The 127,092-nt window shown below is 46.5% G+C and overlaps 1 protein-coding gene across 1 annotated transcript; it reads right to left on the bottom strand.

Annotated features, from left to right (window-relative positions):
- Positions 1 to 21,442: 21,442 nt before the first annotated feature.
- On the bottom strand, positions 21,443 to 117,327 carry MARCHF4 (membrane associated ring-CH-type finger 4; the record flags this gene model as incomplete). The annotated part of the gene is made up of 4 exons (XM_082285515.1): positions 21,443 to 21,804; positions 40,408 to 40,600; positions 49,460 to 49,615; positions 116,866 to 117,327. 4 exons carry the CDS (start codon positions 117,325 to 117,327, stop codon positions 21,443 to 21,445), a joined length of 1,173 nt encoding a protein of 390 aa, XP_082141641.1.
- Between the last annotated feature and the right edge of the window lie 9,765 nt (positions 117,328 to 127,092).

Raw genomic sequence — 127,092 nt, 5'->3', positions numbered from 1 at the left:
ATGTACAGGTGGTAGGGCTTTTTCAGTGAGAATCTGCTAAAAAGATTTCAGGACTTTGTGTGTTTATTAATAACTTAGTGGCACAGAGAGTGCTGTAACAGCTTACTTTCATCCTGAGGTTTTCAAAAGAACATTAAGTGTTGCTCCTATTTTTCAGCTGAGTGGTTTATAATGTAGAGAGGCAGTATGCACATAGGTCAGTATTGGTAGAAATGCAGATGTAGGCAGGGCAAGATTGTTCCTGTGGAGGATTTTGAAGATGCCCATTTTGGGCTGGGGCACAGTCAGTGGCAAAGGCTGTGCTCTGCCTGCATATTCTTTGTGCATGTTACAGTGTCCCAAGGCTGCATTGATTTCCATGCAAAATTAACAAAGAAACTGTTCTTTACCCACAGGCCTCAAGGGTAGGTGTCCTCAGATGATGCCTGCAAAAATAGGTTAGATCTGAAAAAAATCTAGTGGAGGCAGGCTGGTTGTGCTGTTCCCTTACCATTTTCTGCCCTACTCAAGAGGCTAAAGCATTTTCTAGCAATAACAGAGCTTCAGATTGAAATCCTTCCTCTACCTGATTCCTCTTGGATGTTTATCTCTAATCTGTGTCTTTATCTCTAAAGATGTGCTCTTGTATAAGGGTGTATTGACAGGGTGATCAGCTGGAAGCTGCATCTATGAGGTGACTATGAAGTACCAACCTAGAGCTGCATTTTCTGTGACACTCTCAGCCTCCTTTGCAGGCCCCATCCCCTCTGTGCCACCAGCTGCTTAGAAAAGAGCCCCTTTGCTCTGAGGACAGTGTTTATTTGACCACACTATAAATAAACAAACCCTTTGTTTTGCATTGCAGGAGGGATGTATAATAGGCAGGTGGAGGGAGGTGGACTAAATAAAACGGGACATCATTTTACAGTAAAGGAGAGCCAGACTCTGCTCTGGGTTCTGCCACAGATACTCTGCACCTTACATTCAATGTACTCCTCATTTTCTCCCTGTACCTGACTGCAGAGTGCCCATTTATCTGTGCAGTGGATAGAGCCTCCATCTGAATCATGGTGGAAGTGCTGTGTTTACTTAGTGACAGCTCCTCTTGCAGTTGCTCTTTGGAGCTGAACTGTGCTCCCTGGGTTACAGCGAGTCATCCAGCTTGGCAATTTTCATCATACAGTTTGTATGACAAAGGAGTGATTTTTTTAGCTCAGATAAGATCAAGCATAGATGATGTTTTAATGAAGTGATCTTTGTGCCTGATTGTATTAACATCACAGGGAGACAAATGAACCTGAGCTGCAAAGAGCCCCCCTGCAGCTATAATTAGATGAATAAAGAGGTTCATATTGATCTATACATCGGCATGAGGAAGGAAAGAGCATCACCCATATATGCTTTCAAGACCAAAAGCTGGTGCAGGCTGCAGAGATGTCAACTTAAAATCGTGATCCTAAAGCAAAAGCTTCAACCTGCTTGTATGACACTGCTCCACCTATTCTGCAAAAGAAATGGCCTGGAGCAGAGTCCATGCCACTGGAGCTTTTGGGGTCACTGTTGCCTGGGGGGAGCTGGGTCTGAGTTTGTGTAGTGTGACTAAGAGAGCAGCTGCACTTGGTTGATCTAGCAGAGTGCGGTGGTGGTCTGGTATCCTAAGAAAACTCATTGTAGGACTTTCCTGCTTTGTTGGCACTGAGCTGGCTTGTGCACTACTCAGTGCCCAGTAGTTCCTGACCACTGATCAGCGCCTTCTGGCCAATTCCCCCAGTTTATATTCTGTGGTATGGAATATCCCTTCTGTCAGTTTGGGTCAGCTGTTCTGGCCATGCTTTCTCCTGGCTTCTTGTGCACCTGCTCATTGGCAGAGCATCAGAAACTTAGAAGTCCTTGATTTAGGGTAAGCGCTACTTAGCAACAACTAAGACATCAGTGTGCTATAAACATTATTCTTATAGTAAATCCAAAACACAGCCATGTGCCAGCTACTAAGAAAAAAGTTAACTCTCTCCCAGCCAAAACCAGGACACTGCTGTAGCCCAGTGTGTAGGCGTTTGCTGTCTCATGCAGCTGCCTGAGATCCTTGCTCCAAAGGGAACATAATCCCTTTAAACTAGGCCTTCACTCCCTTGATTGCTTTTCAAAATGTCTCAAAAAACATTTTCAAAGCTATCAAAGGAAGCTAATCATCTGTTTATGCTTAATTCCGTAAGAGTTTGCAAGAGGGCTCCAGACACAATTGCTTCAATTCAAGGGGTTGTTCATGCGCTCTTTGCTGTCAGCTGCAGCTTGGCTGATGGAGGAGACAATGCAAGAATGTGTCATTGGAGTTGGTGTTGCTCTCTGCTTGGCAAAACAAAGCATATAAAGGCATTTCAAAGATCTTACGTGCTAGCAAACATCTTTATGTGCTGGTGGCTAATTGGTGATACTTGTGATTAGGGCTTATGGGATTTACTTGTAATTTTGCTGATTTTAACCCTCAGGGGAGGTGGTTTAGGTCAATTCTCTGAGCAGAGCTTTGAGCAGGACTTTAACCTCAGTTTTCAGTGCTGCTTATCACATAAACTCGTCTTTCAGTGCTGGTACACCCTTGGCTTTGCTCAGTTTTCATGCTGGAGGGACAGTGCACTTTCAGTGCAGCTTTGTTTGAGAGCAACTTACTGGGCAGTTCTTGAACCCTTTGGTAGATTCAAAGCATCTTTTACAGTTTCTTGGACAGCCATCCTTTCCCTTTCTGTACCTCAGAAGGAATACCTGTCTCAGAGGCCACCTGTGAAGGAACTGTGAAAATGCAGTGTTAAGTACATGAGATGGAAAGGCCTGAGAAAAGTATGATAATTTTATTGGAGAGGAACATATTAAAAAATATTTCCCCTCACATGAATGAAGGGAAAATCAGGTCAAGTTAGAGTTGAGCTTGAATAAAAAATTATCTCTAATTCCTTCAAACCTAAATGGTATTTTTGTCTCTTGAACCAATTTTTTATCAGCTGAACCAGACCAAACTGCTCAACTCCAGCCATATGTGAATGGTCTGAGACATCAGTTGTAACTGCAGATCTCAGATCAAGATAAAAATGCTAGAAGCAGTGTGTTGCGTTTTGATTTTATTTCTGCTGGTTTGCATACCAATACAGTTTCATTGACTTCATAAGAGAGATGCTTATTTTGTATATTCTTGTGGATAAAATAAGTCCCTGTGCATATCCAGATGCATACATGGGTCTATGACAAAAATAAGGCAGCTACACTGCAGTAACAAGTTAGTCAAGAACTATACTTCATCAGAGGAGTTGGTTTTGCTTTCCCCTCTTCCTCCTCACACAGTTTCTAAAGGTACAAATGAGGCATTCTCCTGACACTGAGAACTGAGAATGTAATTAACAAGTGTCTATTGTGCCAGTCTAATTAGCGCTTCTCTTGACTGTCCATGACAATAATGCTATGTAACTGAAGGTATTAGCTGATTTATAAAATAGGAGTTAGAATGTGATTTTTTTTTTATTACACTTCTACTACATGCCTGCTTGTGGAAGTACAGGACAGAAGTGTAGTAGAGAATCACTAATTCAATATGACACCTGTTTTGCAGTGTTACACCAAGTTCTTCTGTAGCACCTGATCTATACAGTGGATAAAAATAACATTGGGGCTTACCTTGAACTGACAGTGGTAAGAAAGAAATTTGAAGCTAATGTTATACCCACATTCCCATTTTACCTTGTAATGGCCAAATGCTGCAGGGAGCCTGGAACGATGGTTCTGTTTTCAGTGTGCGGTAAGGTTTTAATGTTGTTAAGAGAAGTGTTTCTTCTAACTTGATTTTTTGGAGGGAGCTAAGACTTTTAATGTTAAAGTCAGTATGTGAAATGGGCTTAAACCTAAAACTGGGACAAATGAAAAAGAATCCCTGCCCTTGGAGCATGGTTTCTCCTACATTTCCTGAATGTGCAGTCTTTAGGGGCTGGACAACAAGGGAAGGGCTCTTGGAGAGTTCGACGAGTTAAATATGTGATACTTGGAAGGGGTAGAAAGCAAAAAGATGTGAAAAACCCAAATCCCCGCCCCATCCTTGCTCTCTGGTTTTTTGAGTGGTCTTTAGTTGAGTTGCAGGTGGAGTCAGAAAATCTGACCCAAATCTTAGGCTGAGTAATGGATTCAGTCCACAGTGGATGCACATGTCTGTACCTATCTGTCACGTCAGCTGATCTGCAGAGACATGCCACATTATCTGCTTCCTGAAGATGGCTTAAAATGCACCGGTGGAAGATTAACCTCCTCTTGCCCTTTGGGCTCAGGGGAGCACAGTGTTCTGAGGAGATACTTGCATGGCTCTGACCTAGCTGGCTTTTCTGAGATGCCTAGGGCATTTCTGCATGCTTCTGTTCTGCATGATACAGACATACCTTGAGGCAGCTGGGGCTCACCTGAGCAATAACAGCTCCTTTTGTGTTTCAGTTACTCTTCAAAATTTTTAATCCTTGAACATCTGGTCTGTCCTAATTACTCTTCCATTCTTCTCCTGAGAAATACAGGTATGCATGTGGCATCTGTTGCTCACCCTCCTTTGTTTAGATGGAGATAGAGTGTTATTACTATTTGCAAATGGCCATGGCATCTGTTGGAAAGTGCATTCCCCCTTTCAGATCTATTTCTTTCCTTGACTATTTTTTTCTGTAACTGGAAAAGGGGCCTGTTGTTACTTTACTTGTATGTTAGAAGTTCCTTTCTGTAGCGAAACCTTTTGAAACACTGTAAGAACCAGGTACTGTAATTTGAAACAAGAGCCCTGTGAGTAAACCTGCTTTGTTCTCCTCTGCTAACTGGGTCATGTCTTACCCCTTGATATGTGGTTCCTTTCCAATTACTGAGCTAAAGACCCAGCAATAAGCAAGAGCCATGCACCCTGGATATAACCACCCTCTCTCTAATGTGGGGGCGGCGAGTCACTGGAACAAGTTGCCTGTTGTGGATGCCCCATCCCCAAAAATGTTCAAAGCCAGGTTGGATGGGGCCTGGAAGGCAAAGAGGTTGAAATGAGATGATCTTTAAAGTCCCTTCCAACTCAAACTGTTCTATGATCATAAAGCAGTGGTCTCTGTGTTTACTTCAGCATGTCTAAACTCACTGTTTCCTGTCCCATCCAGCCTGGGAAGCTATGGAAAATTGCAGCTGCATCATGCTGAGCCGAGCTGGCGTGCTGCAGAGGACTGTTCTCTTGTCCTCAGGAGTGAGGCAGTGTTTAATGAGAGCAGCTGTCATGATCCAATGCACTGATGCCTCCAATTGACTGACAGGCAGTGGGATTGTTGTATTTTTATGGCCATATTAACTAATCACTGCTGATAATTGTTATTCATCATTGTCTTAGATCTGTAGTATGAAGAAACTTTAGTTCCTCAATTATTACTGTTTGAGGTGAAATGCAAGAACTGCTTAACAATGTGTAAGTAGGATAAAAATGAAAGGAAAGGCTCTTTGTCTCCATCTCTCTGAAAAAGGAGCACCTTTTGCAAGGTCTCCAAACCACATGTGTGAACTGCACTGGCTTTGGAGATTATCTGGTATCCTCTAGCTCTGTTTGTTGCACAAGAAAGCGGTCTTTTGTGGTGTTCCCTCAAAATCCCATTGTGTTGTAGTTGTGCTTAGTCTGTAAAACTTCTGTGCAGACAGAAGACAAAAAGTGAAAAGCACTAATTCCTCCCCTCTGGCTGTGGGCATTTTCTCTGCAGTACAGTGACAACATTTTTTGTGTTTAAATGATTGTGCACTAGGAGTCTCCTCTTTTCCCTTCTTCGGAAAGTGGTTCTGGAGTCTAGGATTTCTCACAGTAGAGAGTGCCTTGATCAGCTTCATCTTGTTGGACTTGATGATCCTTGTGGGTTCCTTCCAGCACAGAATATTCTATGGTTCTGTCATGCCATCTTTGCTCTGATGGAATCACGACACATGGTTTGTGTCTGGTTTCTCAGAGTCTTTCCATGATCTGCCCACAGGTGCCCAATTTGCCACCACTTTCTGAGCAACTGTTGCTGATTGTTGTCATTCTTTGATTGGCCAACACAGGAAGCATCGGAAGAGTTTGGCTTCTCACTGCATTTCCAAAATCCCTCTTTGTCAGGACTGGTTACAACTAGTCGAAGGAGAACAGACACTCAAGAGCAAAAATGTAACCCATTCATTACAGCTTGGAGAATCTGGACAAAGGACAAAAAGAGCCAAAACCTCCTTAATTTCCTCAGCAATTCATCTCCTTTACTTAGACTACCCCTTCTGATGTTGAGAAGAAAGAAAAGAGGAGAGAGGTGATTAAACATTAAGTTAAAATTACTAGGTCCCAACTCCAGTGACACAAAAAGATTAATGCATCATGTTGGGGACGCTTCAAACTCCATGCTATGCTCTGCTGCCTCTGTTCTGGGGCTGTTCAAAGTGGAATCTTCTGCCAGTTCAGTCAGTGATGCTGTTAGATTTATTGAGGACTTTGGCAACTAAGTGCTTTCAGACCTGAGAAAGGCTTCATTGTTGTCCATCAGAATTTTAATTAATCAAAGTGGCAGATGGGTAGTATCAGCCTCAAATGCTGGTGTAATTAACTCATTCATTATCATGTCCTATTGCTCTGTGACGGTTTACAAAGGACATCTTTAATCTAGCTGTCATGATGCTGTCCCCATAGTAGGAGTTAAATGATTTTCATCAGTCTTTACTGTAATTACTCTGTGTCCAGCATACCATTAGGCATAAAAGCTGACTTTTGCCAATAAATATGGAGGCCCTCCTTGGCTTTAGACAGGTGAATAGAGTTTGGCCTGCAAAAATGAGCAGGGCTGGTGAAATTAGAGATCCCTTTGAAAGTCTCTAGAACACACCTTTTTAGGCCCTCAAAACTGGATGTGCAAATTGCTTCAGGACGGTTTTGCTTGCAGCTGACCACTCCTTGCTGGGGTATAGTGCCAGCTTGGGAGGAATTTCTTGGATCTTTCTGAATATGCCCTGCCAAGGTCATTTGAGATGTCCTCATCTCGAATGGATGCCCCGGAAATGCTCCCAGGCTCATCTTGGTAAGTTGTTAACACAGCTTTTGACATGCTTTTGGCCCAGGCTGTCTGGATGAGGGTACCCAGCAAGGTTCAGGAGTTAACACAGGTCAGGAGCAATAGACAGTTTGGATGTGGCCACCCTTTGGCCTTTTTTGCCCTGAGGAGTAAGAGTTTGGGCTTGGCTGAGTCTGTACCAATTGACATCGACACCAGGAGAAGGTCCTGAGCACACTGGAGTAAGTGTTGCTATAGATATACTTATCATGCATGACATTAAGAGCTTGAAGTAGAACCAGAAGTAAAAGAACAAAGAACTTAAATTCTGTGTATCTGAAATATAACCAGTACTCCTCCTCAATCATCACGTGATGCCTGGGAGGATTTCTGACTGCCTTGTGATGGCATCTGCTTCAGGAACTTTGGAGTGACCTGTACAAATGCCTACTTGCATCCTGGTATGGCTGAAATGGTATTTCTCAGATTGCCTGAAAGGGATGTGAAAAAGCAGAGACTTTGGCCTACTGAGGAAACCTTTTGTCCTGGATGCTCTTCCTAAGAAGTGGGGGGAAGGTCACAGCTTTATCTCAACTGTGGCCCCTTACATGAGGATGGAGGCAACCTCTGCATGGCACTGTCCATCCCAGCTGTGAAGCCAGTGCTTCTCCCCAGCACTGAGGCATCCTAAATAATGAGATCATTCACCTCTAATGTGGTGTCAAGAAGGCAAAGTAAAGAGTTTGTATCTCTGACTGTTGTGTGAAGACTTTACTGCTGCCTGCATGGTTGCTTTCAAAACATTTGTTAGGAACAAAAAACCCATTACAATTTAGACCAAAAACCTCAGCCAAACCAATACTGTGACTTTATTAAGCAAAAGGTTTGGGAAAAGAACAGCTTGGCTGTTCTTAATTAAGATTGTCTTTCCCTGGCAGATTAATTACCCAGAATTCATTGCAGATTCCTGGCACCATGGATGTTATTGATCCAGTCAGGCTGCTAGTTTGTGCTTACAGGGATCTGCCTGTGATCCTCCTTCCATGGGAATTTGGAGAGGGAGGGATGGAGGAAGCTGGCTGGTAGTTATTAATAGAATTTGGAGCAGGTTTTTTTCCCGTAGCTGATTAAATCAAAATGCTAGACAGTTGCATAATCTTGTGCATCTCAGTAACAGCAGCAAATACCACCACCACCACAAGGCAGAGAAAAGTGTGGAGACAGATGCCAAAAGCAACAGTGGATTTTTTTTCTGGGGAGGTAAAGTAATGGGATTTTTTACACATGTTCAGAAACAGAGTGCTGAGAGCATACTGTGGGTGTTTCAAATGCCTCCTGGGCTGTAGTTTTAGTGTAACATGATGTGTTCAAATCAAGTCTATGGCAAGGAACAGGGTTGCTGGTACCCTTTGATGTGCACATGCAGGTCAGGGCTGATCCCACCAGTGCCAGTGCCAGTGAGCTCAGCCCATGGCCCACTTGCTGGGGGGGATGGGAAGTCAGTGACATTTGCTCCTGCCCTGCAGGAGAACAGCATGTCTTGGCTTTCCAGAATGGGAGGCTGAGACAGGCTGCAGGTCAAGTGATGGGAGAGGAGCATTGCTCTTTGGGTAGCTGAGAAAGGCAGTCCAAGGAATGTCTCCTGGGTAGAGACATCAGTTCCTTGTTGTGTGAGATCATGAGTGATTCCCTTTCGCAGATTTGTTACTTTGGAAAATTTAATGGGCACCAGCAGCTTTGGCTTGTTGAGCCTCTGATCTCCTTCAACCTTGCAAATAGTATTTTAAAGCCTCAACACACCTTCATGTGCCTCTTCTTGTTTGCTTTGGTTGTCAGGAAAATGCCTTAGTTAAACATTTTCAGGCATGATTTCTAATCCAGGGGCTATCTTTTAGCATGAGGCTGTGCTTTCCATCAGGCCAGCTTGTTGGCTGTGGTGGCTTTACTTGCTCCATTTTGCCGGGGTACTCAGCCTCTTTCTACCTTTCCTTTTCTGTTTTCTCAAGATTTTTTGCAGGCTTTAAACAAGAAAACATCTGAAAGATGCTTCTGTTGCAAGATGTGCTGTAATGATGAGAGTCACAAATGGTGACAGGCATAGGACTAGCTGCCTTGCTGTTTAGAGAACAACTTTTTGCCAGGCTTCATCTACAGCCTTGAAGAATTTGCTGTTTAAAAATGCTGGGTTTCCCCTGAGCGTTTAGAAATTCAGGCCTGAATTTCCAGGAAGTAACAGCAATTTGAGGCCCTAAATTGGCCTAAAAAGCTTTTTTTTTTTTTTTTTTTGCTTTTAGGAAATGTTGAACAGTATTTTACTTAATGCTTTTTGCAAATTCAGAACTAAGTTGAGAACAGGAGGCAGGTTGCAAGCAACAGATGTAATGAGCTGTGGACCCTAAGCACAATTAACTGCAGGGCTGAGAGGTTTGCTAGCTCAGGTCTCATACTGACTGTGGATGGCAGGAGAACCTCACAGCTGCCATAGGTTCCTTCTCCCTTTTTCAGTAAGATAAGTGAAGAAACAACTGCTTTGGGGACCACAGCTTGGGCAGCCTAACTTGCTCCCTCTGATTAATAAAGTCAGGGGAAAGATGACTGATGCAACTGCTGGATACCTGGTACATGCAGAAGAGGGGTGGGTGCTTTTTTCCCAACCTTAGAGGTAAGTGTCAATTTAAAATTGAGACAGTGGAGGCCAGTCAAGCATCTCAAATCATATTAGACAACTGTGTAGGCAGTTTGGTGCTGAATACAATTGGGATGAATAATCCCTAGGAGGCACCTATTTTTCTCTGATAATTACTGAGGAAGCTTAGAATTTGACAAGTGGCCTTTAGATGTATAAATTTGGGTGAGCTGTAGCTGTAGATGACTACATTAAATATGTAAAAAGGCAGGTGGAAATAGATGGCCTTAAGCATTGCTCAGCTTGCAGAGGTGGTTACTGGAGATTGAGGACAGAGAGAGCTTCGAGGGTCACTCCACGTGCTGTTAACAGAGACACCTCCAGATCTGGCATCTTTCACCACCAAGAAACCTTATCTGAATGGAAAATATAAACACATGGATTGTATGTGAAAGTGGCACTCCAGTGAAATGATTTTGCTTCCCTGTACACCAGCTGTAGCTTTGAAAATGATCCATTATGCTCTGACCTGAGACTGCTCTAAGGTTTGATAAGGCTTTAGTGATGCAATAAGGTTCACAGCATTCACAAATTAGAGAAGGCTTGGGCATTAAAAAAAAAGTATATAAAATAAGTGAGTTTATGGATGCCTGTTGTTATTTAATATAACATTATTTATTATTAAATAACCAGGGCACTGTTTACATTGAGTAATCAGTGCTTGTTGCCCCAACTAAACCTGAAATGAGAGTGAGCGGAATATTTTAATTATTCTCTCTAAGGTGTGCAACTCTGTGACTGCCTCTTGCCTGGATGCATGGGACTACTTTTGGCTATTTTTGAGGATGTGAGGTCTTGTTTACAAATGTAACTGACCTTGGTAAGAACTCACAACATTTCAGCTGATCTGCTGTAACTGCCTGTCAACAGGGCCTTTCCCCCTGCAGATGCAGGTACCTAACTATGTTTCCACTTTGGCTGATGCCAGTTCATGGGACAGTAAGACAACGCATGCTAGGAGTCATCTCAGGTGGCCTTGCACTGACTGTGTGTGCCTGAGCAGTGCCACCCCCCCACAGGCACATCTTTACACAGACAGGCATGTCTGGACATAAGTATGCCAATTCACACAAGTTGTCTTTGCAAACATGATGCTTTAAACTTAAAGGCTATTAATTAAATGGGAGGCATGGGGGGGTTTTGGAGGTTGTATGGTAAAAATAGTAATTTTTACAAATCCTGCAGCAAGACAGGCTCAGTTGACCTCACAGAGCTGATCCACTAACTGCTCTCCTGTGCTTTTGCTTAAGGATTGCAAAACCAGAAAAGTACTGAGTACTGAGGAACTGGGAGTACAAAATGCCCCAAGGGCACAGCCCTGATCTTATGTGCCCACTCAAGCCTGAGGAAAAATCCTGCTGATTTCAGTCAGGTTTATGTCAGCCCCTTACGCGATCTCATTTAAAATTAATAAACTTGTTGTCTGATAGACTTACATTACAACGGGAATTTTACGACTTAATTGCAGACAGTTGTTTGCCATCTTCTTTAGAGATTGGCATTCTCTGGCCATTGAGTGGACAGCTGTTGTACTGCCTCTAGGAGTGGCCAGTAGCTTCAGGATGGGAGGCACTGACTTGCTGCTTGAAATTCTCAAACCAGATTATTTTTTCTTTAAGATTCAGGTAAATATATTCCCATTGAGATTGTACCTAAATTCATTGTAGTATAGGTTTTGAAATCTCCCCCCACTTCTAAACCATAATACTTTCATATTTCCAGGGGTTAAAACATCTTCCTGCCATCACCTTGCCTCAAAGGCTTTTTACTCTCGAGCCTGTGATTTTTGCAATTCTGCTGTGAATTTTGCAGCTTGAGCTCAGATCCCAATGTTTTGGCAACACTCCTGCCTGTGTGTGAGGGAATCCAGGCTGCAATATCACTCAAACCTCCTAGTTTTACAGACTACCTTACATCTCTGTAGTGCAACCCAGTGTTTCAGTATCCCTCTTCTCTTGAAATCCACTGAGCTGGCAAAGACCACAGCGTGTTACAGCTGCGACAATTTAGCAGAGCCGTGGTTGGCTGGTATAGGAAATTACTTTTGGTCTGAGCAGGTGCAGGGCACATGATGGCTTTTAGCAATGTAGCTGTGTGCACTGAATAAAACTAGCCCTTGGAGGCCACCTTGAATTAGGAATAATACATTTTATTAAGAATCATTGGGTTAGAGGTAAGATGATGGGTACAGTGATTTGTGCTTGTCTAGCCTGGGTGATGCAGGTTTTTGTAAATCAGGGGATATGATTGAGTAAGAAGGTTGTTTGTCAGGCTGCAGTCTGTGAAAGAACCAGTTTTGGTACTGGACTCAGAGAAAGGCTGGTTGGAGAGGGCTCCTTGAAGTCCAGTCTGCCTGTGTTTCATGGCTTCTTCCTCATTTCCCTGAGGATCATCTAGGGCCTGTCTTGTTCTCTTTATTCCAGACCATCAGTGTTACTGCTGCAGTAATTGATAGCTGCCACCAACCTCTTCACTCCACGTATCTTCCTTCTCTCTACCAGTCCTACCCTTCTCCCACTGTCATGTTCCTTCTTCTTCTGTTTAGTCCCCCATTTCTGATTAGCACAGCTGTTTCTTTACAGGCACCTCCTTGTCCTGCCTATTTCCTTTTCTCCATTTGTTCCTTTCTCCCTCTCTGTCTCTCTCTGCATTTCAATAGACTTACTGGAATAGACCTCTATTAAAAAAAAAACCCAACAAATAAAAGTGAGAGAAGAAAAGGACTTATCTGGTTCCAGGGGAAGGATGAGGAACAGACTCTGCCTAACTCTCCAGAGCAGAATCCTCACATGTGCAAGCATGGGAAAGTTCTGTGATCTTTTGGCACAAGTAGAGTTTTCAGAGCTTCTTGTGACCATCTTCTGGTGAAACACTGTCCCTGCTTTCCTCCTGAGATAGGAGGGCTATGTGGCTGATGGCACTGGGCTTCTGGGCACATCACCTTGACAAGTGATGCTCTAGGCATTCACCTGGCATCTCAGAAACAAGGGGCAGCCTCAGAAGATGTCCTGGGGTACAGCTTGGCTGCCACGTGCACTCAGGAGAGGAGCTGTGGATCTAGCCTAGCTCCTTACCATCCCCTTCCAACCATGTCATTGGTGATTGCTTCCACTGTCCTCCCTTTCCCTGTGCACACTTGCTCTGAGCATTCCCTGAGTCCTGGTGTTCCCACAGCAATCTGTAGAAGATACAGCCCTGGAGCAGAAGTTGACTCCAGCACTGCTTGGACAGCAAATGTTCTCTGTTGAGGGCAGTTCTGTGCAGTCCCTGGGAAGGACACAGCACATCAGGGTGGGTACTCTGAAAATAGCTGCATGTACTTACCATGCTTGCCTCAAGCTTCTCTCTTGAACATTGAACATAGGGAAGACACTACACAGGAACCTTACAGTGATGTTTGGTACGTGATTTTTGCTGTTTAATGCCATAAACAAATGATAAGTCAAAGTGCTAACACATTGTGCAATGCATGCTGAGCCCTGAAATTTTGTTCAAATCTCCTTATGTGAAGTCTTGGCCTCTGATGTGTAAAGAGAAGATGAAAGTTTACCGTGTAAGACCCTGTGTGGATTGTGACCAGAAAGAAAGAGCTTTTATTTGTAGCAAACAAACAAGAAAGAAGGTGAATTTCACAATGTGTTACAATGGAAGAGAGGAAAGGAAAAGATTACCAAGAGTCATGAATTTTATTTTTTTATTATGTATATTTTCATTAGAAAACAATCTTGAACACCCAGGAGTAGTTTTCTAATAAACGTAAGCTCATGAAGAGCACTTGGAAGTTTCCGTTCTGGGTTCAGGAGAATGACGGGACAGTAACACAGTCGACATGGTCATTCCTCTTAGTCAACCCCTCCCTTGTGGCTGATTTTTTCTTACATTGCAGCCTTCCCTTCCCCGTGCTTCCTGCCCTGGAGAAAACCACCCCCTCCCTCCCAACCCCACAGACATCTCTGTAGCAGTCTCAAAGAGAGTATTTCTGCATGGACACACCACTGACTCATCTCAACCCTCAGTGAACATAGTGATTCTTGCAGGCCTGAATGAGGACCTCAGCAACAGACCTGGGGGATCCATGCAGAGACACTGCTTCCTCTCCTGGGCAGACCCTGTAGTAGTGAAGGAGGCCTTAGGAGTGATTTCAAAGGGGACTCACATGTAGAAATGCAAAATTTGCCCACTGGGGATGAAGATCCAGGGACGTGTTCCTGCCATCCCTGCTAGCTACCTCCATTCTTGCGCTCAGCCTCTCACGGGCAAAAGTCCTGAAGGGGTTGATGCATAGCTATGGGCTGGTTGTGCTTCTGGAAAGAGGAAGATTTCCTCCCCAGGTCTGGCCTGCATTGCCTACAAAAGGGTTTGTTTATAATGGAGAGCTGATGTATATGAGCTAAAAAACACAAGGGAACAAGGCCATTTTGATATGCTACTGTATAAAGCTGACAAAGATTCTTGCTCTCCTGTCATCAGAGCAAGCTTCACCCAGGTTTACCACCATCTAAAACACAAGTGCTTTGTCCTCACCGTGTTTTTGGCTCAGGTACATCATCCACTGTAGTTACCCTGAGGCTAAGAAACAAAGGATTCCCCATGCCATTATCCCACAGCTTGACAGCAGTGAAGGAGATGCTTGAAAGCAGTTGCTCTTCTGGATCAAGAAGCGAAACTCCATGAAAAAGGCTTCTGCTGGCCACATCAGTCTAGAGGGATGGGAGGAAGGTTTGTGTGCCGATTAGCAAGGAGTAGAAGGGCTGTCCCATCTCAGAGAGATGTTCTACCATTTGGTAGCAATGAATCACCCCTTTCCAAAGGAAAGAGAAGATTATGGAGCAGTGAGTGAAAGGGGAGGGGGGAATATAATCTTTTAAGAGCACAGGTACTGAGATAGCTGGTCAGAGAACATTGATTTTTGTCTCTCTAGCTGGAAAATAAGATCAGGTGGGTTAGTTAGAAGTCTGTTCATCCTTATAGGAAAAAGAACCTCTGTAAAGTGTAGTAGAAAAACCCCCCAGAGAAGTGTGACAGGCTGGATTTTAAAGAAAAGCTGTCCTGTGATGAAGGCCAAAGAGCAGAGTAGCTCTCTCACCAACTTGAGCTGTGAAAGGGTGAGACAGGTCACTTGCAGGGCCATGGTGGGCATGTGCCATTTTTGTGATTATTAGTATCATAACCTATATCAGCTGATCAAAGTTGCCCAACAGTGACTTGCTAACGACAGGTGGTGATCCTGCCACAGAGGAGTGCAGCTGGAGGCAAACAGCCTGATGCCAGCTGTCCCATCCAGAAGGGAGCTCTGGTGCTCTGGAGAAGGCTACACTCTAGGAAGTCTCCTTGAGCAGACTCAGTCACTGAGACTTTCTTTGAGCAATCAGGGAACTGAATGTGATGTCCTAATTCTGTTTGGCAAAGCACATCTTGACGCATAACATACCATAACATATAAAGGAGCATCTTCCCTTAGTACCTCTTCTCTACTGTTACTAACTTCTTTAAGACTTGGGTATCAGAACCCTCCTTTTTTTCTTTTTTTCTTCCTTTTTAAAATAAGAAATATGGGAAAAATACTGACAATGTCGCTTGGAAAAGAATTTCTGTCTGGGTTCTTGTCCCATTCAGAAATCCATCTCTTTTCAAACAGTTGTGATGGCAGGTGTTTGTGCTTTTGCATCATTGTGCTTGTTTGAGTATGGCTCAGGTAAGTTTGAGGGGTCTTTAGTCTGTTTCCTGCTGCTGGAGCTGAGTGTCTGCTTTCCACATACTTCTGTCTTAATTAAATGCTACACAATAATGAGTGTGAACCAAAGATAGCCCAAAAGTAGCATAAAAGCATTTCCCTCTTCTGTCTTCTCTTTGCCTGAAGTAAAACCCTAAGTCGCATTTTCCACACAGCAACTCCCTAGCTCCTGTCAAGACTTATTAAAAAATCAAGTATTCTTTCAGGTTTATTTAGGTTTTTTTCTCTTCTTTATGTTTTCAGGATAACATTTATAAATATATATGTATATGTTTACATATATTTTATCTTGCAATTCCAGTTCTGGAAGAAAAAACATCATTCTTTCATCAAAGGAGAAATTCACCCACTGACCTGGAGGTAATTTGAATAATGAACTAAGATAGTGTTAGATGTTTGTGTAAACAGCACAGAGCCGTCACATTCTGCTCTCCTTGCATCCAACATGATAGATGTGAGATCAAAGACTGCCTGCAGTAACTGCTGCATGTCAGACTTGCAATATTGAGGGAAATATTCCTAGAGCCACTGGTCCATTGCTGCCAAATGGAGGAAACCAATTGGTGTTTTCACCATATTTCCTTCAACATGTAAGAAATGGTGAAGGTCAATGCAACAGGCTCCTACACTTGCTTGTCCCCTCAGGATTCGAATGTCATTGTTTATCAGTGGAATGAATTTGCCTGTCTGGAAACATGAAGGATGTACAGGACTTAAAAACTAGTCTGGGAGGAATTCTGTGTCTGCTCAGGAGATCTTCAGGGCCAGAGTCAAGGGATGGCAGAGGGGATGAGGCATCTGTTGCCTCAAGAATGAGAAGGAGCAGTCACGGGGGAGGTGACAGTGGAGGGGAGATCAGGATACTCAGCCAGTAGTCACTAAGGCAATTGCACTGCTGACTGTTGTCCTCCAAGTGCTTGTCCAACATAAAAGAGTTAAAAGGAAGGAATAGGTCTTCTGACCATGTGTTCTCACAAGGAGATGCGCAGGAATCCTGGTGGATGAACCACAGGTTGGAGGTACTAATGGTGCAGCCTCATCCTACACTGAAGAGCAGTAGTGGTTTGCTAAGTCAAAACAATCTTTTTCTCTCAAGGAAAGCAAAGAGAGGATGCTTGAATGACTGACCACCACTTGTGGACAGAGGATGGGCTTCAAAACTGGAAAGCCTTCAGAACTGTCCTCCAGCTACAGCCATTGGCTCTGGTGTTTTACTGCTGCCAGATCAAGGGCTTTGAGAAGGGCCAGGGACCTGGCAGGCATGAGTAGTATTTTCCTGTCTCCCTGAGTGAAAACAGGACAGCCGACACTTCTCTTGACTCAAATCTAAGGCTGCTGACTTCCTCTTTCCTTGGGTTGACCATTTCATTATAGTAAGGTAAAACAAGGACCTCTTCATCATCTTGCTTGGGAAACCACAACAGGGAACACACCCAATTTGGTTGAAAAACAGCCCATAATTTCTTACATTTTAAATTGGAAATCAAGTGTTATCTGGGTTTATGGGTTTTGCCAGCATTAGTGGTTTGTTTGTAGCAACCAATTAACAGCAGGCACTGATATTGGCAAAGTAAATATATATCAAAGACTGAGAGTTATAGAGTTTGGCTTATTGATAAAGACTCTTAATAGTCCCTGTGTTCTCTGATGACCCTTGGGTTAGAGCATGTGCTTGACCCCTTGCAGGCACAGAGGAAGAGGGTTTGAACTTGGCAGTGAGTATTTACCAAGAAACGGGATGGCAAGAATGGAAGAGCTGTGGAAGCTGGAGGCCAGCACTGATGTTTCGGTAGGCAAGAACAGCATTGGCAACTGACACAGAGCAAAACACCTCTGAAGAGCATAACCAGAAAAGCATTATCAGAAAGACCTGTCAAAGCTGGCAGAAAATCAGGGAACTGGCAGAAATCACAAGATTGAGCAGGACCATACACACACGATTTCTGATGATGGCTGAACACAGTCCTCCACACTGACCACCCCCAAACAATGCTGGAGGACCACAAAGCCCAAGAACTGAGGGGTCTCCACAGTGATAGGACCCAGAATTTTCTCCACTGGGAGAAACAGCTGCCAAACTCTGCAAGCTTTGTTTGTCAGTGGAAGGTGATCTGACAGCTTTGTAACACAGTACAGAGAACGTCTCTTCAGGGACCTAGCAGACATGACCAGAAGAAAGACATGGGGAAGAAGAGATGCCTCTGTAGCATGGCTCTGCCCCATCTCTTCTATCTGCTAGAATCACCAATACAGAACTTATTTTTCATGTCTTGGGAGCGTACTGTCTCCATTTGCACCTTTGAAAGTCCTGCATAGTAGCACAAAGGGGACGGCACAAGGAGATTGTGGGAGATGAGAGAACTGTGCTATGGAAGGAAGAGATCCTCGTCAGTATTTCTGCCATCAAAACGTTGGGGAGGAAAGAAAAAGGGAATTCAAAACCCCAACCCCCACACTAAATTTGCACTTGTTCTCTCAGGCTGGCAGCCTAGAAGTTCGTAAACTCAGAAGTACCTTGTTCTGGAATAACCTGCTCTGAAAACAGTTTCCAATGGCTTCCCCGAGTTTGCTTTGCTGGTGGCAGCCCTTTGGCTCCATGCTGGCACATGTATGAAGCTCTTTGAACAAGTTTTGACCTTCCTTTAGCCCCTCTGCCCATCAAGCCAGCTAATGACATGCTTCGTATTGCACAGAACACATACAATTGACAAGTTCATAGTGTTGTTTAAATATTAAACAGTCTAGACAGGCTTTTGAGTCTTATGCCGCTGTGAAAAGGCTCAGACCATGCCCATCTCTGAAACTGGGCTGCGGGATCATTTGCACAGTAAGACAGACAATAAGACTTGTATACATTGCCATGCAACAGAATAGACCCCAAACCGCCAGCCCTAAGTGGAAAGTTTATTTCTAAGCACAATATATGGAAAAAACAAACCAACAAACCCCACAGATATAGAAAACGTTGTAGCAAATCCCTGGTCAAGTAGGACTTCATGTCTGTCACTACCCTGCACCTCACAGCCGCTTAAAATGTCATGCAATGGAGGAGAGGGCACTCGGACGACAGCCTCCGCTTCAGATCAAGGAGGGTCTCCAAGCAGGAGAAGGCCGATGGAACTCCCGCTGTGATTCAGACTGTAACCAGCAAAAGGGCAGCGCTGCTCACCCCCACCACACACTTCGTGGCTACCGGTGGTAGACTTAGCACTTCAACAGGCTTTACCAACGTGGATTCTCACAACACCCCTGTGAGGTAGGTACGTATTGTTATTCCCCCTTTGCGTGGAGGCGGGACTGAGCCAAACAGCCCAAGGCTACAGAGTCAGTGGCAGAGCTGGAGTGAGAGTATGCAGAGTCCTGTGTGCTCAGAGTACACCACTCTTCCACAGCAAGTTGTGCTTCTGACCTCATAAAATTTTATCTGTTAGCCAAATTAAAGGAATTTGACTTCTCCATTTTAAATGAATGGAGGGCAGGGAGGGAAACGACATCATGGGTGACAGCTGTCCCTTCATCTGTGTATGCTTCCCCCTCCCCAAAACCACTATTATTACTCATCTCTTGGAATGAGGACAGCTTCCAGAACAGGCATAGGGGTGAGAGGCTGCTGTGATTGCTCGCTTTGGCCAGGTTTCTCTCTACTGAAGCAGTTCTTCCAGAGATCACTCATTGTAACACCTTCCTTCTGGGGGTAGCTACTTTCAGAGATGACTGGAACTGCCCCTTCCCTCTCCCTCTGCCCACCACCATCTCTTTTCTCCCCTCTGCCAAAAGCACTCTTTGGTAGATAGTAAATCTGGTCAGATAAAGGTACAGTGGCCTCAGAAACCATGCTGTTTCACATTGGTCCTCAGCAAGTTGACTTTCTTGGACGGTGTTTCACCTCCCACATTCTCTGCCAGAGAAGTACCTGTTCTGTTGCATTCTGATATTTAAAGGGACACTGTCAAGTAATCGAGGTGAAAAACATGACCTTGCCTTAAGCTGCTAACCTGCATCTTAAACGTTGCAGAATGGCTGCCATGTTCAAACACAGAGGCTGAAGTCTGACACCTTCTCCGGTCCAGAAACACCTGACCTGTGACAGCCTGGCTGCCGTAGGAGCTGGTAGCCCACATTTTCCCTGTCTCCACAGAAGCTGTGAGAAGTGCTGGTATGATGATGGAGGGCAGCTGCATTCAGCCATTGTGCAACGTTGCTTGGCACTGCTGCTAAATGGATGCAGTTTGGCTGAAGTCCTTATCTTGATTTTGGGGGGAGCTGGGTTCAGGCTTGATCACTATGGGGTCATTGTTTTGGGATAGCTGAGCTTTTGCTCCTCAATTAGCTAATCTCCATATTTTTAGGGTTCCTGCTCTTATGCTTCCTTTGTGGCAGCTGCAAAATAACTCAACCCCGTAGAGTTGGGACATACCCTCCATAGAATGAGGACAGTCAGCAGGAAATCAGAAATATGGATTTCCTTCTGTCGCAGAAGAAAGGTGGGGAGGAGAAGGACAGGGATGGTGAAAGGAATGGGGTGAGTGGAGAGAACCATACGTGCCCAAATGGAAAAGGACAAAATCGGTAGGGAAAGAAATTTTATTTTCAAGCTTGTAAGAGAATATTACAAACAATGGAGAGTAAAAAAAGCCCAAACCCTAAAAACTATTTAAAAAGTACTTGACAGTGTCCCTTTAATATCCACAAATGATTCAGCCATTGTGCATTGAAAGAGAATGTTCCTGAAGAGCAACCGATACCTTCGAGGATATATCCCAGAGAAGGAGGCCTATTGGAAGTGCTACACAGTCAGTCAGCAACTGTGCTCCCTCTTCAGACTAACTCTCTTTTGGATGATTGAATGGAATAGACTCTGTAATAAACTAAGACTGGATGTGAAAGGATCAGCCTACAAGACTGAGTGAGACTGTTGCAAATCGAGCAGCAGGGATACAGACACCAAAACAAAAAAGTACATCTCTAAATGCATGAGTGTCTGAATCAGCAAGGGAGCAGAAACCCACCAAAGATGGGTCAGCTTCTTGTGATTGGAGTAGAATGGAAGGAAATTAACCTGGAATGTCTGCATGGAAAATGATGTGTGTGGGTGGCAAGGTTTAGATGCTGGATTTGGGGTTACGAAGGCATGAATCACACCAGTACTTGTGCTTGAAACACCTGCGGAACGTTTGTACAAAATTTGCCAAAAATGCCTATACGTCAAATAAAGGTCATGGAGCGCCCACCCCCCTCCCAGTTCTACCCTCACAAACCCCTTGTCAGGAACATTATGAAAAAAACAGGCTTTTTGGTGAAATTTGGGTATGCCTGGATTTTGTTAAGATTTTCTTAGTGAGATGATTCAATCTCTCTTCTGTAAATCAATACTGAAAAATCCCCAGCCATTTCACTTCAGATACCCCATGGTAAATCAAACAAGGCTCCAGTGACTCATGAAACAAAACAACTCATAGCCCTGGTTAATCGGAGTCTGGAAAATAAAACCACTCCAAATATTTCGTTCCCTTCCACGTTTTCATAAATCTCACACTACGTGTGTGTTTGTGTGCGCGTGCGTGTGTGTACGGGGGGTGTGCACAGAGCGTTACCTATTCCAGGTAATAGGATTTGTAAGACATGCTAAACTGTCTGTTCCTCTGCTTCCCCAGAACTCTGCCTACTCAGTTTGTAGTCTGTATTGCACTTGTTTTGTTGGTTTTTTTGTGATTTGTGTTGTTATTTTTTTTCTTTTTTTTTTTTTCTTTTTTTTTTTAAACAGGCTGGAAAACATTAACCTCTTTAGCATGAGTGTGCAGCTCTCCCTCCACCTGCTTTTTTTCCTCAGCTGGCCAGGTGCCGCCTCTTATATCTTGTGCAGTTACTGAAAAAAGAAAAGGAGAGAAGAAAAAAAAAAGAAAAAAGAAAAGGAAAGAGAAAGAAAAAGGCACACCATGCTCCTCTGCTTTATGAGTTCTTTGTCTCCTCCGCTTCGTGTTAAGGCCTCCTGAATTCCTCGGCTCAGACCGTCGTGACTCTCATGACGAGCTCTCTGTTACTACTAGACTGACTCCTCTGTTCGTGAGGCCTCAGGTGGCTGAGTATATGCAGGATGGTATAAGCACAGTGGTGGTCAGAGAGGGTGCCTGTGGCATGGCCGGCAGCCCGTGCCCCGCTGTCGGCTGGAGCGGAGTTAGTGGCTGTACCACCAGCGGAGGACGAGTGGGTGGTTTGGGAGGAGGGGCGCTGATTTGTCCTGGTCCCTGTTTTTTGCTCCTCCATGTCCTTTGTTTTGTCATAGTTCAGCACTTTCCACTGCTGATTGACCGCCTGCCACCGTTTAAAAATCCGGTAAACCGAGGGCCCTTCGTGTATTATTAGACCTGGAGGGAAGGGGGGAAGAAATAAACATAAAACACAAACAAAACTTTAGAAAGAACCATAAACCTACCCCAGCATCTTCCCCCAGTTAACTGGTTAAGCTCAGCTCTCCTTCAGCCTGTGCTTTTTCAATGATAAATCCTGTATTTTAATTACTTACAGGCAGAGCACTGGTGCTCCTCCTTTGCTGGATCCCCTTTTCCCTGAATTAAAGGGATTACAGTTTTATCTCAGCCATCGATAAACGGATCGTAAATGGAGCACAGTGAATTATGCTCTTACGGCAAAAGAGTATCTGTTTACCAACAAATGCCCAAGGTTTATCTCTCACTGGGCTAATTTTGCATGCTGCATAGGCATGATTCACTGAGCCCAGACGTGTGTTTGGAGGGGGTGTAACTGGAGCTGACGTGGCAGTGACGGCTGCTGCACCAGTGCCGAGTGTGTGCACAGCCCATATCTCTCCCCACACATACAGCAGCAGAGCAGACACACACGTGGAGGCCAGAGGCAGCAACTGAGTGGAAAAAAAGTCTGTCTATACCCTGAAGTAGTTTGTTACCCAAGGCAAAGTTTTGCTCACCTGCAGAGCAGGTACCTCATCAAACATCATTGCCTCCTTTCAAGGGGGAGCTCAGCATGCTTGACAGAAAGGGCAGAGGAGTTCCCAGTGTGTGCAGAGTGTGCAGGCAGTGCCTGTGTCCTGCTGCCCACCCAAATGCACAGAGCTGATGTCTGGGGATGGCTCTGGGCTGCAGGACACCGCACTGCTAATGGTCTCTGTGTTCATAAGAGAAGGAGCAGCTCAGGCCCTTCAGTAACCCAGCAGTTACCTTGTCTCCCAGCAATCTCCATCATCCTCCCCACCCTTGCAAGAGAACTAAGGAATTGAATAATTTTAGTTGCTTGGACGATGACAGTACTTGAGTATTAAGCTCTGCTATTATTATTGGAGTTGCCAGACTGTGGCTAGACTCTTCGGAAGCACTAGTGGCTGCAACACAGGTGTTCTTCTCCACTGGCTGGAGGAAGCTGCAACATCTGTAGACTGGCTTAGCTGGCACACTGTAATATATCTCACAAGCTTTGCCAGAGAATGGGATTTATGTGCAATGAGGGGGGTCTGAGTGTCCTTGCTTTGCAGCCATCTGTCTCTTACGAAAGTGCCTTTGTGTCCCACAGAACTGAAGCCAGATCAGAAGGTAGGACTGGGTGAGCTAGCACAGGGATGGCTTCATTGTCCTTCATGATGATGGTTTCACCATTCTGGGTCTGGATCATTATCAAAAACATTTCTAAGAAGAGTAGCTCTCTTGCCTTCCTGTTGCAAACATAAAAATACAAGAACAAAAGACTCACAAGAATCAAAACTGTGCCTAAACAAAGGGGCTGACTTGACCAACGACGTGTAGAGAGATGACGGGCACCACAGAATAAAGTGGTTTACAGCTATTTCTGATTAATCAAATGCTACAGCTTCACCCATCACCTACCTTTTCCAGATAGTTCTAGTTTCTGATGGCAGATAATTACTGGAATAAACCTGTGCTTCATCAGACCCCACAACATCTGAAGTTTATCTTACCCTTAGGGCTGATCTCCCCATCATTCACTGATGGGATGCAGCCACTTGGTTTCTTAGGGTCAGCATCTGATGCTAAAGTGTTTAAATCACTGCTTCAGTACAGACTGAGTTTCCAGCCTCCCTGGTTTAAGGCATAACTAGGAGCCCTGCTGACCTGATCACAGATGAGCTTCAGGGGGACTCTCACATTCACTGAAATGGGGTGCTGAGCCTCCTCACTGGCTGTAGAAGTAACTCCACTGGATAGCTTGTATGCAGATCTGACTATTTTGGGATAGGGAAAGATGTAGGGCACTACAGTATGAGAGAGCTCTACTCTGTATCCTACAGGCCACTGAGATTGCACAGCTGTAACCCTGCAGTGCTGCTGGCTTTTCATAACCAAACCCTGTGATGTCATAACAGAAAAATGTGGGGTTTCCTCCCTGCTTTGAAACACGGTTGAGAATTCTGACGTGGTCTGATCAAAGCATCAACCATAAAAAGCAGGACTTAGAGAAAGCCTGTATGCAGATCCAGCCACAGAGACAGAGCTTTGAAGCAGGCGTGAAGTGGATCAGCCCCTGACAAGGGACATTAGACATATATTTAAATGAGCGGTCTGATCTGTAATGAATGAAATTCCACTCTGATAATGACAGAGCCAGTGTTTCTCAGAGACCACTTTAAGCCTGGGATAAAAGAGCCAAAATCAAATGTTTTCTCTTTGGCTGTAGAACATTCTCCATAGAATCAAATCCATTCTACAAAGTATTAAACACCGAGCCAGGATTGTAAATCTATTCTTAATTACCTTATCACAAATATTTAACACGCAGCCTGATTCAAGAGGGCTGTTTATAAAATTCTTGTTTGTTTGCCTTCTAATTATAAATGTTTATGATCTTATGCAATTAACTGTGTGATGCTGATGGATGGGTTGCTGAGTCAACTGAGCAGCTGTTTTCTTAGATAGTTTTGGTTTCCAAATATTTATAAAAGTACAAAATAACTTGTTTTCATCTGTATTTACTGGGCTCTAAATTACTTATCGATTTCCCAGCGTCAAGCTCAGGAAGCTGTAAAATTAAGAAGGAACCAAGTAGAGGGGTGGGCATGGAAGCGGAAGTAACAGTGATTCATTTACAAGAGGAAGTGCCAAGAGCAAGCAAGAGTCTATCAGTTAATATCAAGCTTCAGGATGCTTAATGCTCTCATCAAAACAAATTTAGTCTGCCTCAGATAAATTAGATTTGAATTCCTACACTCAGCTCTGTGCATCCCCTAACAAAAACACCCCTCCCTCAAGAATCATTCTTGTTGACAGAGGTGAAGTTTTCAATTTAAAGGCCAGAATTCAGTGGGAAATCCTTCAGGAAGGACTGTAATCAACTCAAGGTGTCCATTTAGAAGCTATTATTCCATAAGCCAAATCCTCTGAGTGTGTAAGATTGCATGTTGGTGTGAACTTCTCTCTTTGTACAGTTCTAAACAGAGAAATGTCTATATCACAGCTTCAGATGAATACTGGGAGTGTCCTGGTCCTTTTCCACTCCTCTCCATTTTATCTCGCCCTCTTCTGCTTCAAAAAATCTGTTCTCAGTGGATCCTCTGTGAAAACCATCCTCTTCAGAAGGAAAATTTCTGTGAGTTGTACACAAAACTTGCTAGTCCAGATTGTTGCCTTGTTCATGAAATCCCTAGTTTGTGGTGTTGGTGAAATGAAACTCCCATGGAATGTGGGCACTGATGATGTGCTGCTCTCATTCCCATTTTCTCATGTAGAGATCTGGCTGGACCAGCACTGGATGAAATTCCTTGATTTGAAAATCTCTAAAAGCTGCAATCTCTTGGGATTAGATGAGACAGAGGTGAATTGGGTCAGTGGGGTTGTAAGAAAACTGATCAAGAGAAAGGTCCTCAGCTCAAGGGCCAGAAGGGCTGTTGGAAGATAACTGGCAGATGTAACAAGGGAATTAGGTTCATGTCTCTGGATGGGGAAGCAGGGATCAGTTGCTGTACCACCATCCCGTGAGATTAACCCAGGGGGTTGTGAGCCTCCAATTTAAAGTAACTTTGGAGCAGCAGTTTCCCAGAAATGACATGCAGTGAACTCCTGAACATGGTCAGCCTATGCCACCAAGTGATATTTCCCCCAGAACTTTCAGCCTCAAATTAACCTTCCTCTTATTCCAACACTTGCCATGCACTCTCTTGAAAGAAATGGGTAAATTCTTGGGGCAGGATCTGTTTCACCTGTTTGCCAGTAAAGAAAACCACCAAGACAGGGCTTCTGCTGACAGTGGGTGGCACCTCACCCCTGCACTGACACTCATCTACAGGAGGAAAAATGACAGTCCATTCCAGCCAGTTACCTTCTCAAAAAGCCCCTGTCATGTCACCTCTTGATTCCACCTTCAGCAGAACACCACTCTGCCTTTTTGTTTTCCTTTTCAAATGCAATTTCATCTCAGCCAGACAGCTGCCATGCTTCAGCCTGTTTCTGTTGCTTTCATTATTGGGTGTCAGGGGAAGATTATGGCAGCTGTGATCAAAGCTTAATGTTTGCTTCCACAGCAGTGGTGACTCAGGCCAAGGTAAACCAAGCTTTCTGGGAGATAATACTTTCATTGCCAGGCTTTCTCTCCATTGACATCATTGCATACACAAACCCTTTCCTCCCTTTCTGTGAATTCCTTTATCTTTTGTGACAATCTCAAATTTCTCCACTTTTGTTTCTGAAGCTCCACCAGCTCAGCCCTCATTTATCTTTCTGCCTTAATCTTATGCTATTTGCTCCATCCTTGCTCACCTTTTATCTTGACCTAAGAGCAGGAAAGTGGCTGATGATAAACCAGGAAAAGAGAGCCAGAAGGATCTGTTCCAGGAAATACAGGAACAGGGGTACCTAGTATCTGGCACCCCTCATCATTGTGCCCAGGTCAGTTCCAGCTGAATATGACAAGTTCTTTAAACAACCTGGCATACTTAGATGTTCCTGTGGCTGCCACTCAAGGTTGCAGAGCTGTGCTCTACAGGAAAGGAGGAAGAGGGTGAACTGAGGAGCAGGGAGAGGTAGTTTTGTAAAGAAAACAACATCATGGCATCAATGGGACTCTGCACTAGGGCTGATTTGCAGGAGAGTTGTGAGCCCCGGAGCTGACCAGGCTGGGAATGAGGTAATGTCCTTCTTCTCCTCAATCCTGTTCATCATCTCCAGAACGTCTTCATTTCATCCCCCTTTTTCTGCAAGTGAGTTCCCCAGCAGGGTGCAGTCCCCAGACCAGAGAGGCACAGAATCAGCACTGTAACATCCCACCTGCCTTTTGATTCCCTGATGAAATAAACTGATATGTCACAGAATTGCTGTCTTCAGCAGTGTGACTGCCTGGTCTAGCTTGTGTTTGGGATTCTGATTTCCCATCCTAAGGGTAATACTTTGCACTTCTCTTATTCAATTACATCTTGTTGATTCCTCCAATTTGCCAAGATAATTTCAAATTTGAAATGCTGATCTGATCCTCCAAAGTGCTTGCAGCCTTTCCAAGCTTAGTGTCATCTGTGAATTTTGTAACAGCACATCCTATTTAATTATCTAAGTCATTAATAAAAATATTGAAGAGAGCAGAGTCCAAAAGACTCTCTGCTTGAAATGTGTTTCCAGTTTACAGCACACCACTCACAACTACTGAGAAAGCAGTTTCTCCATTGGCTGTACACCTGCATTACAGTTATTTAATCTAGAGCATGCTTCTCTGGTAGGAGAATCCAAAGGCAAAGCACCAAGAGCATTGTCCAAGTCACAGCACAACAAACTAACAGCTTCCTTCTTAGCCACTAGTACAGTTACCCTTCCAAATTACACCTGGTTATACTCCTGTGCTCACCAATTGGTTAGCTAAAAAATATTCAATATCCTTCTATGAATCAGTTAAGCTGATTTGCCCTTGATCCTCAGTGCCTACCTTCATTATCTGTGAGAGACTATATCTAAAGCTAAGTACTCTGCTTGCATTTCCCCAGCTTCCTGGCACCTCCTGCATCCTCCTCAAGTTCCTGATGACGAAATGCTCACGGGTCAGCCACTGTTTCTGCAGCTTCCCCTGAAGTTCATTAGGACGTGCTGACAAGGACAGAGCTAACTCATTTGAATATTTTTGAGGCTGTTCTTTCCAGATTCTGCCCTGGGCTCCTTTCTCCTCATTAAAATTATTTTAGTTAAGTTTTGAGGACTGAAACAAAAGCAACATTTAACTATTTGGCCCTTTGTGTATCAAATACTATTTGAGCTCTTAGACTTGCCTTGTTCTTTTTCACGTATGCTTATGCACCCATTTCTTTTTGCCTTTTGAATCTCTGGATGGTCATCTTGGGCTTCAACTCTGACAGGTCCCCATGCATGTGGGATTTCTAGAGGCTTTTCATTAGTTGAAGGTTATTCTTTTTTCCTTTTGTGTGATTGCAGCTTCTGATTTTGGGTCCTCAAAGAGTTCCTGATGCAGCCTCAGTGCTCTCTTCCCACACTTCTGAGCTTTCCCCTGCACAGGCACAGTTCACTGTTGTGCCTTTAGTATCATCCCTTTTGGCAGCTGTGAGCTGTTCACAGCTCTTTTATCCTTCAGATTCTCCTCCCAAGAGACACTCGCTGCTCTGCTCCCCTGGGGCTGTTGCTGCTGCTTTTCTGCAGTCCATTATCCTCATATCTTACTTTTCTTCAGCTCAGGAATGCTTTCAATAAACAGTCACTTCCCATAAAAACTACTGATACATTCAGATTTTCAGGGAGTCTTTGCTTTCTGGGGAAATCGAATAGGAAGTATAGATTCCTTCATAATTGTCATCTCCACCCTCCAAAATATAATTTTTGTCCCCAGAATGTTTCAAGAGCTGAACAGTCTACTCTGCATACAGGAGTAGTTCATAATGGTTAACCTGGAACATCTGGTGCTGTCTTTTAGACATTTCTGGAAGCTGCAAGACACCAGACAAGCGATATTTCTCTAGTCCACAAGACATCTAGCAAAGGTCTGCTATGAATAATGCTGGAACTGTACTAGGAGGGTGTGCAAACTTAGCAATTGCCAGCATTGAATGAGATAAAGTATAAATTGAATATGTATTCATAATGATTAGAGCTCGAGTGAATGCTTAACATATGGAAAAATAATTAGCTGATTATAATCAGGCATTTTCTTATCAATCATTCTGAATGCACATTTTTTTAATGTCTAAAGAACTGATTATGTATGAATCTGAACTGTGTTTTGGCTCAGCAGAACTGGGATGTCTGGATGGACATTTGCATGGCTGGACTCTGCTGAGTGCAGTTGATCACTGGATGACATGGCCATCATGGAACCCATGGATCTGGGGAAGACAAAACAGTCCTTCTGCTAAGTGCATTCACTGTAGCGAGGCTTCACTGCCACACAGCTTTCCCAGCAGTGGGATGCCATGCTTGGATCACCTAGGCCACAGGGCCACGACTCCAGCAAAACTGAAACTGAGCCCCTCAGAGATTGAGACCTCCATGGCCAGGGAAGAGCTCCCACCAGTGTACACAGAGAAGCTGTTCCCAGACTTGAGGAAGTATTTTATGGAGGTTTGGACCCTTCCATTTTGGATCATTACAGCACAAACAGGCTGGCCCATAACCTTCAACTGCTGACGAACCAGAAAACCTTGTGTTTATTACAGCTCGTCTCCCCTGGCTCAAAGGCAGCTGTGCCTCAAAGCTTCCTCAGCCCCTGGTGAGCCAGGACCCCCCGCAAGTGCAGCGAGAGCCCTTCTCCTTCCCTGCTTCCTCCACTCCATCTGGCAGAGCCACGGCAGCAGCAGGTCCCGCCTGGGTAGGTGATTACGCTGTGTCCCAAGCTCTCTGCAGCCATTAACACCCACCCCCAGAGGCAGCAAGAGCTCTGCCAGGTGGGAGATGGATCCAGCGTGCTGGCACCTCAGAGAGTCCCCACAGCTGCTGCTCCACCAGGTGAGTGATCCTGGCGCAGAGTGTGGGGGCCAGGGAGAGTAGGCAGCACTTTCATTACTGCTGGGAGTGCCTGGTGTGGAGCTGGCAGCATCCCTCCCCCAGGCAGCAGTGTGATTTTGCAGGATGCAGCCAAGCTACAGGGCAAGAAATAATTTCCAGGTTGTGACACTGCAGCATCTCACAAGTTCATGTAACACAAGTATGCAACAGTGATTCCTGTGTGCACAGGATGCCATGGGCTCCTCGTGGAAGTGGGAGCAGTCCACCCCACAGACATGGCATTTGTAGCTGTGGGAGGAGGAAGGCTTTATCCAGCAGGATGAATTGAGTTGACAGGTAGGACTGCCTGTCATGGGGCTTGTGGAGCTCATGGGAGCTGGGGGCAGGGTGTTGTAGGAACATTTGGGGAGCTTTTATGCTTTTATGTCTGCAAAGTAATGCATCTTCTCTCTGAGGTGCTGCCCCCATCCCAGGGCAGCCCTGCTCAGCCATGTCCCCCACAACAGACAGGCTGGACCCTGTAGGGCTGAGCTGGTAAGACCCAAAATGAGGAAATGCTGGCAAAATTAAAGAGCTGACAAGAGGTGTCCAATGGAAATGAAGTTTCATTTCATTCAGTATTCCCACGTGGTTTGTTTGCAAGGGGAAAATCACATCAGGTGTCCTGTGGAAATGTGACAGAGGAGCTGGACTCACCCCTGAAGCTGCACACAGCAACACCATGGCCCTGGAGATGCCACAGTACTTCCAGCTGTAAACATACAAGCTACCAACCACCACAACTTCCTCCTCCTGCACTGCCCAGACCAGTAGTTTTTTACCCCTTGCCTCAAAACAGTGATAAAAACCACCCTAAACCAAAATAATAACAGTGAAAACAAGTAAAATGAAACCCAAAGAAATCCTTGCTCAGGCAATAGAGAAAATATAAACTGAAGTACTCCTATAAACTCAGCTGGCTGTGGACAGCTACAGCAAAATGGATGTTGTGCCCTAAAGGACTCTTGTACTCCTGTGGTATTTAATTCACAGTGCACGATAAAGCAGAGGATTAAAGGGCAGTCTGTAGTTATGCAGGCAGCAATAAATGAGACTCTACTTGAAAAAAGCAAGTAAATAAATAGAGATGGGAGCTCTACCAATAGAACAACCCCTTGCTTCTGAATCATGCCTCTCCAGCACCATTTCCCACTTGTGAGTCTACCCATAACTGTGCCAGGACAGGAGGGATAGAGCTTGGAGGCAGTACTCACACACCCTCTTGCTCTCTTAAATTTTCCCCTCCTTGCTTTGTAGCTAGGACTGGGTAGATCCTCTTGGAACCATTTTTCTCCTAATTTAAGATGGATATATCAGCAACACCCCACATCATGAAAAGGCTTTGTTCAAGACGTGAAAGACACTCATTGTGTGCATGACAGATACTGCAAGGTCTTTAAAAGAAGGGAGTAAATTATTATTTCAAGCTAGGCTGAACAGAGCACTGGCCAAATTCACTGGTCTCACCAGTGAATCACTAGGTGATAAAATCACTAGGTGATTTTATGGGTCTTTTCTACCTTCAGATTTCCAGACATTTCCTGCAGAAGTCCATGGATTTGAACACTCATGGTGAGAAGAGAAAAAGGATGTGGCTTCCACTTCATTATGTCTGCACAATGGAAATCATTCCTCCAGGTCTGGGTCCTGAACCTTCCTATGCCATAGCTAATGTTACTCTTACCAAAGCACTGCCTGTGCAATCATGATAATCCTCAGCCAATCCAGGGACACTCCTTTAAAAGGAGAGCTGGACAACACCACTGTGCTGTGCAGGGCTTGGGACTCTGCCTTCACACTTGCTTGGAGTGAAACCTGAAAAAGTCGCACTGTTCTCCAGAATGGAGGAACACACGTTTATTTGCAGACAGGTGAAAATGTTTCATTTGGAACGAAATTTTTTTAAATGTTGTATTCCAAATTCTGACACTGAATTTGAAATACTCAGCATGAGCAGTCATCTCTAAATGTTAAATCAAAATGCTTTGTTCAAGAATGATCAAAACATGACATTTGCTTTTTGAAGGTAGAACTAGTGCCTCCCTCTCTGCTTTTATTAGCAAATGAAATTCTGTAAGGAAAAATGAGAATAGTTTCACAATTTTTTCATTTTCTAGGAGATGCAGGTCCTGTCTGAGCCGAATTCCTCCAGACTACTCCAGTCACCTAAGTGCTGTTCCACTAAGAGGAATAGGAACCAATTAGAAGAGACACAGAGGTGAGTACAGGTCACTCTTGCCATCTCCCAGGGTAACGTAAGGCACATGGGCTAAATTAATGGACCTGAGAGTGCCTCTGATGTCACACATTGGCCTGTGCATTGTGATTCCTTCTACTGCCTCACTGGAGATGTGGGCATCTTTCCCCTCCAACATGCAGGAAGGCATCCCAAGGATGTGAGGCAGAAGGTGTTCATGGTGCAATTTGGCCAGCCTTTTGTTGGGATAATGTCATCCTGGGATACAGCATGGTGCAGCCTGTCCTGTGCTGCTTTGTCCTCCACAGCCATGACAAAATTAAATCTTTCACTGCAAATCCAGGATTTCTGTGAGATTTCCAGAAGCCTTTCAGCTTGGGTGCTGCAGCCTCTCTCTGCTCCCTGACAGTGTCCCCACAGGTCTCACCCCACTGTCTCCCCTGCAAAGGCGTTCACCTCTCTCACAGAGGCACTATTCAAAATTAACGAAGGTGGCGGGAGCCAAGAGGACAAGGGTGTGTTATTTCTGGTCTATTACTAGCTAGGATCTCGAGGAAGGTAAAACTTGATCCTTGCTTCTCTGAATATAGAAGGGTCTTTGACCAGAGCTGAAGACCGTTATGGCTGCAATATCCAGATGAGTGAATTCTGATGGAGGCTGAGGGGCAGGTAAGGGTTTTCCTGCACCTATGGGATCTGCCAACGCTGAGCTCACAAGTATGACAGCAGTAAAAGGAGCTGAGAGTGGCTAAGCCTGCAGCAAAGGTCTGGAGAAGAGCCTTGGAGAACAGAGAAAAGTCCTTGATGTGGCTGTGGCTGAGCAGAATGAATTGTCCCACCTGGCACAGTGCAGCTATTGTGGACCCCGCTCTGCCATGGGGCAGACGGACTCAGGCTGTGGATGTCATTGGTGGGTCTTGGTGCAGGAAGAAAAGCACTGCTTCAGGAAGTAACTTTCAGGAAGAATTAAGTTTAGCAACCTAGCCCATGGGCCTGTTTGCAGTATTCTTCATTACAGCCTGTTGTATATGGGCTGAAAGATGGCTCTGCTGGTAGGTAGCCATCATCAATCAGTCTCTAAGAGGTGATCCCAGAGCTTGATTAATGTGGCTTCATATTAATCTCTTCTTACCTCTGCTTCTGGCTTCCCACTGAGCTGGGGACACACCAAAAGCAGCCTCATTCACTGTTCATGAGGGTTACCCTCCTGTGGTCTCATCTTTGTCCATGGAGTTGAATTCTCTTGCTACAGCCACAACAGCCTGCCGTGGACCACAGCTTCCCACCTCCAGGAGTAATGTGTCTGTGAAGATGCAGGCTGTAGTAGGAGGAGCGATGGGACAGAAGGCAGTGGGAAAAACAGCCTGGCACAGAGCTGAGGACTTTTTTCATCCTTTACTAGATAGCACAATTTGTGCAGCTGGCATGGGAGATCCTACCAGATGCCTACAAGGGAATTTCCTGCCATAGTGTAGAGGTTGTGACAGGCAGGTGAGGGTTTGTGCCTCTGCCCACATATGGAAACTTAACCCAGAGACACCAGGCACTTGATTTCGGCAAGGCATTTAGTGACAGGGAAGCACCATTCTGATTGTAATGCATCACACTTGAAAGCACAAGAAGCAGTTCACAAGGCAAAAGAATTTCTTTTTTCCCTCAAAAAATGTTAATTATGTTGCCCTCATTAAATGCTAAACACACTGATCCACTGAAGCAGACAGCACCATATGGTTATTCACGACAAAATACATCTCTGGAGCCCTGTTGCAACAGTGGGACCCTACTGGAGATGGATGTGGAGAAGGAGTGTGGAGCTGAACGCACACGTGTGAAAGCCCAGGTGCTGCTCTGATTGTGCTGGAAGCCAAGTTCCTTCCCTGCAAAAAGGGAGAGGGTACAGAGCCAGAAGGTCCAAAGCTGTGTCTCTTTGCTCAGCAGTGACACGCTGGCTCTGCGGAGAGCGGCCAGAGCTGCGCTGGGGCCCTGTGGGCACACGGAGCCCCTGCAGCCCTGCCCGCTGCTGGGAGCACGCAATGCACACACGCTGGCTGCCCCTCTGCTCTCTTATGGAACAATCAATGCAACAGTAGATAAAAATAGGTCCCATCTTTCAGGGGCAGAGGGGTGGCTTGTCTCAATTTTGCCGAGCATCCGCTGTTCCTGGATTGCAGCCAAAGAGTCGGTGGTCAGATCAGCTTTGCAGCGCTGCTCCTTCTGCTGCTGGCGCAGCTACAGGGCCCACAGTGATTGCTCCCCAGGAGGGACCCTGCCCAGCTGGATCGAGAGTCCCATAACATGCCCTGTGGGGACCGTTCCTGTCTATACAGCCTCTGTACAGCTGATAGATCAGTGATTTGCTCAGTGGTTTTTCAAGCGTGCACATTGTGGCTGAATGTCTGCAAACTTGGGTTCATGGTGAAGAAAAAGTGACTTTGCTGCCTAGCTTTATCCCATTTGCCTGCTCTGAAGATAGGACCTGGATCTAGCCACTCCAATTAGCTCCTGATGGGTCCAGTTTACACGCAAATTGGGTAAAAAGTGCATGGAGAGCATGGCAAGCAGTGCATCAAGCTGAAAGGCACAGAAGACTTCTGTATTTTCTCACGGATCTCTTCCAGGTATGTCAAAGCCACACACATTTGCTGTGTGGGCTGCTGTCAGGTCTCTCCTCCAAAGACATTTGCTGAACTTCTCTGCCTTGTGCTCTGCCTTTACGGTGCCATCAAGCCAACATGCAGGTTTGGTGCTTCCTCAAAACTGATTCCCTACTGCAGTAGTGATTCTTCCTGCTTTGTACTTTGGGGGACTGTGTAGACCTGAATGAAAACATCTGCTTTCCTTTAGAGGATTGGATCAATACAGATGAAGACCAAGACCCCGAAGACACCTCATTTCTCAGTTTCTCTTTATTTCACTGTGACTTTGACTCCTAAATCCTTTAAATGCTGAGGGCCCAAGTGACCTGGCTAGATAACACCCCAAGGCTACCTCAGCCTGGCATTTCCTCTAGGAAGCAAAGCTCATTTCAAACAAAACCCCATTAGTCTTGGCAGGAAGCTTGAATTGTCACTGTTTCAAGGAAGCTCCATTAATTACTATTCCCACTGCACTATGAAAGATCAAATGCTGTGGATCAGTTTTAATTGGCTATTGATTTCTTATGTTATTACCTATGGTTGTGCTGAGATGCTGTCAGACGTGCTGGATGCTTCTGATTATTCTTTCTGGCAGCTAGGATTAAAAACAGCAGGCAGACATTTCCTGATCTGTAATGGATTGCCATGGTGTGCCAACAAGAATTGTCGGCTGAATGAATGGTCCTGCTCTGCCTGCCTTGTGCTGCTGAGCTGCAGTGCAGTCATGAAGGCAAATACCATCAGGGACCAGCCAGGGAAAGAGCAGGAAAAGCTTCAAAGAGCACGAGGATTTAGTGCTTGCAGAAGTGCACTGCTGTCAGCACCGAGGCAGGGTGAGCCACGGAGCAGGGACCTGGCCACGGACAAAGCAGGAGTGCCCGTCAGTCAGTGATCCAAGGAGAGGCAGATCAGATTACTTTTGCATTGCTGGGGATAACGCCCCAGCATGCCAGCCTCACAGCCTGCCTGTGTGATCCCAAGCAGGCCAGCACACACAAACCCTATTGGCACAGCCCTGCGCACACAGCCTGCTAAGGGCCCTCCTGGGACACGTTTCTCCCTCAGAGCCCATCTGGGGATGCCTGAGCCTACTCTGTGACATGCTCTCATTAACTGGCAGAGTTCCTCCTTGTTTAACAGGAGATGCTTTCCGGTCTTCCTGACCCCAAACGACACCTTATTCTACAAATGTCGACTTCCCCTAATTGCACCTTGACAGAGAGAGAGAGGCAAATCCCTCCTTTCCCCTCTAAGGACCGTCATTTAATTAACAGGCAGGTATCTCTCAGGATTTACAGCCCAGCTCTAAGCTGCTACTTTCTCCATGCAGTAACTGAGTCCTGATTCCATTTATCTGTGCATTTCAATAACTGCATTTCTGCTAATCTCTCACTATGCCAGCTTCCTGGATTTACCTCTCATGGACCATGGAGAGAGCAGTTAATCAAATGAACAGTCCCCATCTCACTTCTCATTCCCTTCATGGTTCCTGATCTCAGATGTCTGTGTTGTAGATGACTTCATAGCAGAGCAATACCTATGCTGGCACCATCACCAGTTTCTAGTTTAATCCAACTCTCATATCTGTCCTACAGACATGACGAGAGAGAGCACAGATGAAAGAGAGATCAGAATCAAAGACATCGAGGCTGGCTGGATATCAAGAAGCATTTAATCTTTTCCTCCTTCTCAAACTGGGATCATCTCTCTGCAACCTGTTCTTGACATATGTTTTCTAACAGGTTCTTAAAAAAAATCCAGTACTGGAGGTTCCCACAAATCTCAAGCAATCTTTTCCAGTGCTTCCTGCCCTCCTATTAGATGTCTGAGAGCAAGGGGGAGAACAATGTTGAAAGGCCATCTTACACATCTTGCCCAGATGGACGTAGCTTCTGGTGCTGGGGGCCATACCATCTGTCCTGCTGGTCATGAGGAGCAGACTGGTTTTACTTTGGTTGTGGTTTTTGTTTTCATCATGGGTGAAGAGGTAGCAAATGGTGTCTGTCCCTTCCAACTGTTTTTGTGGAGCATGCTAGGATCTAGAAAAGTCCAAAGAAAACTAGTATACCGAAGGTTAGTGACTGAGGGTGAAATCTAGACCCCTGGATTTTGTTGCATGGATCAACAGTCTCTGAGTTAACAGACATATTTTGAGAGTTCAGCTTGGAGATGATCTGACCATTTCAGAACAAATGAGGACAACAACAACCAAATGATCTGTGCTGAGGGAAAAATATGTGTGAGGAAGCAATCATGTCCCCACCTTTGACTCCGCACTGGTAAGATCAATGCTGCCATGGGACTGCCCATGCAAATTGCCACGGATATCTCTATCTTGGCAAATTGCTACCTAAATCCCCTACTGACTTGGTAGAGAGGACATCACACAAAACAGCTGGGCAGTTGCTGACTAGGTGTGTATTTCCTGTCTGACGTCAGTCACACCTCTGCAGAGTTGGTGTCTCTCCAGCTTTGAGACTCCCTAGTGCCAGAGGAAGGGTCCTGCTGAGCACCTCCAGTGACAGGGTGTATAAACCAGCCTCCTGAACAAGAGTCACTGGCTACCCAATGGATGTGAGGCATCCAAGTACAACTGAAGTGCAAACTGGCAGGAACTACAAAGAAGCCCTCTTTTAGCATATCTGCTCTTCAGTAAGTACCTTGTCTTTCAAACCTCTACTCCTCTGCTAGTGAAAGAAAAGCTTGGGGGTCAAACTGGAGGAAGAAACAATTGAAATTCATGCAGTTACTGTAGGACCTATGGTATAACATTCTGCTAGCTAAGGCTGCCCATCCTGTTACCAAAAAATGTATGGACAGTATCTTACATTAAAAAAAACCAAGTGTGGTAGAACTGAGTGCACCTAATGTCCTGCTCTTTCCCCAAAACTGAGCATTTATTAGTTCCTAAATCTTTCCTACCCACCCACAGGCTAGGTAAGAAAAAAGGAAAAGGTCTCTACCACAGAGGAGGAGACACTGAATTGCACAGACAGCACTCCAGTATTTCAAGATCTATTGCCACTATCCATGAGAGGTTTTATACTGAACTTGCAGAAGTGGAACTAAAACCCACGGAGGAATAACAAGAGGCTTTGGGCCATGTTGGCAATCAGGAGCAGAACCTTCAATCTCCAGAGCTGCCTTTCACCATCTGTGATCAAAAGACCCCGCATGAGGCAGCAAGGTTTGGAAGAAGATTAAGAGAGGGAGAAAAGCTGTTCCACAGTGAGGAACTCACTGCAAGCCTTCTAGGGAGACACTGCTGCATCCCTCACAGTTGCACAGTTTAAATGAATGAGGAATTCACCTCAGTTGTGGTGTTCATAGAATGGGTTGGGTTGGAAGGGACCTTAAAGATCATCTCATTCCAACCTGCCTGCCTGCCTCGGGCAGGGACACCTCCCACTACTCCAGGTTGCTCAGAGCCCCATCCAGTGCGGCCTCAAACACTTCTAGGGATGGGGCACCCACAACTCCTCTGGGCAACCTGCTCCAGTGCCTCACCACCCTCACAGCAAAGAATTTCTTGTTAATATCTAACCCTACTCTCTTTCAAATTAAAGCCATGACCTGTGTCCCATCACTACATGCCCTTGCCCTAAGTTCCTCTCCAGCTCTCTTGTAGGCCCCTTTACTCACTGGAAAGCAGTATCCCCAGACCCTTCTCCTCTCCAGGCTGAAAAACCCCAACAACCTCAGCCTGTCTTCATAGGAAAGAAATCCCTTTGATCACTCCTTTCCCCTGGCCCAACCTGCCCTTGCCTCTCAGTGGAGCAGACCAGCCTTTTGGCTACTGCTTATGCAGCCCCCTGAAATCTGCAGGGCTGAGGGGAAGTCCCTCAGAAAAGAGAGCTGACCCCATCAACAGCCAGGGAGTCACAGCTCCCACTGAAGATCTCATTGGTCACTGAGTTCAAACTGGGCAGAGGAGGAGGACGAGGTGGGGAGGAGAGTGAACTCACACTGTCAGCCTGTCAGTACTGCTCAGAGCTCATTTCCTCTCCACTCACTGCTGGGCCGGGAGCAGCAGCAGCAGCAACAGCAGCTGGGATTGCAAAGAGCAAGAATTGCACTATACAAGCAAGTTTTACACTGCAGGGTGGCAGGGGCAGACGGCTGGCAGCATGTGCATATGAGCCTTTCTACAGGAATGGAGACAGAGCTCATGTGCTCTAGAATATCCCCTCTCCTGGACGAGCATGGGTGGGCTGCCTGGCAGCACAGGCAGACGTGCTGCACACAGCCCAAGTGGAGCCAGCTCTGGGTAGCTGCTGAGTGCTGGGCAAGAGAACCCACGTACAGACATGTTAACTCACTGCATCTGTAATGCTTCCCACTGGCTTTTGAGTTTGTGGGAAAGCCAGCATGTCTGGCACCCCAGCTGTGCGGGAAGGAACATGAGACAAGGGGATGCCCCAAGTCACGACTCTTGAAACGTTCCTGGGAATGGGATGTCTGCATGTTCTTTGGCTGGAAAAAAAAATCAAAGCTCCCAGCTGAGGGCATTACACTTAATGGTGACATCAGTGGAAATGCAAATAAACTTATTTTTCCATCAGAGAAGGTGGAAAAGAGAAATAGAGGCAAGGTCCTTAGACAAATTAACAAAAAATTTTGAAAAATGAACCTCAAATCTGAATCTGTCTGCCCAGTTCCCCTTTGGTTCAAGGCTGGCATGGTTTGTTCTCTGCTATGTGGGAGGATTTAGCTCCTATTGACAGATGAGCTAATCAGTTCCCCTCAGCCCTTGAAGCTTTATCAAAGCCAGTTACTCATGTTACTGATGTCTGCCCAGGCCAGAGCTCTCCACTTCTGTCCCCTGCCAACAAGGTGACACATGTACACACCACACATGCATAGGGATAATTTCTTTCCACTTTCAATTCCACCAGCAAGAGGACATCGCCTATTGTGCCAACATGTGGGTGCTTCCCACCTCTATTTCACCCCCTTTGCCACCCTTTGATCCTGCAGAGATGTGGCAGCTCCACCAGCATCTCATGAAGGAGCAGGATGATCTCTACAGGCCAAGCTCACATCTCATTGCTAGCACAGTGATGGCAACAGTGAGAGGAATTGTCCTTAGTCTTGGCAGGCCCAAGTTCTGTGCTGGAAGGCTGGTGAGGCCAAGAGCCATATGAACCTGGATACCAGGATGTGCAGTCCAGAATTCTGTCCCTGCCACTGGGTCTGTTTTACTTCTGTACCCAAATTTCACCAGTTGCTGCTCTGTCTTGCTTCTCCTGAGGGTGAAATGGGGGCTGTTGTTCTTCCCTCTGGAATGGCTCTATCCACACATACACATACCCGCATTGTCAAGAGGACTGCCTTTTCCCACTGAGTTTTGGGGGGCTTCTTCTAACTTCATACCAGTGATGGGAGGACCCAGCTTTCTGTTCCCTCTTTGCTTCCTGTCAGGGTCACTTGAACCAACAAGTTACCTCATGGCCTGTGCTCAGGTGCACACTGCTCAGGGGCACGTTTGGAGGTGGCTGGTGTTCTCCAGTGTTTCAGGAGCTGCTGCAGGTATTGGCAGCTATGTCCCTCCATCCTGCAGGCCTGCACTGGTCCCACAGCATGAGCTCCCAGGGACACTCTGCTGGGGTCAGGCAGCTGCTCTGCTCTCTGGGCTTGTGCAGTGTGAGGCAGCTGCATCCTCAGACCTGCTCTGTACCAGCAACCTGACAAGGACCCCAGGCTGGCCCGTGACCTGGTTGGGACTTGAGCTCCAAGGTGGGCCAAAATAGGGGAAGCCACTCCTGCCTGGCAGAGAGACTGGGCTGGAGAGCCAAGGAGCTGTGTGTGGAGAGACCCTGCCATGCCCACTGTGGGGCAGTCCCTAAATTAGCTACTCCAGGAGGAAAGGAGTTTCTCTAAAGCTTTACATTCCCCAGGCTCCCCACCCACTAAATACTCCCACCCACTTCTTGCTCTGAGACATCTGTTTCTCTCTGGCATTTCTGCAGGTCCCTCTGCCAGCCCAGCAGAAGAAACACTCTGGGGCTGCCCAGATGAGCTGAGATAACAGTGAAAAATGGGCCACAAAAGCAAAGAGGAGGAAAAGCTGTGGACACTCAATCCAAGCCAAACTGGTGGCTGGCTCTCGATGCCATCTCCCACTCCTCTCCACAGGTGAGTGAGCCGGCGGCCGTGGCCGCGCTGTGAGATGTGATCACCCACCTATACAGACAATGTCCATGAAGCCGTACATTCCATAGCAGATCTGGAAGAGCAGGTCCTGGCGCTGCCACTTGGCTGAAGGACTGAAGGTCGACCAGATGAGCCACGAGATACTGGCGATGAGGAAGAGGGAACCCAGGATGGCCGCTGCTATCTGAACCTTCTCAATGACTGTCAGAGAGATGGCCTGCCACTGCATGGGGAGGGGACAAGAGGGAAGGAGGAAGGACAAAAGAGTAGAGATTAGTTACTTGGAGCACATCGCTGTTTTACACCATTGCGGTGGCTTTGGCAATCTCAAAAAGCACCTATGGGCATAGGACCTTTTACCCTGTCCACATCTGGGATGGAGCATGGCAGTTGTTCAATAGTGCATGGCCTTGGGTTTCTTGACAGCACTGCTGAAGAGGCAATGGAAAGAAATCCTGCATCTCACCAGGAAAGCACAACGACCTGAAGTGAGGCTGGATGAATGAGGGCAAGACATCAAAAATAACATCCCCATGACAGTAGATCTGTGATGGCCATCACAAACCAGAAAGTGCAGTTGCTCCCTCAAATAGAGGCCAGGCAGAATCCTCAACCAGGGTATCCTAGTACCATAAGTATCTCAAAGAGCCAGGCTTTCTTTTGAAGGCCTCACATGAGCTGGCTCTGAGCCACTTTGTGAGATCTGACATGATCACAGCCCTCGGTGGGATCTCACAGTGGCAATGCACATCCCACAGAACTCACTACAAACAACACAAGTTGCTGTGGTCAGGACACCCTGCATTTAGATGATGACATATTCAGGCTGTGTTCCAAGGTAAACGTCAATGCTTCTTCCTTAGAAAAATTAAAAAATAGAAATAACTCCCCCAAATCCATTCACTTTGTCAAATAGCTTTCTATAAGCTATGTTATAAATATTCTAAGCCCGGACTCCTCTCTGTCATCCAGAATAAAACCTCCCCACTCAGATTTACACTGCTGAGAAAACTGCCCTATAAAACCAAGAGCAGAAATTGGTGTCTTTAACAAGACTTGGGGGTGTGGTCCGTAGCATCTCCTGCAAATCAAAAATCAAGCACATAAACAGGCTGAGGAGAGAAGAGTCTCTCCTGGCATTGAAGTATATAGGCCACCTCTAGCTGTGAGATACATGCCCTTGAAATCACAGTGGGACTGGCAGGAGGATAAACAAAGATGGACTTCAGCCTCCTGCAGATACAGAGGATTCAGAGGAATTGAAAATCTTCAGCCTAGATTCAGTCCAAATTCAGTGTTCCCATGAAGTGACATTCTTGTGAGACCTCAGTGCCCTGCATGTTTGTCAGACACATCCTAGGAAGGCAGGATCACCCAGCAAGCCTTGTCCCATCCTTCTGCAGTGCAAGAAGGGAGTTCAAGTACTGGGTACCTCTTTAATGCCCAAGCCAGCCAGGAGTTAGCAATGTTTTTTGCAAGGACTTTCAAACCCTGACTGAAGGGCGAGAAGGAAAGAGGTGACTTGTGCTGGTACAGGCATTCATGGCACTGATACCAGTCCAGTGACCAAACCCCTGAACCAAAATGCACTCCCCTGAAAAAGGCTGCATTTGGAGAGGAGCAGACAACAGCTTCAGCTCGAGGCTGAGGTCTGCAGGTTGCAACTGGAAGGAGATTGCTCTGCCTCTGCCAGCCTTGCTCCTTGGCTTAAATCCTGCAAGGGCAGACAGCCTTCAAATTGTCTATCATGGATGTGCAGCATGAGTGAGGTGGGTGGTACCAGCTTATTTGGTAGTTGGCCACAGAAATGGCCACAGAGCTGCTGAGCAGAGAGAGAGCTTGTTCCCCACTGAAGCAGGACTGGGCTCAGCTAAACCCAGTCTCCTCCCTGGGTGCAGCTACTCCAGTCCCCTTCCTGCCACCTGCCCCAGCAGCTGGCCCAGCCAAAGGCAAACACTGAGCACTGGGGACACTCAGTAATCTTTTCAACAGCCCATTCCCACTCTGCCACAGTCTGACCTGCTCCACGCCTCCACCAAATAAAACCACACATCTGGCCCTTTGTGCCACTGAGAAGGTCACACAGTGAACAGCTTGGAGATCCCAACGCTGCAGGGGTGCTGGAGTCCAAAGGAGAGGCACAGTGGTGCAACTCCTCTCCCAACATAAAGCAGAGCAAAGGCCACCTAGCACCCATCACCCTCAAATCTGGCTTAGGAAGGTGGGATCAGCAGCTCTGCCATCCTCCCATCAACTCTTCAGCTTTGTTCTCAACAGCACCATAAGCCAATGCAGGATGAATCTGCAAGCAGTGCCATTAGCCCAGAGCTCCAGGACTAAATTCATGTGGGGGGGAGGGAGCTTGGCTATTTGTGTGGGGCTGCACTTTTGTCCCTGCAGCTTTCCCCAGACCTCATCTCACCTTCCACTGCATGTGGATGACTCTGAGGGAATGGGAGTGCCGGGAGCTGGGTGCACAGCCTGGTGCTGCGTGCGAAGGCTTTACTGCAGGCCTCTCACACTGACCTGCGTGCGCCTGTGCCAGCCAAATCATTCTGCATCATTTCTCTCTCTTGAGGAGGTAATGGACTGGCTCCTCACCATCTGTCTGGCACACTGCAAGGCCTCTGGTAGCAACAGGTCCTTCCAAGGTAGCAATTAGAGACAGGAAGAGAAAAAGGACTGTTTTCTACAACCAGAAGCCATGTACAACCAACACTACTGCTTTGCAGAGAAAGGGAGGCTTAGGTGTAACACTAAATACACTGTCAAAGGGGATGGGGCTCAGAGAACAGAAGAGTTATACCTGAGAGCACACATGCAAACCTCAAACCCCGCTCCCCTTGGTTGGGAACAGAGCAGCTGAAACACTGGCACGGACAGTGCCTGACACTTCTCAGCTGGCAGCCGCTGCCGGGAGGTTCACTGTGGTGATAATGAAGAGCCTGGAGCCTGTCAGCTGTGCCAGGGGGTAGGAGGCTCTCCCCCTGCATCTGGCACTAAGTGACAATGACACACGCAGCAGCAGTCCTGACTCTGTTCAGAAGGTGGCACTGGGGTGTGATTACCCTCTGGCAAGGAGGTAAATGGGTCAAAGCTGAACATTGGGGAAAACAGCCAGCTTGCAGAAGAATTTAATATTTTCCAGGAAAAAAAAAGTAAGTAATAAATGTTGTATTTTCTCTCTGGCAACCCTGAGAACTGCAATTTAGCATCCTACATCAAGCTTGAGCCACTAATAACTAGTTATTATTTTTCATCTTTTAATTTCATTTTGCTACACATCTTAGCGTATGAGGTTTGTACAGAGAAGAGAAAAGTGGGGAGACAGAAGATAGAGCCTGTTACCCCCATGAGTGCTCAGACAGAAGGGTCCAAGAGCTGTTCAGAGCTGGAATGCACTGATGAATTTCAGCTGCAGGAGCTGGGCTTGATGTGTCCCTGCACTGGTAGCCTTAGGATCTCACCTCAATCACAGCACAGTGTCGTTCAGATTTCATAACAGCCCTTAGAAAATCACCCCTTTTCCTAACCCCTCTCCACCTTCATTATGGCCAGCAGACCAGGGATTTGGCAGGTGACCCTGTCATCCTTGGGTCACCACTAGAGCTGTAAAGAGAGGTCTCAGCAACTCTGCAGTCCCTTTACTGGCACACTTGAAACTCCCGAAGCTCTTTGTCTGAATGCCTGGCAGCAGACACAGCCCCCTCCCTCCAAATCTCCAGTTCAAATGTTCAAGCTCTAGCAAGATCACAACGTCAAGCAATCCCACCTTGTGGGGAGAGACCTAAAGCTGAGCCCTTCTCCCCACAGCTGATAATGACTCAAGCTCCTGGAAGCCACTTGAGCTGCACTGAAGTGCACCTTTAACAACTCAGCTCACCCAGGTTGTCAGTCAGGGATGTAACCTTTAGGCAGGTAGAAAGCTCTACAGATGCTCTGCCAGTGCTGAACAGAGCAGAACTAAGGACTTGGTGGTACCAAGCTTTAAAAGCTCCTGCAGGGTAACAGGAGCAGCTTTGTGAGCTCCAGACTCACAACGGCTTCAGGGCATGCCCAAGCAGCTCTTTGTGATGTTCTGCTACCCGTGTTGGAAAAGGGCTCCAATCCTCCAAACCATTCTGGAGAAGCTGTCTGGAGCTGTCTGTCTGTCCTCTGCTACCACCCACCTTGGCAAGTGCTTTGGCACACAACCCAGGTCTGCAGGTGCAAAACACCACTCTCAGACTGATTTCTCCAAGTTTCCCCATTTTGCCTAAATTGCAAAGCTCTGCAACACAGATGCCTCAGAAAGGGCTTCTTAGGAGCCCAGGTCTGACATTTGTGATGATTTTAATCAGGGTCCAAGCTGGGACCAGCGCCTTCAAGTCATGTCACTCATTCTCTTGCACTGTTTCATAACCTGCAAGTCGTACTTGAAACAAACCTGTTTCCCTGTTTGCTTCAGTGTTTCTGCTTGGAGGCATTTGAGTGAAAACCTGCTAATGTAACACAGATGAATAATGGCATTACTATAGTATTTAAGGCCTGATCTGTATTTCTCTTTCTTTGGCACCTGCAGTCTATAAAGGTTCCCAAGCAGCAGCATGAGCATATCCAAGGCAGATATTGCTTGTGGAAGATGTTTATGTCTTACTGCAGCAGCTTGCAAAGAAGTCTGTTTGCTGGAAAAGCCTTCCTACACTCCCCTGAGAGCTCCTCCATGCCTGCCTCAGGCAGTTCAGTTTATTTTTATTGCTGTATCTGACACGTCCCCTTAATACGCATCATTAACATCCTGAGGTGTGCTAGTCAGCAATTTAATTCTCAGACCCAGGGTCACAAGCAAGAGGAGACTTTTCCTAGAAGGTTGGAGAGGATCATTTCCAGCACTGCTTAGGTGTGGCTTTCCCCTTGCTGCTGTCCCTAGACCCCGGCCATCCTCCTCAGTTATCTTCTGGACGATGGCTTTTTTTTTTTTAATAAATTCACCAAGCAAAATTAAGCCACTGCTGTGGCATAGCTTCCCTGCTGTACATTTACAGATGCTGTGGCTTATTCAGATACTAGAAAAGCAGCAAGGAGGAGGGAGGGCCCATTAGGGCCATGCAACAGAAACGTGCAGTGATGAAAACCCCCCTCCTCCATGTGCCAGAGCATCTGGTGAGACTCAGGCTACAGCACTGGTATCCTGGAAAATTCCCGTTATAACACACAGGCCCTGAAGTCCCTCTTGCAGTGATTGCACCCATTGCTTGCAGGCTGCAGCTGAAGTTCAGCAGGGACCAGCAAAGCTCATACTCAACACAACTAATCCAGCAGGCTGGGACAGCCAGGAGACATCAGTAAACTTGCCTGAAGCTTTATAGCTCAGGATCTCAAGCTGAAGTTCGAACACCGTGTGAGCTCAGCCATTCTTGCTGATGTGATTGTCCTGATGAAGAGGCCATATAAGAGCACTCATCAGCTCCTAACAGAGCATCACCATGAACAAAACAGAGCCAGAGGAGAACAGAGACCAGATCCCAACCCCAGCACTGGATAACTGGGGATCTTTGGAGCTGAAACAGCCCACAGTGCAGGAAGAGTCAGAGAGAACAACTGAAAAACAGAGTTGAACTCCTCAAGACTGCAGACAGTTGTTTGGAAGGTTGTTTCAAACAGATTTTCTATTTGCTAAAATCAGAGCATGAGAGTGGATGTGGCTCAGCAGTGACTACAAAGGAGCTGTAGAAATTACATACACTGCAGAGTCCCATCAAGGCAGATACCTACTCCACTATGTATCACCACCAGAGTGCAGGCAGTACTATCACGTGCTTCTAAACCCCTGTGCCTTCAGGGTCTTTTTAAAATGGGTTTTACACAAATATTACCATGGAGGGAGGCATTTAAAGTCTCCAAGCCCATGACTCCCATCTTGGTGACTGGCAAGTTGGAGAGCAGGAGAATGGATTGGTGGATGGATGGATGGATGGATGAACAGAAAGACAAAAGCTCTGGATTTCCTTGTTGCTCACAGCTGAGGGAATATTTTTGCTCATTTGCTGCCTGGCTGCTGCTTGGCAGGACACCTTCTGTGTTGTCCAACAACTTTAATCCCCCAGTCTCAGCAGGTTAGCAGTGTTGCTGCTTTAAGACCTTTGCTCTTAAATGCCTGCAATCCAGGGAGCAGGGAGTGGGGAGGGTTAATTTACAGAGATTAATTCTGCCAAAATAGCAGACTAAAGGTCTCTCTCTGGTATGAACCATCATAATAGCCAGGAGGCTGGAAGGAGCCTGTGTTAATTATGCATGAACCCGGCTGTAACTTCTCTGCCCACACCATGAGTCTCCAGACACATCTGGCCCATGCTGTGCTTCTAAGCACTCCAAAAAAATGTGCAGCAGATGTCAAAACAGGCAGAGAAACATGCAGGTCCCATGTGGGTGTTGGATGTGCTGCTCTGCTCGGACCAACTGGACATGCTTCAGGGAGCCCAGGGTCTGCCAGCTGCCTGGATTTGGCTTCCCAGAAGCCTATCAGATGAGAGGACACAGGGGAGAGGTAGGCCATGTTGCTGGTTAGAATCTAGCCAGGCTCAGAGAATCACCCAAACAGGTTTCATTTGACAGGGACATGAGGTTTGTGTGGTCCTTGCCTGTATTATGGTTGGTCTGGAAAAAACAGATGATGTTGACTTCCTACAGCATTTGCCCTCCAAAAACTGTGCTTGAGAAATGCAGAGACTTCTTGTAAGAATAAAGCTGGGCCCAAGTTCCACATGTGGGGTGAAGACCAAGCAGAAATGATGCTCTTCCCACCTGCACATGCTGTGACTTTTTATGGGATACAGTGTTGGGGCATCGTAACTCCTGTGTCCTCTCTGCCTCCTTTTCCCAGCACCTCACCAGATGGTGAGAGACACTGAGGCATGAGGCATTTGTAGTGACGGGTTATGGGGAGCTCAAGCCCTTAGTCCTGGTGGGAAGTCCTGGCCAAGTGCATCAGCCACTTCCCACAGGATTTTGCAAATTAATGCCAGTGTAGCATCTGCTTCCAAGCAGTGCCTTTGTGCTGGCACCAGACAGGGCACCCAGGCATGCAGCTGTAACTCTACACACTGCATTTATTCCGGACCAAGTGGCTTTTCACTCCAGTTGCTTCTTCCCATCCTCCAAATCTCCCAGTGCTTCTGTGAGAAGTGCTGTGAAGTCTAAGCCAGCAACGTGAAGGCTCCAAGCCCCGGATCTGCACAGTCCTCTAGGACCCTTCCTCCTGGAGCTGAGCTCTCTAACTCAGCTGTTTCTGCCACTCAGTTTTTGTGTTCATGACAAAGGCCAGCAGATCAGGCCACTTTCTGACAGGGAGCCCAGAGAGAGGGAAGCTTTGCACAAGCTCTGAAATGTGTGTGGGTGAGTTGGGAGCTTGTCCATGAACAGCTCCCAACAAATTTTAGCTGAGTGAGGAACAGGAAGAAAGCCATTGACCCATTGCCCTGAGCCACCTGAAAGTGCAGAGCATTTGGAAGTCATTCATTAAAGGCAGCTCTGGAGACACAAGTGCTCACAAATTTGTACTCATAAACCTTCAGTGCTGCCTTGCATTGCATCCCCAACCTGAGACACAGGAAGCATTAGGGCGCTCATGGAGCAGCTTTCCAGAAATAAACAAAAGCTGCTTTGTCCACATCTCCCCTCCTGTGTTTCAATCTGCTCTGAGTTACTAGATCCAAGAAATTAAAACATTCTGGGTCTGAGGCTTGGGATGGAACTACTGATCTCTCCAGCCCATGGCTCACGAAAAATTGAATCAGAAGCTGTAGGGACTCTCAGAGAGCAGTCATGTTTTCCCTTCCCCTCAGCAAAGTTTCCCCATGATGTCCCCCTAATTTCACTACTTCATTTAAGTCTGGAGTCCTAATGGGTTGTCCCTTTTCCCTCAATGTGGTTAGTGACCTCAGGCCTAGAAAAAACCACACAGAGACCACGGTTTGAAAGAGAGAGCAGGAGTTTGCACTCCCCCACACCCCTGTACAACTGGATACCATCACCAGCACTGTCCCTGCCTCCTGGTAGAGAGTGACCCGCAGAGGGCCAGGTGCTGGACAGACTGACATGACCGTGGGCTCTAAACCACTGTAATGCCTCTCCAGTCCAGATGATGCTGATTAAGCAGTAGTGCCTGGATGTAATGTGCTTTCTTATGGCCAAGGCACTAATGGTGCTCAGCAAAGGCATGCAGCAATTAATGCATCTTCAGGCATTGACCCCGCAATAAATCAATAGCTATTAAGGATAATTTATCCCATTTTTAATAGTCACACAGGTTTCCACATTATGAATCCTGATTTTAAATCACCAGTCTGTACTGGGAGTTATTCAACTACAATGCTTTTGAACTCAGATAAGAAAGAAGGTGTGTCCTTGGACGACTTTCACAGCCACTTACATCAAGATGTGCTTTACCTGTTGTGTGCACATCTGCAAAAGTCCACCAAGAATCAGGCTTGGAGAGACCAGAGTATCAGAGTCAACACCTCTTGTGCCATGCCATGATTACGGAAGAGCAGTAAAGTAAGAAAGGTGGCGAGATCAGAGAGGAGAGCTCTAAAAAGCTTCCATCTGCCTCCTCCATCCCTCATGCCAACACAGGAGTCTCAGCAGGAGGAGATAAGGATTAATGGTGCAACTATAAACACATGGAGTCTCAACATACTGCTCAGTCACAGACTGCATGCTCTGTTGCAGCAAATCCCACAGTGGCTCTGTCCCTGCCTGCCCCTGGAGACAGAGGCATACCTGTGGTCTCCAGTGGATGAACACATTTGAATGGCTGTGAGGTGTTATAGCACTGTTGTGGAATTTTCAACAGGAGGCAATATAGGCAGTGAATATAGAAATTTCCAAGGACAGAAAGAGCAGACTCCCAAGGGATGCCCCCAGAACCACTGAGTAGAACATGGGGCCTCTTTGGACTAGCCCCCTGCAACCCTTTCTAAGTGTCTGAGACATGATCCCTGTGCACAGGGAGGGAAAACCACATAGGTAAAATCCACTTGCTCCCAGAAACAAAAATTGAAACAAGAATAAATAGACTTTGAAATGTCTCTAGTACCTTTACCTGCAGAGGGTTCTTTGTGCTTATGGCAATGACGTGATACTTGTAGTAACACAGCTCACAGCTCCAGCAGCCTCTCTCGCTAATCCATTTGATCAGACATGGCTGGTGCGTGCACTTCACAGATCCATCACATCGACACGGGCTCAGCAGCTCCCCCTGAAAGAGACAGACAGCATCAGTAAGGCTTCCCTCCTCCCGCAGGCACGGCACAGCACGGCACACGTGGCGCAGCATGGCACAAGATCCCTCACCCACCTGTGTGAACTTTCTTCCTTTTTACCTGGTTTGGCTCAGGCAATCAATGCTGCCTCCGTCCCTTTTCCCTCTAATAATGCTCGGCAGATGTGAGCTGAGACTGGCAGGGATGTAGTGGTCTCAGACACTGGGGTCTTACATGCCTTGTCGCCACTGAAGGAAAAGCTAGATGAGCACAGCTCTTACCAGACTCCAGAGAACCCACACTGACCCCAACCAGTGGACACGCCACTGGTTCACTGCTCAGGTTTCTATCTCTCTGCTACCAATTTTAGAAAGTGAAGTTGGTGGTGGGGATAGTTGTGAGACCACCTGCTGCAGACTGATGTCCTGCTCAGACCAGGGCAGCTTCCTCAAGCCCAGTCAGGAAAAAGGTCCTCAAATTTCTTCCCACTTTCCCCACGGTCCACTTTCCCCAGACAGCCATACTGGTGAATAGCTACAGGGCTGGCTATCTGCACCCTACAAGCAAGAAAGATGGAGAACAAATCGTGTCCTGGCTTGTGACACAGATGGTTATGAGTGGTGGCCGAAACACTGAACCTCCTGGCTTGCTCCCTTATTTCTGGTGTAGCTTTTAACAGGGTATCCAGGAAAACCCCATATTATTCTGATCCATCTGCTATCATCCTGTTCACCATGGGACTAAATTCCTCTCTGCACACAAGCTCAGAAGCTCTTTACAGTTGTTTGCCATTGTCTATTTAGGTTAGAAGACAGCCATTACATTTTAGTCCTCACTGTTTAGTGTTTAAAAGCCACAGTATAGACTCCAATAGTATATTTAGCTGTGCTCCAAGATTAAAAAGCTTTTAAAGGAAGAATAAGAATATATATGGGACAGAGGAGGCTGGATCATACTTTCAGCATTGGGGAGAAGATATTTGCTCTTATAGCCCCAGATCAGCTTCACCACTACCATGACAGAGCACCAGGATAACAGACACTGGCATTGGACACTGCTGGATATGGTAAAAGACATCCATGCCTTGGGTTATGAACCAGTTCCTGCTCTTGCTAGCCCTGGGGGAAACTGTCTCAGCTTCTAGGTCACTACATCAGGTCTCAGGACCTGAGGAACTGAGGACCACACTGGGCAAGAGTGGTACTTCTTTTTACGAAACCTAATGCGAACATGTTAATTGTTTCATTTGTTTCAGCTAGGTGACCTAAAAATGTCATCTTTCATGAAATTTTAGCAAAACTGTAAATAACTGTTTATGTTACAAACCCAGCCTTGGCTCTACTTGTTACTTGTTTTCATTACATATTGGAGGGGATACAAAGGGAGAGGGGGAGAAAGGAGGGTTGTAGGCTCCGTGAACCTTTTCCACCTGGAAAGGGGTGACATGACAAACCAGAAGAAGGGAAGCAGGGAAAGATTAGATGGGAGAAAGGTGCATGTGGGAATGAGCACTGACATTTGGCATTCAAACTCCCCATGTGAGCTCCAGTTTGAGGGGCTCTGGTTTGGCTGTGTATGTTTGTGCCCTTTGCTGAGACTAGGGTGGGGCATCACCAGTGTGATAAGGAGCCCAGAAGAGCAGGTACTGCCAGACAGGATGCAAAAGGGGAGGGATCAGAGCTTGGCACAGCTCCTCTGCTTCCCTGCTCACCAAACCTCTGCCACACCAAGAGCCAGCCTGGTACAAGGACCGCTGCTCTGTGCCTCTGCTCTGCCCTTCTCATCTCAGTCCCTGGTGCCTTATTTTCTCAACAGCTTCACTCCTCAGCACACAAGTGTGGCCCCAGCACCAAGGAGGTTATGCAGAAACCTCCTAGCTCTGCAGCATCCCTGCCTTTCCACCTCACTGCACACCAGGGTCTCTTGGAGGGCTCAAAATGGTGAGTGCAGGACCTGGGCTTTGTCTAATGAGCAGCTGGAGGCACTGATGATGAGGGATCAGGAATGGAGCAGAATGGAGCAGGAACTCAGAGCAACAACCTCCAGGCAGAGGCAGAGGGAAAACGCTGTAGCTACAGCCTGGACTCATGTTGGCTTCTGGGGCTCTGTAATAAATGAATCTGAGCTTCTCTCTTCAGAGCCAGGAGATGTTCATAGATGTCCTACAGCACCATGGGGACCCAGTCTCCCTCCCTAACCCAGATGCTCAGACAGTCCTGCCAGCTCCTACAACCTCAGGATTCAACTGTGGAGATGAATTCCCCAGTAACTTGATTTTAGCAAATCTAGCAAAAACTCAATTTATCACATTTTCTCCAGCCGTCTGAAATATTACATCCTTGTATGTGGCACACAGCTATTTTTGCATACTGTGAAGCCCAATTCTGTCCACAGCAGGCATTTGTAAAACACTGCCACACGCACACACTTGCACATGCACTCCTGTACCAGCAGAAAAACAAACACCAGGGGCATATTAAAGGAATAAATCCTTCGTACAGCAAAGGAGAAGGAGTCTCATTGCTGGCTGTACAGAGAGATCAGGACAGACCATCAGCTGTGATACACAGGAAGGTTTTACTGCAGAGTCCTCTGCCACTAAAAGCTACAGGAACACAAAAGCAAACCTGAAGTGAGACACAGATCACAACAATTAAGAGATGGAAATTAAATCCCCATGCCCATTTCTGCAGGTTTGTAGAAGATGGCTCTGCACAACATATTCTCCAGTGCTCAAACAGCAGCATTCCCACCAATTCCCTTTGGGGACTGCTCTCCAAAAACCCTTTGAAGGAGCTATTTCCCTACTTCACAACACTTATTTTTGCAACTTCCCTTTGTAGAGTTATCATCATTGGGATGAGCCTAAGCAGCATTTTTCCTTTGTCAGCAACTAGTGAAGAAATGCTCCCCAACTGCAAGCTTCCTCTTCAGCTTGCTCAGTACCGTCTTGTTCTTCTGAAACACTCAAGTGTGCTTTGGATTCAGGGCACCTGCCTCTTATTTTTTTGCTATTATTCAAAACTAAATTAGAAAAAAACAGAGTTAACAAAAAGGGAAGGGTGCTCTAACTCAGCCACTACCATTTCAACATAAGCATGTAATACTCTTCCCTACTTCTGAAAAGAGTAATATATTAAGAAATTATATATAATATTCTTCCCTGTTTCTGGCTGTGATGGGAGCTTGTCTCGAGGAGCAGCAAGGGCAAGGCCAGGTTGAACTGGCTTTACCCTGAGGAGGGCAATACTGCTGGAGATGCACCGGTAATGCAGCTCTGCTCCAGCTCTGTCCTCTCCGTCTGGATTCCCAATCTGTACCCGTTGCAATACATCGAGTGGTTAATGATTATGTGGCCCCTGCTATTTAAAGCCTACTGGGAGGAGTGCTGAGAAAGGATGGGAAAAAAAAATATTGCTGGTACGTGCTTGTGGTGCCTGGTATATCCAGGGAGAAAATAACCACGTCAGGAGCAGCGTAACCCCTGTTGAGTGCTGGTAGCAGTGTTTCACCTGGCTTTTATCTGTCATTTATCAGTGCTGGGAGCCCATCCACACATTGCTACCACAGCTGCAGCTTCTCACCCACCAGCACGCAGACGTGGGGTGTGTTTCCCAGGCCTGTTCTTTTAACTGCAAATCAAGTACAGCAAATTTGCCCGCCCAGTCTACTTTAAACAGAGCAGGGCTGGGGATGAGGGTGTCATTGGGACTGGATGTGGTTGGTCTTCTGGGTTGGCCCAGCTGTGCTGACCTACATCTGGTGCCTGGGCTTCTCCTGAGCACCAGTTCAGCTGGAAAGAGCCATGTTACCAGCATCCTGCTACCACAACCATTAAAGCAAACATTTTGAATGCCAGTGCAAGCCGTAGAGAAAACCAAGATAGCTGATGGTGATCTTAAGACCTGCAGTTTTTCTTCACCTGTGCATTTTCCCTGCTCAGGTATGCAAAGTAGCACGAGCATCAGTCACAGGAGCAGTGCCCTGGGCCAGAGCAGGTCAATGAGAGGATGCTGAAAGAGTTGTCCCATCACAAGGGCTGCCATCTCTGTGTGTGTGTGTACATGCAGCTGCTGCTGCTCACAGATCTGCATGCACACATCTGACTGCTAGCATTTATCTGTCTTGTTTGCAAAAGGAAGCCAGGGTCATTTAATTTCATATCTTCAGCTGTGTCTCCTAAATATACTTAAATCTTCACACTGAGTTTAAATGCAATGGGAAGTTTTATTATGGCAAATAAATGCCAAATGATTTCTATATTAGGAACATAATTACGGACAAATTAAGTCCAATGGCAAAGAGAAGCCCATTGTTACAGAGCTGGTAAACTTCAATAAATATGTACTAATGACCACTCTGTCTTCACACACTGACAAGAGCTGCCCTTCAATCCTTTTGAACTAAACACATGTTATTACCAGCATCTCAAATGCTTCCTCATGCATGTGCCAGCCACTGTGCCAGCCAGCAACAGGCAACAAGGGGCATGGAACATCAGTGTGTATGTGTGTGTATATATACGTATTACATTGCATGAAATTCTCCAGCACTGGAGGAAATTGACAGAGAGTGTGGACCCAGAGAGGACAGGACTTAGGTCTCCTGTGGTGTCAGGATAGCACAGGACATGGTTATGTATGGGGCTCTGGTGAGATGGCATTTCCCCAGGCACTTCAGCAGAGCTGGGTGCTGATCCCAATCTCCATCTTAGCAGCAACCAGCTGAGAGACTTTTCTTGACCCAGCTGGGGGAATACCCCAACTAGGCACTCCCTAATATCTGGAGAACCTATAGGAAAATCTATGCAAGTGATTATAAAAAGAAATCACCCAGACTGCCATCTCTGTGACCAGGACTGGCTCATCTCACAGCTCCCCTGTAAGACCTGGTATCCCTGTGGCATGCAGAGGCAGCACGGCCCATAGCAGGCAAGATCTGTGTGCCCTGGGGTGCTATGAGTACCCCCATCCCAACAGCAAGAGGAAATGCAGCCCCATAAAGGACTGGAGAAAAATCTAGCTCTGGACAACTGTTTCTGTTGCTCAGCTGTGATTTTAAGCCTGTGGCTGCCTGGCTGAAGTCTTTGGTGTGTGACCCTGGCAGCTCCCTGGGTCAAGATCACATCTCTGCAGGGCTTAGGTGTGGTAGAGGTGTGGGTCCCTCTGTAGGTCCCTCTGTCCCTTGGCACTACGAGGAAGCAGCCACAGTTGGGCATGTCAGGCTCGGGGCTCTGAAATGGGTGTGGTGGGGGCACAGCTCTGCTTTTTCATGGTTTTCTGCAATTTTTGATGGGTATTAGCTGTTCTGGCAGCCCAGTGAATGGGGCACTTATCTCTCACAGGACGATGAGAAATCCAGCAACAAGCCTCAGGCATCTCTGCCTACGAGCTGGGTGTGAGCAGGCAGGGATCTCAGCTTTAGTGCACCCAGCAAAACCATTACACACCCCTCCAGGACCACCAGGGGTATTTTGGTGATGTCTGGGAGTGTGAGCGCTGGTCGGGAGAGGGATGTGTCTCACAAGGTCCTGAGCTGAAACACAATGTTTGTTCCACAGTGAGTCTTGTCTGAAAAGCCATCACGTCTGCAGAGCTCCTGATGCTCCAAAAACAACACAAATTGCCTTTCCGCCCACGGAGGCTGCTGCTGCTGCAGCACCTGCAAGGAGCACCGGGGCTGCCACCCCGTTCAGGCTTTTTCTGCACCTCTCCGAGGAAAACATGAAAGGCTGCAGCCACAGCTGCGAGGAGGGCAAGGTGGGACCTGCTTCGCATTCTCCTTCTGCTGGAAAACTCATCCCACCACTGCCACAAGAGACATGACTTCCCAGCTGAGCAGCTGATGCCCACAGCCTCTGGCTTTACCACAGACAAGGGAAATTTTAAGTTTTCTCTGCTCTTTCCCGTCTGCAGTGTTTTGTGCCTGTCACCACTGCTGAGACAGACAATGACAGAGGTGTCAGCTCAGAATTTGGGAGTGGGATGGAGAAGTGGGAAGGGAGACTTTCCATTTTCCGAGCATTACCATTCCCCTTGGGGACTCTTTTGTCACTGCAGAGCTGAGGGACCATCACCTCATCTGGCTGCTCATCAGAGTAGGAATGAAGCTTGCCCATGTTTTAAGTCAAAACATGTTTTTTTTGCTTGAAGCAGATGACTCAAGAGTCTCAGCTGTGCTGGAGGCAGACAGCGGGTCAAATCCCTGCACCCCCACGCCCAGCAACAGTGCAGGGATGTGGGGGAGAGGCATCTGACTGGTCCCATCTCAAGGCTGTGCCCTGGTCAGCAGAGAACAGCAAAGTCCCAAGAGGGCCCTGAGCTGCACCACTGCACCAGCCCTGCTCCTATTCTTGCCACCTCTGAGTGGGATGTTCCAAAGCAAGACCCCTCACTGCACTGTCCATGTGGCCCTAGGGGATCCCCATTGCTTATTAACAGGGATGGGTGCCACGTCGGAAAAGCCTGAGGGCAACCTCCACACTCCACCTTTCCCAACAGGGTAAGCAACGGTGCCACAGACTCAGCCAGGCAGGAGCAGCGATGGGTTTCCTCTGCACACAGATCATGTCTCAGCTCTGCCAGGGAGCAGGAAACAGGATGGCTTCTTTTCCTCCCATAATTGCTAAAACCTTAAAGGAGTTCTGCAGGGCAGGAGGGTGGGAGAGAGAAATGAAGACGAGGAATAAAATCTCATGAAGAAAAGAAAGAAGGAGGAAGAGGCTTGAGAAGTCCTGGGCGCAGAAAGCCCAGCGCATTAGAGGCGGCTCTGGCTCCCTCAGACAGGAGCCTTCGCTGTGGTGACTCATCCTGGGAGCAGTCTGGAGTGGTGGCTCTGCCCTCGCTCCTTCACTGATTTCCAGAGGAAGGTGACTGAACACAGCTCTGCTGAGCTTAATGTGAACTGTCAGGGAGCTGGGGCGCATTTGACTTGGTAACAGAAGAGAAAACAGGAAAGTTGTTGAGTTTAATAAAAAATATTTGGACATGACCCAATCTCATTTCACTATAAAAAACAAAAAAAAAAGGACTTAATCTAGGCTGGGGCTGTTTCAGTATTTATATGACAGTAATTTAGTCATGTGTTTGCCCACAGCCTGGTACTGTCCAACAGCTCTGAGTGTTTCTTTGCCACCACCGGCAAAGGCCAAAGGCAGCTGGTTCAGGAAGGGCTGGGTGTCTCATGGCTTAACACCAATTCCCTTCAAAAGGGCAGAAGAAATGCATTTTTGTGAGAAACAGAGAATCACAGGGCATTTTATGTGCAATGAGCTATGGAGTCCTTTAACACCTGGTTTCAGGCCAGTGGAAGGTGAAGGGCAAAGAGCCATTCGATTTAAGTCCTGCTTGGCCAGCAAAGGGAGACAGCACAGCAAGGGATGCTGGGGATTGGTTCTCACCTGAGCCAACCACTGCAGCACAAGTGAGAGGGAAGGACTGTCCCTAAGGGTCCCCGTAACTGAGAGGAAAGATGCTGAACTCCATCTCTGTGTGTGGGTCTTGCCAACAGACAGGCCCTTCTCAGAGGAGACTCCTCTGAACAGGAATCCAGACCCAGCAGTTTTCCTCAGAGCAAATGAGAGCAAATCAGAACCAGACAGTCCTCAGAGCAAACCAGTTCCTCAGCAAACACAGGGACCTGCAAGCACTCCTGCCATGTTGTTGTTGCCACCAGCGAATCCATGATGAAAAAGCTGAGACTGATCCTGAAAAATTGTTCCACTAGAACAAAGTCAAACCTTACCTGAAATATGGAATAAGAAATCAGGAATTAACTATCAACAGCGCAAGGAGCAGAGAGGTTGCAATATAAGGTATTTATTTGCTTTTCTCTCTACAGAAAGATTTTCACAAGAAAAATTACTTGACTTGTGTGTTCTACAGCCCACTTCATCCTAATGTCATTGAACATGTTTTTGATTAGCTGATTTAAGTAATTCTTACTAAATGTTGCTCAGTTGCAAGGAATCAAAAGGCAAGTGTCTCAAATATCACCTGCTGTGCCTCATCAGGTGTGATAATAGCACCGATTAAGTGAAGAGCCTTCAGTGCACAGAAATCACAGTGCTGCACATGTGAAATCAGGATACTTGAATACCCCATAGCACTCCGGTGTTGCAGCGAGTTCAGCTCCAGACTTGTCCTGAATACAGAGTGGAGCTGTTTCAGCATCCCAGAGAAGAAATGTCCTAGTCTGTAGCTCCTGGGCTTTCACCCAAAGTACTGAGGGCTTTAAGCTTCTGGACATTTACCATAGACCACAACCCTTTCGTGAGCTAGAGCACTCTAGTTACTTCTGAAAAAGAAATTCACTGTTGTTTCACTCTGGCTCTTCTTAATTAAATTTAAAGTATTTCAGACAATACTTAGATTTATTCTGTGTGTGATACAAGAATGAATTCAATTTTTCTCCCTAGGATGCGATGCTGGGATAAATCTGATGCGATACCATGAAGTCAAACAACTCTTCAGCACAAATCAAGTACCCTTAAGTTATAGCTTCTTGTAATACATTTTCAACCAATTAAAGAGGGTTTTTTGGTTGGGGTTTTTTTTGGTACAAATGGCTTTTTCACTAGAGAAAGCCTCAGCTAAATAAAATTTTTCTAAATATACTTCTTTTTTTCATGGAAAAAAAAGATAGCAATTATTCCTTATTATCTCTAAGTTCAAAGTATAAAGTTAATGCTTTCAGAATGCGAGTACCATACAATGCAATTCTTATCAGAGATGTGCTCATAATTCAGCAAATTGAACTTTGCAGCTACTTCCCTGGGAAGCTGTTCATAAAGATATTCAGCTAATGGCCATTTCAGGAAACATTATGCCATCAGCAGCTGAGGAGCAGCCATGGAAAATCCACAGAAATGGATGCTGGCTTGACTCTCCACACGATAGACCCCACTTGTAAAGACAGTGAAACAAACAGAGCAAGAGGCTTTTTGTCTTTTTACCTTTTTTTTTTTTTTTCTCAGAGAAAGCTGAAAAAACCCTTCAACGTTAGAGCTGAGAAAATCTTTACTCTGTAATATTTGCCTGATCTTCCTGCTTTCTTCACGAATGAGAAAATGGCCAGGTGCTATTGGCAGCCTTACAGCAGTGAGATGCTCCTTCCAAAAGTGCAGCAACTGCTAAGGAGATGCTTTGCCCTAGTACCAGCAGCTCATCAGTGGAGGGGAGCAGAAAATGATGGCAGCCAGGATTTGAGGGTTGTCATTTGCCATAATACCCTCAAGTGACCCCAGTCAGGACTGAGGGAAGCATGGTGGGGAACTGGGGGGGGGCACGTGCACGTTCAGTAAGTGAAAGCCAGTAATAAGGTGCAAACAGAAGCACAGAGCGCATCTCCACTACTCAAAGGCAGTGTTTCCCAGCTGGGAGTGGAGATGAGGACATGACAGGAGGGACTGTCCCAACAGGTCTGGATGGGAATGGTTATGCAGGAGCTTTTTCTGCTCCTTTTGGGATGGTCAAGACTGGCAGCTCAGAGATGGAAACCCTGCAAAGCCACATCTGTCTCCAAAGCTGTTTGTGTCTCCTGTGGCATGAGGCAGAACTTGAATGTGGGCTGCTGGCCTTGGCTGCACCTGGGGTGAAGGCTGAGGACAGCCTGGCAGGGGGCTGAAAGCAGAAGTGAGGTGGGAGACAACAGAACACACACAGGGCTGCTGCAGTGGCTGGGGAGCTGTGATGTAAAATAATGAGCATGGTTTGTTTACTTTTGGCTTTACTAGTGGTGCGGGACTGAGCTGTTTCATTAAGACGTGGCCTGATCCGCTTTTCCTTTCTGCCTCCCAGACTCAAGGAGAAGAATATGCAATTACAAAGTTCACTCATGTAGAGCCCTTCAATTACTGGGTAACTCTGTTATGGCTTTTCCAAATGTTACAAGACTCGTGCAGTAGGACATGACATCTGAAGTAATTCATTCTTCATCTGTTGATTAGCAGAAATTAAAATGGTTCTGAGAACATCCCAATTTATGTGAGACCAAGTTCCTTATCGTCTTAGTGGTGAAGGCATTTCTTTTTATTGTCTCGGGCAACCCTGCAAGCAGAGATGTTGAACAAAAGTACATGAAGGAGGCGGCAGACGGGGCAGCAGAGGGGAGAGTAGAGGCCCACAGGATCCGCAGGGTGGTGGAGCTTCAGAGCCTTGCCTTCCAATCCTGCCATAAGGTCACTTAAATGTTTGGCAGAAAGTCAAAATGCTTGCTGGAACAAACGTGCACTGGAGGCAGAAGCGCTTCCTTTGGAAACAATGCTGCTACGGAGCGAAGCTGAACTGCCTTTACCGTCAGTGAGCTAAAAACCAGCCATAAATATAAAGGGTTTCTTCTGCAGGTGTCTGCCAGCAGCAGCAAAGCAGCTGACTGCAGGATGCACTTGTGCCGTGATGATGGACACCACTCAGGAGCCCAACAGACAGAACTACCAGCAGCACCTCTCCTGTGGGATCTAGGGAAGTACTCATGGGGCTCTGGTGGGGGTGTTTGCAGGGCTGGCAGCTCAGGGTCACCCTGCAGGACTCAGGGGGCTGCGAGTCAGATGGAAGAGCAAGAGGCAGCACAGAGCAGCCTGAGTAAGTGATGGGATAAGGGAGAGGATAAAAGCAGCAGGTCTCGCACCATTTGGTCATGGCAAGAGTGGTCACATTACCCTTTCATTTGCTTTCTATTTTCAAGGCATCCTGAGAAAGTAGGTGAAGTCCCCTGGGGAAAGGCTGGGATTAGGAGGTGGGTGAGCACACTCTTGCTGACTCTCAGAACCATCCTCCCTGCCACCACAGGAGCCTGGTCCAGAGCTCATAAACCCACAGGCTCACTTAGCTGAAGTGCAGCAAAAATACATCGTGGGAAAAAAGAACAGGCAGCTCAATCCCCAAATCCCTTTGTCTAGTGTGACAACTTTCCAGTCAAGAGCAGCTCAATCAGATAGAGCCAGAGGTACCAGTGGCACCGGCTGCACTGTTCCCAGGGAAGCTGCACAACCTTAATTATGATTTTTTCAGGGCTACCCTGGCAAAAGGCTTCCTGTATATGAAGCTGCATAAATCCATGCATTTCAGTCTTTGCCTGCATACACCTCCTGGAAAGCTATCCTGTGTTCTCCTACTTCAGCTGGGGAATCCAGCTTTCCCTTTCACAGTCAGAGTACGAAACAGAAAGGAGAGAAAGTAGAAATAAATGTAAGAATAGCTGCAACATTAGTCAAGTGGGCTATAAAGGCCATTTTTTTTATCAGTCTTTTGCACAAGTTGAAGACCATGTTTATTGTGTGTGTAGAAGTGAAATACACACACAGAGATGTGCATTAATACAATGCTACGGCTTTGAGATTTCAGTGCACAGATATTAAGCATTACATAGGGCTGACTTATCTTCAAAAGGTTATTGCTGAGTCAGATGATACACTGATTGGCAATTTACATACTAACAAATACATCAACACTGAGGCAAAGTCAGATGCTATGCACAGCTATGCTCACTCCAGAGGTGGCTGAATTTCAAACAGTGGCTGAACCATTTGTATCCCTCAGCATGAAAGATGCCCTATTGAAATATGAATTATTGCCTCTCTGTTATTGGTCTTTATTGCGCTTTGTCAAATTGGTTCTCCTGCTCTTTCCCCGTGGGATTTGCTGCATCAGATACAGAACCTGTTTGTGCCAAGCAAGATCCCTCCTACCACACCTGGATTAGCTTAGCTCGGTGAACTATGTCCAGTCAGACAGGGCTGTGGCCTCCCAGCATCGTCCTTTGCCCTCCTCCGAAACAACACATCTCCACTGTAACAACTCACAGTTCTCTCAGCTAGTTGTGTGTCCACACAGGAAGGGTCAAATACCTGTTCCTGAGTTCCAGTAGTGGAGATTTTATTGTCTTTCTAACCTGCACTCAGCTTTTAGAATGAGATTGTCCTTTACATCTGCCCAGCTGCTCTACTCCGCTTTCTGGTGCACCAAGCCAGGAACAACAAGAAAATGCCGAGCCCACTTCCCTGATAGTGACCTGCTGTATTCTGGCAAGAGTAGTTGCTCCTTCCCTATTGTTCATTCTGCAAGCAGCTGGGATGGAAGAAGGTCACTGGAGAGAGAAGAGAAAAGAGGGATGCTGTTCTCATCACTTTGCTCTGGGTGCCATGGGTACAAAGGGGACAGGGCTGCAAGTCCCAAGAGCTGAGTTCTTTTAGTGCAACATTCCTGGGCTTTGTTATGCCAGAAAGATTTTAAGAGGTTTTTGAAAGCTCCCAGGGTTTTTTTCTTGCCTTTGCAGAAGTGGCGTTGGTAGAGAGATGAGCACAGAAATGATCACTATCCACACGTGTGTATTACCTGGAAGAAGTCCCACTAACGATTGATTATTTGTGTTCAGGGCAGGGTAGTGTGTAATCACCTACTCATCTGCTCTTTGGCATCAAACACTGAGAAGTTGTGTCTGCAGAGCTGAGAGCATTCAAGCAAGACTAAAGAAACTCATTACCCAGCTATCACCCTCCACAGCGATGCGCCAGGAATGGGAAATACCTGCAGCAGCCACAGATGCTCCTCATGGGCTGCAGTGTGATGGGAGCACAGCCATCTGCAGCTGGCACGGGCAGAGAGGGCCCTGGCCCCAGCTCTCCCTCCTACAGCTCTGCTGATGTCCTGCTGTAGGGTTTGGGGAAGTCTCCATGTTGGGACCCTTGCTCTGTGCATCAGGGTAATGACTCTTAACCACCACCCAGGGACAACTGCAGACTTCATTTATCTGCATGTGTCCAGGGGGTGTAAACATCTTGAAAAAACAAGCCGCTGAAGAGAAAATTATTGAGCATGGCTGCCCGCCTGTCTGCATGGACATCGATCTTCACTGATGTGTCTTTGTTGCTCTGGCAGCCAGAGCATGTCCAAGCCTGAAGGACTGGGGCAGCCAGTTCTGCTCTGGAGGCAGGTCCCATCCCTGCAGCAGCCCTGTTCACCTGCAGAGGTGCTTAAGTGGAACCTATTTTTCAGAGGCCCTGCCAGTGTTCTGTGACAGCAAACTGAACCTTTAAGGAAAAAGCAGTCTTTCACTACTGCACAGCCTCCTTGTAGGGGGGCTTCTCTTCTTCAGTATGTTTATACACAAATTCTCAGTCTGACTTCTGCATCCTAGGGGAAAACAATGGGCAGTGGCAGAGGATTTTTTGTTTCCAAAACGAGTACCTCCAGCTACCATGCAAACCTGTGAAGGGCCAGTGCTCAGTGGTCCCTCGCTGCAGGGGTAGCAGAGCAGGGTCGAGGGGCCCTACCAGAGATACAACACCTGCATCCACAGATCTTGCCCAAGCCATGTCTGCCTTCATCTCTTGTATCCACTCATTTCCACAGGCAGTAAATACACTTCAAGGTTTTCTTTTTGAAGGGCAGTGAGTATGAAATGAAAGCCAGTGGTGCCTCTGGCAAGGGTATGGCAATCATCCCAAGAAGCTGGAGAACTTCTGACAGCCCCAGGGCCTGGAGAGTGAAAACACTCCATGTCCTCCAGACCCTTTCCTTGTGCTTGGCCACATTCCTGGGCTGTGGTAGCCGCCAGGGAAGCTGAACAAGATCTCTGGGTGGGACCTGCATCCTGGGCTTCACTGTTCAGGATCTCCAGCTATTTTGCCCTCCTGCTGCTGGGAGGAGAGCAGTGGGTTTTGAATTTTTAATTTAATTCCTTCTCTTTATTTCTTTGGAGATATCGGAGATGAAAGTCTGCCTGGTAACAGTGCTGAGGAACACAAGCACACAGGGGGGAAGGTCTTAAAATGTGCTCTGCTGCACTGCCACGTGTTTTAGGGCTGGCTGTATTACAAATTGAAAGCAAGGTGTCCAGGTCCCTCCTGACCAGTTCATTTTTTGGTTAAATTCATTGCTTAATAGGAAAAAAGTAATAATCCAAGCCTGCAGCTATTAGAATTGCCCATCATTACAGAGGGGAGCTTGCCTCCCTCCTTACCTGATTAGGTTTCAAGGAAACAGGGACATAAGCTGAATGACAGTTTCCCCAAGGTGAGCCAAAAATATGGGCATGTTTGTCACCACGGGAATGGTTTTATTTGCACAGCCTGCAGGTAACTTGGGCACGTGAAGGCAAGGCTCAGCGTTTGGGCTGGAGCACAGGAGAGGGAAGGCGGAGGGGAAGCGGTCACCTCGGCGTAATGTGATGTGATGGAAGGGAGCGAGGTGTGAAACTGCAAAGGAAACTGAGCCGCGGGAGTTGTGCTGCGAGCAGTAAACGCGGGCTGGCAGCAGCGCAGAGCCCGGCCCGGGCTGCCGGCAGCCGATAGCGGCCGGCTGGGCACCGAGAGCCAGGCGGGACCCTGCGGAGATTTGTTATTTGCTTTTCCCTACGAGGCAGGGACAAACCACTGCTAGGTCTGAACGTGTTAAAGGCACACTACCTCGAGACTGCCGGCAGATCCAGCCCTGCCTTAACCTGGGTGAGGCGTGGCTTCTCGGCTTCGAGCCTTGGGATTTTGGGCGGAGGGATCTCAGGGCTGATCATCTGCTCATCGTCCCAGGGCACGAGCCCTGCCGAGCAGGGCTGTCCCGGGCTCTGCACTGTCCCCAGCTTTGCACGGATCCTTGCACACTGTTTTCCAGACGCAAACCCAGAGCATTCCCTGCATTAACTATGAAGCAAACTCAGATATGCACAGGCAGTCACTCATACCTGCCTCACTGTGCCATACGCTTCCCTTTCCTCCCTGTCTGGTCTTTACATCACCTCTCTACACGCATGAATTTCTCTTTCTTCATTCCAGACTGTCAGGAGGAGATGGCAACAGACAGCTGCTTATCCTATGTCATGTCCACCAGCAGTGTTGTCTCAGGAGGAACATTATATATTACAGCTGTGAAAGATGATGGGACAATACCTTGGGACAGACACAGGGAGTGAAGGCCAACAAGGGAAATGCCATTATTCATCATTGGTGTGGGTTTACTCAGGCTTTTTACACACTGGTAGTCAGTTACGGAGACTGTCACACATAGAAAAGCTTCCCAGTTCCCACCAGGCAGCAGAGGGAGGATCCTGAAGTGCCCTAGAACATGAAACAGTCCTACTAACAGTCTTTAATTATTAATATAACCCTAAAAACATCCTGTCTAAAGTAAAAAATATTTCCAGGTGCCTAACTTCCAAATATACAGTTTGGGGAGACCCTGGGGCTCCCCCAGCTCAGACCTCTCCCTGCAAGGACCACAGAGCATCTTTACAGCCTACCTGCAGCTGCTGCAGCATTCCACCTCTCCAAAAACTGACCCAGGAGAACTTCTGCCCAAACCTTCTCTTCACATTGGTTATTGAAGACCTCTGTGGAAAGCCATTGGGCTCATTTCCACAGTGCTGGGGGCATTATCAAACACACCTGAGTATCCTGAGCACATCTTTTAAGGGTGGAAAGTGAGGCTGGTATAGGGTTTGGAAAAGGCAGTCTCTTCTTGGGGTAGTGGCCAAGAGCAATCCCAGGGTCCCCAGGAGGCGAATGTCCATAGCTGAACTGCTTCTCAGAGCAGCTGTGAGGAGGTACTTTTCAAGCCTCTATTAAAGCAGAGAGCTGTCTGGGTATGGGTTTGCTATGGGTCACACAGGAAGCTTGGGAAGGTTTTGCTGGGTCTGTGGTGCTGCTGCTGCTGCTATTTGGGTGGCTGTGTCCATGACCAGCTCTGCTGAAAACCAGCCTGAAATCTTGACTGGGGCCAGGGAAGATAGAGATACATAGAATGGAGCCTGTCCCTAGAAGCAGGATGGAAGGAGGCTGAGCTCCCTTTCAGTCAGCAATGCTGTGGCCTTTGTTTGGCATTAGTGCGTTGTGGTATGTTTCTCTGAGCCATGCAGGATTCATTTCCCTGGGACAGTGAAAATGTTAGGCTGCACCTCCTTCCTAGGAGGATTTAGCTCACTGGTCTTGGCTGCCTCATGGGGAGCAGGTACCACTGATTTTTCTCAGCCTCCCCTTTCCTGTCTCCTCTCCTTGTCTCCGTGGACATGCAGTGCCCGCATGTGCTCTGTGAGCTCATTCCCAGGCATGGATTGGAAGTGTTTGATAATGAAATGCAATCTAGTTCTATTACTAAAACACAGCTATTGTCATGTAGAAGGAAAAAAAGAAGAAAAAAAATCCTCTGGCAGCCTGTGGTGACCAGAAAACACATAAAACCACTTCTCATGAAGGAATTTGCCCCTGCCCCAGGCTGGGCAGCCCCTAGGGGACTGATTTGTCCTCAGTGCAGCCAGGTACAAATGGAAACGTGAGCTCTGAACTGAGCTGACAGGGATTCCTCCTGCATCCACCTTTATTTACTCTGGATGCTTCTCAGGTACAGAATTTCTCAATAGCAGGTTAATGGCTGAAGGCAAGTAGGGAGCTGGCACGAGATTTTTAACCTGATGCTAAACACACTTCATCTTTAAGCATCTGTGCTTCAGAAGCCCCTCACAGAAGCCCCTCATAGTACTCCAGTCCCTAGAGGAGACTTTCAGCTCTGCACAGTGCAGGACTAGAAAATGAGACTGCTGTAGATGTCAAGATTGTAGGTTATGTCTCACATACCTCACCCTTGCTGTGTTTTACACTCCAGACTTGTTTCCTCTATCATGAACCTGAATACAGACCCTCAGCCAATGGGGAAGGAATGTTTTTCACCAGAGAACTGATAGAGTTCTGATACATTTTTTTTCCTTTCTTGAACTTCAAGAGTTTGATATGGTCTTGGGTCTAAAAATAAGTTTTCTGTCCACGAACCACCATTTTCCTCATGTTTAAGGACTGGAAAAATGGGTCTGCTCACATACTTTTTTTGTTGTTTTGGTTTTATTTTTCCTGTGGGTCAGGCCAATTTTGCACCTGTATCAGGTCAGCTGATGAAAGCTCTCTGCATACCTTGCTGTGGACTATGGGACTGCACCTACACCTCCTCCCTGCCCTATCCCTAGGCTCACAGAAACATGCCATTGCAACCCAGCAGCCTTTCAGGTAGGCATTTACTTATTTCTGTGATTTTTCTGTAATTCTGTGGGTTTGTGAGTTGTGCAGTGGTTGTTGGGAGTGCTGCTACTGCTCCCTGTGTTGCTGTAAACCTGTGATCAGGCATCACTCACCTCTAACCTGTTCTCGGGCTCCCTGCAAATGCAGGGAGCAAGAATCCATCCACCATAATATGTCTTTAACAATCATTTTTGCAAGTGTGACAGGATAAGGTATGGTGAAATTGAAGACTGAGACTCTGGGGAACAATTATGAAACCAATATTCTAAAGATGCTGATTTCCTTCTTGCAATTCTCTTTTCATTTAGACTTTAAGAAAACTATCGTAGCTTCTGTTTTCTGAGAGACAAGCACTGCCAGCAGCAGGCTGGAGTTCTTTGGGATGCTTTTCCTCAGGCCAAAGACTTTTTTTTCCCCTCTATTCTACTGAATGGCTCATTAGATCCTATTTAGGTGGAAACGGTACTTATTTCACTTGGGAGATACTCAGAGCTGTGTGCCAGGCAAGCTCTCTCCACCTGGAATTATTTTGAAGGATGCTCCTCTGCAATACTCCAGTAATTGTAAGAAGATCACCCAGGTGTATTAGCAAGCTGGGAGCTTTGAGTGATAATGTTAAATGAGTGATAAGCTGTTTACTAATTTGAGGTTTATTTGTTCCCTCATGTGTGTGTGTGTTTGGAGCTGCTTGCTTTCAATGATAGTGGCTGGTTTCAGAATTGCTTGTCCTGATTTAGATTTGTAACACCCAGAGGGGGTTTAGCACAGGGGAATACCCATGCTAGAAACAGCAAAAGAGGTTGGAGAGGCACAGGTAGGCCTGCTGTGTGTGTGGCCTGATGGAAGCCGCAAGGTCAAGGAGGGAGAGTGATTATTTAGCAAAGTTCAAAGAGAAGCAGTGGGAGAAAATGAACAAAAATTCCCTGTGTGGCAAGGGTCCGCCTTAGCCTGGATGATGCTGTTCTGGGCTGGGAAGGGTTTTCCCCTCACACTGACTCTGGCCCAGCCTCCATGTGTCATGAACCACGATGCTTCCACTGTTTTTATGGGTATTAGGAATAACACACTTTTACCCTTGCAGTCAGAGAAAAAAAAACTTCAATGTATTCAACGGAGGCTCTTCCAGAAAGAGAGCCCATTTGGGTTTGACTTCAGAGGAAGGAGCTTTAGTGCTGCAACTTTGTTGCCTTGCACAGTAGCTGGACAGTATCTCCTTAGGGAGAGCAGACCACGGCAAGCAGCTCTGGGATGTGGGGAGAGGCTCTGATGCTGGTGGCCAGCCACACATCTGCCCTTGCTAACTGAAGTGAATGCCTTTGGGTTCGGAAATTGGAGCCTGCTTTGAGCAGAAAGATGTAAGATTGAAGAGATCACTTCAGCCACCAGCTCCAGCCTCCTGTTATTGCACGTCATAAATTTGCTCTCAAATGTGCTCTGCCTCATTATAAAATCAGTTCAGTTTAATGACCCAGCTCCTTCTGGAATGCTCCTCCAATAGCTCCCTACTTGGTCAGCTGGAAACTTGTGAGTTTCACCCTAAATTCATTCAAGCTCTATCTACATTAAATATTCCTGTTCCAGAATAATTTGGGGGACTTGAACAGCTCTTTTCCCTACCCACAGTACTTCTCTCCTGTGTATTTACAGGGACAAATCAGGTCCCCTGTCAGCAGTTTATCTTTTCCCTGGGCTCCCAAGCTCCTGCTCAGGAGGCCACCCTTGGGTTTGTGTGTAGCCTGTTTCTGCCCTGTTGCTGGATTGAAACAGCCCTCCAAGTACGGGTGGTGTGCTCGCTGTGCTATCTTGGCCCAGCCTTGCCTGCAGCCAGATACAGGTATCAATACTGCAGAGAACGGTAGGGAGACCCTGCTTTCCACTGTGTTGCAGGATCACATTTGTCTTTTTCAGCCCAGAAGCACTCTAGTCACGCAAAATCACTGTATATGCAGCAGAAACACCAAGTCTGTGTTACAGACACACAGATCCCAGACTTCCTCAAGGAGCTCAGTTACTTTCTCCCTTTTCCAGGGGTAGAGATATCAGACACAAGGAACCATCATCTTTCTGCTTTTGATGTGTGCAGGACTTAACAGCAACAAGTGCAGGAATATTATTTGTACCAGAAGGCATATACTGGAGCCTTGTGAGACCAGCCTGTTTGAGGTGGAAGCCTCACAAGTTACTCCTAAAGCCAAAGGGTCTTTAAAGGATGGGAACCCCTAGCTACAAAAAGCCAAAAATATGAAAGAAAAACATGAAGGAGCACAGCAGCAAAAGCCCAGATGAGCTGAAGATTTCCTTCAGCAAAGCAGAGCCCTCAGTGTCCCTCTTGCCCGTGTTTCCCTCCAAGGCTCAAGGCACACAGTGATGTTCTAACCCACAGAGCTGGGAGGGGGGAGTGCTGGAGAGTTCCACTTCTCTCTAATGGCAGAATTCCTATGCTTCCTGCTCATCAGTTCAAAAGTCGCATTGTCCAAACAAATCATTACAAAAGGGCATTAAACAAACGTCTCCTTTCATTTTCCACAATAATAGTTTTATTCCCGGAAAACCTTGTTTGCTGCAAAAGAATTTAATGGGTGTAAGACAAATATACTGATTAACTTCCTAAATTTACTCACTTTATGCAACAAAAGGGAGCTTATTCTTGCAATGATGTGATTTGAATGATGGGTACCTTTGAGAGGCAGGTCAGGATATGAGGTCAAATAAGGAGCTGTCCTGGGGAAATCTGCTGCTCTGTTCCTCTATGCCTCCAGCTGTTCCTGCACATAGGGCAGAGCACTGAACTGGAGGCTCAGACCTTTAAAATACGCTCGGTGCCCTTCAGTACAAGGCAGTCCTTCTTCCAGGTGAGCTCAGGCTGGCTGTGGCAATGGCAGAGTCACACCATGACCTCAGGTTCACAGGATGCACAAGAGGGAAGTCTGGAGTGTGTTAATTTCTGCTCGACATCTTTTGAAGTCTATGGCTATTTTCAGACCTCATCCTGTGAAGCCAGTGGGAGGTTGCAGGCAGAGATCTTGAAGAGCTTTCTGGACCCCTTTGGTGTATCACCCCTCTGAGCACATGAGCAACAGTACTCAAATAATAGTGCCAGAAAAGCGATGAGGTTGGGAATGCATTTCCTAGCACCTTTCCTCCGATGTTTTTGCAGAGGAAAGGCACAATCCCCCATCTGATTTTTGAAATCCCCCATGGCTTGGTGAATTTGGCCTTTGGGTTTCAGTGTAGCCCATGAATGTGGCTGGTGGCCAGCTTGGTGGCTTATTCTGCAGTGAGACATCTTCGATGCCCCAGCAAGGGAAAACCCTGAGTCATGGTGACACGTCGTTCAGCTCTGATGTCTGGATTGGATTAATAACCTGGTCAGCTTCACACAATTGTACAGAGGGAGGGCAAAATCCAAGGGGCTGCCACTAAAACTAGTTCATTCAGGCCTGCAGCCAGCATTCCAGATGTTCTGAATCTTCTGGGACGTGTGGCAGAAAGGATAAAAACAAAACAAAAAAACCAACCCAGCTCTTTAACACTTAATCCACATAAATTTTTATGCTTTTTCTCATCCATGTTGCCATGGCTTGTGAGAGTATGAAAGCACTCTAGGGATGCAGGCAAAGATTTAAGACATAATCCCTTCAATTTCAGACATTTAAAAAATATGAATGCACCACAAGAATAACTGCTTCTCCCAGGTCTAAGAGATGTTAGTAGTATGTGAAAGGGAAGGTCAGAAAGGATAAAAGAAGACTCAATCTTGCTCTGCAGCAAATTCAACTGGAAACCTCTTTTTGACTGCTGAAATTGGGACCTTGAAGAAAGTGTCTCCTGCTGAAACATGCTGGGGATATTTTAAAACCAGATTAATAAATAATTGGACCATCTGCATCAGAGTCTGTAAGTGGAGTGACACATGGAGGGTGTCTGTAAATGGAACAGCTTCAAATATGCAGAGTAAAATACACAGTGGAATGGATTATTTTTTTTCCAGAATAGACATAATTATTGCCCATTTGCGTCTCTATTGCAAGCACAATGAGAGGCACTGCCTTAGAGATGGGCTGATTTCTCCCAAGAATGGAACAGACAGACAGTAAAAGATTGTGCCTGCCCTGCAGAGGTGACAATCATATTACCGAGACAGAGCAGAGTCAGGAGCAATACCAAGGAAATGGTTTTCCTGAGGCTGTGGAACAGATCAGCTTCCCATTTCCTAGAGTCCAGCTGGGCCCCTTTGCTGACAGAAGATGATATTGCCTCTAAGGCCACCAATATCTGTTGAATCTCCTCCCATCACTCCTGGGCACAGTTTGTGCTGCACTGGACAAGTGTTTTAATTAGCGTTCCTCTTGGGGCTGCAGCAGCAGTTGGGGTTAATGTTTCACAGCCACAGCCTTCGTAAGAACAGGGTCAGACCAGAGCTCACTGAAAGAAACTGCTTCTGGACCACTGAGTTTAGTAATTCCTAATCCCTCTTTCAGGTGTTTTATTGTTTTTTTTCCTCCTGCAACATCCCAAGGAAGTGAGCTGCCCAGCTGATGCATTGTGCTTCCTTGTGCTGCTTTTCGATCTGGTAACTGGGCACCCTCTGGCTCTTGTAGTGGAAGCAGTGATGAGTAATTAACTGTTTCTTGTTCTTGATGCTGGATTTTATAGCTTTCTACCCTAAAGTCCCCACTACCATTCACTTGCTGAGCCAAGGTGAACTAGCTATTTAGGTTCTTGCTTTCTAGAAACACACCAAAGGAAGGTGGTGTATTTTTTTGGGAAAAATGTCTCATTTGCATAACCTATAGATAGTAGCAACATCAGCCTTTTTTAAAACCTGAAATGGAGAGGAACATTGAGAAAGGCAGTGACAGCAAGAGAAACAGTTTGACTGAGAGACAGAGTGTGGGATTTATTACATCTAGTGTGCAATGCTCCCGTGCAGACACTCCATCTGAGCTTGGCTCCCTGAGCTCCTGGTTTAGGGACAAGTCAACACAGGTAAGAGAGGACCATTAACCACCCACAGCAAATGAGTTTGTCTTGCCACTTCCTCTCTGGGCTGTATCTGTTATTGATCCATGTGGACAGTGCTTGGGTTCTCAATGTTTCTGAAGGTATTTGGGGTGCAGTGTGCTCACCTTCCCTTGAACACCTGAAAATTTCTGATCTCAATGGCAGAAATTATGCCTCAAAAAATCTGAGATGTGGTATTTTTAGTCTTTTTGCTGCACAATCATGCTGACTAGAATTTAAATTTTTTATAACTGCAAAAATATTTTTGATCAGTTGATGTCTCATTTATGCTAATAGAATTAGCTTTTATAGGGATAACTCCTTATTTTTAAATTGTAGTTGAAATTGCATTATATGTATGTAGAGGGGAGACGGTCTTCTCTTTTGGTTGATTTAAACATATCTTTACTGTGGATAATGCACTTCATATTTTTTACAGAACAAAAAAGAAAAATCTATATGTCACTTCAGCTCTTCTTTTAGTGTCCTCATGAGTAAAGAGCACAGCAGCATTAGCATGAAGCAGATGCTAAATATATAAATGCATGCCAAAGACCTAGAAAAGGGTCCTTACTCATGGTAGCAATGGAATCTATCTCTAAAAAATATATATAAAGGAGTAGAGATAATTATACAGATATAAAGATAGAAATAAAACTATACAGGAGTAGAGCATCCCCTTGAAAAAAGAGGAAGTTCCACTTGGGTGGTAGAACAGATAAGGCTTCCAGGAGCAGTCAGGCCCTAACTTTAGGCAGTGTGTGACCTAAAGAATGGGACAATACCAGGACTGTTCCCATGAATGCACAACTGCAGGGGTACCAGGAGAAACAAACCCTGCAGCACTTCTCTCCAGGCACTGCCCTGCAACCAAGGCAAGGCCATGACTGAGGACCTCACCTGAGCAGGCGGTTAAGAGATGATGGGACCTAAAAATGTGGGACAGGATGGAGGACTGAAAATAGGTGTTGCCATGTGTATCCCATCCTCTCCCTTGCCTCTGTTTTCCCTAATGTGAATGTCTAAGAAAAATTCATGAACAGAGATGAATCAAAAGAGCTGTTTTGGCCAGGATGGACATGACACATCCATGCTGCACCATCAGGATAACCCATGTTCCCTGCTTCCACATGAGGCAATCTAAGGCCAGTTCCTGCTGGCGTCAGTGTGTGCTTGAGCACAGCTCTACACTCAGTCCCACCAGCCCTCACCATGGAAGATCCTCTGGTGGAGTCTCCAGTCATAACCTGTATCCAGACCCTTCAGCTGATGGGATGGATGGCAAGGCAACATTTGTGAAACCTTGGCTGCCTGTTATGGTCCGTGGTCTTATAGTCTTAACCTTCAAGGGTAGGAAGTTGGTTTTCATGAGCAACTTTCAACCCAAACCACATTACCATCCCCTGCTGAAATTCATGGCTGTGGGCTGGGGCAAGGTGGCTGTCATTCTCTGTAGGAGATTTGGGACAGGAGACACAGAGGCAGCTCCAGTTTGCCACTGCTGGCAGGTTTGATAATGGTTTAATCCTCATGCAATGTCTCCTCTCTGCATCCAGCTATTCAATAAATGTAAAGCAGAAATAAAAGAATTGCCTCATTAAAATCTGGTCACAGAGCTGGAGATAACACCCCTGTTTTTGTCAGATATGAAGTCACGCAAGCCCCAGCAAGGAAGGGAAATGATGGATGGAGTAAAATGTACCTCCTGTCCCTCAGACACCCCCCGCTCCTTCACAGCCCCATCAGCGGCTGCAGTGAGCACGTAACAACAATGAATGACTGGCAGCGCTGCACGGATCCCTGCTGGAGAGCTGTCAGCCAGGGCCTCCCAGGAGGAAAGAGTGAGGAAATGGGAGGATCCTGACTGAAAAAATAACCCCTGATGCAGATCTCCAGTGACTAACTCCCCATCCTCATCAGAGGATCCAGATGCAACCCTGGGGGCTGATGTCTGAGTTGTGTCAATGTGGCTCCTTCTTCCCTGCTCAGCACTGACACCTCTATCCTTTTGGCTTTATCACTCCAAACTCCAGGTTGAAGGCTAGTTCCCTTGCTCCTGGCCTTTCCTTGAGCATGGCCCATGCTGGAGAGTCACCTACTCTCACCTACTCACCTACCCTCTAACAAAAACTCCCTGACTCCAACCCAGCCCTTCTAACCCATAGCTGTGAGGACATCTCGACATCTTGCTCCTGCAAAACCACGTCATTTGGGGCTATGGCCCAGAAACAAAGTTCAGCTCTTCTCCTGACAGAACCACCCTACATGGGCATTCACTGACCAGGATTTAGAACAATGATGTAGAAAGCAAAGAGCACTATTTTTTTCCTGATTCCAGTCCCCTGAGCACTTGGATACTGTGAATGCTCTGTTTTTTCTAAAAAGGAAGCAATACCTGACCACACTGGGAATAAACTCCCAGAGAAGTCAGGCAGCACTGAAGCTTCAGATCTGAAGAAAGGGAAGGGACACAACATTAATCTAGATCTTAGAAAAACCTTTTCAAAGAGCCCCTGAAAAGGCCCTCTCCCCCTAGATTTAGTTAGCACTTTTAAATGCATCGAACTCTAGAGATGTGCCCTGGGCAGTGCCATTAGAAAAAGCAGAAGATTGGAGCTGATCTGAACCAAAGTGACCCAAAAGCTGAATTCAGGTTTAAAACCTCCCCTGGAGGGTTGCCCTCATTAGATCAGTCTGACTCTCAGACTTCAGTCTCTAAGAGAGATGCAGACAGGTGCAAGCAGATAAGATTCCACCTGGAGTACTGCATCCAGCTCTGGGGTCCTTAGCACAGGAAGGACATGGATGTCCTGGAACAAGTCCAGAATGGTTCCCTGAGGATGATCAGAGGGCTGGAGCACCAGTCCTGTGAAGACATGCTGAGAGCTGGGATTGCTCAGCATGGAGAAGAGAAGGCTCCAGAAAGACCAGACTGCAGCCTGTCAGTACTCGAAGGAAGCCTTTAAGAAAAATTGGGACTTTTTAGCAGGGTCTATTGTGACAGGACAAAGGGTAATGGTTTTAAAGTAAAGAAGGATCAATTTATATTAGACATAAGGAAGACGTTTTTATGGTGAGGGTGGTAAAACAGTGGGACAAGTTGCCCAGAGGGGTGGTGGATGCTCCATCCCTGGAAAAGTTCAAGGTCAGGTTAGATGAAGCTGAACAACCTGATGTAGGTGAAGATGTCCTTGCTCATTGCACAGGTGTTGGACTAGCTAACCTTTACATCCAATCCAAACTATTCTGTGACTCTATGACATCTCCCAGCCTGGTCCCAGCTGCCTATGGAGGCTGATCCAACGCTGCCCTTGGGATGTCCCCTCCTGCACCACTGTGTGTGTGAAGTGTGAGGACACCTTCTCCCTGTCATGGCTGGGGACAAGGATGAAGTGGTGATGCCGCACTGCTGGATGGGGCTGTCTTTGGGGGCACAACCTGGTGGTCCACAAAGCTGTTCCAGAAACACCATCTCATGTTTCTGCAAAGAGCAGTTGCTTTCAACCCCCCCTGCAGCACTGCTGACTCAACACTGTGAAGCCCTGAGCACCCAGTATGTGAGTACTGAAGGTGCTCACCTCAGCACTGCTCCCCACAGAAACAGGCGGGGGGCTCAGCAAAGCAGGCAATCAACATTTTTCCTTTCCCCCCCCAAATTTGCACACCGTAGTAACAGTTCAGGTTGGTTCTGAGTAATTCACCAAAATCCCTCAGGAGGTCTGTGGCAAAATTTGGGTTCTATCCCCATCTCCTCTGAAAAAGAAAACACTGAATGACATTTTATTTTCCCTGTGCAACACATATATTTTGGTACAGGCCAGTCAATAGATTTTCAGACAATTCTAGAGAAGAATTAATGTTAACATAGGACAATCGCCTCCAAAACTGACCACTGCAGAGCTAGGAGCAAGAGAAATAATACAAAATCAATGCACTTGTGTGCCATAAACTGGACTCAGTCTGTGATAACAGGACCAGGATGCAGATCATGCAAATGAGGTCACTGCATGGATCTGGAGCTGAAATGTTGCAGATCTCTGGACAGGGGTTGGCTTTCCATCTTGGCAGGTTTTCACAGACCCCAGTGTCAGCTGGACTTGACAATTCACTCACAGCAGCATCCCCCTGTCACCAAACAGTTCACAGAAGTGCCCAGACACAGTGTCTTAGATTGCAGCATTCCTTTGGTCGATTGGCAAAAAAAGAACATGCACTTGGTGGAAAATATAGTGTACTGTGACTGTAAATACTACGTGAATTATTAATTTGCTGTTTACTAACGTCAATATTTTTCTATTCAATTATTCTCTACAGATAGAGCAAAGGACTGCTCTGATTTTTAAATAATACGCAAATTATTTTTTGCACATATTTGCAGGAAGAATTTTTGCACATCTTTTTCTTTGAATAGATTTTGAATTATTTGTTGCATGTTTTATTAAAGCAGCTGTTCAATAATTAAGGAGGGTATATAATTATATGTAAGGCTACCGAATGATGCATATTGCAGTATTTATTAGCAACACATTGAGAGTATAACCCCTCTCATATGAGTTGTTTTTCAGGATTCATAGGTAGGGAGACCACTGTCTCCAATTTACTGCTAAGGAAACTGAGGCATGGGAAGGACAGATGGTTCAGGGGACTAAATGTGAACAAAGGAGCTAAAACCAGCACTCAGGACCTACTACGGAGCTCCAGCCATCATGCACTGCATCTTCCTGTCATACTTTGCATTCCCCTGTAAGACCCCCAACCATACTCCTGTGAACAAATAATCTCCCTACAAAAGGAGGGAGTGTGAGTTACTAAAATCCCTACTGCTTTGTGGGCATTCTGTAGGCATTGATTGACCTCAGCATTCAAAAGAGTGTCCCAGGTCCTCTGTGCAGATGATATTTAAACATTAATGGCCTTAAAAGTTAGTTGGGAGAACTCACTGACTCAGGAAAAGGAGGGCTCATGTTTCAGCCGGAGCCAATTGCACACACTGTGATGTAATTTATTCTTCACAGTACACAACTCATTTAAGGCCCTGCAAGCTGTGAACCATTTAAAGCAGCAATAAGGTGACTTTGAATGCTGTTGCTGAAACATGGTGAAAAACCCTTTAGCTTAAAGGTCAGGGTGTTTGGAGATGTCCTGTTCCTTTCCAGCCATGAGAAAATTAGTCCAAAAGGAAGCGTATTTCTGCTTAAATGCAGGGATCCCAGCCCAGGTTTGCACTTATTTATTAATAATTTGCAGCAGTAACCCCCAGACACAGAATAGGACTGGACAGGGGTATAAATCTAGCTGAAAAATCCCACATAAAACTGTAACAACTGATCTCAGAATCACAGAATATTCTGAGTTGGAAGGAACCCACAAGGATTATCAATCGAGTCCAACTCTTAAGTGAATGGCCCATACAGGGATTGAACCCACAACTTTGGTGTTATTAACATCACATTCTGACCAACTCATCCAAGGCAACATTTGCTCCTAACTCCTGCTTTTCATTAGGTGCAGTCCCAGCCTCTCAGCTGAGAGCTGTGAATCAGGCTTCCACCAGCACCTCGTAAACATGACATAAGAGGTCCAGGTTGGAATGGTGCAGGAGTAAGAACTGCACAGACCAGTGTTGCCTGTGGGCAGAGATTTTACAGTGCAGCCTGGCAGGAAGGTGGGCACATCAGGAGCTGGAGGAGGTTTGCTTTCCAACTTTCCTTGACAATAGGGAATAAACCCCCTATGATGAACTGCTCACCGGTGCTGGTTTTGTTTTTCCTGTTAGGCCTTTGTGTTGGCTGTTCTTGCTATGAGTTTCAGAGTCAACAAAGAAAAAATTCTCTCCTAAACTGGATTTGACACATGGACCATGGAGTCACCATGCCTTGTGGACAGGGCAGTGGCAGAGGTGGGCAGATGCCTGGGGCACTGCCCCAGCCCTGTACATGGAGCCCCTTTCAATTCACCACACTGCTGCCCTCACTGCAGAGCTTCTTGCATGTCATGCAACCTTATTCCACCAGATGCACAAACTGGCAGAGCACGTGGCTCCACTGAGTTTCTCACCTCCCCTCTGATCTCCTTCTCCTCTGTCCTCAGCAAGAAGCTCAGCAAAGCCACAGTTACCACAGTTTGGGGGTAAATACCACGCAGTTACTGGCACATAACTTCAAGCCCTGTGACCTTGGCAGTGACAGTGATGTCCATGTTGGATGTGGATTCCAATCCCCACCTGGAACTACTCAGGTTTCCTCTAGGAGCCTATGTAACAACTGTTCCTTAAAATAATGCCATTCCCAAGCTCTGCAGCTCATTTCTTCTTCATCCTGAAGAGATGCCGTGGGGTGGGCTGGATAAGGCACTCTAACTCTCAAAGCTGTGCCTTCCCCGTCAGCTGGGAGAACTTATAATTACAATTCCCATTATTGTAAGTTGTGCACACAGTCTTGTAAAACATGACACTTTAAGCCTATTAATTGCCGTGTTTTGAATTCTTGCCAGCAATTTACTCTCCCCCACCCCCGAAGACCCAACCCCCAAAAAAGAAATTATTCAATCAAATCTGTAGCACAACACCACAGCTACAAGAGAACCCAGACTGCTGCGGCTGGGTTTGGGGCTCCCAAAGAGCTGTCCTGAGGTATGGTTCACATATGGCTGTAAGGTCTCTCTCCCAGTTGCTGGCAAGGTCTGCTTGTCCCATGGGATTAGTACCTCCAAGACCCTGGCATAACCCAGGCTCATGGATGCCAGCTGCTTCTCCCCCTTCCCAAGATGATGTTTGAGCTTAATTAGTTCAACCCCTTGATCTTAGACCCTTTTCTGGTCCCAAATGCTCAGCTCTACATCCTGGTAGACTCTCAATCCAGACCCTGCAGGCTGCCAGCAAAGAGTAAGCTAGCTTGCCAGGAAAACTGGGGTTCAGCACCCACAAAATACCATCCAAAATAGCCTAAAACCTCTCTGTGTAAACTTTACATAGGTGTAGGTCGGTTAGTTCCTGTTTCTGCCCAAATTTCAGCCTTCTTCCTTGGAAGAAGTCCCTTGTCCTTCAGCTCACCCTTTCCCAGAGCATTTTGAATGTCTGGCCCCATGTAAGCTGTTGCACCTTTGGTGGCAATGACTTTCTTCCCTTCCCACCATGAGTTCCAGCAGCAGGATCCCAAGCCTTGCCTTTGCAAGGACCCCTTTAAGTGAAAATAATGGACCCCTTTAAGTGAAAATAATGTCACAGAAGCAAAAGATCTGTCTGCAGCAAAGACTGTGTGGATTAAAAATACTAATACTTTTTCTGTCTGGAGCATATGTGAGGACCCAAAAACGTTTTGGAAGCAGTGGTGAGACTCTGATTGTGTTGTGCCGTGGGAAGGCAAAGAAACCATGTACAGTCAGAAATGAAAGCAAATGGAGATGGTGAAGAGCCAAAAAGGAGACAGGGGTCCAGTCCTGTTTGCCTTTGGCTTCTCCTATACATGGGACATCTCACTGGGTTCAGAGGGGAGGAAAGGGAGCACCAGGGCCCCAGCTCCACTTTAAGGGAGCTGTTCTCCAACCAGGCAAGAAAGACCAGAGTGGAGCACAACACAGGGATCTTCCTCAGAGCCAGGCTCTAGCACAAGAGCCCCAAGAGCTGCATCTGGCTCTTTTCTAATCCCTCACCAAGCGGACTTTCATCATACGTATAATTAGGGATAATAATTTAAAGAGATAGTTGAATAACCAAATCTTCTAATCCTTTAGTGGAGCCTCTACCCTTTAATCTCTCTCTGGTTCACTAATGCATAAAAATGTAGCCAGGCACCCACTGCCCTCATTAGAGGGAAACTTCACCATCCTCCTCCCAGCCTCGGAGGCCTGCCAGCAATGAACGGAGGGCACAAAGGCAGCCCTCTGACTGCTTGAGACATGCAGGAACTTTGAAAACATCAGCCTGAGCTTGTTTCAAGACCGATGTCACAACAGAGGCTGGTTGTCATGGAAACAGGTTATCAGCTATCAAAAACCATCCATGAGAGGAATGTCACAAGGAGAAATGGCAACTGGGGCTGTGAGGCCCTGCATACAGGCAACTCTGACTTCTCCAAGCCTCTTGCTCCATCTGACCAGACAAACATTCTCCCTTTTGCTATAATTTCTGCCGTCACAAGCCACCCTGCTCTCTCTGTGACAAAGCTTCATTTGCCACCAGTGGGGTGCTTTTGTGCATCCCCTCCAGCCCTCCTGTTTGTACCCTGGCCTCATCACTGTTGGGATGAGCAATACCAGTGCCAGCATCTGCTGGGTAAGAGCTGACGCAGTTCTGGGCGAGAAGCAGTCGCAAGTGGGAAGCCATTGTTAATTCATCAGATACACCATGTAATGGCATTAATCACAATCAATATATTAGATAGGGATGATGAAGATGCTGTGCAATCTCTGTCAGATAGCAAATACACCCACACATTCCAGCACAGCCACACACAGTTCCTGGGATGTCCATGCTCTTCCCCTGATCCTCCTGGCTTGATGACAGTATCAAACCCTCTTTTTGCCTCTGCTTCTAAGATCCTACCATTCTCCTCTCCCCTGCCTGCCTCTGGGCTCACCCTTCCAGTTTGCCTGCCTCCCCCTTGCCTCCATCCTGCCTGTATTCCTTGTTTTTCTCCCATGACGTAATTTGGAGAGCTGCTCTGAGAGGCACCGTCTCATCCACACACGCCTCCATCTCCAGAGCTGGCGAAGACTTTGGGAAAGGATGGGACTGGGACCTTGATGTGCTGTTGTGTAGGTGGGCAGTGAGGGCTGTGCTGCTCCTCTCGGAGGCCCTCTGCTCCACCAGAAAAGCATGTTAGCCTTTGCTGGAGCTGAGTGACAGCAGAGTCTGCCTAAAAATGCAATGTGCTCACACCATTCATCTCAATAGCTCTTCCCCATGTTTTCCTGAGTAACAAACTCCATCTTCTCTTCTCCTGGTGTCCCTCATCCCAGGAGCAAAAATTCTTTGATGGAAAGGCATCTGCACTTGGATAAAGGGTTCTTCCAGAAAAAACACTCCTCCCTTCCCACACACAGAACCACAACCTCACTGCACAAGCTGGAAGAGTAATGCATTTTCTCTGGCAGCTGCCACCACAGACGTAAGAGGCATGTTTGAGATAACAAGACTTCATTTCAAACAGGAATGGTTTTCATGGCAAGCACAGTGAATAATTGTAAGACATCTATTCTTGCTTCACGTCCTGCTCTCCCTAACACATATGGAAAAGAAACCCCAGACACACCAAATACTTTGACAAAGCTACTGACCAGCCCAGGTTTAAAAACAGAAAATAATGCCTTAATCTTGGGTTTAAAAAAAAAGAAAAAAGAAAACTAAATGCAATCCATTAAAAGCAGATGAGAGGATGTGAAAAATGCTTTTGGAAGCTAAATAATAGTAAAAACATTTTAAAACCCCCAACAAACTGGCAGAAAAGCCCAGTGAGTCATTTAATGGTCTCTGTGCAGGTGGCATTACTGGCTAGGTAATCTATGCATCTTCACAGCATGGTCTCAGGGCAGGTTGCTCAGGGAGGGTGCGTTCAAACTCACTGTGGTTTTGGCTCTGAAGAACTAAAGGCCTTCTCCTGGGCTCACTCGGACTGGAGGGAGGCTTTCTTCCTCCACTGTGGCCATGACAAAGCAGGTTGGGAACTGGGTTTTGATGGGGAACCAAGCAGCTTGTGCATGAGGTCTGCTGTTCCCCAGGAAGGCAGCACCAGCAGGGCAGGAGCAGGCTGGAGAGCCCCAGCAGGAGCTTAAGCACAGTCTCTTATGACCAGGAGAAAGGATGTCACACAAGAATATTGAGTGAGGAGCATTTGAAGAGCCCTATTACATGTGAAGGCTGAAGGAATAATTGTGTACAAAATTTGCTTTGGGGCTGATGAAGGCCAGCAGCCTCTTCTGAGTGAAGGAGAAATGCGAAGCAGTCACTCTGCGATGGACCAGCAAGCCTTGCCAGACTCCTCCTTGCTCTGCTGCCCTGCTGCTACCTTTTCCAGATCCTAATTTGTGGGGCTGTGGACATTTCTAGGTGGAGAGGTCTGACAATAGTGTGGGGCAACAGGGGACTGTTTTTCATAGAGACCACGCACCCCAACGACAGTCTTACCTTTTACTTGCCATGTTTTCAAGAGATTTCAGGAAAGCTGAAGATACCCATTCAAAGTGGACCTTGCAATTTCTCAGTGGAAAAACACAGTTGCTCTAAGTCCTTTGAACACCAGCTGGAAAGCCTGTTGTCCCTCGGTCAGGCTCAGGAGGAGAGCCTGATTCCCAGCTGCACTTCCTGGGAAGAGCCTTTTCCTAGCAGAGAGCATTAAGTGCATTGGTAACTTCGGGGGCTGGAGAGGTTGCAGTGCCTGGTACAGATGGCTCAGGTATGATGTGACTGTCAGTGCCTCTGAGAAGCCTGCACTGGCTACAGGTGATGAGCTACAGCCAGTGCCAACCCCAGTTGCCTGCTGATCAGCTGGATTTGTCCTCACATAGCCATGTTGGACAGCCACCAGTTGGACAGTGAGTGGAAGTTTAAATACTGACCTGAATGACTGATATCTTCTCTCTCATCTCACCACAAGGCCATGAGAGATGAGACAAAACCAAGGTCAGCATGTCTGTTCTTGCATCTTAAGAGAGCAGGAGCTGGACCAGAGCAAATCTCCTCTCTCTGCCTTCTGACAGCTGACCTGGCTACTTAGGTGGGATGAAGAATGTGTGTGGAGATCTAGACCTTGTCCAGATTCGATATTTTGAGTTCAAAGGAGGTTTTACTCTGATTAAGATCCGTTTCATCAGCTAGATGTAGATAAAAGATGAACTGTCTGATTTATAGATCTAGATTTTGAGCAGGGAGAAGAAACCAGAGATGATGAAATAGTCATAAGTTCAAAGTTATTTTTAGTTTGCTAGTGAATGAGTCTCAAATGACTAAAACAAACAAATCCAGCTGGGATTAACAAACTGTACATATAGAATTGTATACCTACTGGTGGAATCTCAAGTTTTCTTGCAGCTAAAGTTTCATGCCACCTTCTTCTTACTTGTAGCCAGCTAATTTATTATTTTTGTAAAGTAAGTTTTGAGTGTGTGAAGAATAGTAGGGTTACAGATTCTGGGATATAAAATGGTGGTTGATTTACACAAAACTTTTCTGAACTGACTGTTTTTATAGGGATGACTTTGAACTTGGATAAAGTTGCATGACGCCAAGGCAAGTGTCAATCCCAAGTAAAGGACCCAGGCTTTTTAAAGTAGTTTTTCTCTTCACATCTTTCCTATTGAGAGGCTGTTTCTGAATTTTTCTCGTTGAGAACCATGCTGACTGCTAGTGGACGTTGCTCCTTCATGCCGTGGTCTCCCATCTCCCATCCAGAAGAGCTGGAATAGCCCAGCATCTCTCCTTCAGACTTTACCTTTTTAAGCTAAACACATGGCTGGTGTCTTCCTCTCATCCAATGGGTCTCCAAGCTTGTGACCATCCCAGAAATCCTCCTCTGCGCAGGCCTCCCCAGGAGAGCTTGCCAATGCCATGATCATAATTTTCCTGTCTCTGCATGAAACACCCAGCCTGCTAGGTCCAGCACTGCCCTTTCCAGCTGCAACACTGAAAGTCCAAGTTGTTATTCCCTGTACCTCTAAACACGTTTCATGTAATTTCTTTTATGCAGAGCAACCCAAAGCTGAGATTCTCATTTTCCTCTCCACAGATGATGCCTCTGAACCTCATGGCATCAGCAGATTTCAGTACTGCATTCCAGTAATAGCCCACCAAGCCACTCTGTCCTTCCATCAGGCTTTTCCTGCCCCCAATAAGCCAAAACCACTATGCAGCAGCCGTGGCTTGGGCTCTGCTAGCAGTGTGGGGACTGCACTTCTGGAGCTTATTCTGGAAGTGTTCAGAAATGAAGAAAGCTGAAGAGAATGCAGGTCTTCCTCAGTTACACATAATTCTGGGATTTTTCCCCTTTTTTCTTATCCTTTAGTTTCATAGACTGTGTTTTCCCAACCTTCTCATGTTTTTTGTTTTTTAAGGTACAAAAAGAAATGTGAACCTGTACATGTATATTTTGCCCAGAGAAGTTGTGAATGCCCCATCTTTGGCAGTGTTAAAGGCCAGGTTGGATGGGGCATTGAGCAACCTTGTCTCTGGTAGGCCACCCTGGCCGTGGCAGTAAGGCTGGAAACCTGAAATCTTTAAGGCCCCTTCCAACCCAAACCATTCTATGATTCTACGCAGTGAACACCCATGATTGCTGCATAGAAAAGAATCTTTGCATGGGAAATTTCCTCAGTGTTTCACAGTTCCTTTGGTAGTCTTGGATGGAATTAGCATTCTTGAGGCTTGAAGTTATCACCCATGACTTTAAGTACAGTTTAACATCCTGTCCATGTGTGTTTTGTGGAAGCTCAGGGGAATATTGAGGGGACATTTTAACAACCACAGGGGCACTGATTTCAAAAGGTCAGCACTCTGATCCACTCTCCCTGCTCAGCCAGCTAATAATCTCCTTGCTTGCTAAGAAATGCAGTCAGTGTTGTGTGTTTGATTGACTGGTGAATGCTAGGATTTATAACCAAAAAGACAGGAGTCTCCTTAAACTCTTTCTCAGCATTCTTAAGGATTTATTATTTTTAGTCTGAACATTGTAACTGAGTATATCTGCTACCTAAGGCCTTTCACAGGACAGAAACTACTTGCACAATTTCACAATTAGTACATACCCTTATCTGCTAAGCTTCATCATCAACCACCACTGTATCACCTTCCCGGGAAAGCAGATTCTTCCTCTGGACAAGTCCTGTTGCTCTGCAAAGTCTGATGCCACATAAAGGCATCAAATGTACTGCTCAGTGCACAACTCACCTACTTGACACATGGAGAGGAGGTGTCCGTATAGGTAACTGGAAATGTGGGAGATTAGAGCTCAAAGCAAGGAGGCATTAGACTGCCACTGAAAGTAGTAAATTACCATCAATACCACTGGTGCTGGCAAACCTACCACAATTTCGTAATTCTGGGGAGAGACCTAGGCAGATGACAGAAGCAGTGATTTCCCCAGCCTGGCGAGTGGCCCAGACACTTGTTTGGTTGCCCTTTCCAAAAGCATCATGAGAACTTTAATTCCCACCAGTGGGAACAGTCACTGCCATTCTGACTGAAAGCAAAGCTTCTGGAGATAAACACAAGCTTTTCCATCAGTCCGGGGACCAGAGATCCTTAACTCAGCAACACTGCTCCAGGCAGTCTGTTGGGTCTGGACTGGAAGGGTCCCCAAGCAGCAGACAGACTGTGGTGACACTGGGGTCATTTCCAATAATTACTTTTCTTTCTACTCCCCCTAAAGCTTGGAGGTGTTTCCTCCTCAGTCTTGTCCCACACTAAATCTTTCTGTGTCCCATTGAGGGTTTCCGAGTCTTAAGGACTCTTCAGTCCTTGGCAAAGCTGGACATCGCTTTCCTTATTCCACAAACCAGAGAAAAGAGGACAGGAAAGGCTTCAGGAACCTGACACAAAACAATCTGAGCACATTAAACCAAATCAGCTACTGAGGAATTCATGTTTCACAGACAACATGACAAAGCATCATGCAAAGACACAGGATTGAACATCCTTCAGTCCCCAACTCAAAGACCTATCCCACCCACTGCTCCTGGGTGACAGCAATGACAGAATGTCCTCAGACTGCCAAGATGAGAAACTGTGCATTTACACTGAGGGAGGAACCAGTGATTGAGGAGTGTGGCTTGGCCAGAAATCCAGAGGCAGAGATCCTCTTCAAGACTTGGCAAGTCAGGCATAACATGTCCTGGCTTTAGAGCAGTTCTGTTATGTGGAAATCAGGTCCCAGTGTTAGCAAGGTAAGAGATCATGAAAGCAGCAATAGGAACAGTTATGTGAAGCTGCTCAAACTTACGAACTTCCAGTAAGTTTCAGGCTGAGCTTTGGATCAATTCTTATTTCTTCCAGATTGCTTCACTCCTCCCTCCTGGGTACTCCTGATCAAATCACAAAAATGCTGAGCAGATTCTTACAGCGTACTTTCTAATAAACCATTTAGGAAAACAGAGTTGACAGCATCTTACAGTTTTTTCTCCTTTCTTCTTTTTTAAGCTAGCTCCCCAGCCTCTGCCAAATTCAAGGATGCCAAATATGATCAGGCTGTGGATGGCACCATTCGTTTGTGTCAATCCTCTTCATACTAGATAAGCAGACAGGACATATGGGCCTATCCTTAACGAAGTGCACACAAGAAGTAAATGGGAAATTTCTGCAAATCAGTAAACTTCTAAGTGCAAGATGAACCCAAGGACTGCCAGATGCAGAGAGGAGCTGCTCTAAGTTGAGGAAGTTGAGAAATGTTCTTCCACCTCCAATTCCTGTAAATACATCCTGGAAGAAGATACAGCAGAGAGGAGAGGTCTCCAAGACTATACTGTACTGTGCTTCATCTCCATGGACCAGAGTCTGGCAAATCAGCACCTCAGAAGTGAGTTCAGCCTCTCAAACACAGCCTACACCTTATCCTCATGTCTTGAGGTTAGTCTGGTCATCTGAACCATCTGGAGAGCAGCCTGACTGCACAAACCTCCTACAATTTCAGAGGTGAAAAGCAGAACTGTGAGTCTGTGTTTGGGAAAACTTGTCTCTCTAGTGAGTAGAGAGAGAAGTTTAATCTTCTTAGCTTAATGAAGAGAAGGTGAAGACGTGACGTGACTGTAATCTGTTAAGTACTACCACTGGGAGAAGGCTTTTAACAGTGGAGGGCTTTTTAATCCAGTAGACAGGCAGAATGAGATCCAGTAGATGGAAGATGAAGGTGAGCAGATACAGTCTAGAAATAAAGTGCATTTTTTTGAAGCAGTGAAAGCAATTAGCTATTAAAGAACTTATAGAGAGATTCACTAGGTCCCCCAACTCCTGAAGTCTTAAACAAAACCTAGTTATGTTTGAAATTATAGGTGTCACTGGGTCTGAAATGAGGAAAACCTGACAGTATTTCACACCACAGAGAAATCAGGAGCATTGTTTTATAAAAGAACTGCTTAAAGAAATCCATGAATTTACCTTTGTTTCCCTAAAGGCTTCTGCATGTCTGTTTAATAGCTGTCACATTCCAGCCACCACTTGTGCATCGTGCAGTTACACACATTCTCCAGGGGGAAACGTTAATCAGGCTCTTGATCACCTGCAAACACTCCTCCTCTCCCACTTCCATTTCCAAGTGTTCTGAGGTACTCATGACCTCAGCTCCATGACTATATGTGACCAGAATAACCTCCCTCCTCTTGCAGCCAACTCCCCTGCTCTCTTCTTCTACTGTGTTCTCCCTGAATCTCTGGGGCACAGGAATTCCCTGTCTCTCCCTTGGATGCTCTCAGAGGCTGCAAATGCATCTCAACCCAGCCAGAACATCTGGCTCACACTTTAGAATGTGTTTCTCCCCGTTTTCATGCTTGCTGGGACATGAGGAGGATCTCTGTGCTGCTCAGGCTCACACTGAGTCCCAGATGCCTTTCCATCCCCCACCTGGATGCAGTTTTTCTGCCCACGCTGCTACACTCTGAACAACAGAAAAAGTTCCACATGCTAAAAGGTCACACTGGCATCCATCTGGTGGCTAAAGGGCCACATGGGCACTGTCAAGAAAATCAAGGACTTTCTCTCCTAGTTACTGCAGTGATGGGGATGACCTGTCCCATGGGCTTTTTCCATTCTCATTGGCACACCGAGCACTTGCCAGAGACCTTCTTGCCCAAACACTTTGAGACCCTTTGGCAGTCCAGCCCTGAAGCCCTTCCCTGGGGCACAACAAGCTTGTGCTCTAATGCTGGTAGAAATGCACGCACCAGTTTCTACCTGCCCCAGTTTTCCCAGGCACCCCCAACAGTCTGTGCAGTTCTCCAGCTCAAACTCTCTGAAATACACAAGCATGGAGGCATTCAAAACAATGCTCAGCCACACCAGAAGTATCAACATTTGTTCAGAACTGCAGTTTTTTGGATCACCCCAGCACGTGAAATATATCCAACTGCTTTAGCAGCACTGCTGAGTGTAATTCTTTCCTCTCTCCTGCTACCTCCCCTCTGCCATCACTGCCATCTCTATAGTGTTGCATCTTCCCCCACCATGACTAGCTGCACCAGGTTTTGCTCTTCCCCTTTTTAGCCTGGTTTGTAATGGGAATGATGCTTGCAAGACTGCATAGCTGGTAATACATGGGCCTGTGTAAAACCCCCAATAAATAATTTTTTAGTCACTAGCCACTTTCAGCCAAACTTGGCAAGGACAAGAGAGTTCTAAGATAAAATTGCTTATGTGTCTTGAAAAAAAGTGAATGCACAGAAGAGAGAAACCTTATTAAAAACTGTCAGAGTAGGAAAATCAATGCACTGACCTGAATTCTTTATTAGACTCTGGAGTACCCACACAAAATGGAGAGGACACAAAAACAGGGTCAGAAATGCCTTGGTATCCTGGAAATTGCTTTAGTTCACATGGTTAGGCAACAGAGAATTTGACTGCAAGACACAGAGGACAGCCATCTTCATCAGCCTTGATCCACCTTTTCTTCAAGACCTCCCTGTAGACCCCCAGAAACCACTCCTGGAAACCACAGAGCTAGGTCGAGCAGCCAGCATGGGAGACAGTGTTTGTCAAGGCTGTTGGTGGAGGATCCTCCCACCCTGAAGACATATAACGAGCAGGAAGACCACATTTTCCAGGCTTCCCTGGAGCTCCCTCTCTGCCTGCAAAGCAGCTATGTCACTGTGTGTGACTGGGTGACAGTGCTGAGGAGCAGAGAAGGCAGAGGTTTCACCAAAAGATGGCCTGGGAATTTTCCCTCCACAGGGAACCTGTAGGTGTTTGAGGTTTCTACTACATGAGGAAAGCCTGTCTGCCAAGAGCAGAGGGAAATCCAGGACTGAGGATTCCTGCCTTGTGCAAAGCAACTCCAACAGGACAGCACTCTCAGGGCAGAGCTGGAGAGCTGAGCAATGGGTCCAGCAACAGCTAATACAGCTACTGGGACTTAGAAGTCATGCCAAGAGGGTCAGTGCTCTGGCACTAGATCAGATGTGACCATCCCATGCCCTGAGTATGAGTGGGATGCCAAGAGCACAGAGTGCTCCAAGACACACAGCTCCTACTGCGTGCAAATATGCTCTGCACAGCTTGGGCAGCCTCGGGGGTCCTGCTCCTTCCTAATGACCTGGTGTTATGTGTGGCTCTGACATGGCTTCTGGCCACATACTGTCCCTGCTGAGGCCAATCCCTGGACTCCCTCTTGGATTTATCCAGATGCCCAGTAATTTGCTTGTCTTGGCTGCTCCTGGGATGGTGTGCTCTGTGCTGTCATGCTTTCCCAGTGCTACTCCAGGCGTTGTCAGCCACACTTGCATTTAATCTGTGCAAAACTGGGGCATGCCAAAGAGAAAAGCAGTGCCAAAGACTCTGCAGGTGACACCCATAGAGGAGGAGAGGAAAACAAACAGGTGTGAAAGCAAGAAGCACTGGGCATTGCTGCATAAAGCCCATTTCTGCTGCCTCCTTCCCTCAGTGTGACAGCCCATCCACAGACTCCCTCGCCAATATTCCTATCCTGTGCTGGAGCAGCCCCAGCCTGGACACTTCAATGTCCCTATCCTTCAGAGCTCTGCCTGGGGACCATCAAATCTGCTGGTGCTGATGCTGACACCTATTAACAGCAACAGCGCAGCCAGGGCACCGTTGGCATATAAATCCAGCGATGGGAATGCATCAGCAGCCAACACTGCTGCGTGGGAGGGGTCGGTGTGTGAGGCTGTATCAACGTGCATTTTGCTGGCACAGGCAAACTCCCTGTCTGTGCAGAGAGTAGCTAAGCTCTGGGCCTAGTGTGTGAACCAGAAATCACCCAGCTGCTTTTAGCTCTGCTGAAAACCTATGTTCCCTTCTGTTAAAGACCGCCACTGACTCCAGATACAGCCAGAGCCTTTGTCTCAATCTGCAGAGACCGTAGCAGTGTCTGGGAGAGGCACTGGTGTACAACCCTGTGCGTGGAACCACCAGACAGAGACTCGGAGTCACTGCGGCAGCGAGAAAGCGTCACTGCTTGATCCCCAGGGCCTTTGAACTCCATTGTCAATCTGTGCTCTGCGTCCTCCTGCTCACAGAAAGAGCATCAGAGGGTGTAGATGGCTATGTAGGCAGAGGAGGAGGAAGGGCTGGGAAGCAGAGAGTGCTGAGGCTCCCAGCACAGCGGGAGGAACAGAGAGGGGGATGCTGGGGACATAAACAGCAATGACTCTCAAAGGGAAACTGGCAGAGTATTGTGCATGTTTTTCCAGTTTTTCCTACCTCTCCCTGTTCACTCAGTGACACTTAGAGCTCTCTCCTGGAAAGACATTTTTGCACAGAGTGCTGCTGCCTTTCATGTTTTCCAGGGCCGTGGCAGCTGCAGTGGGAACAGGAGGGGAGGAGAGCCACAACCAGGTCAGTGCAGGTCCCTGCTCAGTGCTCCAGGCATAAGCAGTGGGGAGAGGAGAGAGGTTTCTTTTGGTTCTCCTGATGAAAGTCCAGCTGGCTTTTTTTGCCATTACATTGTTCCTCTGAAATGCCAGGCTGCACACATGAATTCGCTACTGTGGGGCTACGCCTCTGGAAGAGGTGGCTACATAAATGCATTTATTTTAATGAGAAACCAAGTGCTATGGAAGGATTTGTTCTGAAATGCAGGGAGATACAGGAGCTTGTCAAAGAGGCATCCCATGAACGAGTGCTATCCATCCCTAGTTGCCAGTGGGTTTGTGACCCAAGTGCTGGGCTCTGCCTGCTTTTACAGACCAGGAGCTGGGTCTTCAGCTTCAGGTTCCACCTGGTTCTCAGCTCTGGTTCTGTAACATACCTTACTGTAACCAGGTGCCATCAAAAAACAGGCATGAATGAACTTGTGGGCATCCATGCTTATTTGAAGATAATAGTTTGAACAAAGCTCCAGGACACAATGAAAAGTCAATGTCAAGAAGATTATGATCTATTGGACAGTGAGGCTCATTAAACGGAAGGGCTGGCAAGCTAGAAAGAGTGAAAAACTGAATTTCCTGAAGCTAAACTTCCTAAAAAGACCTATATCTGAAGGCAGCACATTTTCCTTTGACAGCCCTTATAGGCTAGGTTGTAAAGCAGAGGATAGGGGTGAGTCATTATGACCTTTTTCTCCCCTTAGCAGATAAGGAAACTGAGGCACAGGCAGCCAATTAAATGGAGATAATCAGTGCATTTCTAAGAGCTAATGTGGAGACACCCAAACTTCTCTTCCAGGCCATAAACATCTGTAGTTAATGACAAAATGTTAATTACTGGCAATCAGCTAATGAGGGTAAAAGCTGAACTAATTTTCTGCTGCCTGTAATGCTGCTCTAGACTGTGTTTTGCCCATCAGCTGAACTGCTATTTAAAAAGAGGATGAAAAGGAAAAGGAAAAAAAAAACATTTTGGCACCTCACTCTGCCTCCTCTGCCAGACCAGATTAGTGGAGGGGGGAAATTCTCTGGTGCAGACAAGCCCCAGTTCATTTTCCCGTGTCAGGCAGGGAATCAGCTATAAGCTGAACACAAGGCCCTGCTACCCAGCCCTGCTTCCTACTGAGATCAGCTCAAATGACTCTATGCAAGGGTGGGAATTCTGGCTCTTCCTAATGCTCAGAAAAGACTGCACAACTGTGTTTCCCATAGCCAGACAGGGACCATTTGCTGCCCCTCTTTTTGCCCATCTAGGCTATCAGCCCCACTCAGCCACGGCATGGGGCAAATCTCCTTGCATTTTGAAGAGGCAGCTGGAGATGACCCTCCTGGAACAGTAAGCCAGCACGTATTCCTGCTGTGCATGAGTAACCAGCAGCCATTCCGGAGGAGGCTGTGCACTACCGCTGGGCAGAATGATTCATCTCTATGTCATGGACATGGTAGCAATAGCCCTGTAACAAAAGGCAGAGCCACGGGGTAATTTGTCATTATGGTGACTATCAGCCTTGGACTGATCAGCCTGGGTGCTTGCATCTCTGATGCCTGCAATAAAACCTCTCCATGGCACCAAGGAGGGAAAGACACCAAGCTGCAGTGACTGAGAATCTGGCCCTAGTGGAGACTCTGAATTGTCCAAAGTGGGTTTGGGGTTACGGAGATGAGCTGTGGGGTTGGAGATTAGCTGTCAGTGTTGCCTACGACACAGTAAAACCAACTTTAACTGGCACTGGGCTTTACCCTGCCCTGGCACAGCAGGTTCATGGTAGCTCCATGCTTGGGGAGGAGAAATGCCAGGCTGAATCTCACGCAGGATGAGCAGCTAAATGTCCCTTATCCTCTGACTTAGTTGCCAGGGACAGCTACCTCTGAAAATTCCTAGCTCCAAAATTCACTTTTAAATTTGGTATGTCCAACCAGTCCCAAGCCCTCACTTAGAGCCCACATCCCAGGGATTTGTCTGTGGCTGCTTTCCTGTGATCACATCAAACCAGCTTTCTCATGCAGCACATCCCAACTGCTGTCCTGTGAGCCCTTCTCTGCACCCCTGGGGAGCCTGGGCTGACACACAAGTGACTGCCATGGTCCTCCACACCACTCCTCCAACACAGTGGATGCCTTCAGGCACTAATGCCAACAGATGTGTTTTCTGTCCAGCTACCAGCTGAAGAAAACTCCTCCTGATTAAGCTGATTCCCAGCTTTTTGATAAAGCTCCCCCTTTGCAGACTCACCTCGCCGCTGCCGCGATGCTGACTGCCAATCAACTGCTACTGCTGGTGCAATTAATTCCATCTCCCTTTGCAGCCCCAGTTCACTGCGTGCAGGGACAGCTATCACATTTCATGCTCTAAAGGGTTTAACACCCCACTACACACACATACATCCACACACTAGCAGGGTGGCCAGGAGGGTGAACAGACTACAGGAATCGGAGGCTGCAGAGACAAGGCCACCATAAATCAGATTTAGGGGGTGAGAGGACAAAGCAAATGTGAGCTGTTCTTGTGCAGAGTGGCACATGCCCTCCATAACATAAGCCTCTTACCTGAGTCAGGGTTGTATCCACCCCACAGCACTGTGGGTTAGGGTCACCTGAGCTCAGCATCTTCTCACTTGGGATGCAGCAGCAGCAGCACCGTGGTGATTCTTTCCCCAGTTAAAAGCTACCTGCCTTGCAAAGGGGCCAGGTGGAGAGGTAACTGGAGGGCAGCAAATATGTTTAGCGTTTGGCTCCATGCAGAGCATCCCCTGCCTTGGCACCAAGGCTGAACTGAGCTGGGCTGGGATGGATACATCCCATCATGCAGCATTTCCACAGATGGCTGTGCCAGCCCTGAGCTCAGGGAGCTACAGTGAGTCCAGGGATATCTTAAAGGGGGAGACCATTTTGCTACAGAGCCTGGGACTGGGCACCAGCACTACCATAAATCCAAACACCAATTCCTCTCCATCTCCTGCAATATACTTCCAAGCAGCTCCAGAGCTTCCCAAATTCAGCACATTTCCCAGCAATGCCACCACCTCTGGGCTGATGCCATGGAAAAATACTTCTGGATTACTGCTGCCAACAGCTCCCCAGCTGACTGTAGTGTAAAAACCCTACAGGTCACTTTAGCTTATGATATTCAAGCTACATTTTACAAAAGTGCTCTCTCTGGCTCTGCTGGGCGAGAGCAAATGAGCTGTGTGACTGGCGTGCAGGGGTTCAGCACCTCTCCCTTCTCCTGCATTGGCACAACATGGCCGGTGTGCCCGATGCTGCAAGATCAAGTCGATAACTACTATTGTTATTATCTGTATTAATCAATAATAATATCCTTATTTCCTCTTGTAGGGCTTCCCAGCACATCCTTTCTTATTTACCCTCTTATTTCCGTCCCGAGCTTACAGTCAGATCTGGGCGAGCAGCTGCCAGCCCTGACCCAGCTGCCGAAACCCAGCCGCACTCTTGCAAAGTCCCTTTCAGAGCAGGGACAATTCAACTGACTTCAACCAGCCTCCCGGCAAGGAGGGAGCCTCGTGGAGCTGGGGCCAAAGCCATCAGCTCCTGTAGGCAGCTCTGTCTGAGCTGAAAGGGCTGTAAGTACCTAACATCCCTCCAGGGAGACACCGAGACATCTGCAGCAGCTGTAAAAATATATAAAATGAGGCTAAGTGAATAGTGGCTATCTTGGGCATGTACGCCTGTGTCTCCTTCTTTCATAATGTCTGAGGGGGTATAATTGTCAATGCCTTCACCCTGATGGTCTCCCTGGGGAGAAGGGACAGCACAGTGTCCCCCATGCCCAGGCAGGAGCTGGTGTGTGGGCAGAGGTTCGCTGGAGGACACACTGGCAGAGCAGAGATCTCTGCCACAGGCTTCCAAATGCCAAGTGAAAGGTTTCGTATTGGCACCATCCTTCCTTCCTTTAACCAGCCTGTATGCCCCTCTCTGGCTTCGCATTCAGCCCCTTTCTAATGAAACCAGCTGGTCCTACCCTGCCTGGCAACACCCCTTCAAAAGCCATGGCAAATTCCCGAGCTGAGCCACGTTTTAGCAGCGAGAAGCGACTGCTCCATGAGAGAGCTCTTGCTCTTTGGGAGAACAAAACTCGTTCTCCTTAATTGCTCCTGGCAGCACACTGTGCCATAATGAAGGTGGGAGCAGGGTGGCAGGGAAAGGCAGCGCTGCTTCTTTGCACTGAGCCTCAAAATCCATCCTTTTGTGCTAAAAGCACAATACGAGGCTGGGCTCACTCCTTCAAGTCACTTGTGCTGGGGAAAGCAGTGTCTGCATTGAGCCCAAAATCCTCCCTGCACACATCCCCAGCTCCGAGCGCTGGGAGGAGGCTTGTCTTGCTTTATTTTTAATCCCATGAAAAACCCAAAGTACGTCACAAGTGAGAATTTGCATTGTGGAAAGGCTTTTTCATAGACCCTTTGGACTCTATTTCATGCACCCAGAGGGCTTTGCAATAGTTAATTTTGCCTCCCAGCTCCCGGGAGGGAGGGAGGGATGGAGGGAGGTGTTACTATTTGCGGTGTGCTAAGAGGACTGTGAGGTGGATGGCTGAGAAATAAAGTCTATGGCCTGATGGTGCTTCTCAAAAGCATTAACACACTTTCTTCCTTCTCACCCACAGGCACAGTGATGTTTCACACTTCTGCTTGGGTCTGGCTCTCTGGAGACCTGATAGCTGTTCCCTAATGCCTCTCCTTTCACAGCAGCTTAAATAAGAGTGAGGGCCAGTGCCACAATCAGGAAAATGGCTCCTCTGCAAACCAGCATTGTGATACCAAGTCCCATGAAGAGGCTGGGAAAGCCTACCCTGTCCAGCTACAGCACCTAATCCTAACTCATTGTAGGAGAACAGGAGAGAAATTTTAAAAGAGGAAATTAGTAACTATTTAAAGGAATAGGAATCAATTATTTCACATTTTTGGAGGCCTGATTTTGGTTAAATAAAGGACTTTGTGGACACAAAACCAAACAAGTCTCAAGTAGCCTGGACTTGAGGGCAGGCTAGTAATTGGTCAAGATTTCCTGGCCATCCCCAGTGCAGGGGTTCTCTAGCTCTGTCCCCAGCAAAAGCAGGTGGGGAAGAAAGGTCCTTCCTGCAGTTACTGGGTGTGCTCAGGGGACACAGGGCAGCCAGACCTGACCAGCTGAGTCCATCTGCCTGTCCAGAGCTCCCTCTTCACCTGGCTCCTCCACTGGGGCAGGCTGCATTTCATCATCACTTTCTCCCATGGCAGAACAGCACCAGATTTAAACCTTTAATCTACTTTCTTGAGAGAGAAAATGAGCAGCATTTCAATGCATGAGTCAGGTGACCACACTCATGCCTCTTGATAGCTGAACCCCACAGACAGAAACAAGCATCTAGAGGCAAACAGGGAAGGTATTTTCCCTTGGAAGAAGGTGCTGTAGTGAGGCAGGGATATTTCTCTTTTTTTTTCATTCTTTGAACGTCATAAATGAAATCCATTAAGCAGTGATGAGCAGACGGCACGGAAAACAAACACCAAATTAAGCACACCCACTCTAAGGGAGAGGTTTTGCCTGCCTTCTCCTCCCACACTCCTGCCAGCAAGGAAGGTGAAGATGAAGGGAAGGCACCTGCAAGGACCATTTCTAGAGGCTGGCCTGGGAGAGCTACTGGAAAAGGGGAGTGGGGATGTGCCATAGGAGAAAAAGCCCTGTGTGATGGTGGTCACGAGTTTGATGCAGTACTGAGCTTGGGAAGGCTCTGGGAAGTGGGGGTGTAAGAAAGGTGCTGCTAAGTGGGGATCTGAGGTGATAGTCACTGGAGACAGGTTGCTGGGGTGCCTCAGCAAGATGGGGTGGAGAACAATATTGAAAGTAAAGAGGTTGATATCTGGGGAGCAGGGGTCTGATGTCACACTGGAGGCACCTGGCATAACCTACAGTAAACCAGGTTGGTCAAAAAGGGGCTTTTTCATTCCTGGCTGATTTTCCCTCTTTGCTCCCTGATGAAAAACAGGCAGCAAGCAGTGCTGGGACAGGCATGGACACACAGTTTGTCCAGGCACTCCAGGGTCCCACGAATGACACAAGATTGGATGACACTGTTTCCATCTCTGCTGTGTGTGAGGGGATCAGGAAAACGAGGCACCGAATGTGTCCTCATGCTCACAAGAGGGGGGTCTCACTACAGGATCTAAGTGGATGCCAAAGTGAGGCTCTGCTGCTGTTTCCAAGGAGGACAGAAGGGATCTTCTGTCCATGTCAGAGCACCAGGTCTGAGGGAGAGAGGATGAAAAATGAGTAATGCCTGTGAACAAGTAGAAAAGTGAGAGATGGGGAACCAGCTAGGGGCCATGGGGTGGAGAGAAGCAGGATGATATGGGAGGTTGGGGGTTATCCAGGGAATAGAGCAGGAGCCATGTCAGAGGTACAGGTAAGGCAGATGGTGGGCATAGACAACACATCTGTCCAGCCTTTTCCAGCCCAAATTTTCACTAGTCAGACATTAATTTGATCTCAAAGTGCATCAAGTAAAGGATGGCAGTACCAGCCCCTGCAACATGAGTGGGGAGCACAGGCACTCCTGGACATCAGTCATGCACTGACTGCTGCCACCAGTTCAAGGGGCCGTGGCTTTGCTGTGCTCATTAGGACAGGCTCTCATGCTGGGCCAGCTCAGTTGTTCAAAGGTCAATCAGACAGAAGTTGGGACACACTGAGATGGCTGCAGGCACAGTCGTGTCTGAAGGCAGGCAAGTGGGTGGACTCACATCTCTGTGTGTAAGGATCTTCTCCCTGTAACACCGTTGCTCAGAACAAGGAGGCTAAAACCCATGAGCAGTGACATTGCAACCACTTCTCAGTCCCCTCACCCACTGGTTTTTGTAAGGTCACAGAATTTAGGTTGGAAGGTCCCTGGATTTCTTTAGTTCAACCTTCTGCTCAAACCCGGACTAGCTTCAAGGCTGCTCAAGCAGATTCATTCTGCCCAATCTTCAAGATGTCAGAGGACTGAGATTCTACCATATGTCTGGGTCCCTGTCTCAGGGCTGCTCTGATCTCACTGTGAAAGTTCGTTTCTGTATATCCAATGAGTGCCTCCCTTGCTGCAACTTGTGCCATTGCCTCTAGTTCTTTGCTGTGCCCTCTAGCTCTGTGGTCTTTATACTCTGACTTTAAGTAGAAGAAGTCAGCAGATTTCCCCTTTCATCTTCTTGTTGCCAGACTGAACAAGTCCAGATCTCTCCACCTCTCCTCACACATAATGTAGTTCTGTCCCTTTAGCAGTTTAGCATCCTGCACTGGACTAGCCCAGATTGTCAATCTCTCTTTTGTGCTGTGGGAGTCTTTGGGCACCAGGGAAGAAATCTCTGAAACCGCAGCCTGCAACCACCTCATACAGCCCTAGTACAGCCCTTCTTCCCAGGATGACCAGAAGACATTGCATCCCTGAGCTGGGAACAACTTCAGTGTCACTTGGGAAAAACTGCAAAGTGTGTAAGAACAAAAATGGCATGGCTCCATGCCTAAAAGTGTCACTGGCTTTTTCCTTTTACAGAGATAAAAGGGACTCCTTCCTGGGACAGATATTCAGATGTCAGACCAGGCAAGGAGCTTGTTTTCTTCAAGAGCTGAGCTTGAAGTTTGCTTTATCTCTGGGGTGAATATAGAATAATCCCCTTGAAATTGCTGCAGAGTATCTTCAAATGCCTTATACTTCATTGTTGCTAGAAGGGAGTTGCCCAGTTCTCGGTACTGGGATGCAATTCTATGCACAGTTTATGCCTAAGTCTGTGCTGCCATCTCCCCCTTCCCACTGCCCTCCCAGGTGTGCTGCCCTGCCCCTTTACCAGTGCTTTACTGGTGCTAGAGCTTAGAGAGGGCGGAAATGCAGAGCTGAGGTTGCTGCTCATTATAGCTGCAAGGTCCTGAACTGGCTCAGCTTGCTCACAAACACACATCACTTAGACACTGGACAGTCACCCTTACCATGAGGAAAGGTCTGTAGATAAAACTTTACCTTCTTTCAATGACACTGACTTCTCTTTCAACCTCAGTGACGCCCCTTTCTTTCCCTTGGGAATGTCCCTGCTGCTCCTGTCTGAATTGCTGTGCAGGGAGACACCATGTTGGGAAGACATGTTTTCTGAATTGGCTTTAGCCTGACTATGCTCGCCATGGACTTCCTGCCTTCCAGCATTGCATGTCTGGTTTGATGCAGCCTTTACCCAGTGCAACTCATTTGCGCCAACCATTCCCCCTCCTCATCCAGCCCCCAGCAAGGTGTCAGTCTTCATTGGCAGAGGAGTGTGGGGCTTTGCTGATACAATTTCCCAAGTAGTCTGGCTGAATTCACAGCTGTAGTGGAAAAAAGGCACTCCGGGCCTTTGCTCAGTGTTGTGGGCTGGGGCACTCGTGCTGGCACTGCCAATCTCAGCTGGGGTAGGGGTTCCCTGAGGTCTGAGCTCCTGAGGATTTTCTCTCAGGACAAATGCACAGAAATACTTATCTCCATACTATGATCTGTTTCAGCTCCTGCTCCAGAGGGGAATCACTGATTTAGAAGCTTCAAGGACATTAACTCTTCTTTATTATAAATATCCAGACATATCCGCATCAGAGGGAGATGCATCCGTCTTAATCATTCCCTCTTAATCATTAATAATTAATTATTAACTAGACAAATAATGAAGAAATTAATTAAGCAAAAGAAAAAACAAACTGAATACCTGGGAAAGTGTCTTGACACTGAGTTGCCTTATGATATTCTCCTAGGGATTTGGGGGAGGCTCTGGTACTCCTGGCATATGGAAACAGGTGTAGAAAAGCAACAAGAGAAAGCAGTGGGAGGAATGTGTAGATGCTGCAAGGTATGAACCAGGAAGGAAACAACAAGCCTTTGATGTCTATGACACAGCAGGAAGCCTGATAGATTCAGCCAGCTCAGATTTTTAAAAATCTCAATAATGTAAATTCCTTAAGTACAAGCCAAGCCTATGAATAAGATAAATCTCTTAGTCACTTTGCCACTGATATCCTTCTAATCTCATCCTTCCTCAGAATGCTGCTCAGAGAGTGGAACACTTTGCATAAATGGGTTTGCTGCTCAGAGCAATCACTCATGCTTCCCGCTCCAACCCTAGGATTTGAGAAGTCCCCTGGATTAAGGCTGTTACTATTTAGAGTCAAGGGTGAGCCAGCTAAGCAAGGGTTCAAGGGAGCTTTCAAGTGATTGCAAGAGAAAGAGGAAAAGAGAAGGAGAAGTGAAGAGGAGGCCACCACTGTCTTAGGGAATTGCATGTCCTGGTGTTGAACTGTACTCAAAAGGCTTTACACAGAGAAATGACCCAATAACAAGGAATTAATAACATGCACATGGGAAAATAATGAACAGTAACTCAAGCGCCAACCAAGCCAACTTTTTCTTTAAAGAAATAAAAATTACATTGAACTGATGGTGCTGTTTCCAGAGACGCTGACTGCCTTGTTTCCCAGCAGACATCTCTGTCTGCTGAGTAGGCCCAGCAGCTTGAAATTCAGAGCCAAGGTCTGCTGAACTGTCCCTCTCCAAACAGAGATTGGAAATGACCTGCTGAAGGATAAAAAGTGATCTGAGAACCAGAGACACATCCCCTGTGCTTCCATGCCCGAGAAGCATGGTGGAGCCACTTACACCCAAACGATGAGAGCTTCAGCACCACCAGATTTCAGACCGACTTCAGGCCACTTTATGAAGGCGAAAAGATCATTCTGGATTCCAAAAATAGAAAAATCATGCAGCTTCATCCAAATTACACCTAAGACCACCATCAACCATTTGCCTTTTGCTTACTGTTCCCCTGTAGCACAGACACATGTGAGAACTGTTCCCAGTATTACTTAGGTAGCATATACTGTAATAAAGTATGTAATCCCTTAAAATACAAGAGCTTTCCTTATAATCCATGCTTATGTAAACCCAGACAAATATTTAATACATTCTTATCACACCAACAGGAAATAGTTTCATCAATTCTGACAGGAATGTGAATTTTCAGAAGTGCCTGTCACACATGTATTGCATCATTCCCAAAAATTGCTCCCTTTCACTATTTCTCTGTGGAGACCCCTTCTGCTGATGGTCTCCCCTCCCCACAGGAGAGTTTCTGGCAGCAATTACAGTTGGATACTGTAAAATGGAAAACAATGACTTTTCAGAAGCCACGGGATTTTTGCTGTTATCAACATCAGACTGGATTTTCAGTGTTTTGCCAAGAGAAAGGTGTCCTCATGCAGTTTCTGCCTAGGTTTGCACAGCAGCTTTTCTGGGCCCTGGTTAATTAAAATACAGCACGTCTTGCACAACTTTTGAACTCTATTTCTGTAAAAGATATGTGAGGCTGCAGGCTGTCTGCCACATTATGCATGTCCCCCATGCCAAGACTGTAGCTTTCTGTTTGACTGTAAGTCATCCATTAGATGTAAGACAATTATTGTTTTTTAGTGAGTCATTTTTCTCTCAGTAATTAGTAGTTGTCAGTTCAAGTCAGCCCAGTGCTGGTGTCACTCAGTGACTTCAAGGCTGTATTTAAAATGTCTTTTCTCCCACACAACAGCTCACCACAAACAGCATCACTTTTCCTGCCTTGTCCGCTGGAGCCATTTTGCACCATGATTATCCTGATTAGACAGGCCAACAATGAGGAGCACTTGCTGCCTGAGCACAGAAGGGACTGCCCAACACGAGAAGAGCTTGGCCAAGAAAAGGCAGCTCACCTCCTTGATCTCATTTCATTGCTATATGCTTCAAATCCTGGCTGCGTCTGTCTTGCTATAAAAATGTCAGACTGTCTCTAACACTTATTTTTGCTCATCGCTTCAGCGTGGCCTTACTTGGCAACTTCTCCCATCTGTTTACTTCTCTTCACTGTTGTGCACACATTTCCAAATTGCTGTTTACTTATAATAATGTGAACACTCAGCATTTGCACAGCACCTAGCTTTGAAGTGGTTTCAGTGTTTTGTAGATGAGCAAGGATCCCTTACAGCATTCCTAGAAGTGAAGGGTTTCCAGTCTGCTTTATGGAAGCATGAAAGGGTCCTACGTACTGTATGTAGATGTAGCAGCTCTGTGTGCACTGGATGCCCTTGTTCCTGTAGAATCGATGAAGGTCTAGTCAATGATGACAGCTGAGCCCTGGGAGTGAGTCAGCTGAGCAAATGTAGGTGTCTGGCTCTCCAGCTCCACTGCCTGCATTCACTAGGGGCACAATTACCTACCTCAAGATGTTTTCCACTAAGAAATCATTGCGTGGGCATGACTCAAGCTCTTGATTTTTCACTGCCTAGACACCCAGTCCACATGCAGACACCTACACTGTGACACTCACATTGAGGTGTCTGCAATTCAGAGCTGTGTCCCACCTTGGTGATGTGCCCAGAATCACAGCTTGTTTACAAAGCTCAGAGGAGAAGCTGAAATCCTTGGTTGCTGCCCATCCACCTTCATTCACTTGAACTGGAAGAGGAACCTCCTCTAGTCAAGCCATCACAGTGGGAGAAATACTCTAAATGTGTCCTCTCAGAGCCAGAGACCAACCCTCTAGCTGGGTTCGGACCTGTTGTCCAGTGACCCAGCTGCCACACTGACTCTAAAATCTGGGATTTGCTAATTCTGATCTCCTAGGGTAACTCTCATCTGACAGGACTGTGTTAGCGGCTCAGTTCCCCACACTTTTTAGTCTACTTCTTTTCCTTTAGCAGAAAGGCAAACCGTGGCTCTGCAGAAAGCAGAGGTGCCTCTCCACACACTCATGGAGGCAGGCCATGTGGTTTTCATCCATATCACAGTGTGCCGTTTGCTTAGAGATCTTCTGACATGGGCTAACTACTGCCATGCCTGTGGAAGTTTTCTTTACTACTTGTATTATCCAGCAAGGGCTCACTACTCTTTCACAGTCACAGCCCTGACACCCCAGTGTCAGAAAAGTACTCAAGCCTAAATCAAGTTCTGAGCCATCTTCATATCCTGAATCTTTCCAGGGCAGCCTGCTTCCACGACCCGGTGAACTTATGGCTGACGAGTCAGACGGAAAGATCTTTTTCAGTGGATGGACATAGTGGATTGAAAAAACTGGTAAGTGGATTGAAAAAACATGAGACATGGAGGCCTGATCTGTGAGCCATTGTGATTCAGCACAGTTGTGATACACTACATATCACCACACTGCACTGGCCATGCCATGCACACACTACTGGAGAAACAGGTGAAGTGCAGATCTCTCACTACAAATGTACCAATAACAGCAGAGAGCAACCACCTTCCAAAGGATCACTTTCTGCACAGGGATGTCCCCGGCTGAGAGGGCTCTTGGCTGGTGTGTTGTGTTCCCAACTGTGTAGCGAGCGCTGCAGAGTCTCCAGGAAAGTGCCTTGCAGCAGCTGAAACTGCTGCATCTGCTCCACAGCCCAGATGTGCATCATGGCATCAATCTGCCCTCTGCAGGAAAACGTGACCCACAAATGACCACTTAATCTCCTTCTCAATCCAATTTGACTCAGCCACGTGGCATCTGCCTTCTCCCACACTGCCACAAACACACGTAGAGCCAGTCCCTGCTCAGTGGTGAGCGCTGGGATCAGCACACGCTGCCGCAGTGCTTGCGGGCTGGCTGCTGCCTGGGAATCACACAGAACCTCTGAAGACAGAGAGGTCATGGAGTGTGTTAATGGGAGCCCGCGTCCCTGACTCCCATGGCCCTCTGACCATCTCATGAGAGCCCCGAAGGCTGTGCAGTCCAGAAGCAGAGCAGTGCACTGGAGATACCGACCGCCGATGCTGCTGTGCACATTTCAGGAGGGAAGAAAAACAGCTCAAGGCAATGTAGACACAGTGATTTAAAAGGAAACAGATTAAAGACAGTCACGTGAGTGCAGCTGTGTCCCAGCAGCTGTGCCATATGCATGTATAGGTAGATGGATATCTGGCAAAACCCTCTCTCTCTCTCTAGGATATAAATCACAGGAAGGGCTGTTATTCATGCTGCAACCCACCCCTGACATATGAAGCTGTGTCAGAGGGTACCAAACAGTGTTGACCACGAGGACAGGGCAGTCTGAGAAAGGGGACTCGGGGTGAATATTTGTTCTAAGGCAGACCAAATGGGGGGATCTGGATGGTTTTCCCTATCTCCAAGCATTTGTACAGCCTCTTTTTGACTCGTCAATATCTCTGGGATACAAATAGCTAAGGGCCTTAGGAGCATTTACATAGGGGTAAAGACCTTCGCCTGTACTGATGGTTGTATGAAAATGCAAAGCAGTTGTCAGTCAAAGTGAGTTTTGAACTCAAAGTGGTTTCATTTCCAGCTGAGCAAATTTTCTCTTATTTTACAGGATACAGAGAGAACATACTCTCTTGTGCCTAAGCACCACTCCTCGTTTCTGCAATACAACAGAACAAATAGCCTAATCAGGCCAAAATGCAGAGCATGCTGAAAAACTGGGAACATTCAGGATGTAGTTAGAGAAGGTGAAATTCTCCCCTGTAGGCTAGGAGGGCTGGTATTGCTGCTCCAGTCACAGTGTTTAGGGGCAAAGGATTATCTGGTAAGAAAAGACAGTTACACTGCCCTGTTGGATAGACACTAACTGGAGAGGGATGAAGTTATAAATCCTGTGGAAGGAAACACACAAATGGGGCAATGCAGAATCGGGATGCAAAGATGCAAGGAGCTGATGAATGCCATAAGGCTTTTTTGGTGACAATGGGATTGCAGGAATGAATGAATGAGGCTCCATCAGGTGCAAGAGAATCTTGTGCTGATCAGAGAAGCAGAGCACGTGTTTTGCAGCTTTCATCCATCCCAAGATCATCCCTCTCCATCTTCTGTTACATCACAGAAACCCAATCTCAGAGGCCTTCTCACATCCATTACAGGGAAAAATAACTGGATCCAATACAAACACGAAGCAGAGCCATGCTATGGTAGAAAACCTCCTGCCACCTTCAGAGATCGCAACATTTGCTCCATATGTTTCTGATCCTCCTAAACACAGGCAGAGCAGCTCAGTTACACACATATACGCATTTGTATGCCTTGCGTTTGCAAATAATCTCTGATGTGGAGCTTCTTGGAGTGCTCCGTGGAAATCCATAAGCCTGTAGCAGCCTCTGCATCCCCTTTGGCTTACTACAGCAATAAGAACTTCTGAAGAGTCCCTGCAGCTTAGTTTGCTTTCCTACTGACAGACGCACTTCAGATGCCTCTGATCAAAGTTCCTCCTCTTGTTAAGTTGTGCAGAATTATTTCTGATATTCTCCCTGCCATTCATGATCACTTAACTACAGTCCTCCCCCTGATCACCTGGCTCTCCACTCCAGCTGAGTTTTCTACAGTCATGGAGTGACACATAGGGTTCTGCAGGCTTGAGGAAGAGCTGCTGCCATCAGCCAACTACCAAAGGTGCTCGTTCAGGTTTTCAAGCAGTCCTAGGTAGTGCTGCATCAACATCCTCCCTGCTCGTGCTGCCTGAAAGGCAAGTCCCCCCACTTGGCTGTGTGTGACCACGCTGTTGTGAAGTGCCCTTGAAAGAGGCCAACTGAAATAACAGATCCTGGACTAGGGTTAATGGAGAAGCCTCTTGATCCTTTACTATACAGTTCCCTGGGTTTCCTAAATGTACAGTTATCTGAAATATTCCAGTATTGACTTCAAACTTGCTAGTTTCGCTTCTGCTGGCAGATGGATCTTTTTCTTGCCTTTTTGTAAAGAGAATTAGAAGCAAACACAACAGCAAAACCAGAAGTTCTCAGAGCAATGAAGCCAAACAGTGTGTAGGCTCCCCTGAATTGTACCTGGTAGTAAGGTGGCTTTTTTGATGTCTAGTAGGGGTGGGCCTCTTATGACAGCTCCCCTCTGTGACATCCCAAACCCAGTGTGGGGAGTACACCCCACCTGGCCACACATTTTCAGGCAACTCATAAGAGCTTAGGAGTTCTGCAGCCTTTATTTATCAAAGGTGGCTGGGTTTGGCAGAGAAGTTTAAATGTCACTGAGTGTATCCTGTGAACTTACAAGCAGAACTGACATGGATAAGTACTGATGCTTAGGGAAGAAGAGAGAAGAGGAAGAGGAAGAGGAAGAGGAAGGGGAAGGAGAGGGAAGAGGAAGAGTTTTTCATTTGTATTAAAACACATCTTGGGACAGGTTTTGAAGAGCTTTCCAGGCAAATAAATTGAAGGCAGAAAGCAAAAATGGCCTGTAGAAGGGAGAATTACTGTAAGATTCCAGAAAGCAGCAATTGTAACAGAACACTTTTTGTTTGTTATAAAGACACAAATGGCTGTTTTGGTAGTAGTAAGACAATGTGTAATAAATTTCTGCTATATTGCATATTTTTAAAATTCCAAATCTTTCAACATCTGCCTCTGTAAAGTTGAAAACCTTAGTTACAGAGCTCTTTTTGCTCATCCTTCTATTCAATTTAAACAAAAATGGTTCTTGCTCCATCAAGCTTTTCTACAACTAGTATTTCTATAAGACTCAGATTTGACATAGTATCCCCTCCTTGAGGTTTAGTGATTATTGGACCAAGAAACGTCCTGGCTTTGACAAAGAGAAATAACTGAGCCTTTGCTATTATTAGCAATGTTTGTTCTCATTCTTCAAGCTATAGATGGGCAGCTAGTTTCCCTTGGTATTTATCTGACTATCATTACAAAAATCTCAGCCCTTGTCCAAATCCACTCCAGGGAGTCAGAGCAGACATTTAATCCTTTCTTTTACACAGCTCCTCCTAAAATCACTGTAAAAGCTAAGGGGAGATCTTACTGCTATGTTCAGCCACCTCATGGAAAGGCACACCAAAAAAGTCAGACTCTTCTCGAAGGTGTACGGTTACAAGAGGAAACAAAAAATTTGAAACACAAGAAATTATGATTAAAAATTAAAAATAACCCCCTCACACTTTGATTGCAAGGGAGGTAAAATATTAAACCTGGTGTCCAGAGACATGAGTGGAATAACTGTCCTTGGAGTTATCCAGCTCTGGATATCTGGAGATCTGATTTGGTCAGATCTGCTTGAGTAGAAGTTGGACAAAATGATCTCCTGAGGCTCCCTAAAATCCTAAAATATTCTGAGGTTGTGTGATTTTGTTTGACCTGAGTTATTACTCTCAGAATTGCCACCATCACCTGACATTTGCACCACATGCCTGAGCACACCTTTAAAGAGATGAAACTCTTGTCTGGCATCACCAAGAAGAAGATGAGAGAAGAAATCTCATGAATGCTGCAGGATGGGAAGGCCAAGAACTCTCCCGCAGGTTTCACATGTCTGTGATAAGGGCAAGAAATAAATCATAAGGAGTGGGAAGTGGAATAACGACGGCAGCTGGGCCAGGTCGTGACAGTTTAGCAAGCTGGACTTTATGAAGGAGTCCTTACTTCAGGCTATGGGGGCTCTAAAAATGTTTTTCTTAGAAATGATGTAGCCATCCAGTCTATGAAGAAAAATTTTCCAAATGTGGGTTAAATGTAGGTGACAGCACTTCTGCTCTCATATGTCAGAGGAGGCTATGAACTGCTTTTTTCCTAACTAGCTGAATCCCGTGAGTGTTTTTCCAAGCTGAAAGTTTCTTGCTTTTAATCTGATGTGGAATAAAACTGTCTTCAAACACAGAACTTTTTCCATGCAGGAAATCTTTTCTGCCAGCTAGCCCAAGGGTTTTTGAAGCTGGTTTCTACGGATGCACACAGTACACAGTCCTTTCTGTGACAGAAAAGACAAAAGGTGATATGCAAAGACAGTTTCAGTTTTCTGTTTCCCCAGATTTTCTCCTTGGGCACTGCAACCATTTCCCATTATTGGAGGCCTGAAAATCAAGAAGGAGTATTTCTTCTCCAGTCCTTGCACAGCTATTAAGCTTCAAGCAGGAATTTCATTGAGGAAACTTATTTCACTGCTATTACAGAGAGGTTCAGAGTAGACTAACCCAGTAACTCCCTCTGGCCCTAAATCTTGTAAGAATGCCCGTCTCTGCAATGTTAAGGAAATGTTGGGGTTTTATGTCCTAAAATGTGAACTCTGTAGGGCAAGAAAAGCCTTCTTGGTGCAACGCTTGACATATTGACATCCTGTAAAGGTTACCATAGTATTAAAATAAACAATGGTCAGGAGGCCAGAAGCACCCATAACTCTCCTTCTGCCTCTTGTGGAAACCCTCTCTTTAATTACTTAACTGCTATTTCTCTCTGATACAGTATTTTATTATTACCTATTTTTCTTGAATGCTCATCTGATCCATCTTAATGTTCTTCTAATATCACTTGGAATGGGATAATAATATTCTTGTACTTCTGCAGCACTTTAAGCCCTGACAGGTCCTAGTATGCTTATAAAGGAGAAAAAGAAAAGGGAAGTGCTTAATTCATCAGACAGTGCAAGGTCATGCAAGACATCAGACAGAGAAGAAGACCTGATAAAGCTAAAAGCATTGGGGTGTTTGGAGGGGCAGGTTTAGCCCATGGCCCTGTACTTGCAGGAAGGAAGTGCAAACCATCCATTGAGCTTTAGTTCAGCACCTGCAGGAAATTGCCAGAGTGGGTGCTGATGTGACGTGGGTGAAGTGCCAGCAGGATTCCTGCACACCGCTGCTGTGTGTTATGTCTTCAACAGATCCTTCCACGTGGCTTCTTTTAGCTCTCCCAAACACTGAGAATTGGAGTAAAAAAACTACACAGGACCTATCTGGGTAAGGACAGGGAACACTGAAGGGGGTGGAGATGCACATGAAGTTCTTAGAAAACCCCTTCTTTCATCAAGATACCAGTCAAAGAAGTGAGCTTCTTGGTTTTGACTCCACTGAAGCAGGACAGTGCTGGGAAATTGGAGAGGAAGGGATCACAGTAATGAAAGCAAGAAATGAGGATCTGAGCAAGTGTCTGTGCTACCCTAAAGAAAGCAAATGAGTACACATTTGCTGAGATATGAGAGAAAATAAGGCACAACATGACTACGCAGCTGGGATATGAAAGAAAATAAGCTCCAGCTGGGCGTAGGGTTAATGCCCCAAGTGACAGTGCTAGCACAAGAAGGCGGAGGAAATGTGAGCCACCCCATCCAAAAAGTGACTGTAGAAGCAGGCGAGAAGTGGGTGGTGTGGGCAACATTTCAAGCAGGACTGGCTAGAGGCCTGAATCTGTCAGGAAAGTCATATTCAGCCTTGCTGAGAGTGGCTTTAATTGGGACAGAGAGCAGATACCTGAACTGAAGTAATGAGGATCCATTTGCTCCTCCCCCACATGGCTGTAAGTGGGCAGTGACAGGACCAGCCCCAGCCATAAGTCTCATCTATGGCAGTCAAGGGATCCTTAAAGAAAAGCACAACTGCTCCTCCAGCCTTTTCCTCCCAGCTCTCCTCAGGAGGCAAGGCTGAAGAGCTCAAGTCATTAATGACCTGAAGATTCAATGGAGTTAATGATTACTGCATCTGCAGGCCCTGCTGGAAGGGGCTGCTACTGGGGAAAAATGGATGCAATTCAGTAAGGCCAAATGCAGCTCCTCCATCAGTGCAGCAATGCCAACTGCACAGAGCCAGGATGGAGGACTGGCCAAGAAGCAGCTCTGAAGGACATGGAGATCATGAGTTGAGTAATAATCAATAATCATCTGGTGCTCCCTAAATAAATGAATAAATAAAGAGGGCAAACATTAGCCTGGAATGGATGACTTCTGCTACTCGTTAAACAGGACTGAAAACCTTTCTGCCTGCTCAGAACTGACAAGGATTCAGTTTCCAGTGCATTCATAGCAAAATATGGACCATTTGGTAAGAGTCCAGAGGGTAACACCAAGGATGATTAGCAGCCTAGAAAACACGTCATAAAAGCAAAGGCAGAATTGGGATTGTTTGGCCTAGAGAAGAACAAGGAGTGTTATGGCTTCAGTTGTCACTTAAACTTGTAAAGTCCTGAAAGGATGAATTTTCACTATATTTACATGTAACTACTGGAAAACATTTTCAGTAACTTACTTCTTGGAAAAAAAAAGGAAAGGGCAAGAAGAAATGAGCTGCAGGAGGAAAGATGGGTTCTCCAACTATGCCCATCCTTAAGAACTGGTTAGATCAGCCTCTGTCAGTATTTTGGATGGGTAGATCTCTTGAGGCCTCGGCATTACCCCATGCTTGGGCACGATCAGTGCATGCATTAATAAACAGAAGCTAAACCTACACAGTACCAGAGGTTACAATGGCAGTCCCAGGGAATGACCTGACAGAGACTGCAGCCACAGGACTGTCTGCAAATGGTGAGGGCAAACACCTCCAAACACTTAGTGCACTATAAACCTTAGAGGTACCTCTAGCACTGCCCTCTTGGCTAATGGCACATACTTTTTGCATGGCAAAGGCGACCTCATGGCCTCACCTTATATGTGAACACAGGGTCAGTCGAGCAGTCCTTGGTAAATTTCTGTGAAGAGCAACGTGGCAAAGACACCACAAAGTCCATAGCAGTCCTTCATCTCCAAAGTGGTGGAATATCATGTTTATTTTCTCTGTCCTGTTCTGCAAAGTTGTTTTGTATGTGTTTGTGACTCCATGGAATAAAGTATGTCTGACAGTCCAGTTGTCCAACCAAAACGGAAGTTCCCTATAAAGTTCTTCTATAGAGGAGACAAAACCTTCTCAGGGATCCTTTCAAGATAGAACTACCCCATCCTCCATGGGGTTTACACAGTTTTCCCCAAGCAGAGGCTGGTTTCTCTGATAAACATGAAGCACTAGATGTAGGAAATAATAAAACAATAATAAAACAATATGTAACCCCTTTTTTTGGTTATCATTCTCCCATTCTGTACCATCCCACCCCTCACTCATCACCCAGGCAAGCAAGTTAAACTTGTGTGACTGTTGTGAGTGATGTCACCACTGCTCCAGCTGCACAGAGAGGAGGCTGGGATTTGATGGTACTTAGGCCATAGGAGAACCTGTGCAGATAGAGCCAGATAGGATGGGTGGGACCAAGCTCTGATGTGTCAGCTGACTTTGGCCAAGAAGAAGAGAAGGAAGAGGAGGTGAGATAAAACCACCCAAGACTGTAAAGAACAAGAAATGACATGACAGAAGATGTGTGAGAATTTCAGTATAGGGGCCTTGTCACTGGAACCAGTCTGCTCACCTTGATTTTGCCTTATCACTTTTCACAGAGGGGCATGGGGACAATCCATTTATTATCTACATAAGTTTCCAGGTCCTGCTGTTATTTTCTTCACCAGAAGAAAGTCATCACTCATCACTCTCCACTGCCAACAATGTAATCTGTTCTACTGTAACCAGTGATAAATCAGAAAAAGATAAAAGGTAGGTTGTGAAAAGATGGGGGAAGATAAGAAAGTCTTCAGCATCAAGCAATTCATTTTAGGTAAGCAATCCTGATTAACAAAGGAAAAAGAGAAAGATAAAAAGTTAACAAGCTATTCTGTAAGTCTGGTTTCCCATGGAAACCATATCATGATGGGGTTATTCTTTTTTTGTCTAATGGGATACACGTTTCTATTACAGCTGCTGTTCCATCTGAAGCTCTGTCCTCCATGGACTCTGCAGTGTCTAGCACAGACAATGCTATAATCTTTCCCTCAGCAGGACATTTCTAGCTTTCCTCTTCTTCATCCAGCTAGTTTTCATGAAACATACAGGAATTTAATGCCTTTCAGACCTCCACTCTCTGCCAGCTGTGGCTGACATTAGCCAGTAGTTTAGAGGAGGGCTGATGAGCATAACCTGTAACAGCTAACACCATCACATGGCTTTATTCCTTTGGCAACCAGATAATAAAACGATGGGACAGCCACAAATATGGACCACTAACAATTACAGTACATCTTATTGTCTTACTACAGGCCTAGGAGGAATGGAGACTTGCAGCAGACACATAGGACATGCAGTATCATGGATTTTTGGCACAACCATTTCTGACTTCTGGACTGGGCCAGCCTTGAATGGAAAAACACCAATGTGAGCAAAAGGCTGCCACAGAGGAGGTCCTTGCTGGGAATGAATTTTTGCTTGAAAGACAGCCTGAATGCAATTCAGTTTTGTATGAACAGAGCCCTTCCAGAAGCAAGTGTTGCCTTTGTGGAAATAACAGTGACTCTACAGATGCAAACAATGGAGCTACATGCTTTTGCGTCGCTTGTTCTGTCACTAACTGACATCAACCACTGTTAATCATGGCCTGAAATGTGTATTTAAGAAACAGTGACACAAACATAGACAAGTTCCTTCACGAAGCCTTTTATATGGGGAAAAGTGAAAGAAAAGAAAAACTGCTGCTCTGGCTGGCTAGTGGCACTGAAATAAATGGGTCAGGCATCAGAGTTTCAGCAGGCACAAAAGGTGAAAACCTTGTCTTCCAGAGCAATTAAAAGTCAATGGGATTAGTAGCTTTCACTATTATTTATAGAAGCCCTGCTGTGTGCACAACATTACTGAAATACAGGGGTCAGGTCTCTGCTACTGGATGCCTACACTTCTGCTGTTGAAGTTAATGGGAGCTTTGCCAATCAACTCTGTGGCAACAGCGACTAAATCTAGAATAGATGACATCCCGGGCTCCATTCAGTTGATGGCTCAAACAAAGCTTTTGCCAAAGCCAAGAATGTTCTGCCTGCACAGTACAGATTTGATCCTGGCACAGGTGAAACAGGAGAGGTAGCTATAGAGGTGTTAAGATTCAAAGATTGGGAGGTAGAGAGGTGGACTGAATGTCACAGGAAGCATCCTCTCTTCCTTTCTATCATAAATTACAACATACTGATTGAAATCTGAACAGCTGCAGCCCAGTATCTCCTATTCTTTGGTTTTAGCAGGACTGCCTGTTTTCCAACACCAAGTAAATGAATACTGAGGGAACATACCTATGAAAATGACTGCACTGTCATTATATGATTCAATATGTTTGAAAACAGTGTCCTGATGTTCTAGCTGGTTTGGACAGACCCCATGAAATACCAGCATCTCTACTCCCAAGTTCTGGGCTTTGGATGTGCTTGTGATGCTGGTTGCACAGTTGTTTCTTCTTTCACTCATCATTATCATACTTGTGCCATGAATTCTGACACAGACTGCCTCTTTTCCTCTTTGTCTCACTCTAGTACCTCATTTTCCTCAATTTTGCAGAAATCAGACATCCCAGACACCACCTCCACTCCTCTGTGCTGCTGAGAGACCAGTCTGTAAAGTAGCAGTATTTCCTGACCTTAGTTCATGCCACCTCTGCAGACCCTACCATGCAGGGAGCTGATGATGCTTTTTGCCCGTGTCCATACCAGGCAGGGGTTGAGATTCTCACTAGTTATGTCAAGACACACATGCTAATGGCCAGCCTTTCAATGGTACTGACCATTCCCTGATCTTACACACGGCCCCCAAAAATGTGTGTTATTACAGACTGAGTAATTTGGGGTAAACTTAATTCTAGAGAAGTCCTGAACATTGCAGGTACCTACACACTGAAGACATTACCTTACATGAGCATGAAATCCAGACATGCACCTGCAGGGGTGGATCTCACCGGTCAGGCACAGGAGGCTGGTGAGCTGTGGGGCAAGACACCAGTCCCAGGGCCCTGCTCCTAGCCAGTCTTACCTGGATCTCTGGATTGGCTTCAGATGTGAAGCATAAATTTCACTTTCAGAAGTGTTATCATTAATTGTGATGACTCTAAATATCCATAATAATCACATGGCTTTATAATCCTTCATTAAACTTTAGCTCTTTGTTTGTCCTGCAGCAAGGAGCTCCACAGCCCAACCACATACCACATAGAAATGAATGTCTTAATATCCATTATAAGTTGTCTTCCCTTACAATTTTCTTTAAAGTCTTCATGTTCCCATATTAAGGAGCTGGTGCCCCAAAAGTCTAGAGGGGACTTTGGTGGGAAGAATAGTCTACATTCAAGCATTTCTATCGAATACTGAGCTAAGTCCAAGCTATCAGCCTGCACGTTAGAGTCCACAATCTGTTCTCTCTGATCCTCCATAGCCAACCAAAACTATCCCTACTGATTTTTCAAATCTCATCTTTACAGTATCTTTCCCCAAAACGAGAAATAGAGAAACGCAGACTGAAAATGATAGGTAAGGAGAGATGTGCACATACTCTAACTGACAATATAACAAGCAAACCTTGAAACATATGGCTTTCCAAATTATCTCAGTTTCATTTAAGAATGTTTTTCTATTTATTTCCAGCACAGCTAGCACCACTTCTGAGATCCTAAACTCCACAGTACTGCTAACTCCTTGTGACGTGGGGAGACAGTTTATCCCCTGATGCAAAGGGACTTTTCACCCATGTCTTCTCCTGCTAATCCCCATGACTTGCTTTCAGCTTGGAACCATACCAAATACTGTAAAACATTTGTGAGAGAGGAGCTCATCTTAGTTTCTTTCTCTTGCAGAACATTGTCAGAGATCCAGGAAAGCAGACAAAATTCTGCAAACACTAAGCATTAAGCAAAACAGAAGAAAATACTCCAGCATTTCCCTTTCTCACTTTCTCCCCAGAGCTTTACTGCTCAATCCAGGGTCTCAGAATTTGCTGACACAATGGTGCAGGACGTTCAGTCATTGAAACCTTTGAAAATGCCGAGCAAGTCCCCGAAAGGAAATGCTATTGCCAAGTGCTGAGTTCAGTCCCTCAGCTTTCACGATGTTTAGCTCTCATTTTCAATGAAAGCAGCTGCCTTTTTCAACTGTCAGACCTGAGCAGATTTTGCTCTTCATGCCCTCAAAACAGGAGCCCAGATGCTGCAATCCCCTGGTCATCAGATCCACTCTTTTCTTGCCTGCATCCATGGTTTCTCTTGACTAACATGCAAGGATAAGAACAGTTTCACAATAATGAGCTTTCCTCCTTCCTAGGGTCTTCAGTACATTTTTAAATGGAAGAGTCAGCTTACCCGTAAGAGCCACAAACCAACATGAGGAGCTTAAGATATAAGCGATTCAGTAGCCTGAAGTATCATCATGCATGTTGGGTGATCAAAAATTTAAAGCAAAAATCCCTACCAATTTTATTTTGCATTAGATATTAAATAAAACCTACTTGCAAAGCCAGACTACTAAGAAACCTTTTTGGCTGTTGTTTTGGTTGAGATTTTTTTTTTACATCAAAACAGGATTAAAACATCTTTTGGAGACTCACTGTCATTTTATCTGAGTAAATAAGCTTAGAGCGCCTAACAGTCAATTTATAATGAAGGCTTTTGTTCTTGTTACTGTGATGCAGCCCTGCAAATTTGCCCACAGCTGCAGCAAATTCAGATGGTTTTGACAGGTAAATAAAATACTGTTTAGATCTGTCATTGTTATTAATCTGCAGAGTAAAGAACTAGCAATTATATTTTGTTTCCAAGCAGATAAATTTTGATTATGGTCTTGGCAGGGGTGGTATAGAAGAATGTGCATCTACGACTTTTACAGTTGTGAGGGTCCAAAACATGGAGAGTCTTTGGTCAGCTGTTGAGTTGTAAAACAAATGGGAAATAAAAGGCTAAATCAGTAATAAACACCATAACAAAAAGGAACAAGGAATGTGGGATTTAGCCCTGTTGGAGTTTTATTGACATAAGGGCCAAATAAACCAAACTGTGGGTCTTGAGATCAGCTGCACCAATTCAGTGCTCAGTTATTCTGAACTGTACTTCCAGGAAGCTGTGTCAGGATCTGGCTGTGCTTTAAACCCCACAATGTGGGCTTCCATAATGACTTGTGCTTCCCAGCTGCTGCAGGGCAAAAGGTTTCAAATACTTCTCAAGCCATGCTGATGAAGAAAAAATTATTTGTGGAATAAGCTACTGCTCAAGGACAAGTAGCAGAACCCAGCTGCAAGTATCTTATTGTATTGGCCAGGAACTGTGAGAATCAAAAAAGAGAAATCCTGGTAAAAGTCTTATGAGATGCCAGTCACGTCTGCTCAGCTCCTCACTCAGGTACACTGGCAGATGGTCAGCAAATAGTCTCAGTTTTACAATGCAACCTACACTGGTTTTCAGTGTGAAAATTAGCATCCAATTATTTTCAAGCATTAATGTTCTCCAAGGAAGCAAGCTACCTCTATTTTAATTCTGCTTAGGCTCTATTTGCTCTGACACATAAGCCAATCTCGCAGGTGCTACGTTCTTGTGTACACAGGCAGAATGGCAAGCCAGGGAAGGGTACTAGAAACGTGAAATAATGCAAATTCCCAGGAAGTGAATTGCATGGCTTCCAACTTTTAGAAGAGACAAGGACAAGACAAGCAAGAGAGGAAGGTATACAGTATCTCCAAAAAAGAATTATTTCCTCCACTCCCATCTGAAAGCCTATGGTGAAAACTGTGTTTCACAGCTATCTGCCAGCTGCATAAACCATTAGAGAAGGCTACAGTCCATTTAACACTGAGCTGTGACCTATGGAACCCTTGGTATGACACATCCAGCAGGGCTGTGGGTATTGGGATCGGTTGGTGGCAGGCCCCGCTTCTCCCAAGGAAGAATGGAAGCCCATTCCCCACTTATTGCCACCATCCTCAAACTAACATAAGGGAAGGCACAATCACTGCATTACAGGTGTAGGCAACTTTGGGAAAGGCAGGATGTATACCTGAGCACAGCCACTTTCAAATGAGAACTGGCTTTCTCCTTAGCAGAGCACACAGGTCCACGAAGGGGAAAGAAGACCTGAGGTAAAATCCATTTTGCATAAGATTTCAATGTACCACCTTACATGCCAGAATCTGTGCTCAAAATAGAAATAGTCAAGTTGAACTTTGCAACCCTTTCTTATGCAAGGATCCCCTATTATGACAGGTAATGGAATTATCCTGAGTAATAATGGTTATCTGCACATATGGGCTTGATCCCACAAGCAGAGGTCTGCAGCCTTCCTTGCACCTGCAAGCTGTGTCATGTCAGGTACAAATGTTGCTGCGTACCTCACTGTAAGGAAGTTGCCAGCCTGAAAATACATGAGATGCTTTTAATTGTCATTAAATATGGAGAATAATGCTCTAGGGCAGCATCTTATGTTCTGTCATGGTTGCATTTGTTTCATTCTCCTGTGTGGTGAAGGGAAACTTCACTGGCCTAACCTCAATCTGTACCACGGTGCATCTCAAGGCTGCAGCTTCAGCAGGTACAATTGTAGCCAGCCGTGTTTCTCCTGCAGATAGTGCAACTGGGAGCATGGGAGCAGTGGAGCACCTGCACAGCTCCTACTAGCCATCCCCCGGGAACCACTGAAGTGGGGTTGTCTCCTGCCACGTGTTTTGTACAGACTGAAGTTGTATTTTTAAAAGCAAAGAGCACATTAAACTCCTCCTTTGCATCACTTTTGGAATCATCGCAACCGGGTACCCACAAAGCACCAAACAGCCTCCCTTGCTGAGATGTGCTCTGCTCCATGAAGGTGTCAGCGTGTCCCTCCTCCCATGCCACAGCTGTACGGCTCTGAGGCTGGGCATGAGTGCCCGGGGCAAGACTGCCGGGCAGCAGAAAGAATGGAGCACGCCTCCACCCCACACCTATTGGAAAATACTATCGAGGTGCAAAATCCTGGAGCCCGGGGCCCGGGCAGAAGGCAGAGAGCCCCTCTGAGTTTGGGGTCCCGTTCCGGGCAACAGGGACACACCCCCGCAAGCACCAGGCCCCGGTTCCCTCAGGCTGGAGCATCGCTGCCACCGGGCCCGTCGCGGCCCCCACCCCAGCGCCCACCGCCCGCGGTCGCTCACCTGCTCGGGCCCCTGGAAGCAGATCCTGCAGAGCGGGGTGCGGATGCCGCTGTCGACGCTGCTGCCCAGCGAGTAGCGGTCCTCGGCCTTGCCCTTGCCGAAGTCATCCGAGGAGGTGCTGCTGGGCAGGGAGGCGGGCGGCTCCCCGGCGGGGCTGCCCCACTCCTCGGCAGCCGGGCTGCCCGCGCCGCCGCCGCCGCCGCCCGCCGCCCGCCAGCCGGGCCCGCGCCCCCCGGGCGGTGCGGCCCCCGCCGCCGCCTCTGCGCCGCCGGGCATGGGGAGCGGCGGCGGCGGGGAGGGCGGCGGCGGCGCGGGGGGTCTCCGCAGCAGGAAGACCTTCAGGTCATTGAAGAGCATGCGGCAGCGGCACTTGAGGAGGCCTTGGTTTCGCAACATCTGTCTCGGACGGAGGAGCCCGCAGCAGCAGTAGCAGAAAATGCCCGCGCCGGGTGGTATTAACATGTGCCTTTCCTTGGCAGGCGGGCACGGGGGGAAAGAAAAGGGCAGGAGCCGGGCGCCCCGCGGCCGGGGGGGCTCCGCGGCGGCCGCAGTGCCGGGAGGGCTGCGCTGGCCGCCGGGGAACGCACAGAAGCAGAGCCGGAGGGCGAGGGGGCCAAGTCCCCGGGCAGCCCGCTGCAACCCGGCGGGGACGGCAATTGAAAAAAAATCCACACCAGAAAAAAAACCCGACTCTGTGCTGCCGGGGGATCCTTTCCCCCCCTCCACAAGTTTGCTTAGAAATCAGCGGGAGGAGGAAATAAATCTCCCACGCCCGAGGGTCCAGGGGCGCAGGCGGCGGGCTCGGGAGAAAGCCCCCGATCAGCTCTCGCAACTCCTAAGCCTGTAAAAACGAAGGGTCCACGTCTCCGGTGGGTGTGGAGAGGAAGGAGAATATGGTTCTCTCGACAGTATTTGGCATCTCAAGTAATTTTCCTTTTTCTTCTATTTTATAATAATTTTTTTTTCAATTAAAAAGTAAAACCCGATCACAAGAATCCCGGTGTGCATCCAGACAAAATAGCAGCTGGTCTGGCTATCAAAATGCAAAACTGGTAGCTGTTGTTATTATCAAAATTGCCTCTTTGACAAAAAAGACCTTCACATTGTTTGTGGGAAAACACCCTACGTTTTCAACACTGTACTCCCAGGTGGCTTCAGATTTTACCGTTGCCTGTAAAAGATTTCATTGTAAATATTAAAAGTCCGGAAAGAAATGATTAGCATTCAACGAGCTTAATCCCAGATGTACTGAGACAAATATATTTCTATATATATAATATATATATCATATATATTTTATATATATTTATATATTCTGATCTTCTCTATTCCAGCAGCTGTCTGGACCACACACACAAAAAAAAAAAAAAAAAAAAAAAAAAAAAAAAAGGAGCGAAATTGATGAGGGAAGGCGGCTGTATTATTCCCTAAGCTGTTACCATCCTGGACCAAAAACCCACGCCGAAATCGGATCTATTCTTCGCATGTAATTGACCGGGGAAACGTGGATCTTACATGGTCACGTTTCCTTTCCTCCTTTCACAAAACAGGAACGTCATCAAACGCACTGGCAGCTTGTACAGACCATTGTGGATGGCGAGGCGGTCAGGGCTCTATCAGCAATTGCAGGGACCTCCTTTTGATGCATTGGACGAGGCTCCTTCTTTCCCTCCACCACCGTCCCCACCTTCATTTTCCTCCCCTTCTGTCCTCCTCCTGCTCTGACTGTTGCTCTCTCTCACAGGCATTGACATTCAACCATCGCAAGTCTGTCGCACTCTCGCTGGCAGGGAGAAAAATCCGAGCAGATAATTCTCTTCTTCCTCCTAAAAGGCTCGGATGGAGCACAATGCGCCAGACACATGGGGCAGCATGGCTTATTTTTCGTGCGGTTCCTACCGCTTTGGCAACATCGAGCTGGTGTGTGCGTGTGTGCCTTCCTCCCTCAGCAGCAGCCTCCTCTCCGCTCTCCCATCCGGCTTGCCGTGATGATGTTGCTGTTGCTATCTCCCTTGGATGCAATGGGGAAGGCAGATTGTTTGCAGTGCGAGCGGGGATTTGCAGGAAGGGAGGGGTGGGACGTGGCCGCGCTCTTCTCCCTCCCCCGGCTTAAAAAAAAAAAAAAAAAAAAAGGAAAAAAAGGAGAGAGAGAAAGAAGAAGCAAAAAGGCGGGGTGAGAGGGGGAGAATCAAAGCGAGGAATGGAGCCCTTCCCAACCTTTGATGCCCCGGGCTGCCGGCTGCTGCGAGAGCCCACGCCAGGGAGGAAGGGAGGAGGGGCGGGGAAGGGGCTGGGCGGGCGCTGCGGCTTCAGCACCACGGGGCGCGGACAGCTCCGCCGGGCGGGGCGGGGCGGGGCGCGGAGGCTCCGCCGGCGCTGCGCCCGGGCCCGCCCGCCGCCCCCTCCCTGCCCCGCACCGGCCCTGCCGAGCCCCGCACCGGCCCTGCGGAACGCGGCCCTGCGGAACGCGGCCCCGCCGCCGAGGGGCAGCCGGAAGGCGGCGAAGCCTCTGCGCCCCGGCGTGTTCCGGGCGGGTTTCCACCTCCCACCGGCCGCTGCGGGGACCTGTGACACACGGGAACTTCCAGGGGCAGGAGGCAGAGGCCGCGAGTGCGGCGATGTCTCGGGGAGTGGTGCGGGTTTTACAGGTTCCCAGCAGGAAGCCGAAATCCCACCAACAAACTTTTCCCTAGCAGATTAATTTGTTGCAGAGGATTTCACGGTCTAATAGCTATGATATTATTATTACATTTTACTCCAGCAGCATTTTTTGCTGATAGATTTGTTTTGTTTCAGTAGCATTTATTTCAGTAGAAATACGGGTTCCTTGTAGCCCAATGGAGGGTAAATATGACTGAACACTATTGCTTAATTAGAGTTTTGCTGCAAGTAATGAATGGATGCCAAGGCCAATAGTTTTTACTCTCTCAGCCTGTTAGAAAATTTTAAGTAGCAGCTGCTGGAGGCCATTAGTTTTTTTCTGCTGTGGGGAAGTGGCTTTCCCCACACCATCCAACTATATGTGTCCATGCAGACCCATGCAGCCTCTGAATGCAAGGGGATACTTACGTCTCCACTGGGGCTTGCTATTTACCATTCCAGCTGGAACAGCTGACAAAGGTGCTGAGTTTGATGTGGACCACAAGTATTATTGATACAGATTATCGATACAGTCAGTCTTTGCAATATGGCTAATGTCAGTGCAATGTCTCAGCTCAGGAACCAGTGAATACCTGTGAGATGGGACACACCTCTTGGTGCCTGGGTTTGACATCATGTCAATGCCATTGAAATTTCAGTCTCCTTAATTTGGTTTCTTCCTTAAACTTCTCCCTCAGGAGGCCATTGCACGCACCAGTCTGGGTTCTCTAGCTGGTCTTGTACACAAGGTCTTCATTGGCAGTGACCCAGGCAATACCACTGATAAATAACCTCACGTCTCTTAAAAGCTGTGCTGGACCCTGGACAAGGATTTGAAATTGTTTCCCGTAGAAAAAGACACGACGTGCATAAACCACCGTGTCATGATTAGAAGAGGAATCTATGTTGTTACCTAATTAAAAAGGAGCAGACTGATTATTTGCTACAGGAAAATGAAACCAGCATATACAATTGATTTCCAGGAAATAAATTACACATTGGGATGCTTTAAAACATTCATCAAGGCAGCCTGCCATTCCTCAGAAAAGCTGGGCAGATTTGCCAGTGTGGCTGTCTACAATATATTTAAGGCTTCTCAGAATTTCGTATGTGTCTAATGGGGTCATTAGAGAAATAATAATGGAAAGAGCATTTTAGAGACTTCCTGTGTGTGAGACAGGCTGGCTAGAGGCCGAGCCTCTGTGTCCATGCTACATGGCTGGTGGATGGCTTTCCACCACCACCCCCCATGCTTTTTATTGCTCTCATCTTCTTGTCTTGGTGTCACCAACATTTTCAGAATGGTTCCATCAATAACAGAATTGGAGAAAAAAATATTGTTGTCATCCTTTGCTTGTGTAAAGCATCTTTCATCCTTTTCTCCTGCCCATGCCTGGTTTTACAGAAAGGATATTCTCAGGGTAGAGGAGATCTCTGGGTTTTAATGTATGGGCTGTGTGCCCAGAGAGTTGAATGGCTGATAAATGTGACAAAATAAATAAAACAAATAATAAATCGGAGGTGCTCCTTATGCTTCCCAGAGGTGAGTGGGTACTATTATTACTGTTTTGGTAAATGGGACAGCTGCCAATGTTTTCACACTTGGATGCTGCATTTAGGCCCCTTGGTATGGATCAAGGCGCTTTGCTTAAAACGCTTGCACTGGAAAGAGCTGGCCCAAGACACTTCGGTGAGATCCCAGTGAGAGTCAGGAGCTGTTAGGAGGCCAGTTCAGCCTTCCTCATTTTGCTCCACAAGAAGCAATGTGCAGCAAATGATGGGCAGCACCTTCTTTTGCAGAAGGGCCTATTTCTGGGAGTTTTGATCCATTGTCTCTTGAGCCCACTAACAGGCAAGAGGTTAACATTGGGAGGATAAGTATGAGAGGCATCAGCTCTGGCAGATACTACCTCTGCCCTCCTCAGGTACAGAAAGAGGAAGAAAAAACACGACTCAGTCAGCTAAGAGTGGAGAACTCGTTCCTCTTGGTTGTTTACATCGAAGCTACTGACTGGGAAATTAGGTGGGGAGACATCCAGGCATCTTGGCGCAGACCTGCAGGCCTGTTCGTTATAAAAGGATTCAGGTGTCAGCCTGCAGGTCGGTCTCACAGCAGACACTCTAACACTGGTTATCTAAAGCACAGTGTGGGCCCATTTGCCCTTAGCTACTTCCTCAACAAGGACGAAAAAAGTATTGCTATTCATGTGCCTCCTCTTCACCTCTCTGTACAAGCCATCGCTCGGTGCAGAGGGGGTGGAGGAAGGAAGAAAAAGAGTGGCTAGAGCTGCATCAGTACTTGATCTGCCTGTGTGGCAGCCTGATATAAAATCATACCAGCAAATTTTTTTTCCATGCTGTTGGGTCAGGGATTTTAAAAAAATGGCAGAGATAGTGAGAGGGCAAATGCAAGCAGGAAAGCATTATGTGGACTGCAGCTGAACAGCTCGATCTCAGCACACCAGTCATTGTGCACAAACACGTGAGAGACAGACAATATAAATGCTGATGTGGACAGAGAGGATCAGGGAGCCAGAAAGCTGCCAGAGAAACATTCCTTTGTGTTTTCCATCTCTCAGGAAGTAAACAGTTACCTAAACCCATTTTCATGCCCACCTACTCGGTCAATAGCTGCACTGCGCCTCCTGCTCCACTTACAGCTCCTTAATGGTGCGGAGGAGCTTTGATTGCCGTGGTGTGGGCCCCATCCCTCTGGCAAACCATTACTTAAATCCAATACATTGAAGGTTCCTACTGCTCTCTCAGTGATGGGGAGCTGCTCATCAGCTGAGTACCCTCTGATTGCTTGTCACAGCCAGACTTTCTAGTTCTTTTTCCCGGATGGAGATATTAAAGAAATCTCAAGTGATGTAATTACCATAACTCAGTTGAGGAAGCTTGTGGGCAGATGCAGCCAGGGGCTGGAGGGAGCTTTGTCACTTTTTTTTGGGTCTTTCTTTCTTTCTGGGCAGTTGCAAAGTGCTGATGCAAAGGACGTTGCTGCTGGAAAGCTGGGCTGAGCAGGTGGCGGTTATGCATCTTCTAAACATTCAGAAATAATCCACATATTGATTGGAATGATCTTCTCAGAGGAGATCACAAATAATTTCTACTGTGTTGTGCCTTGGTATATGTGCTGTCTTGGACTGGAGCAAAAGTCATCACACTCTGCACACAGGGAGTTCCTGTGCTATTGCTTTCTCCACAAACAGGGACTGAACTTCCACTTGCTCTCTTCCTGGAAAAATCATGGTCTGTCTCTGAGTTGATACAGAGAAATTTTTTCTACTTCCATGGCAGCTTGCTCTCAACAAAGGGGAGAAAAGGATTGGTTCTGTTTTGAAAAATCAGTCATGTCCAGCAACAGGACCCCAAGCAAAGCAAAGTACAACTGCACATCTTTTTCCCTGGGTTCAGGAAGAAATCCAGGTCTTTGTTTTATTGAGCCTTCCCTACAAGCAGGCTTGAGGCCAGTCAATGTGCAGGAGAATGTGGGTAAGAAGATACTATTGCTGATGAGGACAGCCCCCACCTTTCCTCCTTTAGGCTCTGGATTTAAAATTCAAACTTGCAATGCCACAGCACTTCTCTTCAGGACTAGACAACCTCAAATATGGAGCTTTCCTGGTAACAAGTCCTACACTACCTCCTACAAAAGGAATTCCTTGTCCCCTTGGATGACTAGTCAGAACTGTGACTGGAATAGAGCAGCTGCAATAGATGGTGTGTTTCAGGATATCTTCAGAAGGCATTCAGCCAAATGCTGAGTGGTTTTAACTATCCAGGAATGTTGTAATTGTCATGAAATCGCAAGCCTAAAAGGACCTGGAAATTAGACATTAAAAAAAAGAAAAAAAAGTATGTAATCAAAAGTCCCCTGGATATTTCCAGTATTCTCCTAAGTCAAGTCAAATTTGTTTCAAGTCTCTAATTGCATTCTCACATGTGTGTTATTTTAGCAACACACAACAGTCCTAGAGCTAGCTTACACTTGTCTGACAGGGGATTTAGGGAAAAAACAATGCTGTTAAACAAGCCCATTAGGGGCTGATCCTGAGACATATTCCAGGCTCTCCAAATCCAGGTGAATTGAAAGGATCTAGCATGTCATCTGGCATTTGCTTAGTTACTGGGATTCATCATCAGACACAGTGACACTTGAGGATGTTCCCTCTAGGACCATCATCTGGCACAACACTGCCATACTCAAAAAAAAGCAACAGTTTTGTATGGGAAGATTGAATGTCTGTCTGCAGGAGGACCCATACCCGGCATAAAGGGGTCATGCATGGATACACCACACCAGGATGTCCAGGAGGCTGATCCTATGACTACTGTGAATCCTGTGCTGAGCTGAGATCCTTCTTGAGCAACAGTTCTCCTTCAGAGTAATAAACATTTTGGACATTTGAGACTGTTTCTCCAAATTCTTACCAATATGTATTTTAGGATTTAATATCTTAGACTGCCCAGCTAACCTCCCCATCTACAGCAGCTTGCTTCTGGATCAGCAGGCAGATACACACATACTGCATAAGTACAGTGCAGGTAGTGAAGTTGCTTACAGCCAGATAACCTTCTTAGTTTCTTGAGTAGTAGGTGAGCTTCCACATTGGCAGAGGCCAAGACACAGACATGAGGAGAAGACCTTTTTAGGTGTCTCCTAAGCGATCTCCATTGCATATAATGGGTCTTGAGAAGAGCGGGGTCACTGGAGATCAGAGAAAGGCACACTGAAATACATTGCAGGAGGACATCCTAGTGTCTCCCTGTGCTGAAGAATTACCCACCATGTGCACCAGCTCCACATCACTTTCACAGAAGAAGGCAGTAGGCTTCCACATTTGCCTGGAAATGTCAGGTACAAAATACTGGGCTGACCCACAGTCTGTTAAGATCCTGTGTTGTCTTTCTCTCTTGCCTTGAGTATGCTCCAACGCACATCAGAAACACAAGAAAGCTCCCAACTGTTGCTAATAAGTGCACAAAGATTCCACTGGCAGGTGTCACTCTCCTTGGTGACCTCTCCCTGCACCTTTGCACAAGGGACAAGTGTAGTGTCTGTCAGTGAATGAACTGAAGATTCTATCAGAAAGAGAGGAGTGTGGATTTAAAGGCAGGGCTGTTTGAGGTGGCATGGTGCAGACAATGAAAGAACAGGGAAATAGAAGAGCGGTGAGTGGGAAAAGTTAGTGGATTTACACCCATGGAAACAGGAATTGATTTTTGACCCTTGCATTTCTAAGGAGCATCCCCCGATAGTACATCAGAATGGAAACTGTTCTGAAAAGGAGGTCTTGGCCTTGCATGTAGCCCAGACACAGTATTTGAAAGGGAGCTTAAACATCACATTGATACTCTCCCAGGGCCTCAGGAGCACAAGGAGTGAGAGACTGCTACATCCAAGTGATGGCCCAGATCTACTGCTTCCTAATGCACTTTATGTTAATTAAAGGGAGTTTTCAAAACCATACACATTTTCTTGCCAAGATAATTAACTGATTTAGAAGCTTATGTAGTTAAAGAGTTTTGTAATTACATTTTATTGTGGGGGAGCATTTTAGGGATGGATGCTGCCACAAGCTGAACACCTCCATAAAGGTAGTGCGTGCCTGGGTTTCCCTGTGGGAAGAATCCTCAGTGCTGATGAGCTGGAAATCTCCTCTGGTCTTTGGGCTCATGTAGTTCCTAATGACTTGGTCCCAGTAGACTGAAATACTCAGTCTCACAGACCCTAAAAGGAAACCCTCAAAAGCACTGGCTTCTGAGCCAGTGTCTGCATGTAGGCAGCACTTCCATTCTGCTAAAGGGGCTTTTCCTTCCTGACAGGCTTGGGCTCTCTCTGGTGATGTTTTTTGACTTTCAGGCCATAATGCAGATGACTGTGGTGATGGGCTGACTCTAATACCAGCCCTATCCATCTTAAGACTAGTGTGGTCTCTCTGGATCTTCCTCCCAGACAAATGTTTGCTCTCATTCAAGAAGAAGGGGAAAACTCAAGCTGTCAACCCCAGGAAACACTTCCTTCCCTCTATCATCCCCAAACTCACAACCCTGCCTTCCTGACCTGTCCTGTAAGGATGTGAATAAATTCCTGGTCCTGAAAGCACCTAAGCTAGATGGGAAGAGCTACAACCCCTTTGATTTGTGTTGGGAAACTGAGGCACAGGCAGGTGAATTCCCCCTTCGAGTCAGCAGCAAAGTGCTGCGTAGGTAACTCTTTTACCTCATAGCACAGTTCTCTTTGAGAGCAATTTGCACATCCTTGTGTGATGTGCAAATAAGAATGCATGCAATATATCTCTATTTTTCTTCCCTCTTTTTATGACTGAATAATCGCACAATCTTTCTTCCATGCAAGTTTGACTGCTCCTGTTTATTGCCCTCTGGAAACGGGATGACAACAGCCCACAGCTCCTCCACAGCAAATCACAAAGGTCTCCTAAGCAGAGAATTATGCCCGTTGGAGGCAATAAACAGCAGGAACAGTAGAGTGACTAAGCACCAAAGATCCTGCATTTGTGTAGAAACTAGCAATGAAAAGGAGGCAAGGATGCCCGAGAGGATAGTGCCTTAGGAAAAAAGTTTCCAGCATTTTCTAAAAATGAAGGTTTCCGTGCATAAAACACAGGCCAAATTTGAACCTCATTCCACTGTTAAACCTGTGTGATCCTGGGTATGACTTCATGCTAAGCATCAAGACTTAATGAAAAACTGGAAAATCACAGGAGAACTGGCCCAGAGTACACTGAGATATATTCTCCTGCTCTCCCTGAAATTGCTTGGGTGTGTGGTATTCAGGAGAACTTGCAGACAGAGATGGAGTCTTTTCTATCTTAAGCCATCATGTGTTTGGACTCTGTTGCTGAGCACACCCCTGACTGGCTCTGATGTCCTTTGGGAAACCCTCATTTAGGCAGAAAAGGATTGAGGGATCTCAGCACAGGATACTGCCTACACGGTCTCTTTTCTCGGAAGCAGAGCTGCACCTGCAGTAGCACTGGCACCATGTGATCCCGTAAAATCACTGTCCCAATGAAATACTGATGTAAAAAAAAATTAATCTCCTTTTGTTCTCTTCCCTGGCCACCTCCTTCCTACATTTTTCTTCTTGATTCATTTTTATGTTCAGTGGTATAAATTTTCCAGGTCAGTGCTAAGTCCCTTGCTTGTGTGATCTTTACATACCAGCAGACATATGCAGAGAGATGAGAGGAGACCAAGTGCAAATCAATCCATCCTGCTGACACTTTTATTTATCTATTTTCTTTCCCCATCTGCCACTGCTCAGCTGCCTCTGTGTGTGTGTGAAAGAGGGATGGGGAAAGGGGTCGGAATACTGGTAGGGCCACCGAAGAGCTCTCTACTTGCAACTGTAGCTGTACCCATTCCTTCCTACTACCCTGCTATCCATTGCTCATGTTCTGCTTTGTGGCAATTAAAAAAAAAAAAAGGCGTCAAATAAAAATAACACAGGGCTTTTTAGTGCTTATACAAGATGCCAGGGTGACAGTCAGGAAGCCAAGCCCTGACTCAACACTGGTGTCAAAGCTGCCTTGCTGCTGGTTGCATTGAGGGGTCCCAAGA

This window comes from Coloeus monedula, assembly GCF_965178545.1.
Source record: "Coloeus monedula genome assembly, chromosome: 7".
Taxonomy (NCBI): Eukaryota; Metazoa; Chordata; class Aves; order Passeriformes; family Corvidae; genus Coloeus; species Coloeus monedula.
Note: the sequence above shows the minus strand (reverse complement) of the source record. Positions and strands in the feature narration are given on the sequence as shown.